We start from the raw sequence: 127342 nt of genomic DNA on the forward strand, positions 1-127342 counted from the left end.
GAAACTGGAATTCCGGAAGGAATGATGCAAAAAAAAAGAAAAATTATTGCAAAAACATTTGCCATAAAATTCCATCACATGTGAAAAATGTCGAAATGGCCCTCAAGTGCTGAGCGTTTACAAAATTCAGCAGCTCGTGGTATGTTCTCATGCGAGATTGTTCACTTAAAAACATCATAACTAATTGAGATTCCCCAATTAAAGTCTGGATTCGATTGGAACAATAGACGGATTGTAAAGAATAACTCGTGGAAAAAAGCGGGCCAGCGAAGAGAGCGTCTCGCCAACAATAAGTCCGACACGCAACTACTAATTGGTCACCACCATGACAACATGTATCACAAGCAAAATACAAGTTTAATGGGGCCATTGTTCACGCTGAAGGACGACATCCTCTGGTTTGGTGCCAGACCTGTAGCCTCAAAGGAGAAGTTAAGAGGTAAGGCTCGGCCTTACGCTGGCAGTTTTATTCAATTTTTAATCTTTGAAAGTGTTTACTGACCAAGACATGTCTTGCTCAGTTCTTTGAAACCAGCCAATATAACAAATATAATGATACAGCAAATAAAAAAAAAACACTAGCGATGATGACCAGCGACAAAAAAAAAAAAATTATCCGAATTCGGGAAAGCGTGATGTTAATTCAGGAACCGTAATGATCATGAATATAATTTTTAAAAGGCACACGGTTATGATCTTGGCTAAGATTAAGGCTTTAAACATACATTCTAATTGCTTTAGTCATTTACATTACCAGGTTTACCTGGAGAAGCATTCTAAGGGCTCTCAGATGAACTCCAGCTTGAATTAGCGTATCTTCTGGAAAACGACGGGAACACACATGTTGCAGATGCTTATGAGCTCTGCGTGGCACCGCAACGATTTCCTCCACCTCCCCGATACACCTCATACATTGTGCTTAATGACACCATTCAGTCAAACTACAGGCCAGCAGGGATGGCCGACTTCCAAGTGTCCTAGATCCACCGTCCTGCTTCGGCGATCGCCGCTCCCTCTTCCACAAAACATGTTTTCTTCCGTTTTAGAAACATTAATTAAACACATTTGCATTATCTTTTTAAAAACCGCTCCCCCCCCCCAAGGGCTGTCTCCATGTTTCTCCAGTTTGGTTGCATTTCACTAAAATTATGAGCCCCAAAAATGTGCAGTGCAAGCAGTGCACTAATTATGTAATAAAAAGGGGTTTGTTGTGGTCCAGAGGAGCTGCACTGGCTGCGTGTGGATGCGTTGGTGAACAGTGGGGCCAAACCAGTTGAGTTCCAGGCTCCACTGGCTCTGATCACAGGGTCCATCAGGAAAGCTTCTGAGCAAAGCCACCAGGCACACACAGAGACAGAGAGAGAGAGAGAGAGAGAGAGAGAGAGAGAGAGAATATTTAGAGGGACATACAGTAACCCATCCATTGACGCACAAACTCCTTGAATTCTTCCCATTCATCTGAACTGAACTCTTCAGCAAAAAATCACTGCTGACAAGTGAATATCTGCGCATTCCGATCTGCTGTGAGAAGGACCCGCATTTAAAGCCCCGTGTTTCCCAGTATTTAAAACACGTGGATTAACGGTTTTACGGAAACGATCATAATCTATAATATGATTCCAGATGAAGGCGGATTAGGAGAGAAGCTCCACTACCGTTCCAAGCTCAGGATCATAAGATCCCTAAATTTACCCTTTTGCGTATTTTAATTTTTTAAGTATTTTCTACAAAAGGTATTGACATGTCCGCATATCATATGCAATTAATTTAACAAAAAAGTATTAAAACTGCGCATTCATTGCCTCTTCGAACGGTCAGGCTGAAATGCATAAAAAGTTAATGCCCAATTAATGCCTAAATATTATGAACGCCATTAAATGCGTTGAACGCAACAATATGTCACACTGTCCTTTTATTCCCCCATCATCTGTCCTCGTGGCAGGAGGAAAGGAACGGAAAAGCCGCTCTTAACATACATTTGAAGTAAGTTTATCTCTTTATTTTCATAATAAAACCTAAGTGTATGGAGAATTCGGAGCGCTGTACACATTGAATCCCCAACCCGGTTCCGTCCACTGTAAATCTGAATTAAATACCCGACCCCAGTCACCTGGAATGCGGTGTTTTATGGGAAACAATTTTACTAAATAAATCACGAATAAGTTGCACATGGATTGAAAAGCCTTAATACAGAATAATTCACCTATCAGTAAATGACCATTGCAGTAGTTTGCAGTCAAGATAAACAGGGCACTGGCCTCATGTTTCGAGGTTTATATAAGACAGAGGTGGTTTCGGAAATTACATAATCAAAATTGAACATTTCAAACTAAATGTACAAATTTAAAGGGGAATGCAATGCAGAGCTGGACACTGTGTTAGCACCATCGCTGCAAAAACGGTTAATAGTTAATAAATGTGCACTAACTCCTTATAACACAATTCAAAGATGCCTTTTTTTATGTCTTATTAAACTCATACTGCTGTCTACCACTCCCAAAATACTACATTATTTACAGACATATTCAGTGTATTTAATGTATATTTTGTTGCGTCGTGTGTCCATGCATGCTTTCAAATCAAACAGGCAGTTAATTTATGCATTCGCGAATAACGCCGGATCCTTAAACATAAAATTTATGAGAAATACTGTGGCATTTTAACTTTTCTAAATATGCACGGTGTACGCTGGGGTGGAATAAAAAAGCAGTCAGTTTAATTACAACAATCAGCCACTGTACAATCAATGCTAAAATATTAAATCATGCAGGTGATCATATAAGGAGGCTCGTTACAAAATGTAACCATTTCATTTTATCATAGGTAACAGATCGTGGTGTCTCACGCCTCCGCGGCCGGTGCCTCCGCTGCGGTCACGTCCCACCCGGTGACTCTCCAGAGGAGGGCGAGGCAGGAGAGGCGGGAGGCAGGGGATCAGAGGCAGGAGAGGAAGGGGGGGATAGAGGCAAGATGGGCAGGATTAAAGAGACGCGGGAGACAGGCGAGGCTGGGCTACACAGGCACGCAGACGAGAGACAGGAGGAGAAGAAGGGGAGGCTGGAGGTACGGGGAACAGAGGCAGTGCACCTGTCTTCCTGAGTTCTGCGGTCCGACGGTGACTACAAATCCCGTGCGCCATTGCGCGCTCCTCTCCCCCTCCCCCCTCGGCTGGCTCCGCGCGCCCTCCTGCGCTCCGCGCTCTGCGCCAGTCTACTCGAGGAACCAGCTCGCTTCGGCCTTTTTTTTTTTTTTTTTTTTCCTGCCTTCTCACTGTTGCCTGGTGTCAACCTACGCCGAGGACACACAACGTCCCGCCCTCCTCACCCCTCGGAACCCGCTTCCCATTTGCCCTCGTCTCCGCCATCTCCGCCCCCATTGGCTCAGCGCGCCGTCACTCAGGCGCGTCTCCCCCGAGCTGGGGGGAGTTGAGTAGCAACAGCTCGGAAACATCTGGCCGCCGCAGCTCGCCTCTCTCTCCGCGCGCTCGCCTCGCGCCGTCTCTTCAGCCGCCGCAGGTTGTTATGGGGAGCCGCTGAAAGTCGGTCGAGTTGTGTCTGTATCCCGCCCGGAGCGTTTGACGGGAGCCCGGTGCCCGCAAGTGCCTTGAACGCGTCTGTCTTTCTCAGAAGGAAGGAGATGAGAGAGGGGGGCACGGCGGACGGCCGGGCTTGTCGCGGAGAAGTGACAAAGTGAGGCTCCTTTCGGCCGCCGTTACGCCGCGTGAGACCCGAGAGACCCGAGCGGTTCCATGTTAGACACGCAGCGGCCGTCCGGGGTGTGTGAGCGCGGCGCCGGGGCCTGCGCGGGAGCGCGCGCGACTGCAGGTCGGTCCGCCACTTTCCTCTTCACCCTCAGTCAGTGTGTGTCCGTGTGTGCTTCTGTGTGTGTGTGTGCGCGCGCGCGTGCGCGGGTGGGTGTCTGTCTGTCTGTCTGTCTGTGTGTGTGTCCCCTGTCATGCGTTACACACACCGTGCGCGTGTGTGTGTTTTCTGTGTCCGCGGTTCATCTCCACCTGGTCACGGTTAAAAAAAAGAACAACAAAAAACAGCCATTTTTACGACACAGCATATGGTCGGAAGGAACAAAGTTAAAAAAGTAAAGAGAAATATTCCGTTGAATTTAATTCCTGAGCTCTTCGACTCGGGTCGGTGTGGGACCGCGCGGTGTTTAAAAACCGGGGGGAAAAAAAAGAAAGTTTGACGAGAGTTCGCCTGAGAGGAGGGGAAAGAGAATCTCGAGAACCGTCCTGAGGTAAAACTGTTTGCGGCGCGCGGTAAACTGTTAATTTTTCTGCAGATTTATTTATTAAAGGCTGGGGGCTCTCTGGTGAAAATGGCACTGAACACGGCACGCAGCAATTCGCCGGCGAGCGCAGTTTACCTCACTTAATCCCTTATTTCCCCTTTTCACCTCTCTCATTTTGGCTGTCACTCACACTGACTAGTTGAAAGTTTGCAGAATTTTTTTTTTTTTCTTTCGAGTGTTTTGAGCGCGAGTGGACGTGTCGCAGGTGAGAAAGTGGCGGTTTATTTGGAGATTTTGTGAGGGGGGGCGCGAGAGGGAACGGGCGCGCGCGCGCTTGTGTCAGACTCAGAGTGACATGAGTACGGTGTGTCGGTCACTAACAACGTGTTGAACGCTGTTCACAGAGGAATGTCCCAACCCCTCTTTAAAACACTTTTATCCATCTCGACATCTATCTCTAATCTCATTTTAGCCCCAGCCTGTTTTCTTCTGCTCTTTTGCCGCTGTTTTTAATGAGGAAACAAGAGCTCATCCTCATCCTCATTGCACAGTGCTGCGCTTCCATGTTTTCTCTCTTTGAAAGGACCCTTGTAGTAAGTTTCCTCTCTCTTTTTTTTTTCTTTTCCTTCCCTGTTTGGCCCATTAAGAAATTCTTTGCCTTTGTTTAGACTTCCAGTCATGAGCTCTATATGATTGTCCCATTGTTCTTTATTTCATTTCATTTTTTCCCCTCCTCCTCCTCCTCTCAATCGGTTGTCCAGAGGGTTTCTGCAATGAATGACGGGCTCCGGCGCGGCCACTGAACCATGAAGAAGTCGAAAACAATATCAGCTGCGTGGATCTGTCAGTTGCAAATGTGCTGCGCTGGCCCTTTGTTTTTGGTTACTGGAAGGAGAGCGGCGAAAGAGTGAGAGAGAGAGAGAGAGAGAGAGGGGAGGGGGGGATAGAGCGCAAGGGGGGACGACGACCAAAAACTTGAGGGTATTTAAATTCTCTGTACAGGAAACTAGGTTAGAAAAAAAGTGTTGGTTTTCACACAGAACCTATTTTGTTTTTTTTCTTTTTTTTTTTTTTTTTTTAAAAAAAAAACTTGGGAGATTATAAGTTGAGTGGGCTGGCCAGCGTTCAGCAGGAACACCTCAGTGCTTTCAAGCCCCCCCCCCCAGCACACACACACTCACCCCCCCCCCCTTTTATTTTTCGAAGGAGGGAAAGAGAAACAAAGTTGTGTTAAGGAGAAGCTGGTGGCAAGAGTGTAGAGGAGCGGCATATGGCACGAAAAGGAGCACAGCTGGAGGTAGCATTTCCATCTGAACGTGATGTCAGAACAGCTGACAGGCTGCCATCCGCCAGTCTTTTATTGTGGCGCGCGGGCTGGGAGTTAGTGCGCACTCGGAGCCGCGTGCGGGAGTACGTATCTCGTTCCCCTGTAACATCTCCTCCACTCCGCATCTGTCTCTTGCGCAGCTTGATTTTTGTTGGTGGTTTTTTGTTTTTTTTTCCTTCTTTTTTTTTTTTTTTTCCTGTGTTGGGGGGGGTGGTCCACATTTGGTTGAGTGTGTGTGCCCTTATGTGTATGGTGGGTTCCCCCATCCTGCCTGCCATACACTCCAGCATTCAGCAAAAGGAGCAGCTGTCTGCCCCGCTCTTCTGGAAACGGAGGACTTAATCGAATTGATGTGCGCTGCAGGTACAGTGTGATCAGGGGTCTGAAGAAAGGGGCTGGTTGTGTGTTATGGAGGTGACCCGGCTCTCGGACCGCTGTCCATCCTTGCTGCCGTCCACTCGGGTCCCAGATCGGTGGCATCCGACACGGGAGGTACAGGATCTTATGGTCACGGAGCAGAGGGGGAGCAGTGACAGGTGGAAGCAGGATGAGTTTATTTCCTCCCGTTGTAGCGACAATTTTGCAAATCTTATCTTTCTTTGTCATTTGGGAACCTTTTAAATTTTTTTTTTTTAATTCTGGTGAATTTAAATGTTCTTTCATTATCCTTCAAAATGGTTTAGCAAAATATTTGTCGATACATCTGATCATTCTTGTTACAGTTGATGTTAACCTTGCTGCTGAGGTTGTAAGAAAAAATGTCTGGTCTCATGACGGTTTGGAAAACAGTCGTACTAAAGGAGCAGTTGAGAAGTGCAGATTTAAATTGAGACTATTCTGTAGTAATTAAAAAAAGTGATTTCTGGTAGATTTCTTTGATGAAATTGGCTGTAAAATCACGCAGAAGTCAGTCTTTCTTTTTCCCTTTTTGTGCTGTTGGTGACTAATTTAGAACTTGCAGATTTGAGCCGCCTGAATTGGCCAGACAGCTGTAATCGCACTCCGCCTAGTCTTAATCTCTTTATCTGGGCAGCAGCTGCCATATGGCCCCAGTCAGCTGGATCAGATGTTTTTAAGCTTCCTTCTTCGTTGCTCGCTGTCCTCGTACCCTCCTAATTTGATCGCCGCTACCTTGTGAGCCGACCTGCAATCTTTATTTTTAGCCATCTTAAGGATTAGGATTGATGTAGACTACAGGGCACTTAAAGTGATTGTATTGTAAATCTTCTGGGGTCCTTCTCTGGTTAAAGATGTGCAGTTGTCTCACGGGGGGGGTGGAGGTGGCTGGGCTGAGGTGGAGGGGGTGGGGTGTGCATGCGTGTGTGTGTGTGTGTGTGTGTGTGTGTTCGGGGGGGGGGGGTAAACAGCCTTGTCCCTCTAAGCCTCTCTCATTAAGAAAATCTGGAGTCTGATTTGGGGGCTACACAATAAATTGATCACATTCAAGTGAAGAATTTGCATTTTCTAATTGCTTTCAGGAAAATAATGTGCCGACTGGTTCTTGATGTGGAAAGTGTTTAGGGGTAACAGGTGTGATTTTTCTTTTCCTTTTTTCCTCCCCAGTCTGAAATTTAAAATAATTTGATTATAGCTTTTTGAAGATCTGACACTACCAGAGAATTTGTGAATTCACTTCTTAATATTTGTTTGTTTTAAGAGGGGCTAGTTTTAAACCATTGAATTTTGCATTGAGTTGTTTATGTTGCATCTGCATTCTGTTGTTGAAAGAATGGAATAGTCCCCTGACTTGCCTGCAGACTTAATCTGAATTGTACAGAAAGGTCCTGCAGTTGGTGTCTGTGTGTGCTGTTTACGTGCCTGAAAGCCGGTTACCTAAAAGCAGTGCCTTAGCTAGAGCTGGCTATATTAAGAGTAAACCTGGTCTGAGCTGTGCGAGTAAAATGCTGGTTTGCCGTGTCCGTGTGTGTGCTGTGGCGCGAGCGTTAGTGGTGCCTTACCATGTGTGCGATGTCAGAAGATCATAGCTCCTTTTGTCAGTTTCTCGGTCGAAAAGCTGGACACATTGTGGGTGATTTTTTTTTTTGGGTATATTTCTGGTCAACATATCAGATAATGAAAAAGCAACCAGATACAAACAAAAATGAAACAGATGCTGTAATGTTGTTTTAAATGGGTGGTGGAACTTCTGTAGTGAAGTTTTCATAGCATAAGATTTCAAACTGCAGCAGAAAATTTTGCTTGTGGCTTTTGCATAAAGAAAAAAAGTGTGTGTGTGTTTGGCATTTGTTTAATGTGTTTTTGGCATATGAGCATTTCTCTGTGAGCGTGAGTGAGTGAGGGAGAGGGGGTGAGAGAGGGAGAGAGAGAGAGAGAGAGAGAGAGAGGGAGGGAGAGAGGCGAGGAAGAAAGAGAGCTTGAGAGGCTGGGAAAGAGAAAAAATACATAAAAGCTGAAACAAAACAATTGTTGTTCTAAAGGGACTCAAACATCTGCTGGTCTTTTCCAGGTTATGAAGACAGCATGGAGTTCCCAGACCACAGCAGACATTTGCTACAGTGTCTGAGTGAGCAGAGGCACCAGGGCTTTCTCTGCGACTCCACGGTGCTGGTCGGCGATGCCCAGTTCCGGGCCCATCGCGCCGTGCTTGCCTCATGCAGCATGTACTTTCACCTCTTTTACAAGGACCAGCTGGATAAAAGGGACATTGTCCACTTGAACAGCGACATCGTGACGGCCCCGGCGTTTGCGCTCCTGCTCGAGTTTATGTACGAGGGGAAGCTGCAGTTCAAAGCCCTGCCCGTGGAGGACGTGCTCGCCGCTGCTAGTTACCTTCACATGTACGACATCGTCAAGGTCTGCAAGAAGAAGCTGAAGCAGAAGGCCACGGCGGAGGCGGACAGCACCAGGCGGGAGGAAGACGCCTCCAGCTGCTCCGACAAGGCGGAGAGTTTCTCGGAGGGCAGCGCAGAGGCCCCGGCTGCCAGCGACCTGCTACCCAGTGATGATGAGGACCCAGATGCCAAGCGGGACACCCTCCACGAACCGGGGGGCATGTGGATGCGGCTGCCGCCGGACCCGGCAGGTACTCCAGCACCTAGGGGTGCCGGCGAAGGCGAGGGGCACGCGACCGAATCCGGGAAGCCGTCTCCTGCCGGCAGCCCATGCAGCTCAGCTGGCTCCCTGTCGCGGCGCTCTGTGTGTTCCCGTCGGGTGTCTGCCGATGCTGACTGCGTTCTGGACCTCTCCGTCCGCTCCGGCTTGGCCGGAGCCCCCGGGGAAGTCGCTGCTGGCAATCCTTACTTTTGCCCCGCGCCGCCACCGGACGGCCTGCAGGGCGGCGGACTGGTGCAGGTGAAGGTGGAAAAGGATACGGGCTCTGATGATGAGGACCTCGTGGGTGGCGACTATGAGATGGACCACAGCGGTGGTGGCGGTGGCAAGGATCCACCGCCCAGCGCTAACAGCCACGGCAGCCACCGGCGGCTGGGCTACGAGGCGCACCTGTCAGCCCTGCGCGATGCCTCTCTGCCCAGCGAGCTGGAGCGCGAGGACAAGGCCAGCGAGGATGATGAGATGCTGAGCCCCGAGAGCGAGCGGGCGCAGGCCGAGGCGGCCGGCATCGACGGCTCCCTGCTGCCCTACGTGTCCAACATGCTGGCGGCGCCCCACAGCCAGATCTTCATGTGCCCCCTGTGCAGCAAGGTCTTCCCCAGCCCTCATATCCTCCAGATCCACCTCAGCACACACTTCCGTGAACAGGAGGGCGTGCGCTCCAAGCCGGCCGGCGATGTCAACGTGCCCACCTGCAGCATCTGCGGCAAGACGTTCTCCTGCATGTACACGCTGAAGCGACACGAGCGGACTCATTCGGGTGAGAAGCCCTACACCTGCACCACATGTGGAAAGAGCTTCCAGTACTCGCACAACCTGAGCCGGCATGCTGTGGTACACACGCGCGAGAAACCGCATGCCTGCAAGTGGTGCGAGAGGCGCTTCACGCAGTCCGGGGACCTCTACCGCCACATCCGCAAGTTCCACTGCGAGCTGGTCAACTCGCTCTCCGTGAAGAGCGAAGCCCTCAACCTGCCCAACGTACGGGACTGGGCACTCGAAGACAGCTCGCAGGAACTCTGGAAATGAACGGCAGAGAAATCCCGCACCACCACCATCAAAAAAAAAAAAAAAAAAAAAAAATTAAAAAAATAATAAATAAACTTTTTGAGTTGTAAAGAAATCTGAATTAGATTTCCTGGCAGAGAGGTAAGGGAAGTGGGCATTCAGCTGAGGGGGAGGGGGCACAGAGGTAAGGGTCTAAATCAGTCATGTTTCTCGTCCTTATGGCGCAAACCTTGCTAAACTGCACTTTAGTAGCACATGAAAATGTTACTGCTGATTTTTTTTTTTTTCTTTTTTTTCTTTTGTATTTTCTTGTTATTTAATTCTTTAATTGTAGATTATTCCCTTGGAATTGACTGGAAATTTTTCAGGTTTTGTACATAAAAGAAAAAAAAAAACTCAAGAAGTTGGTATTGATAACCAATTTTTTTTCTATTAACCAGTTTATGCTTTGTTTCCCTATCCCTTTTGAGATCAGAGTATATATACACATGAGACTTTATACACTCTTGAACTCTTTGTTGGTAAATTTATTTGTAAATTGCAAAGTCCTTTACACCGTATGAAGATTGCAGATAAAGCTTCGAGAGCAAGAGAAAAAAGATACGATTTAAATACACTAAACGGGTACTGTGAACATAAATACATAACAGTGCGTTCATACACATCCACATGTGTATGTATCTGTGTGTATGCTGTGCACTACTATAATTTAATTAGCATATCTCATATCTGGTTTGGTTTTGTGTTATAGTTCTGGAAAGAAGCCTAACGTTAATGCTGAACGCTTCCATGACTTAAGCTCTTGTACATTATTTTTTTTCTTCAAATAGGAAACTTGACTGATGAAAGACTATATGGCACTCATGCAATGTACAGCATCCTTTTTTGACAATAATTTTAAATCTTTTTTATTCTTTATAATTATGATGAATCTGTTTTTCTTTTAACTGGATAGTTAACTGTCATTGAACATATCCCTTGTAAGACTAAAATAATCTTATGTTGGCTGTATAGATTTCTGTAGTGATTTAAGGAGATACTTTTTGTCTGGAAATGGGATATGTTGTTGCATGAAGTCCAAGCTGTATAATAAAAATGTGAATTGCTGTATTACTGTAAATTGTAATTGATCAAATACTTGACAGGCTGTGCTAATGCTCACAGGTTTGGCCTGTTAAAATAGTAAATGTTACAGCTACGGAAAATGCATGAATTTGATTTATTTTTAAGACTTTTTGTTGTCGTTTTGCATTTGGAGAGTGTGTTTTTAAATTAACTTGATCATTTTGATTCCTGAGTAAAGTAGGGTTTTCTTTTTTCCTTCCCCTCCTCTTTATTATTATGTCATTTCTGAGCTCCTGTGAGCTGCTGCGTGTAAGAAGAATTAGTACAAGTGCACTGTTGAGTTTCGGTATGTGTAGAAGTGCGCTGGTTTGCGACCCGTGTCTGACAGATCGTCAGTATGGGCAACGTGTTAACACTGAGCTGACCTTTTCAAGATGCCCGTCTACTTCACGCTCCGCATTACGAGTCTGTCAGAAGTTTTCGTTCGCAACTGCTGTCTATATCAAAACAAGGTCTCGCTATTTTTATTTTAAATCTCATATTTAAAAAAGAAAAAAAAAAAAAAAGGTAAGCTGTCTGCTTTGTCGTAATTTATTTATTTATATTTTGATTTGGCACTTGCTACGAACTTGAAACGCTGAGGTCTTTCAGAAAAGCTCACCTCCTCGCGCCTGGAACTGTTTCACTGAAACGACAGAAAAAATGTGTAATTTTTTTTTTTTTTTTTTGTCGCACTCCTATGTGTTTGTATGTTTCCGTGAGTGTGTGCGAGTTCTGCAGTATGTTCTCTCACATGAACTTCTGTGTTTTCCCACAGAGACAGACACACACCTGCCTTTCGAGAGACTTCATTTGGCAAAAATATGTATTTGGAATAGCAGGTTTTCCATTAAGAAACTCCACAGCGCTGATGGTAACAAACATCGTTTTGCTCCAAGCCATTGGAATGGTCATCCAAGTGAATCTGTACAGTAATAAATAGTAATCTTATAATTGGATACATATTTTAAAGCATCTCATTTGAAAGAAATGTTTACCTATAAGAAAAAAATAAATTTAAATGGTGCTAGAAAAATTGTGTAAAATGGCTGGAAATTTCATTTTGGCTTTCACATTTTTTCAGTGAGATACATAGAATTTTACAGAGAATTTCAGACGTCCTGCAGCTGTACAGCCCAGATTTATTTAACTTTATTATCGGAGGGGGGGGAAAAAAAAAGTCAAACAGAATGCCTGCTCTGAGCGGAAAGGTGAGGGATATAAAGCTTGAGCTCAGATTGACATGATGTCCGTGGGAATGCAGCAGAGCTGTTGGGGGTGTGGTGACTGGCATCCGGGCACCGGGGGTTTGTTCCCTCTACGGCGTACGCGACAGTGGCATCAGCAGGTGGGGAGGGGTTGCGGGCACGCCGTAGCAACGCCGCATTAACGCCACACATGGCAATTAGCATTTTGCACAGTGACAGTTCTCCCTCTTCTTTGCACTCACCAGTAACCTGTATGGAACATCATGGAAATATATATCATCTGTGGTATAGTTTTTCATTATTTTTTAATGCTTATTCTTTCTTACTTGACCGCCTTAAACTACTGTAAACTGCTTTTTTTTTTCTTTTAAAGAAGGTTATTACTGGCATACAAATTGTGTATTACTATTATTCCTTAATAGAAGAAAGCTGTGAAAAAATGTGTTAAGCATCTCCATTTCTCTTTGGTTACTTGAAAACAGGGAAGATCCAGTGTGTTTAAATAAAAACATAAAGTTAATGTAGGGACAATGTTTAGAGGCAGGGAAAATAATTGTCAGAAAAAGACAATCACTATCTGACGAAGCAGATTTAATTGAAACATTTGCTTTTATTGGTCATCGTTCTGAGATGTTGTTTCATTGACATTGTTCATTTTTTTTTTTGATGTAGATATTTAGCTTTGACAATCATAGTATGTTTTATTTTCTCAAGGGGAGTAAATTATGAGGCTGTTTAGTTTTGTACTTTTTGGTGTGCTGTTGGTGAAATTTTTAAATTGTGTGCTAACTGCAATAAATTATAAGAATCTTAAACACTTGCATGTCATGTTGTTTTGTTTACTGTCATGGGGGAAAATTGTTGAGAAAACGTCTGAGCCAGAGCCACGTATTGTGATTCATATTCCATTACTGAAACTTTCTGAATATTTAAACAGAAGGGTAAATCGCATTCCTGTGCTTCTGTAATGTCTATAGCGTAGTAAAAACTGATACGTTTCATCCAGTTTTGCCTGCATTTGTGTAAAATCAAAACGGGAACGAAGGTGAGGACAAAGAGGTTATTCTTAAATGGTAGTGCGGAAATTCCCCCTTCTAGGTTCCGTTTGTTTTAAAATAAAATCTGGTAACCTGAGGAGTCGTCGTATTTATGTATTTACTTGTTTGTTTGCTAACTGTGCGATGATGCGCTCTGACCCTGTGCGAAGTGTCGACCGTCATCAACGCCGGTAACCGTCTGACCAGGCCGCAGAAGTGCTGGTTTGGTGTAAGCGATCGTAAACTGAGCTCAAGTGGGAATCCCGTCTCCGTTCAGTTTAGGATAAAACATGGTAAAATTTGGGTGAAACGCCACAAGCCACCCATGCGAGTTTGGCCGAAGAAGCGAGTAAAACCCCTCGCCGTTTCTCAGTGACACGTCCACAGCTTCCAAAGTGTCCCCGGGGTCACAGGTACGAGACTCTGAAGCCGCTCTTTGTTCACACGTTCACAATTTTCATATAGATGCAGATTAAAATTGGTGCGTCTTAAAGTTTTCTGTTTCCTAAGGGCCAATGAGATCATCGGTAACATTAATGCGACCGGACTTGGACGATAAGCAACTTGACAATAACTGCGTTTGATGTATTTTGAGAAAAACAAAACTGTCATAATTTACATATTTCAAATTTAGCAGCGTGACCTCATTGGCTCGAAAGGGGATGTTTAGCGACACGACACACCAGCTATACATAAAAAAACAAATTTGATTACGGCTCCTTGGTGCATGCGGGGGGGGGGGGGCATCTTGCCAGACCAAACCTAACAGGCAGGAAATTGAATTAGGGTGAAGCTCGCTGTAATTTATTTATTTGTTTATTAAACCTTATTACGTTTAATGTGGGGAGAGACCTGTTCGTCGGTGGGCCGACGGAGCGCCGGGCGCATTCGCGTGTGCGAGCGGCACCGGGGCCCAGGCATGGGCCGCGCCGGCGAACCCGGGTCCGCGCTCCTGCCAAAAGACTTCTCAATACGCGCTTTTCCAGAAAAGAAAAAGAAAGAAAAGAGCGTCGTCCGACGTCTCGCTGCTCGGCAAACCTGGCCTTACAGATGCATGGAGGGAGGCCCACTTTGATGTCACTAAGCGTTATTCATCGGGGGCATCGCCGCAGATGGCGTGGCGCTTCGCCCCCCCCCTCCCCCCACCTCCTCCTGTCCATCCTGCACATTCTTAAAAGGATTTCTCAAAAGGAGACGGCGGGGGGGGAGAAAACAAGAAATAAAAATGATCGTTCCCCCTGTTGTGACATTTGATTTTGCGATATTTTTGGTGAATCACCAAAACAAACGGAAAAAAAAAAACTTTCCTTCGCCACTCCCTCCAGCGGCTTCGTTCGCCGTAAACGGAAACGGAGGCGACCGGCACGGAGATGACACCCGTCGCCGATAAACCCTCCGACCGACTTGTCGACGCTTATTCTCGCGCCCGAGTTCTTCGCCCTCTTCCATTTCAAATCCTACATCTGCGTTCCTTCTTTTAGCGGGAACCTTTCCCGCGGCGCTTCTATATTATATGACGGCCCGATAAAAAGGCAACGGTGTCATTCGTTCGCATTCGCGCAGCTCGAACATCGGGCCGTTTTTAGACGTTAGCAGCGAATCGCTCCGAAGTCCAGCTTCGCGGCGTCGCTTGTCGGAGGTTCAGGACGGGCTTTGTCAAAGAGCGCCGGAGTAGCCGGGGTCGGTTCCCCCCCGCGCCGGGACCGGGCCGCGCCTCCCCCGCGAATCCAGGTCACTAGTGTGTATCTGTCCTTTGTTTATTTAAGGAACGGGGACAAAAGGGGCAGCTGCGGAGACATTTGGCCGTGCCGAAGGGTACCGCGCTCAACATGTCGCGGGGTCCCGCCGACCGGAGCGGGCTGCCGTCCGGGGCCGAGCCTGTGCCGCGTGAGCCAGGCACGCACGCGCACGCACGCCGAGCGCGGGGTGTCGGGGGCGCACGGCCGGGGGCCGTGCGGGGAGGCGTGCGGCGAAGGATCCGTGCCGGGGCGGGGGGGTTGCCGGGCGTCATCTAGCCCGAGATGCTCGGGATCTTTGTCATTTCCTACGTAAATCTCACAGTAACGTGGAGCGCGAACATTCTCCCGGAAAAGTTTCTCGAGTCGCCGCCACGAAGAGAGGCGCGCGAGACACGCAAGTTTTGCCCCTCGAAGCCGAACTTATCGAAGACGAGGGCGGGGTGGGGGGCGTGCGATCGCACTCTGGAAATCGGTGCGCCGTTCGATAGGCGGGGTCCCGAGGGGCCTCGAACCGCGGGGCGCGAGGGACCCTTTCTTCTCGCCGGGCCCTCAGACGGCGCACGTATTAATAAGCGGCGCTTTGTGAGGCGCTCGACTTCCCCCCCGCAGACGGGAGGCAGGCGGCGAGCGCTCCGTCTCGGCCCGCACAATGCAGGGGTGCTGCCAGCCGTCGGCTGAGCAGCCGCGGGGGCCACGGGAGTTTGTTTTAGGCCTGGGGGTTGGGGGGACCTGTCCCGGAGAGCTTGTCTGCGCCGCTCCGCTGAACAAAGGAAAGGAGACGCGGCTCGAACTTGAATGTCTTCGCCTCCGTGGGAGGGGCCCCGTCCCCGTCCTCCCCCCCCCGGCCGCCCTCCTTAAATAAGGCCCTGTGAACCGCTTTGGAACGCTTTTCTGAGACGAGATTAAGCGCCCTCAAGTCTTTTGTGAGATGCTTTCGTCCGGCGGGGGGAACGCGGACCGACCCCGCGGACGCACGGAGTTACGCGCACGCGCCACACGGCTCGGAGCTCTTCCGTCTCCGCTAACTCAGCGGGACAATCGACGTGTAATCGGCGTCATTTTCCCGTGTAAGGCTCCGCCGGAACGGCGGTTAACGTGACCGCGGCCGAGCGTTCTGGGGTCGATCGCTCGGCCCCCGATAGGTTTCGCTCAGCTGTGATGCGATGCGTGAACTCGAGTGTCCCTGGTAATTACATACTTATTAACGCCGCCGTAATTGAACGAGTAGAATGGCGCACAATGGCCTTTTCAAATGCAAATGCACAAAAAAGTCTGAAGTTTTTTTTCACCTCCTTCCATTTCTCAGCCACGCCCCCCTCCCCCCCGCCCCCACAACCCCACAGCCACAAGGCCATCGCCAGCGCTGCGATAAACGACAAGGCGAACGACTGCGGTGGGTATTCTCCGCGAGGAATCCGCAGCAACCCCCGTTCCTGTGTCCTCACCGAGTGTTTTAACGGTAAAAACGACGGACAACCGGGGGCGGGGGACAGATGAGGACTAACATATCAGTAGCCGCGCTGGTACGGTGGCGGGTTCGCGTCCGCCACCCCTCCCCTGTTGTGCGGCAACGTCGCCGGCAGCTGTTGGCCCCCCCTCCCCTGCTCGTCGCAGATAACCAGGAGCGTGGCAGCGATAGACGCTTTTGGCAAGACCCCTTGGGGCCTTGCAACTCAGCACTTTCTCCCAGACCGGGCCCATGACCTCAGGCGCTCCGAGGGAGGCGGGAAAGGTCGGAGGCGTCCCTTCCGGTCGAGTTCTTGCCGCGTGAGTCCTCTCGCTCGTGACCGGGCAACCAAGGTTCCGCCTCCACCTTCACCTTAGCCGCTTCCCCGGACCGATTTCCGTCGGCGATTCCACGGCGATTTCCGAAAAAGCCACCTGTTTGCGTCATTCCCCAAAGTCCCCTGCGACGGGGCGCGCGCGGCGGGCCGTGCTCCGCCGGAGGTGCGTGATCCGTGCCGGTCGCCGGCGTGAGCGCCGCCGCAGGGACTCTTCCTTCGCGTGGCGAACGGGTAAAACCGCGAGACGGCATTGCGCAACAGGCGAGTCCGAGTTTCGCGGATCCGTCCGCGGCCGCGCTCTTCGCGGAGGATTTAATCGAGGGCCTCGAGCGCAGGCACGGGCTCCGCGCGCCGTCCGTACCGCGCGCGGCACAAAATTCCATTACGGTGAACAAAAGACACGAACGAAGAAGTGAAAGAGGCAGATTGGCGTGACGTTTCCAGGTACCCAAAGCACCTCGTTGCCGCTCCGTGGCGCTCCGCTCCCCCTTCCGGGCCTCCTGGTGCCGCGAAGGGCACCGAGTCGCCGCCTCGCACCTTTAACCGGCCACACGCGCTCAACCTCAGGAGGACCGGGCGGCTTCCGTCTGCTCGCTTTGAGCGACGCTGCCTCGACCCCCCGGTCTTCTCCGGCGTCTCCACGGAAACCCCTGTGGGCGCCGACTCCGAGATGCAGGTTCCTTCCAGGAGCCACGGCGACCGGCCTGCGGCGGAGAAGAGCCCGACAGTCCTGTCCCCGGTACTACGGCGTCCTCAGCGTAAAACGCACTTCAGACTCGTCGTTACATTTACCTGTTTACCTGCATCTTCTCTGCAAAGACGCTAATAATTACTTACCCATTTATGCAGCTGGGTAACGTTTACCATATCAGTTCAGGGTAAGTACCGTGATCAAGGGTACTGCAGTAGGAGGTGGATTTCAATCCTGGGTTCGAACAGCTGCCCTAACCACTACGCCCCCACCCACCCACCCAGACTGTATTCGATACCCCTTCCTAATGGGGTCGCCTTTGGGCTCTTCTGAAATTCGGGACAAAGTGTAACACTTCGCAGCATCCTGGTGTTTGTACTGGACCGCGGATCCGTAAGACCGACGAGCGAAAGGACCGGAAGATGAGCGAGAAGTTCACGTGGGTAAAGATGGGGAGGAAAACGGTGGTGCGTCCACAAGGAGAGCGAGGGACCGGGGTAGGTGGGCTGGTCTGCTGGTGCGTGCGTGCGTGCGGAGGAGGAACGCTGTGTTCCCTTGCCCCGAGACCCCGACCTCTCCGCACCCTCCGCGGCTCGAACTCTCCGCTCCCATCTGTCGCTCTTCCCTGCCTGGTGGCCGCGTCCAGCTGAACCCCGGCCATCTCCCGGACGGCCCCGCTCCCGCGCTCGCGCCCGCCGCCGGGAACACGCGGCGCTCCCACGGCGCCGAACCGCTGTCGTTTTCGCCGAGGGACGATGACCTTCGCGAGCGCGCGCTCGAGGTGACGTCAGCGCCCGCGGTTTTACATAACCGCCGGGCCTCGGATCCGGCCGGATCCATCCCCGCCGAACGCGACGAGCGTCCGATAATCGCCAGTTACTGTTCGATATAAACGCATAAACACTTCCGGAACACCTCCCCTCCCCATTCGTAACAAAACGAGTGTTTAGGCTATAAAATCTTTCATTGCGTCATCGCCGAGCCGAGGCCCGAGCGCGTGGCCCCGTGTGCGTGTCACCTGATCGCAGTGTTAAAGCAGCAGGGGTGGGGGTGGGCGTTACACATCGCACCAGCTTGGACACGACCCCCCCCTCCCTGCCACATCTGCACGCCGCATTGTCATTAGCGCCGCTGCCTCTCCCAGGATCGCTGACGGAGTGAACAATACCGACAATCACTCCCATCAGCCGCAACCATATGGACACCATACTTGGACCGCGGGGCGGGGGCTGGGGGGGGGGGGCAATTGTACCGGCATCTGTTTGGCAGCAGCGCTCAGAAGCTACGTTTTCGAGACATCCCCGCCGCTGCGGAGAAAGTATTTATTCCTTCCCTTCTTGTTTTTTTTTTTTTTTGGACAGTGGGATGTATTGCCGATGCAGCGCTGTCTGTTGTGTTGTGCAATTACCTGCCCCTTCATGTGGCATCTTAATGGGCGCTCGCTTTGCATACGCAGATGGCACAACAAGGTGGTATTCAGAGCTCCCCGCGAGACTTTGAATCCAGCTGGATTAACTTTTCTTTCTTCCCTCCCAAGTTCACATTTGGGGAAAGAAAAAAAAAATTTCTCTCCCCTCCCGCAGCAATTAGCTCGGATACGAAGCGTCGCCTCCGTTTGCCTTTTATTTGTTCTCTCCTTTTCCCAAAGTCGACATCCCGTTGACCTACCGGTGTCCCCCTCCCACCCCCGGAAGGAAACAATACGCATTTCTCCTAGTTATTAATTCTTGGTAAAAAAAAAAACAAAAAAAGCAAAGCGGTTTAAAAGTCACCTTGGTGGGGGTTCGGCCTCGTCCTGCTTTAATTGGTCAAATATTTCACGGTTCAATCAAGGTATTTCGGCGTAAAACCGCGTTCCACGGATCCATGGACTCAACGCTCTGGACTCCCCCCCCTCGGACCCGCGTTTCGTATTTATTCGCCCCCCCGAAGCGACTGATGGCGTTAAGTGGTTTCTGTGCGCTTATGACAGCCGGTAGCGCGGCGGTTAGGAGGTCGTAGGTTCGAATCCCACCTCGAGCTGTAGCACTCTCGAGAAACGCGCTTACCCTAAATCGCTCCAGGGACAAGAATGACTCAGCTGTGTAAATACCTGTAAAGAGATTAACGCTGTAAGTCGCTTTGGAGAAAAGCATCAGCTAAAGGACTGAATGTAAATGTACGATTGTGTGTCTGGGCGGTCTTTACCCGAGCAATTCGGGGTAAGCACCTTAACCGCGGCAACCGGAGCAGGGATTCGAACCCGGGCCCGCGCGTCGCAAGGTCCTTCCGTGGACCGACGCGTCCCTCCGAACGACGGAAACGTCTCGGTTTCGGAGGAGGGCGAGCTGCGCGGCGGCGCTCCGCGCGCGCGGCTCCACAAATGTGCGCGGCAAGATAAGAATGGCTCCTTTTCCGTCGGTGACACGGGAATAAAGGCGGGCCTAAGTGGCGCCGAATTAGCCGGGGCAGCGGAAGAGGCTTTGATGCGCTCGTGGTTAACTTCTGAGGACAGCTCCCTATGCAAACGGATAGGCGTACCAAGAATTACGAGGCAGGGGAAGCCAAGCCTTTTTGCGAGTGGTTACAGTTAAAAATAGGACGCCTTCTTCGGAACCTCTTTGTTCCTCTCCCTATTTGAATAGGTGCTGCGAAACCGCTGAAAAGTCCCCCCCGCGTGAGCGCTGCCGCGCGGATAAACAAACGGCAAGATACACGGACGGTCGGTCGGTCGCTGCCGCGGTATGTAAAACACGGGCTGGGCCGCGGCACGAGGACGGAGGCCAGACGGAGGCGCTCTCGCGCCCCGTCGGCGGCAGGCGAGGGGGCGACGAGGTCGGATGATGCCGAGATGCCGCGTTCCTACTCGCGATAACGGGGGCCTCCGTTCGGTGGCTCCGGAACTCCGACGCGACCGCTGTCGACGTTAAACCCGATGACACGCGCACACCCCCCCCCCCGTCGGAAATGGGAAGCGGGAGGAAGGCGAGGGCCCCGATTAGTCATCTCTGAAGACGTGGAGGTCTCGGAGGCGGCGACGACGCGAGGGCTGAGCACGAAGGGAAGGGCAGGAAGCGAAGGGCGCGAACGCAGCGGGTCGAACCGCTCGGCGCACGCGGTTCGGCGGTTCAGCACCGCTTTTGGACAGCGCCGCCCCCGGGAGCTCGACCGCTAACTCCTCCAACGGCGCGGTTCGTCCGGCCGCGAGGTTCCGTCCTCCTGGAACCGATGGCTCCATCCAGCTGCGGGATGGCGCCCCGAGAGCGCCGCGGCGCCGTCTTCCTGCCAGCGCGCCCTGGACCTGCAGTGTACGGACATCTGTCGGGGGTGGGGCGGCGGGGGTGGGTCGGGGGTGCGGCCGCGCCAGCTGCCGCTGGTCTCCGGCTCCGGTGACACCGGCACCTGTCCAGCCGGGGTGGGGGGTGGGCCGGGGGTCAAAGGGAGCGACCTCCCATCGGAGACAGCGCCCACGAAGGAGAAGGGGCAGCGCTGCGGCTCGCGCGGGACTGGACCCAAGTCCTTCTGAGTGACACACGCACGTGGGCCGGTGTTGTGGGTGTGCGAGCGACGGCACACGGGCCTCGCCTTCGCAAAGGGCCCTTTAATTTACGACGGCTGTTTGGACACTGTGTACAAACACGAGGACTGCCATTTAGCACAACGTGCGGTTTTGAAATACAGCCCCGAAGACACACACACACACACACACGCGTTGTCCCCCCCCCCCACCCCACACCTCCGTCTCGCACAAACCCTCCATTTGTGGAGCCCACAGCTGCCGCTTCCCTGGCCCACGGAGAGCGGGGTCAGGGGTCAGGCGGGCCGGGGCGGAGGTCTTCTCGTCGAGAAGCAGCTGTTGGCTCCTCAAGGCCACCCAGCCGCAGCGGACGCCCCCCACGGCCTCGCCGGCGCGGTCCTCCGGGCGGCCATTTTGGCTCTCTTTCACGCCGACCTCTGACCCCACGCAAATGCGCTGACCGGATAAGAGGCTTTTTTTTTTTTTAGACGGGGTTCCGTAACTGGACTTTTGATACAAACCCTGGGAAATAAACGGCGGACCATATGTTTCGGGACTACAAAAAAAAACCAGGACCAAAAAAACCTTATAATGGAACCAAAAATGTGGTGCGAAACAATAAGGCAACACAGTACAGATGAACTCCAGAATGACAGAGTGGAAACAGGGCTTATTAATAGTCTTATCATTGGTGCTATTAATAGTCTTATTAACGGTCTTATTGAGTTTTATTAACGGCCCTTATTTTTGTCCTTTCGGACAATCGAGAGCAAAACCGTACTTAACGTTTCATTTCTGACTCCGCGGTGCCCGTGTTGTGCGCGCGTGAGCGTGTGCGTTGGGTTGAGTCCCACATCTGCCACGGGAGCCTCATTTGGCTGCTTCCCGGTGCGAGGCGACGGCCGTGGCCACCGGAGGACAATGGCGCTGTATGCGAGAGCCGCTGGATTCAAATAGGGTGGCCCGCCGCCGGGGACGTAGGCAAATTCTGCCGGCGGTGGGAGGGGGGGGAACGGACGCCGCCGGGGGCATCTCGGGGACACGAGCGCCGACCTCGGGACCGGGAGCCCGCTGAGGTTTCGGGGGCTCCGTACGATTCCCCGCACCTCTGGAGCTCCTCGCCTGAGCATCCGCGTGACGAACAGCTTTGCGGTCGGACAGCCAACGGAGCCTTGTGTCCCCGCCCACACGCCAGGCGTCCTCGGGTCCAGCTGGACCATCGCTGTGTCCCATGCGATGAGTGTGACACACGTGGCGCCGACACGGGGAGAAAGGTACGAACGGAACTCGTTGGTTAGCACGCGCACGGCTTTGCTCACGTAACACACACCCCCACACACATCTACACCTCTATGCCCCGAAGCACCCCTGTGCCCCGATACCCATCCTTCCACCCCATACGCTCCTCTGTGCCCCTATACACCCCCATGCCAGCGAGGACTTTCCAACCTTTCCAAGCAAAGGCCCACATACGGTGCCCTCAGCCTTTGGCCTCCTGCGTCCAGCATTATCCGCCACCGTCCGGCACATAATAAGCATAATCACCTCTTGAATATTATGTGTTTTTTCCTTCCGTCGGGTCTGCGAAGCTGCCGGATTCTGTAAAAACGAGCATTTAGAAAACAAAGTGATTTTTTTTCTTTTTTTTTTTTTGAAAATTAAGGGAACAGGTAACAACCAGTAAATAGAAATTCTCTCATCTGAACATTTTTTTTCAAACTAAAGTCGTGTTCAAGTATCTAAATATATATATACTGCATAAACACACACTTATATATGCATCACATGAGAAACGGAAATAAAGTTGAAAAATATATTTGCATGTCTCCCCACAGGTTAAAATAAAACTAACACCAGAGGCGTATATATGTGTATGTTTTACATAAGCCTTATATTTATTATATATATTATATATATATGTATATTTCAAATATTTAAAATAAAAGCAAACCCTTCCAAAGCGACAGCGGCTGGATGCGCACGGTGCGCGCGCGCCTGTTCATTTCAAAGGATCGCGCGCCCTCTCGTGGCCGGAGCGCGCAGTGCAGGCAGCGAAAATACACGCGGGCAGCGACACGGCGTTAATCTCAGCGGAGGAGCTGCGCTCCGCTTTGACGCGGCTGTCGCGGCGAATTTACACGCGTCGCCTTCGCTCGGTGAAACGCCGCCGATTCTTTTCGCACCTGTTGCCGTGGCTCTCAGGGCTGGGAGTAAATCCCACTTTAGCGGCTCTCGTCTCCGACCCCACGCGGAGGTAAGATGGCAGGATGGGGTTGCCAGGCAACCCTTTGTTGTGCTGCCCTGCTGAGCCCCATCCGCCGCCCCTCAGGGATGCTTGGTCGGGGGGGGGTCTCCTGGCTGGTACCTGCCTGGAACGCTGGAATCCCGCAGGGTGGAGAAGGTGGGGATGCAGCGCCCCCCAGAGGTCAACGAGGGCGCTACACATTGACACAGAGCTTGACTCCACCGGAGCTCCAGCACCACTGACATGGCACTCAAGTTCCCCGCACACAAGTCATTTTTTTTTTTTCTTTAATTGAGTAAAAACAGCAGTTTATTTGGACTCCTTTTCCAAATGAAAAAAAAAAAAGAGAAGAAAGCGCTGAGAAAATGTCAGATGGCTTGGTTCAGTGGTTCAGAACAACCTGGAAGCATCAGTGGTTTACAGATCGTGTGTAGAACAGACATTTACAGGGGCGACACACATCGATCCAAATTGAAATTAAATAAGACAGATGGTTCAGAAGACCACAAAAAAAAAAGAAAAAAAAAAAGAGAAAAAACTAAACCAGCACGACCCACTTTAAAAATACATTCTTGTGTCAAATCTAAATGTCACTCAAGTGGAGTCTACAGAAAGGCACCTTTGCCTTTTTCGGCATCTTTACGATCCTCTTCCCCAAAACGGGGTCATCGCACCGGTTACCACCGCGAACGCCTCCACTGCGGTGTGGGCGACGGGTCCTTGAAATCGAGTCGTTCTCCCGAAGCGTCAGCTGTTACGGATCACGTATAACAAACGTTGACAAGAGGCTCGCAAAGGGAACCCGCACACAAATCGATGAGAATAACGATGTTCCTGGAGTCCGGTGGCGACGTTCCTGTAGTCCAGTGGAAGCTCGCTGAAACACGGTACGTAACCTGGGGCTGAGTGACCGAGTTCCGCCTGTAGCGCTGAGATCAGCTGCACCTCCATCCGTACGCTCAAGAGTGCGTTCCTAAAGGGCCGCTGTGACGGTGCGCAGACCGAAAACGTAAAAGAAAGGACATTTTTAAAGCGACGCGGGCAAACGATGGGAGCTACGTGACACGGAGGCATGCAGACGGGTGTTTTAAGGGGTTCCGGAGGTTTCCGAAGCTACTCCGACAGGATGGGGCGAGGGGGGGGCTGCCCTTGTTTTAATTATATCACCATTCGTCGCTCGCGCCCTGTGAGGTTAACCTGTCCTTGGATAGCAGCGGGGGGGCGTGGCGACTCCACAAATGCCCCCTCCCCTCGTTTCCTGTTAGGGTGATATGGCACCTTCACCACCCAGAGGGCAGAGAGAAGTCTGCATGCAGCGGGGGGGTGTCCCCGGCGCCACGGCCCCCACACCCTCCCCCCCGGCCTGAAATCCAGGACAGGGGGTAGAGGGTGGGGTGGGGTGGGGTGGGGTGGGGTCAGCATGACTGGTTGTGGTCTTCTTCGTGGAGGGGGGGGGTCCACTCTCTCAGAAGAGCTGGATCATGGACTCCCGGGACTTTCCCACACCAATCCACTTGACTGGGGGACGACAAAGAGCGTTACACCATCACACCGCCCGCCTCATGTGTACAGGCTTCTCCAGCAGCACTGTTTGTAACTCCAGTTGCAGTTTGTAACTCATTCTGTTCGTATTCCAAACCGACGTCTACCACTCAGTCGCAATCGGAAAACTCTTAATGAGGATACAGGTGTATCGGTGTGCTCCTCAATGAATACGGCATTAAAGCTCCCAGACCAACACAGAACTCATTCTTAACCTAAACCAAGACTTATGAACTGAACAAGCGGTTCAATCCCCAAACTCCAGGAGGGCGGCGGAGGTGAACTCACCAGGCACTTCCAGGTGCTTCTCAATGAAGCGGACATATTTCCGAGCGTTCTCCGGCAGGTCCTCGAAGGTCCGGGCGCCCGACGTGTCGCTCTTCCAGCCAGGCAGCGTGTCGTACTGGACCTCCACTTTGTGCAGGATTTCTTGGTTGGCTGTGGTGCGGGAGAAGAAGTCACCCCGTCGGACACGTGTCCCGGTGAACGGTTCGGACTTTCATTGCGCTCGACGGGTACCTGGGAAGTGAGGTATTAACTCGTTGTCCACCTTGTACGCCACACCCACTTTAATTTCCTCCAACACATCCAAGATGTCCAGTTTGGTAAGAGCAATGCTGGAGGAGGGGAGAGAAAAGCCAGTTGACCACAGCTGGAACATCATTTCACATCTCGCAGTACTTTGCTACTGCAGCTAAACACAACTGTGTGGCATCACCGTGACAACGCAACTAAAGTCCGGGTAAGATGTATAAAAGTAAATATTCCATATCATAAATGGGCAAGGCAAATCATGTAAAGCGTTGTCCAGGAGCGGCCCTGAACACAGTCTAATGATACCAACCAGAATCATGACTTACAAGATATTTTACCATTACAATTACAGTAGTAATGATAATAATAATTACCAACAGACAATAGTATAGTATAGGCCAATTAGCCAATAGTAATACTAATTACCATGACTATTACAATTAACTTTACCACAGCAAATGTTTGGTATTGAAATGGTAATTTTTAACGAATGAAAAAAATCACACACGCGAGTCCTTGGGTTATAAAGTGTGTTATGAATTTTCAAACTTGTTTTTCTCCAAAATATTCCTTCCCAAAAGGGACACAATAAAGCAAGGCAAGGTGGCAATTTTGAAAAAAACACACACACACAAACACACCATCTGAAGCTGCTTGTCCCAGACAGGGTTGCGGGGAGCCGGAGCCTAACCCAGGAACACAGGGCGAAAGGCTAGAGAGGGAGGGGACACACCCAGGACGGGATGCCAGTCTGTTGCAAGGCACCCCAAGTGGGACTTGAACCCTAACCCACTGGAGAACAGAACCTGGTCCAACCCACTGCGCCACCACACCCCCTACCAATTTTGGAAACTATTTTACCAATTATTCTTAAGTCATCCATCCATGAGTCATTTTTAATATGATTTTAATGTAGACTGAACTTTAAATAAAACATTCTTGCGCGATATTTGTTCAAGTTTATTAAGCTATAGCCAAGATTTTTTACTGTGGCTAAAAATAAATGGAGAAACTGAGCCCTTAGCGACTGCGACTCGGGATGAAGGTGACGTTGGAGTTACAAACAATACGAACGAACGGCGCGTCAGTCTCAGTTGTGTTAGTACGTCAAAGAGCCGGGGTACCACGGTAAATAAATATGGGGCAGCTGACTAGTACTGACGTTTGATCCCTTTGGGACAGCCCTATTTAGGGACGCCCCGAGCCGTACGGAAACTAGGGATCTCGGTGAAGACGGATGTCGCAACTGGACCGCAGGTGGGATGACTCACGCGGTGAAGCCGTTGATCATGTGGGCGTATTTGACAAGCACCAGGTCCAGCCAACCGCACCTCCTCTTGCGACCCGTGGTCACGCCCACCTCCTTGCCCCGGGTCTGCAGCAGCTCTCCGATTTCCTTCACGGAGGGAAAGAGAGTCAAGCTCACCTTGCACACCTTCATGTCTCCTGGAGGAGCTGGACAGCAACAGAGAGAAATTTTGCGTGTTTTGTTTTTACGTCGCCTTTATTCTTCGAGTCACGTCAGTGTTCGGCCGAGCAGGCCGTGGAACCACAGTGAAAAGAAGGACAATGGTGTATAGTCAAAAAGTACCAGGACATTCAACGGAATTTCGAGATGGAGTTACTCAGCCGTAGGGTGAGAGACATATTGCGATGATCCTATGGGTGGCGCTGTTGAGCTACAGGAAGCCTTTTTCAACTTTCACCACAGAGTGACTTTATAGCCCTGGTGCACTCAAATGCAGCCTCCTCCTCCGACACCACTGGCTGTGGGGTGCGCCGTCGGTGACTCTTACATTGTTCTGCTCCGAGGGGAAGGCGCCGATGCCCACCCGCGTGGTGTAGGCCTTAACCACGCCGTACACGTCTCCCACATTCTTCGGCGGCATGCCCAGGCCCGTGCACACGCCTCCCACCGTGCAGTTGGACGACGTCACGAAGGGGTACGTGCCTGAGAAGGGAGGGCGGTGTCACATCGCAGAGCGGCAGCCCACAGAATTAAACAACGTACAAGTCATTTATCAAACATGCATCCAAATTTACTTTTAATTTTTTAGCTGACGCTTTTGTTTGGGGCAACTTGCACAGATTTACCTATTTGTACAGCTGGATAATTTCACTATTCATTCAGGGGAAGGACCTTGATCAAGGGTACTACAGCAGCAGGTGGGATGCGAACCAGCACCCTTCAAGCAGAAGATGGCAGCTCTAACCACTGCGCCGCCTGCTGCCAGGCAGCTAATCGGTGTGGTAAATTAAAAGGTGCTGTAGCAAATTACTCAGCGCAGACCACGAGCGTGGGGATTCAGTAGGTGGTGGGTTCGGTGCAGCAGTGCACGGCCGGACAGAGGGGCTCAGGGTGGGACCGCGGAACTGCGCATGCGCGTGGCGGCGCCCGCTCAGAGGTGCGCACGTGCCCCCCCCCCCCCCCGGTGTGGGCGCGTCGGTGTCCGTCCAGAAGGTTCGAAAAGACATCATCTTGTGCCCATTTTAAGAACAGGAATCCCTCCATTTACTAAATCAATCCGGAAAACGGTGCGGATATCGAAATTTCTAATACCGAAAGCCTATTTCCCCTTATTTTAAAATGGATTATACTAATAACCACCAGTATTTGAATCTTAACTTCCACCCCGTCAGAAAAACCCCTATTCCCCAGAATGTCACTAAGACTGAAAAACGCTATAACTAACAGCTCAATATAACTTCAGCACAATATAAAATGCGGGCATTTCAAGTTACATGTGTTTATTTAGGAGACATTTATCTTCAAAGCAACTTTACACCTTCGCCGTCCCGCTTCCAGAATGTGCTCGGAAACGCAGGTAATTAAACACACACACCCAATATGGCCGACAAGCGCTCTCGTGGAATTTCATACATTTCCCATAATGCTCCACTCTCTTAAAGCGACACTCCCACATTCCTAACGCACCCAGGGGAAGCGACTTCAACGCAGACGCCCCAATAACTGTACTTATGATTTACTTAGATAATGCGCGACTTTCTCGTTTTTTTTTTTTTTGGACACGCTTTGGAAACATTTTTCTATACCGATTTCTTTCTTCTGTAAAGCCTTAACTGGGTATCAAAAGGCGAGATCCGGTATAGGAAATTCCAGATAAGAGTTCACAAACAGAGGGATATCTCATCTGTACGGTCTTCAAAAGTCATGCAAAGGTGTTGAGGTCATAAGGGGGGTCATGAGAGAACTGCCTGTGGTGGGTCGGGGGGGGGAGGAGGGGTGAGGGGTGAGGCCATGTGTTGGCTTAAGTATGGACGTGTCACGTTCACTGTGGGGGGACAGCTGGCATCCCAGCAGCCCCCTGTGTCCACTGCCAAACACGTCTCCTGTGACCTCCGGGGGGGGGGGGGTGAGTGGGAGAGAAATAGAGAGAGTGGGAGATATGAAGAGAGCAAGAGGAAGATAGCAGGAGAGCCACATTTCCTGGAGTGACCAGGGATTTTGCCGTGTCTGACCCCCACACACGTACAACCTGGACGAGGTGCGAGACTCATGCTTGGGAGAACTCGGAGGGCCAAACACGTGGAGGTGGAACAGCTGGATGTGTGGAGAAACTAGTGAAGTCAAACTCACCGGGATTCTCGCCGGAGTGTCCAGCTGGCATCAAACAGGCAGCGATTATTATATTCACATCAATTCATGCTTTTCCATAAAGTGACCTGCAGTGATTTTTACACTTACACAGCTGGGTGATTGTATTTACCAGAGCTATTCAGAGTAATACCTCGTTCAAGAGCACGGCAGCACACGGTGGGATTTGAACCTGCAACCTCTGACTCTCGAGGTTGTTAGAGAGCTGCTGCGGGACTGGGATCGGAGCACAGCTGGACGTTTAGGGGGAGCTCACCAAAGTCGATGTCTAGCAGGGTGGCGTTGGCCCCCTCAACCAGGATCTTCTTGGGGGGTCCATGCAGTGCCTTGTGCATGAAGTAGACGCCATCGCACACCATCGGTTTTATCCTGTCCACGTAGGCCTAGCACACACACACACACACACACGCATAGATCCATCGCATGACATGACACACACCCCCCCAACCCACGAGCAGGCGATGGTTCACCTTCAGCTTCTCGAGCTCCCCGTCAACATCGATGTCCAGCGTCGGGTACATGGACTTGTACTGCTTGGCTAGCACCTTGTACCTAGAGGAGAAGGGCCTCCTTTTACATACCTCTGTGTGTCAAAAAAAAAAAAAAAAAAATGTGCAAATGTCTATACAAGTGTGTAATAGTCCGGTGACTCCCTCTGCCCGCCTGTCTGTTCTCTGGGGGTCACGTGAGGGCAAATCGGTGAATTAACTAAACACCACAGTGAGAACATGGACATTCTTTCGCATACTTTTCCATTTGGCTGAATTCACTCGGATGTGGCAGCGATCATTACGAAGCGATCATTACACGCTTAACACCCGACACCTCACATACCTCACACACTCCATGCGTGACTTTTCTTGCATACGAATCTGTTTCATCAGAAGCTGGCACGGCGACCGACCAAGTCCTGTCCCCACATGACCACGTGTTTTACAGAGGGGACGGATGGGTGTGACACACCCCCATACAGGCTCGGCGGGGGGCGCACGGCACACGCCTACCTTTCCGAGAAGTCCTGGAAGTCCGAGAGGAGGTCGCATATCCGCAGGCCGCTGCGGGCAGCTTTGGCTGAGTACACGGGACCGATGCCCTTTTTCGTCGTTCCCAGGCTGAGCGGGAAACAAAAACCAAAATTATAAAATGAAAAACATGAAGAGCTGCTTCTCTTGTTAAACTGCGTTGTCCCTGTAAACTTTACCCATTTGTACCGTATTTCTACTCTTGTACAATTTCTCACTCTAGTAACCGCTTGTCCTGATCAGGGTCACCCTGGTCCGGAGCCTATCCCAGAAACAGCAGGCAATAGACTAGGAGGCCTGCACCCTGGACGGGACACCAGTCCACCGCGGTATACTATTTACCTTATTTTTAAGCGCTTACATTGAAAGGCCTTAAACAGCACTAGAGCATGAGCTTGGGGGACTCGAATCAGTAACCTTCAGGCCCGTGTCCTGCGCTTGGAATGTGGCCAAAAAGCGAGACCTGAGTCCCCCCTGCATTGACCTCAGTGGATTACATCGGTGTTCAAGTGACTGCGGTTAAGAGAAACCACGCTGCGTGGTACAGCGCGAGGATGTGTGTTTGCGTGTGAGTGTGGGGTCCCGATCACATTCAGCCCGTGTGTGGGGGTCGAGACTCCACGACCGATCGCTTGACTGACAGCTCGAGCACCAAGCTGTATAGATATGTGTCCCTGCGAGGGCCACACGGCCCCTGGCAACGGGTCCATCGAGACCCAAACACCTTCTGTGTCTTTGCACTCAGACAAAACCCTTATTTAGGTCTATTAAAATGAACATTTTTATTAAAATTAATAGTTCTTTACATTTAAAAGCCACTGTGTTGTTGGTTCCAGGACTGGAGAGTGTCCTTCCCCATACTGGCATGACACACCTGATGCAGGACACCTGGCCTCAGTACACAGTCCCTCTCTCTCTTTCTCTCTCACACACACACACACACACACACACACACACACACACACACACACACACACACACACACAGACTACAGACAATTTAAAGTCATAGGTTCACCAAAGACACGTTTTTTGGACTGTGGGAGGAAACCAGAGCACCCGGAAGAATCCCTCTCTAGCAAAGGGAGAACATTCAACTTCCACAGACTGGGTTGGAATCGAACCCACATCCAAACTCAGAGGCCAGGAAATGGCTTCACACCGGCTAACGGGTGCAGGGTCGCGACCCGAGACGTGGTTTTCACCACGCGCTTCCACACGGACACCTCACCGCGCTAGATCAGACCCCGGAGCGGGTGGACGACTTACTTCTTCCCCGCCTGCTGCTGCCGCTGCTGCTCCTGCACGTCGTCGACCGCCTGGTGGAAGTCGAACACTGTCGGCACAGGGAGGGGACAGCGGTCACACTAGGGTGTCTCGCTGCTCAGCACAAGACATGTCCCCGCGGGTGGACAGCCCAAGCAGTGAGCTGGAGGACGAGGTCAGAAGACTGAGGGAAAGAGCCTCAGCTGGAACTGAATGCGGCAAAAGGGATTTTGACCGTTTATTCGACACCTTTGTCCACAGTAATTTACACTGTTAGATACATCATATTTACCTTTATCTTACGCTTCACAATGTTAAAATGCCTACAATTGTTTACCTTTTTATACTGCTGAGTTTTTTTTTTTTTTTTTTTTTACTGGAGCAATTTTTTTATGGTTAGTATCTTGCTCAAGGGTACCACTGCTGGAGGAGGGACTTGAACCCATGACCTCTAGGACCAAAAGCTTCAGCTTTAACACACATCCAACTACTTAAGGAGCTGGGTAATTTTACTGTGTCGGTTAAGGGTCCGTGCCCGACTAAGGAAACGACAGCGGGAATGGGGACTTGAACACAGGTCCCTCAGTAACTGAGGGCCTTAACCAATGCGCCACCTGCTGGCCTTTTGGACACATTTTTCTGTGAACTTTCCATTACAAGACATGTAAGATCAGCTCTTGCACACAGAAACTCTGGTCCATTCGTTCCCGGCTGTTTCCGTGCCGCTCTTTTACTGCCGTTCCCATGTTTGAGTCGGGGGGGTGGGGAGCGAGAGATGGGGGAGGGGGGGGGCCCACCGATGTGCGCTCTGTCCGAAATGATGAGCCTCTTCTCCCAGCCTTCCAGTCCTGCGAACACAACGAGGGGAGAGCAGGTTACACCCCCCCCGACCGCGTGAGCGTCCGCCCTGGCTCCGACCCCATGTCTCCCCGGTCGGCCCCGCCCACCTTTTCCCTTGCGCAGGTTCTTGTCGGCCTCCTCGAAGAGGCCCGGCAGGTGGATCACCACTCCGTTTCCTGAAACGGGAACAGCGAAGCCTGTTTGTGGAGAAGCGCGATGGACGCGGTACAAAGAGGACGCGGTGCATGCTGGGTAATCGAGCGCTTGGGGAACCACAGCAATTAGGGAGCTGGCAGACGCTGCGGGAAAAGGGGTTTCCGAACCCACTTCCAGAATGTGTAATACCCCCACCCCCACGGCTTTGGGGGCGAAAACGGCGTTAATTACGTTGCTGCTTGGACTTGGAACAGTTACCTTCTCAGCGTGTGATCGTGATCGCTCTGCCCCCTCGATGTCACGGGGGGCAAAAGAGGTTTTTGGGGTCCCTGCAACCGCAACACGCCAACGGCCTGCAGTTTTATCACCCCCCACCCCCACCACCACACTCATAGCTCCATAAAGATTCACAGGAGGGACGTTAATACACACTCGGAAGCCCAACTGCGCTAACAACCCGTTCGGTCCCCGCGAACAGGACGCCGGGATTCAAACCTATGACCTGATGGTGACGGGTGGGGAGCGTGTGGAAAATGTTTTGCGGCGCCTGTGTCGTTTGGTTTAGGGTCCACCCCCTACCCTGTAGGGTTTGCTGAGGGTCATTACCCAAATTATGCTTATGCAAATTATGCAAATTATGCATCTGTGGGTAAACTGTCCACCGACGGCATCTCATCCTTTAACAGCAGTCGCCGTGGATCATGTGGTCGCCGCGCCCCACAGCCGACACCGTGCCAACATGTCGTTGTCTTTGTTCTTTACCGAAGACCCCCAAGAAGTGAACACTTTACATGACTGCAGATGAGGGCGAGAGACACGGAGAGGAAGAAGCGCTCTCTAGTGTGTGTGTGTGTGTGTGTGTGAGGAGGAGGAGGAGGAGGAGGCACCCACCGATGAAAGCGGTGACCTTGGGGTTGATGATGCCACTGGGCAGCAGGTGGAAGTCGTACTCCACTGAGTCCACCACCACCGTGTGCCCTGCATTGTTCCCACCCTGTTGGAACAGGGAGCCAAAAGAAGGTTAAAATGACTCATGACACAGGGGTCACCGGTCACATGAGTGAGACACACACACTCATCTGAGCGCTGCTCTGGGGCTCCGCCGGTTCGAGAGGAGGGTCCCGACCCGACACGGAGCACGGCGGCACCACACGCTCTCGCTTCCATTTTTAGGTGAAAACAACCCAGAACGACGGATTTTCTAACGTAAATCCATCCGCCTGGGTTTCTGGTAAACATTTTTGCCAAACGATTGTCATTTATTTATTTATTAATTACGGCATTTATTTATCGACTATTTATAATTGCGGGGTTAAGCCATTTACGGATTTGCGCATTTATACGGCGGGGTGGTGTTTACCGAATCGGTTCGGGGCAAGCGTCTCGATCAAGGGCGCCGCAACAGGAGGCGGCGCCTCAAACCACCGCGCCACCTGCTGTCGCAAGAACAAATCCACAGTATTGTTTGTTGCAGCCCGAACCCCGGCGCTGAAAGGTAACGACAGAAACCCGGAGTCCGTGAGCACCAGGTGAACACTAACCCTAACGCCGACCCTAACGCTAAAACTAACCCGATGACCCCTGTACCCAGACACCACTTCCCGTTCGATGTCACACCGCAAACACCCCGGTTGCCATTTCCGGGGCGCAGGGGTTTAGAGAAAGAAATCGGGTTTTGGTGTCCCGCCCAAAGATCCGGTAAGCTGCGTCTCACGGAGCTCTTAAGGCTACGAAATCAGGTCGTGCCGCACGGGCGGATCACGGGTCCGAGGGGAGCGCCCGGCACCGGCGGCCTCCGGCGGACCGCCTTCGCCGGCAGAACAAGAGAACCCTGTTCCCGCCGCCGGCTCCGCGGCGCCGCATCCTGAGCCCTTCCAGCTGGCGCGCGCCGTCACGTCGTCGGGTCCCCGGCCGTCAGCGGCCGGCCCGGGGCCCGCTTCCGGACAAACGAAGCCCCTCGAACCCGGACGCTTGCGGCATCAAGTGCGGCATCGCGGGAGAAAGACATTTCCTAGTTTTGCTTTCGGGCGAAGAGCACTCGAGCTCCCGTGACGAGGGCCGAGACGGACGACGCCCCTCTGCCGGAGGGAGGCTATTTATTGACGCGCGCGTCCGGCGCCCGAGCGCGGATGCCTCTCCTTTTTCGTCCGTGCGGCCCCGCGGCCGTCTCCCGTTACGGGGGGGGGCGGGGGTCCGTGCCGCTCGTCCGCGGCGAGCCGTCAGGTTTCGTCACGAGGGCGGTTCAAAAATAATAGCGCGGGCCCCCGGGTAACCGATCGCTGCCATTCTGGGAACGTGTCAGGATGTGATTTACGCAGAGAGGGGTTCGCTCGCAAATCCCGTGTGCCGAAGTACTGCTTGTCCAGGAGAATTTCGGCGTTTTTCAGCCGCAGCTCAATTAACCCTCGCTTAGCCGACTCCTTCCTTCTAGGTGACTCCCGGCTGTACCTTCGGGCACAAAGCGGTTTACCACTATTTACCCTTGTACAGCTGGGTAATTTTTACCGTTTCGGTTCAGGGTAGGCACCTCGATCAAGGGTACTACAGCAGGAGCGGGGATTCGAACCCACATCGAATGGGAGCGGACAGCTTGAAACCGCTACGCCCCCTGCTGCCCCACGAATGACCGACCGCTTCCTTCATTACACCCAGCAAACAGCCTCTGCCCCACGATGTCTTTTCCATGTACTATTAACCTGTTTTTTTTTTTCTTTTACACTCTTTAATACTTCATTTCATGCAGGCGTGATGTCGCACCTCCCAAGGAAACGGTTCCTGCGGAACGTCTCTTTCCAAGCGTCGAACTGGCGCTCGCTGGAGCGGTCAACAAAAATAACTCCGTGCACTTCCGGAATTAACTTCGGCGGCCTTGTTGCAAATATTTCTAAAATACACAAATTAAACGTTTTTACTAAGAGCGGGAAAAAAATGAGTAAATTAAAAAAAAAGGACTCTACCGGGTCACAAATGTAACCGTTTGTAAACACCGCGATCGGCAGCATCAGAAGGGAAGGAGGGAGGTTTTTGCCGGCGGTAAATTACGAAATAAGGGCCAAATGAGAGGAAGCGGAAGCAACAAGCATATAAAATCAACCGCGCTGCCCGAAGGGAAGACTCGCACCTCGCTTTGGCGCTGGAATAAAAACACCTTTCAGCCGGGAGCCGGATCCAACGGACGCATTCGGGCGTCGTGCCAGAAGCGTGCGGGACCAAGACCGAGCGCAACGCCGGAACGCCCGCCGTCTGAACCGCGTCCAGCCGCCTCCCGGGGGACCGGGCGGCCGTCGGCAGGAACGCGCCGTCCGATCCCCCCCCGGACCCGGCGGGGGCGAACGATCCTCTCGGGCCGAGCTGGGATCCCCGGGAACGAGGGGCCCGGAGACCTGGATTAGCGGTCAGACTAACACCTCATCACCCGAAATCTGGACGCGCAGAGCAGCGAAAACGAGTTCCTCACGAAGCGCGAGAAAAAGGCCTTTCTCACACCGGCGCTTCTCTCAGATAAAGGAAAGCAAACGAAACAAAAGACACTTTGCTCATGCGTTTCTATTTATTCGCCGCGCTCGTTACTTTTCTCCGTTTTCCAAACCCCATTAATAAGGGGTCATTTCGGGGTATCGCCTCGACCGAGGGATCCGCGTCGAGGTGCTCGGAGTGCAAGGCAGCGGCACTAACCGCTACGCCACCTGCTGCACCCTAGTGGAATATTCCTATAGAAGCCATCTGGCATGTGATGAAAGCAAAGCGCAAAACCGCAAGGAAAATAACTCTTGCGAGATCCGAGCACCAACAGCTGCCCCCCCCGGGGATTCCGGTGTACTAGTGTATCGTGGTGTATTACCAGTGTAGCGCCTCTTCCCTTTCTCTTACTGAACGTGCATGATATCAGACAGAGGGAAATCCTTTGTCGGCCGCTCATTCATCGCGATCCTTGAATGAGGAAGGAGGCCCAACCCTCGCCTTTCAACGGCAGAGAAACGATGAAGAAATTCTAAACTGCTAAACGTTCTAAGGTAACAGGAGGCCCACGGGACAAAATACGGATTGCGCACGGGGTCCGGCCGAGCTTTAGGAGTCAGACGATGCGAGAAATTACAGGGCGGCTCCTCCGCCTCCGGATCGAGTTTTGTTTGCGTCTCCGCCGTTGCCGTGCCGCCGGTATCACCGCACCCTTCAACGGTTGCGATCTTACCCCCCGCCAGCTGCCGATACCGACCCAGTAGACTGCGACGACACAGGGGGGTGGAGCATCAAGCTGTTTTCCTCTACATCGGGAGGGCCAACAGCCTCCCTGGCAGTGGGGGGGGGTTCAGAATGCCATGAAGCACAGTGGAACAGAGAGTCCAGCATGGTACATTTACCCCAGAGCCAGGTGAACTCAAAGTAGAGACTGGCCTTGCGTTCAAGGTCTTTCAAAGGACTGGATCAGAGCCGGATTCCAACTCGCACCCAAAGGTCGCAGGTTTGAATCCCACCACCACCTGCGGTGCCCTTGAGCAAAGGTACTTTCCCTAAACTGCTCCGGTAAAACTACCCAGCCGCGTAAACTAGGGGTAAATAATTGCGCATTTCTTCGGAGAAAAAGCGGCACGAATGAACGCAAATTTTGGGGGGTGAAAGGGAATTTTATGCATTTCGCGCGCTCTGCCCCGACACCATTTCTCCCCCGTTGAATCTTTCGACGCCATCGGTCGACGAGACGCGGTCGTTCGTGGGAACACAAGGTACGGTGTTACAGCGAAGCTCGCGGAACGAGGTCCGGAATCCTCCGGCTCGTAGCGGCAGTTGGAACGACTAATATTAGTTGCGGTAACTTGGCACGGCGAGACGCGCGGCGCGTTCCGTACAACCCGCTGACGGCGCAGCGTTACAGGATGAGCCAGGCGAACCTCCCGAACCATCGCCGCCGAGCTCCGGCCTCTCATCGCGTCGCGGCCCGTCCGTATCGCTTTTCTGGCTGCGTTTTTAACGCGCGCGACCACCGTGCGTATTTTCTACACGCGCGGCGCCCTGTGACCTTCCCAGGATTCTCGCTGCGCTGCAGACGCAGCGGACGAGGCCATTCGTGAGTTATGTTCGCGTGCCGCATGGCGCTGGCCCTCCGCCAGCCACCGCGCGGAGGAATCCTCACTATGTCAATGTGGACTTGTGCTGTGAATAGGGAGGGGAGGGGTGCCCGCCCCCAACGGCCTTCCGTGCCACCGGCAAAAGCCAGTTCAGTTTGTTCGAGATGAGCAGAGACGTGGAATTCGGCGGCGGCAGCAGCCAGCTGCGGGTCCAGGCAGCGGTCCACCGAGTGGGGACGTGACCGGTGTCGGTCACACACCTGTCCGCGGTGAGACGCACGCGTTACTTATTTTCAGAGTTAAAATCGGTGACCACGTGGACGTCGATCTGAATTCAACCAGCTGCCGACGCTGCTAAAAACTACAGTATTATCCTCAGCGTGCATGTGTGTGTCTGCTTTCAGTCGGATACCTATTTACAACGTTTGCTCGTCACGGAGAGCCACGAAACCTTTGCTGCAAATCCAGCCGGAGACGTGACTTTTGAGCGGCGCATCCCCAAGATGAGGCTCTCGACATCTCCATCGAAATCAGCTGAGCGCTTTTGTACTTGCGTTCGGTCTGTCGATTTACTCCGGTAAACCAAACTGCGACGTTTAGGCCGAGCTGAAAACATTACTCCCATATATATATATATATTATATATAGGAAATCATATCTCGCAGCAATTCGACGGCATTTGGACGGTGGCAGTAGGGGGCGTAGCGGTTAGAGTTGGCACCTTGCAGTCAAACCCCTCATCCACGAATAATGCCCTCACTTAAAATACTCACATTTACTTGACACTTTTCTCCAAAGTAACTTATTAATATACTTATTTACCCATTTATGCAGCGGGGTAATGTTTACTGGGGCAGTTTAGGGTAAATACCTCACTCAAGGGTACTACAACAGGAAGAGGGATTCAAACCTTTGACCTTTTGGTCCAAAGGCAGAGGCTCAAATCACTACACTTCCACCTAAACCGACAGTAAAAAATTACCGTGCTGAGTCACACAGTAAAGTATCAGCTGATAAGGACTAGTGGTGTAAAAGATGGTACAGATTCTCATTTACCAACCGGGACAGTGTAGAAAGACTCATACATGCGGCGAAGGAGAAGATATTGAGGTCTTCAAGAACATGTTGGGATGGTTTGGAAATAAAGTCACGAATCATTTCAAGGTGAAGAGAAAGGAAAGAACTTTTTTCTTCGTTTCTTTTTTTTGCTTTTTTTTTTTTTTTGCGCTAAACTCCGTCAACCCGCAAGGACCTTGATCCGTGGGGATCGGCCCCACGGGAGGAGCAAGGAGGCGCGTTCCAGCGTAAACCGGGTCAACCTGGACCTGGAACAACCTGGATTGCTGGACAACTGGAGTTGAGTTGACTTTCCCACCCCGTTTGCCACTTTTTTCATTGTTAAAAAAGGGGGGGGGGGGGGGGTAAATGACTGCTAAGGTGAAGGGAGCGGTTGTGAACCGGGACCGGTCTTTATGGGCTCCCGTTTCATAACCGCTCCCTTCACCTTAGCGGTCATTTACCCCCTCAAACCCACCACCTGCTTAACCTTCATCTGCTTCCTCCTTCAATTCTAGACGGTCGATATCCAGTTTCTGCCTTGACCTGGACGATCGGAACGAGACACGAGGCGTCCCAGGTTGTTTGGTCCGGTTCGCGGCGTCGGCTCGCTGTTGGCGACTCTCGAGGGCTCGGGGATGACTGAGCATCGAGGACAGCGGAGGGGAGGCTAAAGAGACCCAGACGCAGGCCCTGGTGAGTCACGGGCAGGAGCCGCAGCCATCGCCGTCGCCACGGAGACCGAACAACACAGCTTCTCACGAGGCCAACAACCCACTGTTAAAGGGGAATGACGTCTAACCAGAGGGTTGCTGGTTCAAATCCCCAAAGGTAAAACGCTACCGCGCTCTTTACCAATGCACCTAATAAAAATATCTGGCTTTAAAATACACACACATTGGCTGAAGCTGCTTGTCCCACAGCAGTACAAAACCGGTAAATTTACTGGCTTGGATGAAAACACGAAAGGTTGCTAATAATAATTATAATGATGATGATGAATAAATGTAGAAAAAATGCTGCAGTCCTTATCCCTTACGATGAATTAAAATGCTTGTCCACTGGAGCGGAGGACACCTGGAGGAAAGTAGAAAAAAGCCTCATGTGGAAAATGTGACGTGATGCAGCTGTAGTGAAACTGCAGAGATGAGAGTTCCATCGAGTCTCTTAATGTAAAGCGAGGACAGTAAAACAGGACCAGGGTGTAAAAAAATGCTGTACTCACCTGCGTCCTGCCCGTTTGTCTGGTACATCCTGTTATACACCCTACCGGTAGCTTGTCTGATCAACCCCCTCTTTTTCAAATTCCATAAAGTTGAGAACACTCCACACATCGCCATCATATTTCGTTAAAATATCTCATCGGTTACGCTGCTTGCGTCACACATTATTCACTCGTCTGCGCTCTGCACACACGCTCCCTCGTTTTTCCAAACACAGACCGTGGTAAAACATCAGAGGTTAAAAACAACCACTAGAAACACCACATTGCGAATAAAAACTCGGGACTTAAAACCCGATAACTTTACAAGTGCTCTCAGAAAAACAGCAGAGATGGTTGGACTCAGTTATGAAGTCAGTGGGTCCGGTGGTGATGAGTTTGAGACCCTTCTTGAGAGCTGGGAGGGATTCAGCAGCTGTGAGGGCCACAGGGAGCTCTTCTACCACTTTGAGGACAAAACTGAGAACTGATAAACTTTTGATTTTGGACCCCCCCTGTGTGTGAGACCCCCAGGCGGCCAGAGGTGGAGGAGCGCAGTGCATAAAAACGAGGAGAAACGTGGGCGACGCTCCCGCCTTCTCTTATATATCTCAGGATCTCCGCTTAACGTTCTCATTAAGGGCAGGGCTGCGGCTGCAAAATGAGTCATAAAGTTGTTATTGCATCGAGTTCATAATACTGTGGGATTATTATATATATATATATATATATATTATTATTATTATATATATGAAAGACTCCAATGTTACTCTATCATTTTACATTAAAATGCAAACATTTATCGGACACCATAAACACTCAGACCCGTAAAACACAACACGATGTAACAACATTTTCCAAAGTTCTTAGACATGTCGATTTTTGCGCTGATTATGATTAGTGAAAGTTTACTGATTACAGATATACCACTTTTAGTTTGGGACTTTATAGCCACTAGAAGACTCTAGAGGCACCAGAACATTCTAGAAACTACCAAAATGCGCGCACGCGTGCACACTTTCTGAATTGCTTGTCCCATACGGGTCACGGGGAACCGGAGCCTAACCCGGCAACACAGGGCGCAAGGCTGGAGGGGGAGGGGACACACCCAGGATGGGACGCCAGTCCATCACAAGGCACCTCAAGCAGGACTTGAACCCCAGACCCGCCGGAGAGCAGGACCTGGCCAAACCTGCTGCACCACCGCACCCTCTGTTAAAAGCAACAGTGAAACCAAGATCCCCATCATGGTGGGACTCTTCCTCGGGCCCCCGTGAACTAGAGCTAGGGGCGACCCGACTCGGGACTGATCAATGGCCAATAAACCCGAATGATGAGGAACTCATCTGATCAGATGTGGGAACCATGTGCAGCGATCACATGTCCTGTAGTCGCAGAGCGTCGTGTCACTCGTTTCTGGAAATTACCAGAACCAGCGCCTCCAATTGCCATAGCGGACAAAGACACGATGCGAATGGACTGTAGTGAAAACGAGGTACAGGACCGGTGTAAAAAGCTACGCTAAACTCCTCACAGACGGTGGCATCACGACCCGTGCCGTGTTTTCCCACAATGCAAATTCCCGAGCACTCCCGTGACCGGCATCCCCCACCCCCTCGAGCCCTGTCCAGCTTCCTCTTCTCCAGCAGAGACACGAAGTCGATCTTCAGCTGGATGCAGAATCGGGAGGGAAACGTTCACACGTAGGAGCCCCGCCGAAGGGTACCGTACCAGGAGGTGGGGTTCCAACGTTTGTCCTTCCAGTGCCAGGTGGCAACTCTAACCACTGCGCCACCTGCTGCCCCAATGCTGCGGACCTACAGTGCTTTGCTTCCATACAGCTGCTTCCACATCTGGAACCTTCACGCTGACTCAGATCCTCCAGAGTCCTGCCCATCCCCGCCGGCACCGATAAGGAGGGGGACGGAGTGGCACGAAACACCACCTACTTGGACGGGGGCTGGAGATTTCCACGCTATATGAACCACTTTTGTTTTAACCAGGATTACATTTTTTCCACACGTCTGCAAAAAGTCATACATTTCAGCGCCCTCAAGTTTTACAGTATGCAAGGTATACCGCGGTACGGGAATCGGCCTCGCGTATCTATATTTAGAGGAAATCGAACTTGGCACTTTTAGCATCTTGAGAATATGTAAGACTCGGAGGACAGCTTGGAAGTTGATGGGGGTTTCATCTTTTATGACGATCACTATATATGGGGAAATATATAAACCATCATTTAGGGTTATTCAAAATACACTTTAAAACAGGAACCTTCTAGAAGTTATTAGAAAGTGCTGCATGATCACACCTGCGGTCACGGGACAGCTGGTAGCGTAGTGGTTACAGCTGCTGCCTTTGGACCCGCAGCTCAGAGGTCTGAATCCCACCTCCCTCTGTAGAACACTTGAGCAAGGTACTTACCCTAAATTACTGCAGTAAAATTACCCAGCTGTATAAATGGGTAAATAATTGTAAGTCACTTTGGAGAAAAGTGTCTGCTGAAGTTTGACCCTGAGCTCTTGCACTGTGTATGTGGACTTATCTGTATGATGTTTTGACACTGTGCATAAGATCAATGTAAAAAAAAAAAAAAATGACGGCCAGGCCTTACGGATACAGACCAGTCCGATCCTGTATATCCACAGCGGAATCCCGTGCGTTTGCTTACATGCAGAATGAGCGCCGAATTCCACTTCATCTAACAAAAACATTTCGGCGCGGAATCCGGGTTCCAGACATTCCTCGAAAATTAACGCACGCAGGTACAGGTTTATTTTCACGCTTTGTAGGTTCAGCAAAAGCCTTCCGGCGAAACCATGGGCTTTCGGTCGTGTCGACCACAATCAAAAAGTGAAAGTAAGTGGGAAAAGGAGAAGCTGTTTGTATGTGTGTGTGAGTTATCTCAGTGCCCGGTGCTGCGCTGCTACATTCTAACCCTTTGGAAAGACGCGTTTCATTTGTATACGGTAACTAAGAGTGTGTCGTCGTGTGTCGGTTGGTAGCGAAGGATGAGCAGCTCAGGAGAATCAGGGAACCGGTGCCGTCCTGCACTCTTCTCTTTTACCCCCTCTGATTGTAATTCCAACAATCGCTGGCAGTAAATACGCACTTTTACCCTATAAGACAACGTATGCAATAATTCCCATTTTCAGCCGTCACGAGTCTTTCCTTGGGTGTCTCCCTTGGATTCATCTGGACGCGAACGGCATCTGCTGCACTTTTTAAGAATTTAAAAAAAAAAGAATCCTCTCCATCTTGTGTTTTAATTTAACGCAGCTGGTAACATTTTTCTCAAGTTAAAAAGAGGAACTCAATATCTTGCCCTCGCCGTGAAACAGGAAACCATATTTACGCTCACATTCAGTCACGTCATTCGTGTTTTCCGCTTCCCTCGCGCAGTCACATATACGCTATTGCGTTATATTTCTAAAACTGTTTATACAACGATGAATGGATTTATACGAAGGAGGTCAGAGGCCGAGGCTGTAAGAAAAGAAGACGTACTTCGTGGTGTCTCCAGCCGGATTGAGCGCAAACGGGCCACAAAGTGTCCGGTCGGTACTGGAAACGTCCACGTTTCGTGCTCAGGTCGTGTCCATCGTTTGTAATGAATGACACAGTCAGTATTGGATGGGCTCACAGCTCCAGGTCATTGCCGGTGCACCAAATGTGTGACCTTTCAGCTCCGCAGATGACCATTTTAAATAAATAAATAAATAAATAAATATACTGTTTATATACACACACACACTGTATGAAACCTCCTGTCCCCAGCAGGGTGCCATGAACCAGAGCCTAACCCGGCAACACAGGGCACAAGGCCGGAGGGGGACACACCCAGGACGGGATGCCAGTCCATTGCAAGGCACCCCAAGCGGGATTCGAACCCCAGACCCACCAGAGAGCAGGACCCAGCCAAGCCTGCTGCGCCAGGGCACCCCCTAATAAGCAAATAAATAATAATAATAATAATAAAAAACAGTAAGCTGATGATGGAAACCCTATTCTGGCAGTTGACGCCCCCCAACCCCCAGTTTTTATTCAGGATCTCATATTTGTCCTTGTTATTTATGACCGTAACCCTGGGTGTGAAACGGCCCAGGCACGTGGAACACACACTGCTCTCAGTTTCAATAAACACACAGAACACACAGTCACCCGATCGCCCTGCAGCTATTGAGTATTACCACCACCAACAACAACAACAACAATAATAATAATAATAATAATAATAATAATAATAAGGTGGAATGAGCACGGAGCTCAGCGCAGCAAGGTGACCCGAACACGACCGCGACCACTCGTTACCGTGACTCCGCCCCTTCAACGGACAACTTAAACAGCTAGTTAACGAAGCACAACTAGTGAAGCGGCTGGAGGAAGCAGTGATTGATCGATGGATCGATCGACCGATATCTGTTTACACCGCGTACGGATACACTGTACACTGCTGTGTTACATGGCAACACCATCGGATCGTTACACCGTTACTGCGGTACGCAAGAAAGGAGATATTGTTACATTGTAACCGCGTGATCACTGATTACGGTACTACAAAAGACTAAATTGTTACATTCAATGTAACATTGTTTCCGTGTCGCGCGCCGGTTCTACATGATTGTTACCATACAGTGAATATTATTCTTGTTACATTGTTTCCGTGTCGCTCATCAACAGCATGTAAAGTACGACATTGTTACACCGGTACCACGTCGTTGTTACCACGTTACCACGTTACTCCGCCGCCGATGCCGATGGTTACACCGTTACCGTGAGCTGAATGCTGCAGTTACCGTGGTAAAGCGATGCACCGCAACACTGTGACTGTCACGGGTGCACGGACCACCACCGGCGGTGAGTCCTGCCCCCCCCCCACCCCGTTATTAAACATTATATTAAATATAATTATTTACTATTAGTGCTCGAGAGGAAGGCGGGCGCGTGTTGCTCCCTAACTAAGCCTACCTACCTGACATCGACACACCATGTCCGCGTCCTGGGCCAGCAGGTCCACCACCTTCCCTTTGCCCTCGTCCCCCCACTGCGCGCCGAGCACCACCGTCACCATGTTGCCCACGGGCCGGCGCGAGGCGGCACGCGCGTCGGCTCCCGCCGGTCCGCCGGAACCTCCGTCTCGCGCCGCCGCCGCGGGCTCCGCGCTGCCGCTCTCCGACATGGCTGCCTGTCCTGTGTGTGTGTGTGTGTGTGTGTGTGTGTGTGTGTGCAGTTAGTACCGCACACTGTACCGTAGCTCCCGGTGTGTGTGTACCGTGTGCGTACCGTGTGTCTACTGTACTGTACCTCCCCCCCCCCCCCCCCCCCCCGCTAATGTAGCACCGCCTGTCCCTCCCTGGATCCCTGTCCAGTCACCTCTCTCTCTCTCTCTCTCTCTCTCTCACTCACTCACTCACTCACTCACTCACACACACACACACACACTCCCTCTTTCACACTCTCTCTCACACCGCACTCTCTGTCTCTCTTTCACACACACACACTCTCTTTCACTCTCCTCACACACTCTCTCACTCACACTCTCTCTCACACCACACTCTGTCTCTCTCTCTCTCTCTCTCTCTCTCTCTCTCTGCACCTGCAGTTCAGGAGATTTACAGTGATCTGGAGCACAGTAACACCCATCACGAGAGTATGAATGTTCCCTGCAGACACATTTTCCCCCCCAGTCGTACACTGTGACAGAGGTGACGCCCAGTAGAATCAAACACTCTCTGTACCCTGTTTTTCGCCCACAAATACAGGGGGAAAATTGAACAAAGGCAGCGGTCTTCTCCCAGACCCATCTTTGGGTCATATGATGATGACCATTTACATCATGGTTCTATACATTCCTTATATATTAATGATGATATGTATTCATAATGTTTTGAAAAAATTCTGACTAAAGTTAATCATTGATCACAGCGTACACTGTATTCATAATCCACCTGTCCATCTATCCATCCACTGTCGATAACCAGCGTAGTCAGGGTCACGGTGGCCCGGACCCTATCTCAGGGACAGGACACCTGTCCACCGCAGGTCATACCGGTTCTATTGACCTTCCTAGACAGTGTGGCTGCACATCTTACACATGACTTCAGCCTGCTGACTTGTTGTTGGCTGAGTAGAAAAATAAATTATTATTATTATTAGTCACACAAAGTTAAATTTACTGATTGTCAAGACTTAGTGGAAGGGCAGTTATGGCCTAATATGCATAACCGCAGAACTAAGAGAGTACTTTATTTTTCACACTCACTTTATGACACACTGCTATAAAAAGGGTTGCGTGTGTGTGTGTGTGTGTGTGTGTGTGTGTGTGTGTGTGTGCACTGCTAGACACACCGCCCTGAAACTGTCGCTTTAGCGCATCTGTATTAATGAGCTCCGCTGTAGATGCTGTACATGAGCAACCGCAGCGTCAGTTTACGCTCATTTTGTCGCCTGCGCACCTGCTGTAAATGACGAATTCTTTCTGGATGTGTGTGTGTGTGTGTGTGTGTGTGTTACAGCACACCTCCTTTAGCCATCTGTACAGTTGTCTACTTCTATATACTGCACACAAAACTATTTTCAGTCAAACGACATCTAATTGCACAAAGCATGCCCATCTCCCTATAAACAAGTTAAAATTAATTTGTAACATAATGCAACAAATTAGGTGGCACAAGTTTTTGTTCCTCTGTAAAACAGACGCTTTTTAAACCTGCTTCTGTGCGGAATCCCGGATCAAATGGCCACTCCATTGTAGGAGAAATGAAAGACAAAGTGTGCAGTAATTCAGTCTCAGTAAATATTATTTTTTTTAATATTTACATACAATGTTGCCATTTGCTGGGGTCCAGGTGTGTAATTTTTGCATTCTGAAAAGTTTCAGAGACCATCTGTTTATTAAACTAGAGGCTTGTGTGACTTCATATTCTTTCTCATGTTGAGTTTTTCACATGTATGCACTTTATAGAATGAGAGCAGAAATATGAGATGCTGCCTTTGAACCCAAAGGTCACAGGTTCAATTCCCCCCTCCAGCTGTAGTACCCCTGAGCAAGGTACTTACCCTAAAAATTGCTCCAGTAAAATTACCCAGCTGTATAAATGGGTGAATAATTATAGGTAACTTAACTTTGTTAGTTGCTTTGGAGAAATGCGTCAGCAAAATAAAGGAATGAATATAAATATGGAGAGGGCACACAGTTGTGACCTTCAGTCTCAGCTGTCATTCACTTGTCATTCCATATTTACCCTGCGCTGTTACCATGTCTTTAGGCTGTGCGCTGCTGGAGCTGCGTTACCGGTTTATTCCCACTAGGTGGCAGCAAATACAACATTCAGAATTCAATTCAATTCAAATCAAATCAAATCGAATCAAATCGAATCAAATTATTTTTTTTACCACATCCACAGATTTTATAATTTTTTTTTTCTTTTTTTACTGAGTGCAGCTCAGAACAGAGACAATTTTACAAAATACACCAAGTTCACATTCAAAATGCCAGTTACCTCCCCATGCCACTGCACACACGCTGTACCATATCAAGTTGTCACACCTGTACAGGTGCTATTTTGGGCCCAAGCAGTTTGGCCATGTAACAGGACTACTTCACACTTGTAATTCATGCAATGCAAAGTTCTGATATTGTAAAATACACTTGAGGTCTTTTTGGCACTTACAAGTATTTATTTAGCTGATGCTTTTCTCCTAAGCAACTTACAGTTATTTACTCATTTGTACAGGTGGGTAATTTTAGGGTAAGTACCTTGCTCAAGGGTACTACAGCCAGAGGTAAGAATCAAACCTGCAACTTTTGGAGCCAGAGGCACTAGCTCTCATCACTATGATGCTGGCTGCCCCACCCTCACAAGGCTCAACAAAGCATGATTAGCAGTTAAATAAACAGGACAAAATTCACTTAGTATTTTCTATATGTTTTATATTTCCTCTTTCACAATGAAGTCTGGGGAAAGATACAGACATATTTGTATTTATGTCAGATCCCGCACATTTTTGTGGTATGTGGTAATGGGACTGGTAATGCTAATCACTGATGGTGAATCCAGACCTGTAGTTTACTTAACAGTATCCTTTGTGTCGGGGGTATGGTAGCACAGTGGTATAGTGGGTTTGACCGGGTCCTGCTCTCCAGTAGGTCTGGGGTTTGAGTCCCACTTAGGGTGCCTTGCAGTGGACTGGTGTCCTGTCCTGGGTGTGTCCCCTCCTGTCTTACTGGGTTAGGCTCTGGCTCCCTGTGACCCCTGTATAGGGCAAGCAGTTTCAGATGATGTGTGTCCTTTGTGTCTGTCATAATGACCTTGAATTTTATTTTGTCTTCTCTTTTGCTACTATTAATGAAATTAGAATGAAGAAATGAAGATTGTGCTTTATAAAGAATGTGCCTCTGCTGGAACTCAGCAGAATTGGATTAATCTGTAAAGCAGATAAATGTCTCAGCATCTTTGGTACATATGGATTTTCACTTAGATAATAAAAAAAATCTAACACTTATCAAACAATTTAAAATGCTAATGCAGCATGTGGCAGGGTTGTTAGACGTTGCGTCTCAAATATCCCAAATTACTGACAATGGAACAAAAAATCCCCCCAATACATTATCTGAACCGCTTGTCCCATACGGGGTTGCGGGGAGCCCGAGCCTAGCCCGGTAGCGTGGGGGAACACACCCAGGACGGGACGCCAATCCATCACAAGACACCCCAAGTGGGACTTGAACCCCAGACTCATCGGAGAGCAGGACCCAGTTCAACCCACTGCGCCCCCCAATAAACTGGGCATTTATAACACACTCAAATCGCAATGTATTAATGTGGAAGATCAAAGATTTAGGGAGAGAGCCAAACAACATTTTGACTCTTTCTCTTAACATATTGGAGACCTTGACCTGAATTTCCAAACCCATGTTTTGTATATATTGCAAACATGTGAGTGACCCATTGTAAGTAGTGTATCTAGCAGTGTAAGTCCCATTGGGGAATAAGATGTGTGGGCTGATAAAACTACACAGAGTTCATTGGAAGTTGCTTTGGAGAAAAGCATCAGCTAAATAAATAAAGAAATGTAAATGTAAATCTCCTGGACAGCATTGGCAGCATCACTGGTGTCAACATACTCATTCCAAATGACCTTTATCTTTGTTTCTTTTGCTTATGTCTGTGATTTAAACTCAAAAGTGATCAGCTACATAACATGCTATTCTATTAATGAAAAAAAAAGACTATATGTCCTCATTTTAGCAACCCAAATGCTTTTAACTCAGTTTATTCATACAGAACACCTGATCCAAGCAAGGTCATCCTCTCAGTTGTGCGAACAACTTTCTCCTGTCTGTTACAGCCTCAGGTCACACCTGTATCATTCTTTAATTTTCCATTTACTCAACAGTAAATTAATAACATTTGTGTCCCAGGGCAAATGAAGCAGCTCTTGGCTGTTGTCCCCCCCACCCCCCAAGGGACACAATTACCCAGGAGGTCCTTGTAGGTCTTCTGAGTGACCACATGGTGGCAGCAGAGAGCTGTCTCTCCATATGGCACCTGGATCCCAGAGGGCAATTGGATCTCAGCACAAACTTAGTGTCTATAAACTGATCAGGTATGAATGTAACTCACACAGGGCACACACACACTGTTCTCAACCGCTTGTCCCAAGCAGGGTCGTGGCGAGCTGGAGCCTAACCCGGCAACACAGGGAGCAAGGCCAGAGGGGGAGGGGACACACCCAGGACGGGACGCCAGTCCATCGCAAGGCACCCCAAGCAGGGACTCGAACCCCAGACCCAGCATGGATGTAATTTTGCTTTTTAAATCCGATTCAGTCCCATTCCTCTGTATGACCTGTAACGGACATTACCGCATATCAATTAAGGGTACTGACAACGAGACTTTAATGAGAGCCATGATTTTGTCACCAACACTGGAGTCAAGCTGGGAGGGTGAAAAAGAAACTTTAGTGGGAAACATCAGTGTTGCAAAATAGCTTGGAAGCAAACGATGATGGGTTTGCGCCATCAGCTACTGACCCACGAGAACGTCTTTACTGTAAATGCATATGATCACAAACAAGACTTTGACGCCACGTTTTCCATATAAGCACGAAGGCACGGTTTTGTTGCAATGGGCACCACTAAGCTGGTACACTTATTTATCTCATCCCCCTTTGACATGCATGTGGAAAGACAGTTAATATGAAGACACATTGCAAGATAAATTAGAAATACAGAGGTAGAGTGGCAAAAATACAGCGATTGGGGCTATTTTTGTTTTATTGATTATGAAACATTTTCCATTTCTGTTTCACGGTGTTTTACTCGCCCAAAGCCAAATCCCAATATAGCCAAGGCTTCACCTCGGTGTGGGCACACAGTCAGGCCTCTGTTTCCCAGAACAGCCCAGCTTTTGAGCCATCCTGGTGCTGCTGGTGTTGGCAGAGGGGGTTATATCACCAATAATATGCCCTTGCGTATATTAATAGATCACAAGGATGCCACATGACAACGGTCGAGGTGCACTCGACTTTCTAACGGCGTTTTTTTCCAGCACGTTTCCAGGAACTACAAAGCAGTTACACATTTTAAAATATTTCCTCTGATGAGGGAAGAGGGCTGCCATAACCTCTGCAGATTCTAAAGAGATACAGGGACGTTTATGAAGGAATTCTGTACGATTCAGCTGGGCTTTTGCGCCCCTCCCTTTGGTGTCCCGATGTTATGATTGTGCTTTAAATGAGTTTTTCATTAGCTCTGATAATCTTTTATGGAATGTAAACCCAAAGAAGTTTACAAAATGTAATATTATGAGACTGGGATTTGTGTAACTACACCCCTTAAAACGACATTATTAGCAGCAACAGTCTTAATGAAGAAACTCATTATTTCCCATCACACTTGGGTAAATAATTCCATTTGATTTCGAAAGAACTCGCGACATGAGAATAATATATAATGAATGAATGTATAAGGAATAAATTCAAGACAATAGACAGCGAAGCTCTAAAGGATGTCACACTTGCGGTTATTAATTCGGCTTCAGCTTATCGAACAGGGTTCTTACTGTTTGCCTCCTTTATTAAAGGAAGTCCCACTATCTCACACCCATATGTGGCTCCAAGCCTCACTGTTTTCTGTCCTTGTTCTGGTGCACAAGCAAGGGAAACATTATTTTATTTTCCAAACACTAATTCAAAGAAGACCTAAGTGACTGATTTTATTAAACTATACAGAAATCTTGGTAACGAATGCTTAGATTATAGTTATGATGGAAACTGATTCAGTTCTATGCAACTTGATAGATTTTTTATGAAAAACAATTGTTATAAGACTGTTCTCAGTACAGTTCCCAGTTTTCACTTACTGTGCATCATAGTGTCAGTTAGTTATTTCGCCCCATGAAGTTTTAATTATATACAAAAAACTACTTAGCTTCAGCACTTTGCCCCACGTGAAGATTTCGAAGTTCTCCTTCAATCTCATGCGGACTTGTACATGTTTTTATAATATGGCGTTTCAGCTTTGATTTATTGCCTTTGTGCTTTATATGGTTTTTATTCTATCTTTGTTAGGCCCTATGATATTGAGCTGGACTCCCATGAGAAAAAGTTTATAATTTATGAATATATGCAACACTTGCTACAAATATTGAATCTAGTCTAATGAATTATACATTGCACAAAGCTGGATATATATATATCTGTATTGGTGGTTATTAAAAAAATGTTGCATACCAGCAATTAAAAATACACTAAACTGTGTACACTGTAAATTGGGCTTCATATTACGACACTTGGTAACATGACAGTGATATTTATGAGAAGTTGTGAGTGATACATTTTGAAGCATATTTGAATTACAAGTGAATGGTTGCCTAGCAACAGCCTGCAAAATTGATATGTTGCTTCGAGTAGGACTGGAACCTTCGCAGGCAGAGATGCAAGGGCCTGCGTGGACCATGGGACGAGTAACAATGGAAACTGGCGGAATATGCAATTTCGTGTTCCGATTCTCTTTATGAAAGATGCCGAAGATCTCATTTATTTTTGCTTTTAATAAGAAAACGCAGACGTGACAAAGCCCCGCCGTACATATTTGCGGAGCTGCAGGCAGTAATGGAATGCCACTATGGTGCAGCTTCCTGTGAATAAGTGATTAATGGACCCTATGTGCTTCTCTGTGAATAATCAGCTAATGGGTGAGGGCAGCGACTAGGTATTGATTGCTTTGAAACAGTGCATTATGGCAACTACTCGACAAAACAAAAGAATAATACACAGGACTACATGAAAAATGTGGATATCATTTATTTTTCCCTTTACATCCTGTTAATGCTCTTCAGTGCAGTTTGCGCTGCATATGTGTCTGGCCTTGATTTAAAGGAAATATTTGAAGAGAATAGTAGATATTAAGTACTATGTCATATCAGCACTTTCTAAAAGTTACAAGTTGAGGGTAAATATGACTTTCAGGTGATGCAAAGCAATTGTTAACATCCTAATGTGATGTTATGATGATAAACCACAAACAAATGTTATAGAAGCAAATGCAAATCAATAAGGATCATGAAGAAGATCACTTTGCAGGGACAGTTGGATACATTTAAGATCCATTTACATGAGGTCAAGATTTTGACTACAGTCCTGAGTACACGTGGTTAAACTGTACAGCTAGTAGTAGGTTATTCTGTTTCATTGGAAACCCGCCTGTAACTCAAAGAACGCACACGGGCTTCGTTTTGCAGGCTGGATGGGTAGCAGTTTGCATTATTTATTGGCTGTCTACCAACCAACCCAAGGTATTCTCTCATTTCAATGCAATATGGAAAAAAAAAAAAAAAAAAGGGGAAAAAGTGCTTAACTGTGATTATTCTCTATTTTCCTCACTCAAGATTCAAGAGTTTATTGTCATGTGTACAGTAAACAGCTCGTTACACCATGCAATGAAATTCTTACTCTGTGAATCCTCTCAGCAGCCTATGAAATAAATTGTAAGGACATAAGGAAAGAAAAACACAAGGCGTAACTCACAAATTACAAAAATTACTATCAGTGCAAAAAACCAAGAAGCGAAGTTATATACGTATATAAAGTGTATAGTGAGCAATGTAAAGATGTAAGTCGTACATGTGCAAAGTCCTGCAGAGGTAGATTGGGTCTATTCGCAGTTGAAAGGGGGTCTGTATGTTATTGGCGTTGTGGACGTGTATGTGGGAAGGATGGGGGTAGTTGACACCTCTCAGGCTCAGAGAGTAATATGTGTCCGCCGTGATGGGTGGAGAGGCAGCGGATGGGTATCGTTCACAAGCCTGATGGCCGGTGGGCAAAAACTGTTTTTCGACCTTGAAGTTCCGGCTTTAACGCTCCCTGTAGCGTCTGCCTGATGGTAAGGGTGCGAAAAGGCTGTGCTGGGGATGACTATTGTCCTTGATGATGTTAACTCTTCTGATGGTTCTAGCCTGGTATAGGTTCTCCAGTGATGGGTTGAGCAGCTTTCACCTCTCGCTGTAGCGCCTTACGATCCTGTACCGCGCAGCTTCCAAACCGCACTGTGATCGAGCTGGTGAGGACGCTCTCGATCGCACACCTATAGAAGCTTCTGAGGATTCGGCTCGGCGTGCCAAATTTCCTCAGTTTTCTCATTTACGTAGCTGCACGCGACGAATGCGAGGAACCCGCTTGTCTTTCTCGAACCGACGCCGGAGACTCCGGACTTATCGCGTTTACGGGCGTTACAGGCCTCGACAAAAATCGAACGCGCGTTCACGGATGCGCCGCACCTTTTTTCTCAGCCATCTATGCGAAAACGGCCAAAGTTACTGCTTTTACAGCCCGTGCGAACAGTCACTGGTTTGGGAAGAAAAAAGTAAAGGTCCCATTTACGATCAGTTATTAAGATGATGAAACGTTAAAAACGAGCATCAGTTCGGAGCTCTCGGTTTGGCCTTTGACTTATTTAACAAGGCAATTCATAACTGGACTGCCAGGTGACTGACAGTTTATCACAGTCACTTCATCTATGTTTTAGAGACGTGTTTGTAACAGGTAACAGATGATAAACATGGTATGATGATAGAGGCCATATTCTGTCTCGAGTTTCCAAGCAACGGCTGTTAACAGCACACATCACGGCTCGGTGCTTTGAAAGGACTCTTAACTGAAATGCTATTAAATTTAACCTCTTAGGGCTAATTATCCGGAGTTTTGAGAACTTTTGGATCCCTGTGGCACATCAGTCTTTCTCTGTTTGTTTTAATGTAGCGGCCCATTCCACATAGCTATTAATTACTTCTGGGGGTAAAATGAACGAGGGGGGTTAAATCAATACGAAAGATTAATGTTAGAAGAGTGAACTCTTGTGTTGGTCGGGATTTATTATTTCCATAACACAAGACTGCAGTACATGGTAATTACTGATTTTAAAAAAACGAGGACGGAACGCGACAGCGCTAAGTTAGTTTGCGTGGGTGTGCTGAACACCGACATGATCGCTGGATTATGAAAGTTTTGTTGAAAATTTTTAATAAGCGGCACAACTTCCACGACACATAATTTCTCAGCATACCATACGGGTTTTTTTTTCTTTTATAAAATTCTTTTATTTAAATTTTATATGATATACGAAATGCAGCCGGAACCGAAAATGTCGCGTCCAAGAACAACTGGGGGCTTGTTAGCGGAGGGGTCCCCCCGCGCGAGCGAGCGAGCGAGCAAGCAAACGCACCAGCTGCCGCCAGGCTGCCCAATCGATCACCTACCCGACCACCTCCTCGATCACCCACTCCTGGAGCGCGGAGTAACTCCTCTGAAAGGCGCTGCGCCAGTGTCGCCACGATACGGGACGCGCTGCGCGGCAGTCGCTCGCAGGTCCTTGCTGCGGTTTATTCATTTGCGTGAGGCTCTCGGTGGCGAATTTGGACGGGAAACTTCAATGTTATGTCGAGGGCGCCCGCGAGGCGGTGAAAGGACGCGGCGGTCCGTGGCTCGTGCTCTAGCTAGCCGGGCAGCTGGTGGTGGTGACATGTCCGTGCGCGAGCGCCGCTACTACTAGCTACCTGGTGCGTTTGCAGGGGCTACTGCTGCTTCTGCTTCTTCTCGTCTCGGCGGCTTAACTTTCGGATGAAATTCGAGTTCCGAGGAGGCGAACCGGACTGCGGGGACCAGGGCTGAGGACGCCCGTTTTCGGGAGCGAGCCGAAGTGGGAGGAAGAGAAAAATTCCGCGTGTAAGACGAGAGAACTAGTAGAGCAGCTGGAGCGAGACCTTCCTCATGGCCAACGAGCCCATCATACTGAACGTGTATGACATGGTAAGTCAAACTAGTCGGTGCGGACAGCGCCGCAAACGCCTCGATAAAGGCAAGAAGGACTCGGAAAGAGAGAGGCGAGCTCGCGCTCTCGCCAACTTGGGCAAAGGTGAAGAAGTTAAGTGGCGCTCGGCTCGGTCTCGGAGGGGCTTTTCAGCACTTTTCCCTCAGCAGGAGGAACTCGCAACGAGGGCGTTTTTGACATTTTGTGCGCCTCGCTCTCTCTCACCCTCATCCTTCCGGCGCTGCCTCGTTCAACTCTGCCCGCTGAACTTTCTTTGGAAGACACGATTAACAGAGTAGCCGTAGCGGTTGAAGATGGACGCTCGACCCTTTGAGATTCGCGTGGTGCCGCCGGGGGGGGGGTCCCATGATTCCTTCTGCTTCGGGAGGGGGGGGGGGGGGATCCGAGCCCCCTTCCCTGCTCTGGAGATATTCTGTGGCTCCCACTGATCTCGGGGGTTCCATGATTCCCTCTGCTCCTGGTGGGGGCGGATCTGAACCCCCCCCTCAATTCTGGAGAGATTCTGTTGCTCCGTCCGCTCCAGGGGGTCTCGTGATTCCCTTTGCTCTTGTGGGGGGGATCCGAGCCCCCTTCCTTGCTCTGGAGATATTCTATGGCTCCCCCTGATCTTGGGGGGCCCCGTGATTCCCTCTGATCCTGGTGAGGAGGATCTGACCCCCTTAGTTCTGGAGAGATTCCATTGCTCCCTTCGTTCCAGAGGGTCCCGTGATTCCCTCTGCTCTTGTGGGGGGGTGAATGACTGGTACCCCCATCCACTTTTGTGGATTTTGATGCCACCCCCCACATTTTGCAATTTCAGTTCCCTTCACTCTTGGGAGTGATCTGACAGCACCCTTCTGCTCCTGGGCAAAGGGGTTAAAGAGTCACTGCAGACTTTGTGTTGTGGCGGAATAGTGTGGAAAAACACAATTTTGCCAGAGATTAAATAGAATCACCTTAGTGGCATAGTGGGTCACAACTGTCTAGTCAGCTGTCGGATGAAACGGTATAAGAAAAATCTGACTTCTGTGTTTGTTGTGCTTCTGTACTCAGCATTGTAGGCTGGTGCTGTAAAGGAAGAATGGATTTAATTTGCCCCATGAAGTCGATGTTATCGATTTGTGTTAATTACCGTCATCCTTTTTGCCCTTTTAAAGACGAGTGCTGAAGGACGGACAAACATCATTGCTCTCTTTTGGTTTCACAAATGAGAAAATGCACATAGACACCTGTTAGAAATATTTTAATTTAACAATGTTCATTAAATGGAATGTAATTGAAACTTGCTGAGTAAAAAAAAAAAAATCCCAGTTCAGACAGAGTTATAAAGAGCTCAGCTCTGAGAAAGACCAGTATAACCAGTGGATCTAGCATTCTGAACCACCACCCTAGAAAAACTACATCCTAGTGGGACGTTTGCCTCTTCACAGACGTAGTTGTTCTAAGAATTTCCTTACAAGGACATCTTGAATTTGGACTCATGACATCCCTTGTGAATTTTGTCCCTCGCAAATGATACCTGATGCTCTACTTGACTTTTATCGGTTTTGACTGACTTTGTGAAACGCATCACCTGTGGAGTTTTCTGTAGACAGGAATTGTTTTGGCCAAAAGGGTGTACTGAACTGTGCTGTACTGTGGTTCGTATTCTTTCTAATTAAGATTCTGACCTTATTTGCGTCCCTGGATTGTCTCTGCTCCTGTAGTTTACCAGTCTATGTAGGTCACAATTACTCTTCCTTTACTGTTTTGAAGATGATGTTACTGTTCAACTTTATTTAACAGACTTGTCACAGAATTACGACCGACAACACTTTTTTTCATTTGGAAAAAGGCCATGTTCTATGTTTTGTACTGTGATGCATAATTATTATATCTGTTGGAGTTATAACCAGGGTATATGTTATGTTTTCTTGTTTATTTCTCTAAGAAAAGTAGAGTATCATAGCAGTGTTAAGTATATAGCTTAACTCAAAGTTCATTAAGCAGTAACTGTAGTTTATCTGGTATGACGTGTTTGCAGTGCTCCTCGATGCTTGCCATTTGTTTATTCCGATGCAGCTCTGTGAGGATTGACTTTCATCCGGAGTTTTCCTTTATGGCTACCCAATTTTGTGTAGTTCTGCGAAGCCTAACAAGCACACAAGAGCTGAATCTCATGCCTATTTTGGTCCTGCAGTGTTTGCAGTGGAGGACAGAATTCCCAGCTGAGCGCAGATTTAACACAGACATCAAAGGGCTTTTGGGGCACTTCCTGTTAAACCGAAATTCAGCGGCGAAACTTTCACGTCAGAGGAAATTGTGTCTTGCATACTATGTGAGGTTGAAATCTAGAGCAGGAGTTCTTGAATGATAAGGCTGTGTCAGCGTTATGGTTTTGAGATGTTAATTTGTGGTTACTGGTACACACAAGCAGCCTGCATACAAGACAACTGTCTGGGCTTGTAAGAGTTTTTTTTTTTTTTTTTTCTTCCCCCCCCCCCTGACTTTAGCTTCTGAAAATGAGTGCTTAACTTGTTAGTTCCCAAGTTATAAATTTTGTAATATATTGAATTATGAAGGATTTTTCTCTTACCAAATAAATATAGTGCGGTTCCATAAATACCTTATAATAAACCGAAGACTTTAAAATTGGAGAAATGTTAAATTTATCTGTTTAGATGGAAGGGCATCAATAGTCACATTTGGATTTAAACTAATAATAGCAAGTGAATTCTGAGTTCTATTTAAAATATTTTCCTGACATACTGGTCTGAATTATTTTGATGGCTGACTGTCAAGTGATGTGCATTGCTACTTTTAAACAATTTTTCTCCCCCTGTACTTTACTCCTCAGACATGTAATATCATCAGCAGTTACGTTAAGCAGCCCAATAGTTGACTCATAGTTTCCGATGGGGCGCTCAACCGGAGGTGTGAAATCCCATATTTGGGCCCGATGGGGACCGGCAGTGTAGATACCAAGGTGTCCTCCAGCTGACCTGAATCAGTCTTGTGTGTCTGTGTTTCTGCGCATGCGCATTGGTTAGTGTTAGCCTTCCTTGGAGTGCCTGATCTGGAACCAGCATGTGGAGCTATCACTTGCCTAGTTAGAACTTAAAGTTGAAATGCTGTGGTTCCCAACCTAAAAACAATTTATAAACGTGCGTTATATTTTCCCCGTTATCCTTTAATGTTCCGATTGCTTCCTATGGCTGCGTCCTGTCGTTTCTAGGTTGACTTCTCCGCCGATCTCTTTGCTTTTGTTTAGCCTTTGTTGTTAACATAGAGCCATGCAGCATTTTTATCAGTGTCCTACTGAAGACAGGGTCACTTGGAGCTGTGATCAGTGGACCCCCAGGCGGTATGTAACAAATTGGACATGTTAAGAATGTGATTTATCTCACCACTGAGAGCAAAGTTCGCACCAACTGCAAACAGGTTTGCAAGCTTTGCTTAGCAGCTTGCTGATGGATTGAACTGTCCTTTTAAAGCTTCTGGTGCAAGCTGAGATCCATTTGAGATGTCCTGCCTTTTGTTATCGTTTGTGAACCTGCCCTCCTTTCTCAGACCAGGGTTCTGTGCGTCCCCGGTTTTTCCAGGTACTGCTGCCAGCGTGTGTATTATCACGATGTGTGGCTCATTGAGGGCCAGCGGCTTTCAGATGACGTGATAATGTGTCATTACATTCTAGGATGTTGATCTCATTGCTCTGACGGCTCACTCCCCTCCAGTGCAGCGACCCACTGAAGCAAACCAGCGGCATGGTATGCTCTTTATTCAGGTTGCTGACTCTATGGAGTACTGTTAGTGGTCACCCTGGTCAATCTGATCAATAAAACATTTTTAGCTTGCTCTTGAGGATTGTTTTGAGAAGCGTATTCTCCCAGTTCAACAGTACAGACTGTATATCCATCTTTTTGTGGTGTTTTAATGTCAAATTTGTGTGCCTCTGATCCCCTATTGTGGAATACCTCTCTAACCCTAAATTTACTGGACCACTGTGGTTATTTTGCTGACTTTTCCTCTCCTTACGCTTCACAGCCACACCAATCTGACTCAGCCGCTCGCTTTCTTTGACCTTTGCCTCTTGTCTTTCATGGGACCTGGATATCATGGAGGTTGTTTCACATCGCTTCTGTCCCCAGGTATAATTTATTAGTGTGGAGTTCTTTATCTTTTATTCAGTTGACAGATTCCTAGAAACTTCTCCTTTATTCAGCTGCCAAGTCCTAAAATGGACTTACACAATATGAACATGGGTAATGGTCCTAATTCTTGTCAAATTGTCAGATTTGGAAGTTAAGGAGACACGTAGACTGTTATTACGAACAAAGGAACTCGGTGTGAACATGTATTGTGTGTGTCGGGGGGAGAGCTGTACTTCACGTTGTAGGTCTGGTGTATGCCACTGTTGTCCTTGCACATGCCTGTCATCTGTCCAGGCTCTGGTGGGTGTGTGGTGTTTGGCCTGCATTGTGTCCATGGTCCCTGGGTGTGTTCTATGGTGTGCACCCTGCTGTCAGGGTGCTTCTGGATTATAGTTTTTTGAAATCCAGGTTCTGAACCCGTTTGGAACAGGTTTTAGAACCTGCTCACAGAGGAGCTTGTTTGCGCCTGCCCTTGTATTGATTTCATTGATGGCCTTGTTCACACTTTCTGCCAGTGAATGGGGACCAGGGACACTCCAGTGGGGATGAGTGACTTTTAAATCTTCATGAAAAAATGTAACATTTCATTCAGATTATTTTAAAAAAGACATATTTTTTTCCCCAGACTAAATGGTCATCTCTCAACATTTATACTGGGATGCTGCACGAATGTATTTATGTGCACAACACACAGTTTGGAAGTGCAGCTGTCATTGATGTCCTTGTCACTCTGTATGCCAGATGCGGAGGGGGGGGGAACCAAATGTCTTCTGCTTCTTCTCTGTGCCGGCAGCAGGGAGAGGTGCAAATATGTCACGATTTCCCCGTTCTGCTCTGCTGGTTGTGAAGCGAGATTTGACCTAAGCGTGTTCTCTTTTTCCCCCCCATCCTCTCCCGCGGCTCATCAAAAGGTCAGTCGAGCGTGTTGCCCAGTGCTCTGTCACAGCCGTGTTAAAAGAGGAGCAGGTGACCTGAAGTGCTGACACTTTTGACCTCCGAGCTGTAAAACTGACCCAATTTGTGTGGGTGATGCCTTCTGCTCCTGCTCCAATATTTCTGCCCCACGAACCATGTGGAGGTTACCGTTAAGGCGAGGTGTGGTGAAACACAAGTAATCAGTCTGGGAATGTTTAAACCTCTCTCATCTGGTTTTTAGCTCAGTCAGAACCTGTTACGCTGGTTTAATTCGAAATATTCTCAAACTAGTACTCTCCAGTTTCCCTTCATTCTGTTTTTCACTGTTGCCAGTAAATTTGCACTTTTTTTTTTTTTTTTTTAGGAACATCAATTGTGAGTTTCACTTCATCAGCTGATTCATTTTCTTCTGTTATTCTACACATGAAGATCTTAAATAGTGTCTCATAAATAAAGTTGCATGAATTTTGAATGTTCTTCATTCACACATCATTCAATATTCATGCACCCGATTAGTCCCGTGCTTCTTCTGTCTGGCAGGTAATGCGTTGATGGCAGGACCATGGGTTGTGTGTTTCAGCTCATTAACTGTGCTTATCCTTGTCAACAAACCCATCCTGTTGATTTTTTTTTCCTATTTTTTTGTAGACCTTGATGAATATTTCATAATTTTGTTTCATTTATGGTTTGCATGCAGTAAGAAGGTGAATCTTCTGTCATGGCAAACATACGAGTGGCAATCAGTTAAACCACTTATTTTACCAGATTTTGTGGACAAACGGAGCAGAAAACCTGCTAGACGTTATTCTGTGTTTTCATTACAGGCCTTTAATTCCCTCAGCAATGCGTGCTTTTATGCACAAGTCAGGATGAAAGGCAGTTGGTTATTTTCTGGGATGCTCACATTGCTTTTGACACAGTTCACAGTTATTGAATGAACCGCATTTTTGTTTTTGAAAAGTTCTCTTTATTGTTAGGTCAGTGTTCTTTAAACCAGAAAATGGTAAAACTACAAGCGCTTAACTTCGTAGTAAAGCAGTGACCTTGTTCAAGTTAAACAGCACAAACACATCTCTAAAGAATAAGCCCAGTTCTGGGTCCAAGCATTGTTGTAGAGGGACTGAGCGAAGGCCTGTCTCTTAATAATTATTATTAATTGAAAAAGTAAAAGAGGTATGTTAGTTTAAATGGCACAAAGAGTACTGAAGGATAAGCTAAATCCGTGTGCTCTTGTAAGGCAGGTGGGCAATGTCATGTCTTGTGTAAATAATCATGAATACCTTAGATTAAAGCGGTACAGTGTTATTTTAAATGGGACAAATGGAGATAAATACAGCAGAAAGGAATCGGCCCTGTTGCAGGTCAATGGATGTTCTCATGACCATCTTACAGTATCATTTGAGGATTAGCTTGGAAGATGTAATTTAGCTTTTGTATTAGATAGTTAATGGGTACTATATGAGCATATTTTTTGGAACAGGACTTGAATGGACCTGAATGTTGTGAGGATAAGAGGTAGAAAGCCCAGTCCAATCTGGAGTCACTAAATCTGGACTTGTGCGTGGGTCTGGGATTTTTTTTCTTATCCTAACTGCTTCGCTTGCCGCCCTCTGAGCACAAAGAGACGGGAGACAATTTTATGGAGACGGAGAGCCCCCGCACCGCTGACAGTGATTAGGTCGGACCGAGCGACCCAGAAATCAAATTACGGCCCTTGAGTGTTTTGAGAAACAAGCGAGGCTGGCGATCATGTCTGCTTGAGGAGCCATTTCCGTAACTACCTTTTCCAGGGAAGCCAATCTACTGGAATTGACTTACCACGTAGATGGCCAGAGCTCTCAGATCAATAAGGTAATAGCAAGCAAATTACAGAGAGAGACGCTTCCCTGTTTTCCCTGCCTTCGTTTACCTGGCACGTAACGCATGATTTCTTTTTCGATCTATGAGCAGCATAGATGTCTTAATCTGTTCCGGGGAAGCCCCCCACCCTCCCTCCTGGTGTGGTAGAGATGCTTGCTGGCAGAACGCAAATAGTGGCAGTTTGCGGAGCGGGTTCTCCTTTGATCGCTGTCTCGGGTGTTTCTCCATGCTCTGACGCGGTTGATGGCTCCAGGCGGGCTCTGGGGGGGGGTGGTTGTGGGACTAGTGGCATGCTGAGAAGTGTGGATTGTTTTTCCTGCGCTACCATTTTCACATAGTACCAGAGAGAAGAAACAGATGCTCATACTTGTCTCTTGGGGAAAGGGGTTTGAGCTGAAGGAAAATGTATGGAGAGTTTTAAACCATCATGTTTTTTCATGGCTCTTTAGAAACAGAGCTGGTTAAAAAAAGGCTGGCAATGCTCTGCATGAATTTGACCACAGTTTCCTCCAGTGTTGACCTTTCCCCTGTTCAGTGTAAACCACTTATGAAAAAATGTTCTTGAATGACATTCTTTTGAATCTCAGCTGTCCTCACACCATGTGAGGATATCCAGAAACAGACAGATGAACACTGCAATGTGTAGTGTACGTAGTGCTGGTGCCCTTTGCAGTCTCCGGAAGGACATCATGGGCGTAGATCATGGGTGGTGCAGCCAAATCTTAAACAATGCAAATACAGTAATTCAGCTTCCATTTTCTGTTTCTCTGCTCTCTGGGTGCGTTGTAAGCGCTACGAGTGTTTCTGGAACCTCTACTCCAGTAAGTGTGTATAGCACTAAGTGAGACATTGGTCCTTCTGAGTGAGAGACCAGAACACACCACTGTCCACTCTGAAAACACAGACCAAAGCAGGTATTACCCAGGTCTCCGGTGTAGACCCTTCTGGAACAAGTAGTGCATCCTTTCCCATTGTGGAGCTCCTCTTTAAATTAAGGATCGCGAAAAACCAGTCCTTTCTCAACTCGCTCACAGCGGCCGTGTGTTTGTCTTCTGTTGAATGTTGAGAAGTCAGTGGAGGCTTTGTAATGCAGATGTCCTTGGATGATAAAAATGACACAGAAAGGATGTATTGACATATGCCACTAAGACTGAAGGACTGTGCAGCCATTCCTCCTGTCATCACATGCACATAGTGAATACAAAGACCTTCTGAACAGGGGTTTTGTGCCTCCACTTGTCAGTTTTAAGCACTAGTTGGGTTGGTGTGTTTCATGTTTTATTCTGTTTGAGTGTGATGAAGTGTTTGCGTGGTCCCTCTACTGTTTCAATCAATAATCATTTAGCAGAACAAGCTTCGCAGCTAAATTGCCGCGGGTCATTTAATCAGTGTTTTGCTGCTTGAAACACTCCACATTTTCAGACCAAATGAAGTCAGGCAGAGGAAAATATTTCTGGCACACGTTTTTCTTCTAGTCATTCTTTTACATTTTTCTCAGTCAAAGAGAAGGGTAATAATTGGTATCAGTTTGATTATGGATTTTGCACTTGTATGTAATGACTTTGGAGGAAAACATGATCCCTGTTGGATCTGGTGGTACCATCTGTGCCAGAATGCTTTAGATAGTTCCCCAGGATCCAGTTGAAGTTGCACTCCAGCAGGTGCAGGTTTGCCAGTAAATCGCAGAGCTGTATGCCCAGTTCTTCCCTCTGCAATGAAGGCATTAAAGTTCCTTTAATACGATTGGGAGTAATTGGGGCCAAGGGATAAGAACTCTGTACCATAGCCAAATGATTGTGAGATTTGGGATGGGGGAGGGAATAAAGTCATTTCAGTTCACTAAATCCTACCCTTCTGTTTTGCTTTGTTGGTGGAGGAGGTTTTTCTTTAGACGCAGAAGATGAAATGAAACAACAGTTGGGTTGGCTAGCAGAAAGAACCTGCCAAAACCTTCAGTGTCACAGTGAGCATATGGGAGGTGTGTGAATTTATAGCCCTCTGGATGTCTGTCCTCAGCAGTGCAGTATTGGTCATGCTGAGTCAGGCGTCACATCTGGGTGTTTCCTCCAGAAGACAGACAGTGCAGTTCCTGCAGGATCCCAAGGGTGTGCACATGGGTCACAGCCATTGCCCAAATCTAGTCCCTCTGCCAAATATCTGGCCCTTCTTCCATCCCCTGCATCATTCTGCCAGTGGAATCACACTTGGAGCACTGCAGTCATTGTAAGATCCTTGGAGGTTTATATCCCAGTGGAATTCTATTTTGTACATTACGTGTCAAAAGATTGTATACACTTGGAAACTTTTTCATGAGACCTTTGGTTTAAAAGTTTGAGCAGGAAATGAGCAGACATACTTTCTCAGTTCTTCTACCACAGTTCCCAGAGATGTAGAACACTTGTGGGTTGCTTTGCTTTAACTTAGATCCAGTTCATCCCAAGAAGTATTTCACCGGTGTGTTCAAACTTTTGCCTGCACTGCACCTTTAATTAGAACAGCGTGTATTTGCCTCCCTATAACTACTTTGAGCTCCTTTCTGAATAAAGACATCTTTTGACAATGAGTAAAATAAAGAGCTCAACGATGCGAACGGTAATAATACTACTGATAGCGATGGTAAAAGGCTCACCCTTGTGCCAGTTTCACAGTGGTCAGAGATGCTGAGCCTTACAGATAAAAGGCCCTGCGATTAGTGGTAGCTCTCTCAGGGGTGCGACATGCTATTTTCATGTCATTGCAGCCCGGTAGAATTTACATGAGAAAAGCGGCTTGGGAACACAAGTGGCAGAACGTGATTAGGGAGTCCCACACGGTCCCTAACAAGCACCGACGGCCTTTGCTATGCAAATGTGCTCTCCGGTGTCGAATTAGCTGTTGTGGGGCGCGTTCGCGGGCCAGCGGGCGAGCACTCCCAGCCACTGCACTGTTGCTTTTTCAAGGCCGTTGTTGATGTCTGCTATTCAGAAAGCGATGGAGCCAAGAACAGTAAAGGGGAAGGTCAGATTTAGCAGTTTTGGATGTTATTCCTGTTTATACGTGTGCATTTATTTTCTCCAAAGTGACATACAGTATTAAACTACCTAAAACGATTTACTCTTTTATACAGCTGGGCAGTTTTTGCTGAAGCAACTTTGGGCAACTACCTTGCTCAGGGCTACAAGAGCAGGTGGGGTGATTCAACCCTGTGTCTTTTGAGTTCACAGGCAGTGTCTGTGTCTGTGAACTATGTGCTCCCCGCTACTTGCCTCTGTTTTTAGACCATACAGTTTAGCTCACAGTTCTAGGAGAGAGTCAGGTTATACTTTGCTGTGAACAAGGGGCCCGAACAGAAAGGTAATAGTACATCTATTACTACTAAACACACTCACATTATTTCCTTACTGTGTCCCATTTGAATTTAGCAGTGAAGATGTAGTACATTTCTTTGCATAATCAAATTCTTGAAAATACTTGAGTGTTTAGCATTGGAAGGATGGTGTCAAATTGGCTGTATCTTTTCCCGAGTACGCATTTTTGTGTCAGTGCTAGACCACTCATCCTGGTCATTAGGCCACCTTTGTGGAGAAAGGTCAAAGGTGCAGCAAGTGAGATGAGTGTGTGATTATTAGATGAAGGTGCTAAGGGTCGCGTTCAGCATCTGTGGAGCCTTCTCGATCCTGAGGTGTGCGTTAGTTGGCGTCATTCAAGCTGCTTCTGAGGGATGCTGCTGATCTTCCTCACACCCTGATTACCGGAGCCTTTCATGGCTCTTTAGTCCAGGGTTACTGTCACGGTAAAAGCACAAGGCGATCCTTGTGCTGATCCCTGTAAAACAGGAGGTCATTGATTCATTCAGGGAAAGGCAGTATGGCTTTTTACTGGGCACATCTTACCCCATGGGGAGATATCCAAACTGGATCTTTGGAGCTTTGTGATAGTGGGGGGAAAAGAGTGCTCCTGTTATAGCATGCTGTGGGAAATGAACCTTTGTGCAAGAGGCAATTGCAGGGGAGGAATTATGCATCTTTTAAATTGTAATAACTTGAACACTCAACAGTTTATTTTTATTTTTAAAGCTATGTGGTCTGGCTGTTCCTGTGGCAACATCTGTACATTGCAGAGGAAAGCCAAGTCTTTTCAGACATTGCTGCAGGGTGTAAATAAACCCAAATGTGAGAGAGACACAGTTGTTCTCCCCCATGAGATCCTGAGATCCCAGCACAGAAAATGTGAGAATCAGTCCCTTTCTTCTATGGAAAACAAGAGTTTTGCACATGGTCCTTTTGCTATTTACATAACCGCTCGCTTCTCCCAATGCTTTGAGCTCTCTTACCTAAATTGTTCCTCCTGCACCGAATGGTGCTGTTGTGGCATGGCAGAGTCATGTCTGCCAACTATAAGATGGCGTATTTATACATTAGCAGCGAGGCAGGTATGTATCTTTCTTTAGCCAGGATACTGTGACTCATTTTGTTGTTCAATGAAACGTGGCAGATTCTTTGAAGTCTGCACAACGTTGCTCGCGGCAGTGCTCCGGAGCTGGGAGCTGCGGAAATTCTCCTCCCCAGGACTTGCTGAGCTGCTGCCTTCATGCATCTCGGTGAATCAAATCGAGGGAGGCCTGGTTGAATCAGTGTTCCCTGCCATCCCCTGGATTGCCGAGGCATCATTGGCAGATCATCACATCTGCTTCGGTTCACCTGACAGATGCCTGACCCTAGAAGTTGTTGTGCGGAATTGATGTTAAGGTGCTGTGTTTTTTTGGTTTGATGTCAAAGCCTTTGTGCAACACTTGCGGTAATTAACACTTCTTGGATTGCATGAGATAAGTTATCTTGTCTCATCCCTCATCTTCTCAGAAACATTGCAAGCTTTTCTACAATGTCCCTGAAGGGATCTACATGGTGTCATGGGTGTGGAGAGTCTTCAGAGAGATGGGGCTACAGATGAAGTGGGGCCACAGGAACAAAGCCGGAGCCCGAATGGATCCCTGGTGGGATTATATGATGGAGGTCTCCACATCTTGTCTCTCTTATATCTCCCTTTATTGTTTTGCTTCTTCATGTTCAAATGCTTGACAGCTCCAGCTGAGATCACACAGGATTTCCTGTTGAAATACCATTTGCCCTGATTCTGAAGTGTCATCTTGTGCAGTTGTTCGGGTTCTCTGTGTGCTTTGCTCTACGCAGTTCAGTTCATTGAAGTCAGGCATTGGGGTCTGTTTGGTGATAGTCTTTATGTAGACTGCCAGAGCTGGAGAGCAGGTCGCGTGTGAGGATCACCCACTATGGCAGGCGCAAACAGATTGCAGTAGTAGCACAAATTGTGTGCCGCATCTATCCCAGATGGTTTCAATCAGCAGTCGTTTGCTGCCCAATGTGTGGTGATCTTGCATTTAAGTGCATCTAACTGTAATAAGCTACAGGATGGTGAAGATGGAGGGTGTAGGGGATCGGGTTCAACCATTCATCCAGTTCTTACTGTGGTTTCCATGGTTACCAGTGATACGAGGTTGCTCCCACTCGGATTTCCCTTGTTCTGGCTGGAAGCCAGCTGTCTTGGTGGCATAATCTTCCCAGTCCTGCTCTGATCTTACCACCCTGGCTACCCAGTAGCCAAGAAGAGTATTAAAAATGAACGTTTTTATAACTCCGGGGAAGAAAATGATCTGTGTCTATTGGCTGAAGGTTTCTCCCCATCTGCAGAGTGATGCATTTAAAGCCTCTTCCCCAAATCCTTGGAGCCAGGTGCTTACAACAGGTAGCATGGGGAAACGGCAGCTTTTAACTGTCTTAACTACGCTTATCTTGCCCTGAGGGACCTGCAGACGTAGTGGCTCCTGAAAGGAACTCCCGCTACAGCTAATGACCTCCCACTCGAAATCGGCTAGATTAGATTAGCTCCCCACAGGGAGTAATACAGCAGCCTACTCGCCTTAAGAGTTTCATTCATTTAAAATGAGAGTTCTGCTTTTTTCTCCCCTTAAGCTTGTCTGCACCTTTTCACTGTCTGTAACCGGTGATGAGCAGCTGTTGTGTGTCCCAGGGTACACCTCTGCTTGTTTGTTACTTTGACCTGTTGAGCAGAAATGGAATTGGAGAAAGTTGGAGCACCCAGAAGAAACCAGTGCAATCACAGGGAGAAGCTGCAAACTTCACTCACACCGAGACACCTTGAAACCCACCCTTCACACAGGCCAGGAGGTGTGAGTGACCAGTACTACCCGCTGAGCCAATGTGCGGCCTGGGTTCAGTTAAGTTTGATTCAAATAAGCCCACTGATATGAAGGCCTCCACTGAGCAGATATTAGCAAGTGTGAGCTGAGTCTGAAGTAGCTGGCACACCTGCCATGGACCTGTACAGTGCTCATTAGAATGGCAAAGCAGCAGTTGCCTCTGAATGCGGGGGCTGTCCCCATGTGAGATGTCTAATGTCTAGCTCACTGTTGGAGAAGGGGATTGGGCTACAGCACTTGTGAGGCAGCTTGCACAAAGCCCACTACAAGTGCTGTCAAGAAGTCAAGGCCCTCTCTTTGTCACTGTACTGGAGCGTAGGTGGGCAGAGATTGTATAGCGGCCGATCCCTGTTCCCATGGGAATGGCAAGCTCTTCCCCACCTTCCTTCTGCTGAGCCTATGTGAAACAAGTCTTAATCGTGTTTGTGTCTCACGGGTACCTGCAGCAAAATGGAAACATCCAGTCTGGACCTATTTCTCCACTGTTGGCGCATTGTTGGCCTAGATGTTTGTCGACCGTTTATGAGTGACAGCATGTCAGTCAGCATACGTGTCACAGTATGCAAATCCTGCTGTGTATTTGGTTTTTGCAGACTGCCAATGTGTTTATTCCATCATATTTCTGAACATTCTCATTTGTCATTTTTTCAAGCTGTGGGTTTGCACTATATACATTGGAAATATTTTTATTTTTTTTCCCTCCGTGGTTTTCTTTGTGTGGATGTCTGGAAATTTGTCTTTAACTGTTCTCATCTGTTTCTTTTCAGTACTGGATCAACGAATTCACCACCTCTCTGGGAATCGGGGTCTTTCACTCAGGGATAGAGGTGTACGGCAGAGGTAAGGTTGCCAAAATAAAACAGCTTTTTCCATACATCTCTGTGCGATGTCCACTGTGTCTAGATATTATTGCAAGCGATTTGGAGGTGCTGTGGAGGAGGTGGCCCAGGTTTATGGTCCCTCCCATCCTTTGTTAGGACCAGTGGGAGGAGTAACAGTTAACAAACATTTAATGGAGCCAAAACTTATCCATAGGCTTGTGTTCTATAAGTTATGTCCGGATCCTGTCAAAGACTGTTATAGAGGTGGCGTTAGTTATGACCTCTTCGTGATAATCTACATTACAGAAGCCTCCACCGAAGCATGAGGTGCTCAGTTGATAGGCATCGCAGACTTTGACTTGGGTAAAGCTCCAGTTGCACCTGACACCGTCTTCCTGTTTCAACCGCAATCTGCACGTTGCACGTTTCCGATCCCATGTTGGCAGCTGAACATCTCACAGCACCTGTGCATCTACCTGGACCCCTCCACCACCACCAACGGTCCATGAAAGAATGTGCAGTGCCTTACTTGCCAAACATTGAGCTGATGCACGGGGAGACACACTATCCCAGTAGCAGATGGCCTGGTTAAGGCGTATAATTATTACACTTTAATTTCTAAAGGGACCAGGATGCCCAAAAAGGAGCTGTGAGCCAGCCGTTGGAAACGGATGTGTTTGAATGGTATTGGTGATGGTGATGACAACCCTGTGGAAGCACATGTGCTCCTCCCTTGGAGTTGGATTGTAGGCATACTGGACATCTGCCACCGTACATGTATGCGCACATCAAATTCAAAGAGTTACTGTAGGGTGCATCCTCTCTCAAACAAGCAGCGTGAGAGTTTTAGTCCTACAGGATCCCAATGCATCGGCTTTTCCAGAATACATTTTTATCATCACCCAATTTACAGGTGAGAAAAATTAATATCCAGTTAAATACTCAAATAAAGCATCAATATTGAAAAGCAAGCATACCTAGCTGCCCGAGAAGGCTAATATCAGATTTGTAAGGTTATGTGTTCTTTGGCAACATACAGCAGAATAATAAAAATGAGCAATATTTATGAAACCTGATGACAAACCTGTTTACAAAACACCGGTGTACCATCCTTGTCACAATTGTAGACATTAAAAAAAAATGACTAAGCAGTGAGAGTAAAGGGTGTGAGTTCGCATTGGTCATATTAAAGTATTTGGTGTCTGTAATGGCTACTGAACTAGTCAGCAGTGAGAGAGTCCAATTTAGCAAACTGGCCGGCTGCCATCCGCAAACCTGTTGGAACATATAAGGTTAAATGCAAGTAGCCAAGTAGAATGGGCTTTGCCACATGGATGGGGTTCCAGTCCACATTGCAGGGTAGTCACCCACAGTCCTTCACTCGCACATACACAACTAAGGGCAATTGAGAGTAACAGGTTCACCTGAAACACGTCTTTGGATTGTAGGAGGGAACTAGGGCACCTAGATGAAACCCACGTGAACAGTGGGAGAACATAAACGCCACGTCCGAACGCACAGCCCAAGACCTGTGAGGTACCAGTGTTACCCGCTGTGGCCCTGTGATGCCACCGGTCAAACACTGCTGACAGTTAGCACCTTTCAGAATAATCCTGTTATATTGCTTTTTAAAAGCAGCATTTCAAAGTACTTAACAATAATAGGTTACAGTTGAAAAGCAATGAAATATTTAATGACTATTTTAGCATTTTTAAAAATTGCAACAAAAAGCCAATAAAATATAAAAACCTGTATTTAAAAAAATACAGTGAATAAAAAACAAAACACAAAATAGAAAATAATTGTATGGTAAATGATGATAAGGGAATAAGATAAAAGGGAGTATGTAAATGTGTATGTTTGAGCAATTTAAAAATGTAAGTCGTTAACCTATATTTGATTCTAAGTTTAGGAAAATCCCTGATATTCTTTGGAAGAGATTTCTGCATGTTTATGCAGTAACGTGATTGGGAGTCAGGCGAGTCCACGGGAGATTTGCTGCTCAGCGTGTGTACACTGCCTTTGGTCCTTGCGGTCCAGCTCGTTGACATTCTGCTCTCAGCGGTCCTTTGGGAGCAGCTGAGTTACTGAGCACGACATTCTGTCAGAGTGGATCAGAACACGGGGAAGGAGCACAGTGCCCTTAAGCCTCCTGTTTAGCTTTTGGGAGGGTTTAAACCCACACACTGTTCCAGTAGGCCGTGTGTTTCAGAAAGATACTGTCTGATCATCCTCTCCGTTGCTTGTTCCTGCAGAGTTTGCCTATGGAGGACACCCATACCCCTTCTCAGGGATTTTTGAGATCACCCCTGGAGACGCCACAGAACTTGGGGAGACCTTTAAATTCAAGTGAGTCTTTCCAGTGGTCACCTGTTCAGGAGGCATTCATGAGTGAGGTGTAGTGATGCCTATGGTAACTGTAGCTGTCTGAAAAGCTTGGAATATCCATTCAAAATGTGTTGATTCTGTTTAAAACCACAGAAAAATCCATGACCATGGTTAACTGTGATTATGATCACACTGTTGCTTTGGAGAAAAGCATGTAGTGAATGAACAAATGTAAATGTTTTGGCTTTCTCAGACTACGATGCAAACGACAACGTATCATTTCCAGTCCCATATCAACAAAGTAATCTTTCAGTATTTTAAATGGTGCGTGTGTGTAAATGCAAGCTTCTTCAGAGATTTTAAAAAACCTTGTATGTTTTAATTATTTAAAGTGTGGACTACTGCCTGAGGGAATCCTGACTCATTTACTGTTACATTAAGGTCATTATCATGACATTAGCCCATACATGAGGTTGTATAAAAAAATAAATAAAAACAGTAAATTTTTTTTGCACTGGCAAGGATGTGTTATTAAAAGCGCATTTCAGTGAAGACGACAGGCATACAGTTATTGAAAATTACTAATCTTAAGTTTGTCACCTGGGCTGTTCTTCTGTATTGATTTTGTAGCCTTTTAACACAGAGCAGAATAACTCTCAGTTGTGGTTGTAATAACCAGTGCACTTAATGAACAGCAGGGGCCATTCGCAAGCCCTGCTTCTGTTAGTGGTAACCAGTTTATATTGAATAAGTCCTTCAGGGTTTATATCCGTGCCAGGAAGGCTCTGCCAGTGGGAGATCAGTCATTCATGGTCAATCTCTTGCTGCCATTAACAGAGTTGAGCATCTCCTGGGTCGCAACTAGTGGGTGAGTGCCTTTTAGGGTGCTGAACGATTCCACTCGGATAGTGAGATCGGTGTTGAGGAGCCTCCACTTTGGGTTCGGGTGACGTATGGCTCAGTCCAAGAGGATGACGGCAAGAGATTGAGTGTGGTTCGCTGTCCAAGACTCTGTTTGGTCATCCAAAGGCACCGTCCATTGCCTTGTGCCATAACGCTCAAATGGATGCGAAACTGAGGAGCAGGCAGTGAGTAAGTGATCCAGGCAAGAGTGCAGCAGATCACTTCATGACCTCTGAGGGGAGCTAGGTTTCGTTTCACTTGCACGTCTGACTTCTCCCTGCTGTGCTGTAACCGTCCTGGCAGGTGACCTGTTGCAACAGCTTTAGAAGGGATTTTAGTGTCCTGTGCCGCATTCCAGTTTCCACAGGTGAACCCCCTTGGAAGTGTGTCTTATCTGCCTTGTCCTCCATGACGGTTTAGAGTGAGTTTACCTGCTGTACTCAAACTGCAGGAACCTTCACCGCTGTGCTACCCATGTCAAAGAATCGTGACCTTGGAGAAACGCCGTCTGCATTCATGTAAACACAGCTCTAAGCCCCCTTGTGCATGTCCTATTGTTGGGCAAACCATGCTGTCCCTCATCAGGACATCCCAACATTCCCACCACGTATGATTCCACCGGAGAGTTGCACAATGGGATGCAGGGATTCCACACAGGGTCCGGCTCTCTGAAAGTTCCAGATGCAGGCAAATTGTCGTCCTTGAGGTTGCAGTTAGATTTCCAACGATTTTCTAATGTGCTGCTGGAAGCAAATAGTATTGAATGTTTCCTCCCTTGTCTGTTTTTTCGCTGTAATGCAACTTGGCCCACAGATAATGGACTGCTGCACTGATGGAAACTAACGCCAGGGTGCTGTTGACTTTTTGACACCTGTAGCATCTCTCCATGATGACCGTGAAATCTCTCTCAATGCATTACTGTAGTGTTACTGAGGTATTCCACACCCTGCTGTAGGAGGATAGACGTGAACCATGATCTGAGCTTCAGGCATTTGCCTCTTCAGAAAGAAGGTGTTTCTGTGAAGCACAACACAATGGCGCAATTTCGTCTTTGTTACGCAGACGTCGCCAACCGGCATTTCTAGTTCAGTACCCGTCACACTCCCTCGGAAGCTGTCACATTTGAAAGGTCTCAACATGTGCCTGTCTTACACACTTGCTACGATGAGCAGCTTTTCTGCATTCTTTTCTCACAGCTTTTGGTGACTGTCAAACTGTCTAAAAATCAAACTGGTTGCTGAAGACCAACATAATTTAGATTTCAAAGATGTTATCTAAATCTGAACTCCCATACAGTTCTGCGTTGTGAGAAAAGTGAAAGTGGACTGAAAAGCTGGGAGAGGTTGAACAAGGAAAGGTCCACTGTCACCCGATGCTATTCGCTTGCGGTACTTTACCGTCCTTTCATTAAACAATGCAGACATTTGTACTGTAACTGAACTGCTGTGTTCTAGCTGAGCAGCATGGTTTTTTTTTTTTTGGCCTGGACTATGGTGATGTGTTCGTCATACAGCATCACGCTTCTATCCCCCTCTGCGAGGGCAGTGGATATAAGGAAGGATGACTCAGTGTTGGCAGGGGGGTGAAAACTGAATCAAGCTCATGGATGCTTTAGTTTAACAGTCTATGGGAGTCCTTTACAAACCTTGTGTCTGTATGGTTTCCATACTGTGCTGAGCTTGGGCACTTTGCACATGGCATGATGACGTGCTTGGTGTGAAAACTGAAAATATAACGGCTAAAAATACACCATGGTTAGCAATGAGTAAATTACATCACAGCATGGGTGCACTACAGGAAAAATATTTAAAATCACTGTTATGAAACTCAGGTTTAGCCTTTTGGTCTCTCGCTGTGGATTTATCTTCCAAGTGTGAGTTCACCCGCTCAGCCTGGTCTGCTCTGCCCCGACCCACAGAGAGGCCATCGTCCTGGGCAGCACGGACTTCACGGAGGACGATGTGGAGCGCATTGTGGAGGAGCTGGGGAAGGAGTACAAGGGGAACGCCTATCACCTCATGCACAAGAACTGCAACCACTTCTCTTCAGCCCTCTCAGAGGTAAGGTAAAAGTCAGGCCCCCTCCCCCACATTCAGAGACAGGAAAGCCTGATCAGCCTCTCTTGTTTTTCTCTCTCTTCGCATACACCTGTTTGTGTGTGCGTCTGCGCGTGTGCGTGGGTGTGTGTGTGTTTGAGAGAAAGAGAGAGCGTGGTCAGGGGAAATGAAAAGGCTCAGCTGAAAGTTCTCTGAAGTCACAATCTCAGCTCATGCATCACTTTCACTTTCCTTTTCATTGCAAACTTTGGAATGTGGTGGTATAGACTGGTGTTCAAGTTCGGTATATTTTCGTGTGCCTGTCCCACTGACTGCATTCCTCTCTGTGCTGCCTGCAAAATGGCACACAGGAGCAGCTGAAGAGCAACTTAGACACAAAGTTTTACTACAGCAGATGGGGAAAAGGGAAGTGTAAGGGAATGCATGGGAAGAAGTCCTCGGAATGCCTCCATCTGGACAACTGCTTTCCCAGCACTTGCGGTCCTGCCTGAACGCTTCGTGACCACGCTGTTACTCCAGCTGTATATATGAGCAGTTTGAGCCATTTTCTGCTTTTGTTTAGTTTTTTTAAGGTAAACAGACAGAAAGCAATAAGAACACATTCAGAGAAGTTCCAAAAACCTTTTCCAAGGTGATGATATGATCGCCGCTGATACCTTAAGTGTGCCTCAGAATAACTCGGAGAGATGGTGAAAGATCTCAACTTCTCCATATTCTGTTCTCTATTATCCTGAATAGGTTTCATGTCTCACTGAGCACAGTTCTATGTGCCTCCACCCATTTTGATGCTGTTTACTTGGAATTAATTGAAAAACTGATGCTGAAGCAATGCACAGCTGCACAACTGATGCGATGCAGACACTGTGAGAAGCTTCGACCCCTGAGCGCTCCAAGTGTGGAAGGGCTTGGTCCAGATGGCATGGAAGCAAAAAAAAAAAACAAAAAAAAAAAACGCCAGCCAGCTTACATTATGTCATCTGAGGTGTGCAGAAGCAATTGGCCGGACGGTGGAATAAATCTGTAAATGCTCTGTAAGCTGGTTTCCCAGGGTAAACAAGGAGGTGTAATTACACTGCTGGGCTGAGTGTTGGGAAGAGATTAGCGCTGTGCGCGGCCTGCCCAGACGTGCTGCTGGTGTCCCTCGACCCACACAGCAGCTACACACTTGTTGCACTTCCTGCTGCTCTTCCTATCTCGTGCCTGACGTGTTTAAGCATGAGAAGCGGCTTGTCTAAGCTCCGCTGCAGCATTTGCTGGCGAAAATGAACGATGGCGAGGTGTCTAATAGACCTGTTACCATCAGCACTTCAGCATAGCTTTAAAAGTCTCAAGTGTAAAACAAATTAGTTTGGTGGTTCCTGTCTCGTCCAATTCGGAACCTGGTTTGTACCTGGGACTGCTGGGCTTTCCATCTCAAAATTAGTCTTTGAGGTCGAACTTTCAAAACATTGATCCAGAAGTTAACACGTTGACTTGCAACTTATTATTCTGTAGAAACCCCACCAAAGACAGATTTATTTCCTTGGTGGGGCAGATTTTAAGGTTTTCTATATTTACATTTGTTCATTTTGCTGATGCTTTTTTCCAAAACAACTTACATGTTGTGCTACTTACACTGATTTACCTGTTTATACAGCTGGGCAATTTTTACTGGAGCAATGTAGGTACTACAGCTGGAGGTGGGATCCAAACCTGTGATCTTTGGGTCCAAAGGTAGCAGCTGTAACCACTATGCTAACAGCTACCCTGAGATAATGCAAAACTTAAGGCAATTATTGTGTAGCAGGAATGAATGTGGGACTTGTCTGTAGCTGACAATGTGCATGGCCAGGACTGTCACTTTGGTACACCTTAGCGGCTAAGAGCACTTTATCTTTTTCGTTGTAGTTTGCCATCATTCTGTGAAGAAAAGATGAGTGGTCTTGGTAGGTGTTTTTCACTCTGGGATGCGTAGAGAGAGGGTGTTTCACACTCTGTCCACATCGTAGAAAAATTGAAATAAAACAATCACTAAATATACACACACACACACATTTTCAGAACCGCTTGTCCCATACGGGGTCACGGGGAACCGGAGCCTACCCGGTAACACGGGGCGTAAGGCCGAAAGGGGAGGGGGACACACCCAGGACGGGACGCCAGTCCGCCACAAGGCACCCCAAGCGGGACTCGAACCCCAGACCCACTGGAGAGCAGGACTGTGGTCCAACCCACTGCGCCACCGCGCCCCCTCCCACTAAATATAACAAACTCAAAATAAATGTAGGAGTTTAAAACCGGTTACTTGTCCAGTAATGGAAACTGCAGAAACTGTAGAAATACTCCAGTAAAATTACCCAGATGTATAAATTACGTAGTGGTAAGAAGCTCAGCGTAAAAGTCTCACATTGCACTTCGCCTTGGAGAAAAGTGTCAGCTAAACGAATCAATAATAAATAACAGTGGTTGAGCTTAAGTCATTTTTGTTGTATGGGCGTGGTATTTCCAGGAACAATGTTTCTGTGTTGGAGCGCTTCACATTGTCACCGTGCACATCTCTGCCCACGTTTTCCGCGTTTAGGGCCGCCTTGTTTGTTCCAGTTTGTTCACGGGGCCTCCTGCAGCCACTCTCTCCTCCAAAGTGGGTTAATCCCATTACGAGTCATGCACACCAAGATAATCCACTCAAAGGGCCTCCTTGCAGGAAAGAAGAACATGCATTCTTTATGACTGCTCTCCTTTTAGCTCTGCTGCAGTCAGGTGCTGATAAGGTAACGGAAACCTTGGATGCGTTTGCAGGGGCTGATGGGTAGCAGCTGTGGTTTGTTGTTCGTTTGTGGCCTGTTGACAGGACGGCACGTTGAGATAACTGATCAGAGGTGTGCAAGTAGCTGTTTTCTGCAGAGAGAAAGTAGAAGCCAGGATTGACTGCTGCAGATGTGGTAGATGAGTTGCTATAACCCTCGTCTTTCTCAGCACATTTCTCAGGCCGTGCCGAGAAATCAGAAATCAACAAATCGTTCAAATCAAATTTTAATGAGTACAGTAAGATTGTGGTGACCCCCTCCAAAAGTACAGGCAGTTTTTCCCCTGAATGTTTTACAGAAAAAAATGTAAGTCTTGTTCACCAATGTGGGCGCAAAATTCAACTGTAGTTCCCTCAGCACTTGCACTTGTAACAAGACTGGTAAAAATGGAGCTGTGGCTACTGTGGTGGTTGAGAGCCGTGGAAGGACCTGGGTTGAAATCCCCACTGCTGCTGTAGTACCCTTGATCAAGGTAGTTGTATTGAAATGATACAGGAAAAAATGTTCACCTGTGAAAATGGGTAAATAATTGAGTAGATTAGTGTACAAACACTAACTCGAGGTGCAGCCCCTGGACTTAAAGGCCACAGGTTCAAATCCCATCTCCACCTGTCATCCCTTTGAGCTATATGTGCCTACCCTTGCTGCTGTAAAAATATTAAATGTTAAAATGTAGGCAGTAATGATTATTGCTCTGCAGCTCTGGGGGCTCACTCCGCTGTCCCACGTTTGCAGATTCTGTGCGGAAGGGAGATCCCGCGCTGGGTGAATCGGCTGGCCTACTTCAGCTCCTGCGTACCCTTCCTCCAGAGCTGCCTGCCCAAGGAGTGGCTCACTCCTGCCGCCCTACAGTCCAGCGTCAGCCAGGAGCTCCAAGGTGAACTCGAGGAGGCCGAGGACGCCACCGCCTCCCTGCCTTCCTGCTCCACCTCGCCGCTGCCCAGGGCCGGCCGCCACCAGCCCCGCCGATAGGCCACGCCCCCCCGCCTCCGTGCACTGACTGGTCTGGCCTCCCATGCCAGTTAACACGGCCTCTCCTTACTGACTGGTGCTCAAGCAGCTGTGTGGACAAGCCCCGTCTTCTACCCAGCCAAGCCCTAAGCCATGAGGCCGTGTCATCACGGGAAAACATTACTTACATGTTACTTTTCTGACAGAAAGCTGGAGGAGACTTTATTTTTTGTTAATTTCAACACCCTATGACTTTTTTTGTTTATTTACTCAGGATTCTTAAAAATGTAGTCCAGTTTATATCCAGTGTTCTGTTATATCCAGATGTTTTGTTTGTATGCTTTCTTCTGTTTCTTTTCTAACGCTATAGTGATCACTCAGCTTTTTCAGAATGCACGTAGTGCATTTTAAATCTTTTGTAAAAAAAAAAAAAAAAATTAAAAAATAAACTAAAAAGGCGTATTTGCGCAAAAGGAGAGTTTGACCCGGGCCAAACACTACCAAGTGTTTCTTATGACACTGCTAACATCCCACTTTGGTGGCCGTGCCTGAACATTTTTACGGTTGTCGATCGCGGAGCTCTGCACTTTTTCTCTACGGTTTACCTGGTCGCCTACCCCAGGCAGCCGACTCCTTCGTACCCCTAAGAACCAGCTCCACATGTTTGACACCCGTAGGTTTTTAGTCTTCTGTGTAGCAAAAAGCTTTGTATCCCATTTTAAAACGATTAAACAGAGTATACAGAACGCAGTGCTGTTTTCTCCTGGCGTGGTGATTGCGGTCCTGCCCACCTGTACTCACTGTCATTTCCTGCTTCTCCCAGCGAATCTCTAAAGATGATAATGAGAATTTTTCCTGATCAGTGCTGCTGTACTTTGTATTAATGAAGCACCAGATACTAATTGGGTCTTCTCCTGCAAAAGGGTGGGCAGCAGGGTATTGTGGGTACCGTGGAGGCGTGGTTTCCTGCAACGTTTCATCCGGTGAGAAGCACAGACGTCCCCATGTCTGACCTACCATGGTGCAAAGTCACAAAGTGTCTGCAGTGCGACTGACCAGTCGTTCACTCTGCTCGTGTGTCCAGTTTTTGCAGCTGGATTTTTATTATTTTTTTAAGATGAAGACTGTTCCCCACCTGTGATTCGCAAGGAGTGGAGCACGGACTCGTCATGCTTGCGCCACGCTGTGTTCCTGTGTCGTACGCGAAGGCAGACCTGTCCCCACGTGTGCGCTCGAACCGCACCGCAAATCATGGGTACCGCGGATGCCCACCTTTCCGATGCTGACTCACTTCTCTGATGCCTGAGAGATTACTCAACTTCCCTCCTGAGCTCACATGGAAAGCAGTTTTAACAGTTCATAATACAGCTTGTCCACAATGTGTGAGCAAAAATGCTCATCTGTAAGTTAAAATCTTTTTCTTTTCAACTTGTATGTTTTATGTTTTTACCCATCTTACTCTTCTATGCGGTGGCCTCAGTTAAAGGCAATGGCAGCAGAAGGGAACAGTTTTTCATTTTGACCTCAGTGCTGTTCCAGGTGTTGGGGGCAGCTGGTGGCGTCGCGGTTAGAGCTGCCCCTTTACGCTGTGAAAGGCCTCAGGTCTGAATCCGACATCCTGCTCACCCTAAGCGGAGTAAAAGTTTCCCATCTGTACGAATGGATAAGTAATTGCAAAACATACCTTAGGATTGTAAGGCACTTCTGAGAAAAGCATCAGGTGAAAACCTACGTGTAAATCTTCATGCAGCAGAAGCTGATTCAACACTGGTTGGGAAGTGGCTCTAGTCTAGGTTTGTAGGGCAAGTTTGCCACCTTGTGGTGAAGGGGAACTTCCTGTGTCTGTCCTGCGAACGAACGCATGCGAAGCACTGAATTTCAAGTGAGGGAGGGCCTTTTTTTTTTTTTCCCCTCCCCCTTTTTTGAGACTTGTAGGATCGGCTTTGTACTTGTCTCAGTACCTGTCTTGCAAAGCGTCTGCTGGGTTTTACCGTATTGCCCGCCCTGACTTCACAGGCCTTGTTGCTAATCTGCACTGGTTTTAACATTTCTGAACACACACTGGCTGAATACAGTCCAAAATGCATATTGCCTTCACTTTTTTTTGTATTCTAAAAATATGAATAAATGGAGGGACAAAAATGGTACAGTAACTTTTGGGGACTGAGTTGTACCGGTGAGACTGAGCCTCATTCATGTTGGGTTGCTGTTATCGTGGTTAACAAAGTTCAGCTGTTTACAATTAATTCGTTCATACAGTTGGATAGTTTTGCTGGAGCAATTTTAGGGCAAGTACCCTGCTCTCTACGTGGTACTACAGCCAAAGGTGGGGTTGGAACCAGGGTGCTTGGAGTCCAAAGGTCACCCTAACCAGTACGCCATCTGCTGACCTTATGTTTTGTACTCTTTCTGTTACTGAAGAGCAATATAACACACCTTGTCAGCCAGGCTACTAACCGCAGGCTTTATGCACTGGAGATGCAGCATATCCAAATTTCCAGATGAGCCTCCTCCTACACTCCTGTCACTCTTCCAGACACTGTGGGGATGGTTGCCGTGGTAACCGTTCCCGCATCTGGCGGCCGAACACAGAACCTGCTACAGCAGGGGAAGGCCTTCGCGATGTCTCTGGGGTCATTCTTCACGAAGAGGAACAGAAGGGGGTCCACGAGTGGGCTGAAGTCCAGCAGGATATTGGTGATGGCTTCCACCTCGTACTGCCCGCCTTTCATGGACAGCGATGTCAACAGTGTCTTTAAAACAAAGGGCAGAAAGAGCAGAGTGTAGTCGCCCAGAAGGAGTGCGAGCGTACCCACGATCCTTTTCCTTTCGGTGCTTGGCAGCTGGGAAGTGGAGCAGCATAAGACCCTGCATGAATCCAGAAAGAGGAAGATGAGGCAGGGCAGGGGGAAGAGCAGGCTGATGGAGAAGACCAGCAGGTAGCCCTTGATGGCGAGAGCCAGGAGGGCGAGGGGCGTCACCCAGGCGATGAGCGATACCAGCGTGGAGCGCCTCACCGTGCTGTAGCGGCTGTACCACCGCGGGTGGGCGGAGCGCACGTGGCTTTCCATAGCCACACACACCATGAAGGAGATGTTGGTGATGACGCCATAATAGAAGACGAGAGATGCGGAGTCGGGGGCCGGGGTGGCCGAGGTGCCCCCATGCTGCATCCCGGTCTTCGGGCGGCCGAAGAAGTTGAACGCGTTCGTCACCAGGAGGTTGATGATGTAGACGGGACCGGTGCGGTCGTCCTTCACCGAGTGGGACAGGACGTAGATGGCCAGGCAGTTGAGGGGCACCCCGATGCCGAGGGTTACCCAGCCCACCACATCCGTGACCCTGTCCAAGGTGCTCGTGTAGCTGCTGTTGGACGAGTTGTTTAAATTTGTGAAGTTAAAGCTCTCCATGCAGTTTGGGGGAGGAGCTGTATGTGGTGGTGGTGGTGGTGTTGAGGTGGGGGTAGATCTTCCACAAGCGCACCTTGGTATCGTTCTCAAGCACTATAGATGCTCTGCCAAAGAAGGAAAATGAGGGCTATGACTGTTTCTCCCCTCAATCCCACCTGAAAAAAATTCAAAATATAGCAAAGTGAAACAGAGGACATGCATCACACTTCGAAAATTTTTTAAAATATTACGTTTTATAATATCTATATTAATGCTGCCTCCACCCAGCAAAGCCCAAGAGTGATTTGACTGCTCGGGAATAAGAGACACCATGACTGGGTAAGGACTACGGTAAGTATTAGCTGAGAAACAAGCTGGATAAGCTTGGATCAGCCTTTCAAATTTGATTAAAAGTGAAAGATTCTGTAAATACCGATTTATTTCAAATCTGATTAAGAGTGAGCTAACTGAGAAGTTAATGTGCTAATAGAATGGAAAGTGTCCAGTGTGTTGAGAAGAAGGTCTTAAAACTTCTTGACTTTTGGAACATCCCTTGGAGTTCCAAAAATAAAAATTTATTTCTGAGTCCTAGAGGCTTTCCCAAGAGGGGGTAAAAACACTGTACTGTACTGGATGAAGAGTACGGGAGCGCTTAATTCACCTGGCTTTCACAGTGTTTACTGCACTTGTCTGGTGGCAAATGTCTCAAGTTTTTGGGATGAATCTGTCAACAAGCCCGAAAAGGAGATTGGGGGACAGCGTTTCGTTGTTTTCAGACCTTTTAAATTTTAATGTAGCTTCTTAAATTATTCTAGTTATACTCAAGACTTCCTGTAAGTAAACCGAGGGAAATATTACGCCGCGTCACTGTGAGAGAAGAGCGCTCTATAAAAAAAAATTTGAATTGAAATTGAAGATATGCGTTATATCGATTGTGTGCATAATAAATAAGCCAGAATCTGGTGAACATTGGATGTGCTTATGGGGTGAACAGGCCAGCAATGTGGAGTGTGAAAATAACATTTTCTATTCTCTTTAATTTTAAACTATCTTGAATTATATTGTTTGAAGTTAATAAAAGCGATGGTGGAAAAAAAGCCTTGCATAATATTTTGTTGCTATAGATATGTTAATTTCTACAGAGCTGCACCGGCGAATAAACGGAGGCACGTCTTTATCGTGGTCTTATTGAGCTTGTTTTATTGGTTGAAATGACTTTGGAATTATGGACAAATCGAGTTACAGACAAGACTGTTTGCGAGGTGAAGAGCTGGAGTACAGTAAGACGGCTGATCATGATATGATACAAATTGAAAACTCAGTATGTAGAAATGACAGGTGACTCCAGCTTTAAAACTCAAGAAATTTGGCCCTCAAGTGTCTCAGCTGATTCCGTTGGTTTACAGTGAAGTACATCAGGCTGAATGCTCTGAGTGTCCAGTGAAAACGTCTCGGCCAGGGTTCTGATCCAGTGCCTTGAAGTACCTGTCCCAACGTCTTCATCCGTCCCTAATGACTCCAGCAGGTTCTTAAGAAGATCCGTCAGGAACGGGCATCTGGAATCGCAGAAGAGAGGAGAGTGGATGTCCTACCTGCGAACGTTCTTCACCCGGTGTCCCGGTTCCGGTTCTGATCCTGATCCTGGTCCTGGTCCAGAAGGGAAAACATACCAAAGCGCATCAGTTTGCCTTCGCGGCTCCTGTCCGGCTGTGATCACATCCACTTTGCCGCTTTCCAGCTGCCTTTTAGCTCCTTCAGAGTACTGTAAATGATCAATAAACATGCAAAAATAAGACGATCAAACGCTCCTGTTCTCCCAAATGGATTAGATATGCAAATTTGGTCGTGAGGCCATGCGGTATCACTGACATGAATGCAAAACATCACATTTGCAGGGCTAGACTGTGGGAAAGTCGAGAAGACGGATGGGGAATTGGACTTCGATCACGAATTTCCTACAGTCTGAAAATGCGTTCCTTTCCCTCCGTTTTTCTTTTCATTCTTAGTAGGGTTAATGTATCAAATTATTTCAGGTTTTTGAAGAATTTTGAAAATGCCCTGTAGATACTTGTTTGCGGTAATCTGTCGTCCCATTATTATGTTTCTGTTTTTCCTCCTTTTTCCAAGGCAACTTAGTGCGTTAGATAATCGGCTTTCGAATGATTTACCCGACAACAGGACTCTCGTACTGTATGAATTTCAGGGACGTAAGCTGATCAAGGGCAGAGGTTTAGTTCTACCGAATGAGCGACGGAAGCAGCTGCTTAGGGCCCCGCGGCCGTCAGGGGACCCTAACAAATTAGCTGTCTCGCAAATTCCGTGAGTGCAAAGCGGTGAAGGCCAATCGCGTCAGGAAAAAGAACATTTATTTGATGCTTTTCTTCAAATCAACTTATAATTATTTAGCTTTTTATACAGCTGAGTCATTTTTACTGGAGCAGTTTAGGGGAAGGACCTTGCTCAAGGGTACTACAACTGGCAGAGAGTCTTGAACCTGCAACCTTTGGGGTCATAAGCAGCAAGTCTAATCATAACACTACCAGCTGCCCTGGAATCCTATACAGTTACAGTGTTTTTTTAATTTTATTTTTTGGCATCATTAAATTAATTGAATGCTTTAGCATTTGATAATAAAATTCTGCGATTTAATAAATTCTGTCTTTAAAGGTTCAAAGTTATCATATTGAAAAGGTTTGGGTTATAAGTATTTACATTTATTCATTAAGCTGATGCTTTTCTCCAACGCAACTTACAATATTAAGGCTGCAATTATTATAAGCTTGCTATTATTTATATAGCTGGGTAATTTTACTAGAGTAATGGAGGGTAAGTACCTTACTCAATGGTACTACAGTCAGAGGTGGGAATCAAACCCACAACCTTTAGAGCCAGAGGAAATAACTGTAACCACTACGCTACCAGCTGTTTATTGATCATATTGTTATAAGCATTGCAATATTGTTATTGCTGTCTTTACACTTGTCAAAATTCTGCTGCTAACTGCTTTTTAGAATTTTGTACCGTTCGTATCATTAAAATAATTGTCGGGACCGATTCGACGGCATGCATAAATAATGAGAAAAACGCAGGGGAATAGTGACTGTTTTACATGTTGCATAACTGGTTTTCTACACCGAAGAGAGTACAGCGTTCTGAAAGGCGAGCAGGTTTATGACAAGAGCTTCGCTTTCTGACCCCATTACTTTCTTTTCACTCAATAAATTTGGTATTTTCATTGAGATATATATATGCATATGTATATATATATATTTGTATTAGAGTCATCCACTGAAGCACAACGCAGAGAAAGTCTTCGGTTGAACCTTGTTGGCTTAGAGCAGCACAGGTGGACCGACTGAAACTCTCAATACAGCAGTAAGAACATCGTTACTGTTATTACTCTGGTGTCAACGGCTTGCTGAGGCTATTATTTGAAGACGGTTCTAATTTTACCTGTTTCTTCACGTGAAATCATACCCTTTAAGCAAATTATTGTACTTTTTACAGAAGTTAGAGAATCCTGATACAAATAGTATATCATTCAAACTGTCAGCGTTGATCCATATGGAGAAGTTACATGAGGGCAGCACAGCAAGATGAGCCGCTCTCTCACAGTGCCTGGGTGGTGTGAGAGGACGTGGGTTTAATCTCCACTCAGTCTGTGTGGAGTTTACTCCCTTTTTTGTGGCGTTCTTCCTTTTTCTGTGTGGGTTTCCACTGAATGCTCTGGTTTCCTCTCACAGTTCAAAGACAGGCTGTGGATTGGTGACTCTAATTCACCCATAGTGTACGTGGGGTCTTCCAGAATAAGCAGGTCAGAAAAAGGGGTTTTTGGCCTTGACGTTTTTTACCGCGGTCACTTATCCAGTGTTATGATAGGCAGTCAGTCAGTTATTTTTTCAATAAAGGAGCCAAAAAAACACATTTACTGCTAGTTCAAATTCCAGGAAGGATCTTACTGGTGTATCCATGCAAAGGTATTTTACCAAAACACTATTCAGGTGTACATTTTTATTCCTTCAATAAACACTACATTCATAATATTAAAACAAAGTCTGAATTTATTCTACATATAATAATAAAAATCAGTTTCAATCCTCAGACAAAACAGAAAGATGGTTGTTTAGTTTTTCTGACAAAGTGTTAACTCAGGAGTAGAACATATTACAGCAGTTCTGAGTGGGGGGGGTGGAGGGAGGTCATTCCACCGTATCCGAACCAGAACCAAAATCCTTCGTGGTTTTCATTTGATTATTGCAATTACAGTAATCATCAAGCTTGAATAATGCAGCTACAATGAAAAAATATATAGACTATTGTTTAAATGACATAACAGTGGTATTTCACTAATGTTAAGATAATCAGGGAGTCTTTACATGCAACGAACTGAAAGGAAAAAAAATGTAAATGTTGTTGGTGAGAGATTCCTATCGGTATTTTTTAGAGGACTCAAGTTCCTCTTTGGTATCCTGACGCTATATAAACACAAAAACTGTAAGAGTTTTCTGGCTACTGCTTCCACTTAAGACAGGAGGACACTGTTACATCCTTCCTCTCGCATCTTCTCCAGGTATGATGGTTAATGCGTAGCTCTGTGCCGGATCTAAGTGTACTATTACCATAGTAAAATACCTCTATATATCATTTAAAGAAATGGGTCAAAGATTACAAGTAGCTTACTGTAAAATGATAGAAATGTAACATTGTAAGTTGTTTTGTTGTTTTTGTTGTTTCTTACCGTATTTAGAATCATTTCTTCATAAACCATTTAACACATTCCTACTACAGACAGTTTAGTTTTACAATGTAAAATATTTGATGTGACATAAAAAAGAGACATGAAAAAATTAGGAAAAATAAGATTTCAAAGAAAAAAAATATGATAAAGCCGCAGGCAAGGAAACAAGCTGATAAAAGAGAAAAAAGCTTTGGGGTATCTCTACCACTAGCTAATAGATTCCAAAGTTTAGGGGTCCTGCTCTTAAATCACTCACTCATGTGTTTATGTATTATTTTTAGTATTAGAAGGAAGACTGTGATGTACAGTGCAGTTAGATTTTCATACAATAGTAAGAACTGATATCGAAGTGGGAGCGAAACCCTACAGATACTGGTACGTAAGCAGTAAAATCTTGAATCTTTGCTCTAATCTGTACGGGGGTCCGGTGTCGTGTCATACGTTGGGATTCTTCTGAATAAGAACGCTTGAAAAACTGAGAGAAGTTACCTGTGATTTCGAACCCAGGTCCTTCGAGTGGAAGGTGGCAGCTGGTTGCAAAGTGGTTAAAAGCACCGTCTTGAGTTCCTGTTCCTGCTGTAGGAGCCCTGAGAAAGGTACTTATCCTCAATTGTTCCGCTGAAAGTTGGTTTGCACAAAAGTTTGGTTGAATAAATACATGTAAACGTCACTCAAATGGAATTTCATACAAACTGCTGTCCAAGATCAGGGTTACATTGATTTCCCTGGGGAAGTTGTTGAGTGGTAGAAGGAACACTTTGAGGAGCACCAAGTCAGTAGACATGGCATCCAGGAGTGCCAGCAGATTGTGGGGTCTGCGGCCATTTTTCTGGTCAAGGTTACAGTGGTGGTGAGAGATGGTCCCAATGTTCGGAAAGAGGGAAGTGGGTGACCGCACTCCTCAGCTGTGCTGAGAAGATCTTTTCCAGGCTGTTAGACAAGGAGGTTCTGGTTCACAGTGGAGCTTCCCATGATTTTTTGTAAGATACACTGTTTCTATGATGACTTGTTGACCCATCTGTTGATACGGTTCTATCAGATGTTTAACTTTTTTCTTTTAACGTTCCGATTACTTAGCAAGGAACTACTGATCGGAGCTTAGTTACATCAGAATTACGCTAATTCTGAGTAAGAAATAAAATTCAAATCAAAATATGTGGCAAGTGACTGGACTGTTCTGTTCTGTGTCCTTTCAGGGAAATAGAAGCACCAGGAAGAAAGAAGAAAAGTGAAAGCAAACCTCTTCCAGTGCTTTTCCATTGACGTAGAACATCATGAACAAGAGCAACTCAAGCACAGATTTCATGACTTATTTTGAGGTTATGGCAGCATTAAACTTGGTAACATTTGCCATTACACTGCCTGCCATATTGTTCGCTATTTACGTTGTGTACCAGCAGATCAGGCTGAACCAGGCAGTGCATGTTTATGTCCTAAACATCCTCATCTCTGACATCCTCCAGTGTGTTGGTAGATTAGATGATTTGTTTGAACTACACAATTATTCAGTTTTAATCTGGACCATGTACTTTGCCATAATTCTCAATGTTAGTTTTATGATGTGCATCGCTGTGGAGAGATACCTAATGATCTCTCACCCCCTCTGGTACTCTATTCACTGCACCGTCAAGCGCTCCATCCTGACCTCTCTGGGAGTTTGGATGGTCTCACTTATTGTTACTGCTCTTGAATGTATTGGTGTTCACCTCCTAGATATGTTGATGTTCAATTACGTAATCCCTATCCTGCTGCTCCTTCCTTTCCCCTTGCTGCTGTTCCTGTTTGTGGGCACATGGAGAGGCCTCTCTAAGGCCCTCACTTTGTCCACTAGAGAGAAAAGACGCATTCTTGCCACACTGGGCCTCGTCATCGGCAGTTATACCTTCTTCTTCCTTCCCTTCATCATAGTGATTTTAAACTGGGACTCTGTTCCAGGCTACCTTGTTGTTTCTGCACAATTACTCCTGTGTATGAATCCACTTTCAGACCTATTGCTGTACATTTTTGTGAGAAAGGACAGGACCAGACACATATTGCAGGACATCTCCTGCTGTCATAGGTCACAAACTGACCATGAAGAAACAGATCAAACTGCAGTAACCAGTTTGTAGAAAACAGCTGGATGGGCATCACATCCACACTCGCACTGCAATCTACAGCACCTGATGCAGATCAAGCACTTGACCCCAATCAGAACACTTGGCTTTAGAAGAACCTCCTCAGCCCCTTCACACTTCAGTCCCGTGACAGCGGGACTTCTGCCCAAAATCTTATTTTGTGAGTGATTTTATGAGTTGTGCTCAATCCACGACTTGGTCAAACAGTGGCTCCTCATGTTAAAAATGTTTGTTGCAAATTTTCAAAGCTATAAACATGTTACATAAGTCCCACAGACCTCCATAGTCATGCATGTTCTGCTCACGTCTCCATCTCCCCACCACATGACTTTCCCTTCAGCAGAAACCATGGTCTAATACTGCAATCTATTAAATCATTGTTTTTCACTGAGCTGAGTGTTTATGAGCCTTGTAACACGGATGCTTTTTTAAAAATTTTCCTAAGAATAGATTTCCTTCCATTAAAACAATGTTTCCATGTTATATTTGTCATACAATTAGAGATGACACTCAATGTTGTACAGAATTGTTTTGCTGAAGATTCTTATGCACTGAGGATAATGCATATAATGAATGTCACGCTTTGTATTTAAACAGTGTTTCAGTCATTTACATTTTCATTTTTTGTCACTTAAAGCGTATAATAAAACCCTGCTTCATTATAAAGGATTATCACGGATAGTTTTGTATGTGGACTGTGTAATTCAAAATGTTCTCACTTAATTCTTGATATGTTGTACTTTTGTTCATTGTGGCTACAATGTAAAAATGCCATACTTGCAACAGTTTGTGTGACTTAAATAACAAAATGCAAATTAAATAACAGAAAACAAATGAACAAATTTTCATGGCTTATGCTCAACTTATTTGCATACACCTTTATACTGATGCACAAAATGTCTAAACAATGCGTACTGTTGCATGCTAGGTTTGGGTGTCTTCAGTTCCTCAATTTGGCGGCAGCTTTTCATGTTCCGATACCTCACTGTGGTATCAAAGTGTGGAGAAAGCAAAGACACTTCTGTGCTTCTGTATGTATGATGAGGTAAAATGATACTTATCTCTTTACTGTGGGTTTCTGAGCTGCAGCGAAAGCTGTTGCTGTGGAAAAATTGTCATGAGAACTATTTTATTAAGAGTGCGGCGTGAAGTTTGCACAATATTCAAAAATCAGGGAAGCGGTGAGCACACGGAGCAGCACTTCTGCTCTTCAGGCAGAGCCGTGACTCCAACTCCGTCTGTGTGGTCTTTGCATGTTTTCACCCTGTTTACATGGGTTTCCTCCAGGAGCTTTTGGTTTCCTCTTCAGGATCAATCACGTGACACGTGTTTCGGGTGGACTGGTGACCCTAAATGCCAACGGGTCCAAACTCTGGGCTGCAGAGTGACGATGGGGAAAATTAAAGACTCACACGGACCTCAAATTATGGAGGGATCTCCTACCAACCTGTTGTTTCTTCAGTTAAAACCATCTTCTTCAACAACACACAGCTCACTCACACACAGTCTGAAACTACTCGTCCCAAGCGGGGTCACGGCCAATCGGAGCCTAACCCGGCAATGCGCCGCGTGGCGGGGGAGGGGACACACCCAGGACATTGCCAGTCCATCGCAAGGCACCCCAAGCAGGAGTCGAACCCCAGACCCACTACAGAGCAGGACCTGGCCAAACCCGCTGCACCCCTCTCGCCACCAAACTGCAGTCTGTAATTAAACCACACAGACTCTTTACCACCTTCCCATCCCTACTCTCCCCTCCTCCTCCTCCTCTTCTTCCCTCCTCTCTCACTCCTGATGATTTTGCCTTGTTTTTCAGAGACAAAGTCAGCTCAGTCACAGACAAGTTCTTGGCATCCACCTGCCCTGATCATGTTGGACCTCCCTGCAATGTCACGTTCTCCGCATTTAATCTCCTCTCAGAAACTGAAATCTCTGAATCGTCCACTGTCACGTAGAGCCAACACCTTATCCCTCGATTGGAACCCTTCACCACTGCCACAGGACATTTCCCCACAACTTACCTTTTATCTCCAAAATCATCGACTGCTCACTCTCCTCCGGCTGCTTCCCATCTGCCTTCAGACCTCTCCTCATTTCACCACTGTTGAAGAAGCCCTTGTAAGAGACGAGGTAGGAGACAAGAGGTGCAGTTGCCTGTTGATGAAGGCTTTTATTCGGCCTTAGAGCGGGGAGAAGGAAAGGGATGGAAAAGGGGGACCAGGGAACAGATAGGGTGAGGTTTCGTGCGGATCAAGGGGGCTGGGAGAGTCAGGTCGGTCGGGACGGTCGGGACACGGGCGTCGTCTCTGAGATCGGGTTCGAGCTCGGGTTCGTCTCTGTCTCGTTCTCCTCGATCTCTTCCCTCTACCGCTGGGCACCGGGGAAAAAATAGGGAGTGTAATCAGCCCCAGCTGTGGCTGCTTTGCCCCCGTCTCCGCCCCCTCCCCGGGCCACCTCGGCGTGCTACACCCCTCTTTGGATCCTGACTCAGTTCAGAACTACAGGCCAGTCTCTGTCCTCCCTTTTCTATCAAAAACTCTGGAACGGGCAGCCTGTGATCAGCTTTCTGTAATCCTCACCCAGAATGATCTCCTTGACAGGTATTAGTCTGGATTCAGAGTTGGACTTTCCTCTGAGATAGATCTCCTGGCAGTGTCAGATGCTCTCCAGTCGGCCAGAGCTGCCCCCCCCCCCCCCTTTCTCCTCATCCTCCTTGACCTCTCAGCAGCATTGGACACTGTGAACCACCGGATTATACTCTCCTCTCTTTGCTAGGTCTAGCTTAGCATCAAAGGAACTGCACCGGAATGGTTTGAGTCCTACCTATCAGACAGGTGCTACCCAATAGTCTGGTGGGCCTCCTGATCATCCCTTCAGCCTCTCTCATGCATCCACTCGCATGGTGGTTTGTAGTTCATGTCTGTGTTTATATGTGCTGGCGACCAATAAACTTTGCACATGTTTAAAAGATACAAAGACACACACACACTCTCTGAAACTGCTTGTCCCAAGCGGGGTCCAGACAAGACAAACAGGAGAGGATGCCAGTCTGTCGCAAGGCACTCTAAGCAGGAGTCAAATCCCAGACCCACCAGAAGGCTGGACCCAGCCCAGTTAAATAACTAAATGTTAATAGGATAAATAGTTGAACAACTGGCTTTGAATAGGAGTTCATGGGAAAAAACAGGGCTCTTCTGAAGGCAGTTAGTGTATGGAGTCATGCTGGGTCCACTGTTTGACTGTGCCAAGTGAGCGTTGGGAGGCAGCAGGGTGTTGAGAAATCTGACTGCCTCAAGGAAGAAACTGGTGTGGAGCTTGCTGGTGGTGGTACAGATACTCCTGTACCTTCTGCCCGAACCCCAACGTCAACCCTAACCGTATTTCCAACCCTAACCCTAGCTCCAACCCTAACTCCTAACCCTGACCCTATCCCCGACCTTAGCTTTAACCCTTACCCTAACCATTACCTTGACCCCTGCCCTCATCCAAGCCCTCTCCCCAGACAACACATGAGCCAAAAAATTTTTTCTTAAAAAAATCTCCCATCCACATCCTATCCCTATCCAAGCATAGAAACCTGCCCAGTAGACCTAAACTCCAACCACATCACAACACATTCATCACAGAAATTTCAACCCCACCTGCAACTCCAAACCAGACCCACAAGAGAGTGAAATGACTCCGCAACAAATAAACTAAAAAATTCTCTGACAACACATGGGACTCTTGATCCACATCTCTCCCACAACCGGACACCCCACAGGCAAACACACACATACATAACGCTTTTACACACCTCCCAGCAATGCTTCCTTCACCAGCATCACTCCACCACACACAAACACACGTAAAACAAAAGGGACATGTTACAACCTGGAGGAGAACATGGTGTTGCCAGAGCAACCGAAACACAGCGGTGTGTATGAAGCCCATAACTCTCCTCAGCTTAACCCTAGCTCTAACTCTAACCCTAGCACTAACCCAAACCTTAGCTCCAACCTTAACCCTAGCTCCAACCCTAACCCTAGCTATAAACCTAACCCTAGGCAAAAGGACGAAGAGTCCATGAGAGGGGTGAAAGAGGTCATCCGGAATGCCGGTGGCTTTGCTGCTGTTGTTGTGTGAGGTGTCGATGGTGGGTAGATGGACTCCAATGATCTTTTCAGCTGTTCTCACAATTTGCTGTAAAGTCTTGTGGTCTGAGGCTGTGCAGTTCCTGTACCACACAGTGAGACAACTGATCGGGACGCTCTCTATTGTCCCTCTGTAGAAGGTAATGAGGATGGGATGTGGGAGTTTGGCTCTCCTCAGCCTCCGTAGGAAGCGAAGGCTCTGCCTGGACTTCTTGGCTAGGAAGATGGTGTTGAGAGTCCAGGAGAGGTCCTTTGTCATGCGCACATCAAGAAACTTGAAGCTTTTGACTCTCTCCGAAGTTGTTCAGTGTATTCTGCAAATTTTATTTCTGGTTTGTTCTGTTTTCAGAAGGTCAGTCTTTCACCTTCATATCCAAAGTGTACAGATTTTCAGATTTTTTTATTAGTTGTTGGAAGTTTTAAACTGAAGTTCTGGAGAAGTCATGGGCCAACCTTCTTGTACCACTTATCCATCACAAATAGGTAAGCCGTTATACAGACCAGATAAGCCTTTATACAACCGCTATTCCGGCATTGTATGTGATTTTGTGTATCTTGTTATTCTTAAAAAAATAAATGTTAAAAAATTTTTTTTTAAATTTGGTAGGAGGTTATCAGGATTCATCTACCCTGCGTTTTATGCACCTATTCGAGTGATGAACATCGGTGCATCAAGTGGAAGGTAAACAAACTAGGTTTACTTAAGAGTCACATGTCTGCAGCCATGTCTCTTTTTCTTAATGTAATGGACAAATTGTATTTTTGCTGAGATGTATGTCGCTTTAGACAAAAGCATCTGCTAAATGAATAAATGTAAATAAAGTACGGTAGTTAAAGTCCCACAGACCTCCCTAGTCCTGCATGTTCTGCTCACGTCTCCATCTCCCCACCACATAACTTTCCCTTCAGCAGAAACTATGGTCTAATACTGCAATCTATTAAATCATTGTTTTTCACTGAGCTGAGTGTTTATGAGCCTTGTAATAGAGATGCCATGCCATGCCATTGTCCAAACCGCTTGTCCCACACGGGGCGGGGGGGGGCCAGAGCCTAACCTGGCAACACAGGGCGTAAGGCCGGAGGGGGAGAGGACACACCCAGGACGGGACGGCAATCCGTCGCAACGCACCCTAGGTGGGACTCGAATCCCAAACCCACTGAAGAGCAGGACCAGGACCAACCCACTGCACCACCGCACCCCCTGTAATACAGATGCTTTATTTTTAATTTCCCTGAAAATAGATTTCCTTCTGTTAAAACAATGTTTCTATGTTACATTTGTCATACAGTTACAGATGACACTCAATGTTGTACGGAATTGTTTTGCTGAAGAGTCTTATGCACTGAGGATAATGCATATGATAAATGTCACGCTTTGTCTTAAAACACAGTATTTCAGCAACTTACATTTGTTTCATCATTTGTTTGTCAGTTTGTAAAAGTGTTGAATAAAATATGGTTTCATTATAATGGATGGTTTCATTTCATCAGTAGTTTATTATGTGGATTGTATACAGACAAAATGTTCTCACTTAATTCTTGATATGTTGTACTTCTCTCATCATATGTGCAGTATAAAATGTCATACTTGTGAATGTTGGTGTGATTTAAATAAGAAAATACAAAGGAAATAAAAACAAATCAGATCTTTCATGACTGGTTGACATATGTTAGTACAGTGAAAGACTGGGAAATGCACAGAGAAAACTCATGCACATCTTTTGCCTTGATGCAGATGCACAAAATGTCTTATAGAATAATGTTGCAATGCTGCCATTGGGTCTCTGTAGTTCCTCATCTAGGTGGCAGCTTTTCATGTTCAGATGCTTCGCTGTGGTTTCTCTAAGTGTGGAGAAAATGCAATATCATGTCTCAGAGGGAAATTGATACTCATCTATTTGTGGTGTGTTTCTGAGCTCTTGCTGCAGGAAAATGTTACAAGAATTATTTTACAAAGGGTGTGGGATACAGTGTGCACAATCTTTAAAAATCAGGTAAGCAATGAGCACACAGAGCATCTACTGGCAGAAAAGTTTGAGAAACAAAGATTAATACTTGAATTAATACTTTACTTAAACAAGAGATTCCTATCGGTATTTTTTAGACGACTCAAGTTCCTCTTTGGAATCCTGACGCTATATAAACACCAAGACTGTAAAAGTTTTCTGGCTACTGCTTCCACTTAAGACAGGAGGACACTGTTACATCCTTCCTCTCGCATTTTCTCCAGGTATGATGGTTAATGAGTCACATTGTGCCGGATCTAAGAGTACTATAGTAAAATACCTTTATATATCATTTAAAGAAATGAGTCAGAGATTACAAGTTGGTTACGATAGAAATGTAACATTGTAAGTTGTTTTGGAGAAAAGCAATAGATAAATGAACAAATGATAAAATAAATAAAAAGTAAAGGTACATCGAAAACAAAGGTTTTAACATCAGGGCAATTGTCACAGGATGAAGTGCAATTTCATGTTTATGTCATCCTTACTCTGTTTATACTCTTTGTCATTAACATGTACAATATTCTGCAGTGTCACAGTAAAACTTATGTAATGCTGTTCATCAGCCTTACTTGTTTTAAAGTGATTTTAACGTAATACTTAAAAGTTTTACAATTTTTTCTTCATTAATTTAACACGTAATGGAAAATTTTAGTTAATTGTACAAACAGAATTTAACCGATTTAATATTCAATGCTATAATAATTGGAAGTATGTAAATTTCCTTAATTTTAAAATTTAAATGAATACTCTAAAATAATTTTTGTTGCTGTCCTTAACATTCTTACATTAACACCAATGTAGAGTGTTATTATTCATAAATGTAGAGTGATGTAAAGTGGAATTAAGTTTATAAACAGTACACTAATAAGAACTGATATTGAAGTGGGAGCGAAACCCTACAGATACTGGTACATAAGCAGTAAAATCTTGAAGTTTATTCTAATCTGTACGGGGGTCCAGTGTCGTGTCATACGTTGGGATTCTTCTGAATAAGAACGCTTGAAAAACTGAGAGAAGTTACCTGTGATTTCGAACCCAGGTCCTTCGAGTGGAAGGTGGCAGCTGGTTGCAAAGTGGTTAAAAGCACCGTCTTGAGTTCCTGTTCCTGCTGTAGGAGCCCTGAGAAAGGTACTTATCCTCAATTGTTCTGCTGAAAGTTGGTTTGCACAAAAGTTTGGTTGAATAGATACATGCAAACGTGACTCAAATGAAATTTCGTACAAACTGCTGTCCAAGATCAGGGTTACATTGATTTCCCTGGGGAAGTTGTTGAGTGGTAGAAGGAACACTTTGAGGAACACCAAGTCAGTAGACATGACATCCAGGAGTGCCAGCAGATTGTGGGGTCTGGGGCCATTTTTCTGGTCAAGGTTACAGTGGTGGTGAGAGATGGTCCCAATGTTCAGAAAGAGGGAAGTGGGTGACCGCACTCCTCAGCTGTGCTGAGAAGATGTTTTCCAGGCTGTTAGACAAGGAGGTTCTGGTTCACAGTGGAGCTTCGCATGATTTTTTGTATGATACACTGTTTCTATGATGACTTGTTGACCCATCTGTTGATACGGTTCTATCAGATGTTTAACTTTTTTCTTTTAACATTCCGATTACTTAGCAAGAAACTACTGATCGGAGCTTAGTTACATCAGAATTACGCTAATTTTGAGTAAGAAATAAAATTCAAATCAAAATGTCATATGTGGCAAGTGACTGGACTGTTCTGTTCTGTGTCCTTTCAGGGAAATAGAAGCAGTAGGAAGAAACAAGAAAAGTAAAAGCAAACCTCTTCTGGTGCTTTTCCATTGACGTAGAACATCATGAACAACAGCAACTCAAGCACAGATTCCATTAATTATTTTGTGGTTATGAGAACATTAAACTTGGTAACATTAGCCATTACACTGCCTGCCATATTGTTTGCTATTTATGTTGTGTACCAGCAGATCAGGCTGAACCAGGCAGTGCATGTTTATGTCATAAACCTCCTCATCTCTGACATCCTCCAGTTTGTTGGGATTTTAGGCTTTTTCATCACACGAAACGATATTTTATTCATTATTTTTCTAAACATTGTAGGAGTTGCCATTCTTCTCAGTGTTAGTTTTATGATTTGCATCGCTGTGGAGAGATACCTAATGATCGCTCATCCCCTCTGGTACTCTATTCACTGCACCGTCAAGTGCTCCATCCTGACCTCTGTGGGAGTTTGGATGATCATTATTGCTCTAAACTCTCTTGGTATTTTATTTCTACACATGTTCCCTGTCCTGTTGATCCTTCCTTTTCCCTTACTGCTGTTCCTGTTTGTGGGCACATGGAGAGGCCTCTCTAAGGCCCTCACTTTGTCCACTAGAGAGAAAAGACGCATTCTTGCCACACTGGGCCTTGTCATCGGCAGTTATACCTTCATCTTCCTTCCTGCCATCATAGCGTTTTTAGCCGGGCAGAGTGTTCCATATTATTTTGGTCATGCTGCACAATCATTCGTATATTTGAATCCACTTTCAGACTTATTACTGTACATTTTTCTGAGAAAGGACACCAGACGCATACTGGAGGACATCCCCTGCTGTCGTAGGGCTCAAACTGACCATGAAGAAACAGATCAAACTGCAGTAACCAGTTTGTAGAAAACGGCCGGATGGGACTGATGTAAAAAATCTTATTTAAATGGTTCTGCTTCAGTCTGAAAGTTTTATTTTCGTTCAATCGATCTGAACTGTACTCGATCCATGACTTTGTTGAATAAAATGTCTCCTCACGGTACAAAAAGTTCAGTCACACATTTTCAAAGACAAAAACATGATATAATTAATTAATTTTTAATTGCACTTCTAAAATGTACAGGGTGTCTCAAAAATTGATAGAGTACACATTTAACTCTTGCAGTTCACTTCAGAAGTGCATAGATGTTAATTTTTTTCATCACTTGTCCCAAGTAAACTTTTGTCACAAACTATTTCTTGTACACCACACAATTACATCCAGTACATTATTTAAGGAGGATTTATTTCTACCTTAAAGTGTGTATACATTTCTTGAGACACACTGTATTTTGTAAAATTTTTCATGTGTTACAAAGCAAAGACATAAAACGTTGACAGTTGCTCCCAGTTGTGATTGAGAAGCCAAAGTACTGAATTTCTATCAAGACCTGTTGTCAGCTTTGCTTTTCGGTGTATTATGTGAATTTTGCTTCTGTTTTATAATATTTTCAGTGAGTCAGTCTTTAACTTTGATATCTAAAGTGTACAGATTTTCAATTTTATTAGTTGTTGGAAGTTTTAAAGGGAAGTTCTGGAGAAGTTGTGGGTCAACCTTCTTCTACCACTTATCCATCACAAATAAAGTAGAGTAAAGTCCCATAAACCTCCATAGTCCTGCATGTTCTGCTCACGTCTCCATCTCCCCACCACATGACTTTCCCTTCAGCGGAAACCATGGTCTAATACTGCAATCTATTAAATCATTGTTTTTCACTGAGCTGAGTGTTTATGAGCCTTATAATACAAATGCTTTCTTTAAAATTTTCCTAAGAATAGATTTCCTTTTGTTAAAACAATGTTTCCATGTTATATTTGTCATACAATTACAGATGACACTCAGTGTTGTACAGAATTGTTTTGCTGAAGAATCTTATGCACTGAGGATAAATGCTTATAATGAACGTCACACTTTGTCTTAAAACAGTATTTAAATAACTTACATTTGTTTCATCATTTGTTTGTCAGTTTGTAAAAGTGTTGAATAAAATATGGTTTCATTATAATGGATAGTTTCATTTCATCAGTAGTTTATTATGTGGATTGTATACAGACAAAATGTTCTCACTTAATTCTTGATATGTTGTACTTCTCTCATCATATCTGCAGTGTAAAAATGTCATACTTGTGAATGTTGGTGTGATTTAAATAAGAAAATACAAAGGAAATAAAAACAAATGAAATCTTTTATGACTGGTTGACATATGTTAGTAGAGTGAAAGACTGGGAAATGCACAGAGAAAACTCACGCACATCTTTTGCCTTGATGCAGATGCACAAAATGTCTTATAGAATAATGTTGCAACGCTGCCTTTGGGTCTCCTGTGTGGTTCCTTAATTTGGTGGCAGCTTTTCATGTTCAGATGCTTCGCTGTGGTTTCTCTAAGTGTGGAGAAAATGCAATATCATGTCTTCAGAAAGGAAACATAGCCGTGTACTTCTGTTTATATGAAGAGGAAATTGACACTTATCTTTTTATTATTTTCTGAGCTGTGACTAAAACTGTTGCTGTGGGGAAAATTCTCATGAGGATTTTTTTTTGAGTGACATACTCTCAGATACACACGAACTTTCAGGCATAGCTGTGACTCCAATTCGGTCTATGTGGACTTTGCGAATTTTCTCCCTGTTCACATGGGTTTTCTGCTCAGGAACAATCCAATGACGTGTTACAGATGGACCGGTGATCCTAAATTGTCCATAGTGAGTCAATGTTTGTATCCTGTAATGGACTGGCCTTCTGTTTGCAGCGTAACCCATCGAGCGTGCAACCTAGTGATTCCGGGATAGGCTCTGAACCACCATAACCCTGACAAGGACAATTAGGTAATGAAAATGAGTATGAGTAGAAACTATTCATTCATTATTTCAGTATGAATCAAAGTGAAGTTTCCAGCTTAATCTGCGTACGGAATCCTGCTACATAAGTCGTGTTTGACCTGTTGAAACATTCCCACGTATCACCCCTACTTGTCTCTCTGCACTGGCTTCCTATAGTTGCCCGGATCAAATTCAAGACTCTGGTTATGACCTACAAAACCATCAACGGATCTGCTCCCTGATGTCTACAAGACCTGATCACTTGCCACACCCAGACCAGACTGCTATGCTCCACCTCTGTCTGCTCAGTAGTCCCATGTACAAGAGATCCAAAATCAAGAGCACACAGGTTTTTGGTTCTGGTTCTGATGTGGTGGAATGACCTCCTCCTTTCACTCAGAACTGCTGAATCTCTCTCTACATTTAAGAAGGCTCTTAAAACTCACCTTTTTTGGACTCACTTCACCCCTGAACCTTTAGGTGCATGATAAACATGTGCATGTTTAATTTTGTGATCGCAAATTGTTGAAAAATGGAAACGTGTGATGTGTACTGGTTTATATGGTGGATTGTGACAATTTAACTGTACCCTCGAATTACAGTGTCGCAGCCGGAGGTGAGTCTGAAAGAAACGTTCATTATTGTAACGTCCAAACACAGACATGAAGTATAATGACCCCACGTGTAGAGAGTATTTATAAGTGCTGCCCTAGTATTGATAAGGGGGGATCCGGTGGCGCAGTGGGTTGGACCGGGTCCTGCTCTCCGGTGGGTCTGGGGTTCGAGTCCCGCTTGGGGTGCCTTGCGACGGACTGGTGTCCCATCCTGGGTGTGTCCCCTCCCTCTCTAGCCCTTCGCCCTGTGTTGCTGGGTTTGGCTCCGGCTCCCTGCGACCCTGCCTGGGACAAGCAGTTTCAGATGATGTGTGTGTGTGTGGTGTTGATAAGTAAAATTTCTGTCGACTGGTCTCTGATTTGTGGTTTGCAGACTGACAACCTCTCCAAAAGGACAATTGTTTATCCATTTATACCACTCGGTTATATTACTGCACAAATTTAGGGTCAGTACTTTGTTCAAGGATACTTCAGCTGGGATTCAAACCTCCAACATTCGTGTCTAAAGCAGCAGTTCTAATCGGAACAGGATCAGCCATCCGTCACTTTGGCCTCTGACTCATGTGTTGATGAGATGAGTCGCCCTGGCAAAGATTTACTGATATTTTGCACAAAATTACCGATGACACTTCAAAGCCTTTTATGGCTGAAGACGGAAACATTTTGCTCATGTTTTATTTTTGTTTACATTTATTAATTCAGTTGACGCTTTCTCCGAAGTGACTCACCATATGAAGGTAACAATTACTACGAGCTTAGAGTTATTTACCTGAGTAATTTTACTGGAGCAATTTTAGGGCAGGTACCTTGTTCAAGGGTTCTAGAGCCGGGGTGGGGGGGGAGTTCAAACCTGCGATCCCAGGGCGAAACCTATAGATGTGTATGAGTTTTCTGACTACTGCTTCCAGGTCCTGGTCCCAGTAGAGAACAGGAAGGAGTTTTAAGTACCTGATGGTTCCTGCAGGAAGAATCAGGTGAGAAAAAGCCCTTTTTTTTTTGACTACCATGTGTACTTTTATAGGACAATGTTAAAAGATCCTGTTAAAGGAAGGGGAATGTCATGGGGTAATAGATGATTTAAATACCTTCAGTATTCGATGAAGTTTGATCGATAAGGAAAAATCACTTGGGCTTGAAGTTTTCTGTGTTGCTGTGGACATTTATCTGAAGCAAACGGTCCATTTTTGGCGAAGTCATGCGCCCATTAATACTAATGCAACTGAATGTGGGATTAATAAGAGTGTTTTCAATAAAGGTGAGAAAAAAGCACATTTACTGCTATTTCATATCCCAGGAGGCATCCTGCAGGTGTATCCATGACAAGGTGTTTTACCAAAACGCTATTCAGGTGTTCATTTTTCATCCTTCAGTAAACAGCAGTTCTGAGTAAGGGGGGGAGGTCATTCCACTGTATCCGAACCAGAAGCAAAATCCTTTGTGGTTTTCATTTGATTATTGCAATTACTGTAATCATCAAGCTTAAATAATGCGGCTACAATGAAATGTTAAGATAATCAGGGTGTTCTGCCCGCAGATCTGTTTAGTTCATGTGATTAATTGCTTTGTTGAGCGGAACCTTTATTTCCGTAAGTTATACGCAATTTGTGCACATGCGCTATTTCCATGATGCGCTACTGTTGCGATAGGCATAGTGGAAGCGTCTTGAGTTCTGTGTGCTTTCCTACGCCCGTGGAAGCAATAACTTTTCACTCGCATTTTCACATTTGGAGACAATAAAGGAGCAAGACGCTCATAATCCTGGCTCGTGAGAATCGAGTTTGGCTTGCTGTTAAACTGCGTTAACGTACTGGGTGCACAACACGCAGGGAGAACAGTTCAGTGAAAAGTTATACCAGCGGTGGGTGCAAGGAAAAAATACAAGAACGCAAGCATGCAGCGTCCATCTTCACCCAACTCTTCAGTCCATGCAGCATCAAGAGCGAGCTCTAAGCGCTCATCTTCTTCCAAGTCATCTATCATGGAGGCTGCTGCCAAGGCTAGAGCCTCAGCTGAAGCAGCTCTTACCAAGGTGGCTTATGCTAAAAGACAGCTAGAAATAAAAAAGCAGAGAGCTAGGCTAGATCTAGAATTAGAAGCGTTGGAGATTGAAAAGGAAGCGGAAGCTGCGCGAGTAAACGCTGAAATCTTAGAAGCAGCCGCAGCTATGGGAAATGATGACATGCAAAGTGTGAGGAGCGCTGTCTCGCCACAAGTGATTCAGCAGCGCACGGAAGAATATGTGCGGTGCCGGTCACAGGTCAGTACTCAGACTCCTGCTTTATCGCATCACGATGAAACCCGGCACGCTGCGAACAATGATGCTCAGCAAACAACACCTGTAGCTGCAGAGGAGAAGCCTCCGCTCAATCTCTTCAGACCCTCAGCAGATCAGCACGCATGTGCAACTGAACGCATACTTACTTCACGACCATCGGATTACCCACGCAGAGAACATGGTCAGCATCCTTCTCATGCTAACACTTCAACCATGTTAGACTTTGCCAAGTTCCTAGCACGCAGAGAATTAGTGACCACTGGTCTCTCCAAATTCGATGACACGCCAGAGAACTTCAGAGCATGGCAGTCCTCATTCCTCAACGCGACACAGGGCTTGGGGCTCACATATAGTGAAGAGTTGGACCTTCTCGTGAAATGGCTGGGTAAAGAGTCATCTGAGCATGTGAGAAGGATCCGTGCCGTTTATGTTACTGACCCCAGAGCTGCCCTCCATCTGTCCTGGGAAAGACTTCGGGAATGCTATGCTACACCAGAAATAGTGGAAAATGCCCTATTTAAAAGATTGGATAGCTTCCCCCGTCTGTCGGCTAAGGACAACACAAAACTGAGAGAGCTCAGCGATCTTCTCATGGAGCTGCTCGCAGCTAAAAATGATGGCTATCTTCCTGGCCTGGCCTACCTCGATACTCCTCGTGGGATAAAGCCCATAGTGGAAAAGTTGCCTCCAGCCCTGCAAGACAAATGGCTCTTCACCGGCTCACTATACAAGGAACAGCACAGAGTAACTTTTCCTCCTTTTTCATTTTTTGTTGACTTTGTCTATGACCAGGCTAAGGCCAGAAATGACCCAAGTTTCACCTTGTCTGGCAGCGGTCAGTCTTATAACAAAGGTGAGAGAACTCAGTCAAAGCACAGCGGATTCAAGACTGCTATATCTGTGCAAAAGACAGACGTGTCTGCCACAGTTGACGCAGACTCCACAAGCACTACAGAGGCTGAGAGAGGAGACAATGATCTAGCCCGATACTGCCCTGTGCACAAGAAAACTCATCCTTTGGAAAAATGTAGGATATTCAGAATGAAAACATTGCAGGAACGGAAAAGCATCCTAAAGGAACACAAACGCTGTTTTAAGTGCTGCTCTCCAAGGCACCAGGCCAAGGATTGTCAAGCGACTTTGAAATGCGGCGAGTGTGAGAGCGAAAGACACTGCTCTGCAATGCACCCTCTCACCTCCCAACCTCCTGCTTCACTGACCACTCTAGAACCAGACGCAGAAGCACGAGGCAGTCCTCCACTTGAGGTGACATCACGATGCACCAAGGTCTGTGGAAAGGGCAGCCTCACGCGGTCCTGCTCAAAGGTGTGCCTGGTGCGTGTCTTCCCCCGGGGTCAACCGGAGCACTCCATCAAAATGTATGTCATCATTGACGATCAGAGTAACCGCTCACTGGCCCGCTCTGAATTTTTCCACCTGTTCCGGGTTGAGAGCAACCTGTCACCATACCTGATGAAGACATGCGCAGGCACCACGGAGATGACTGGAAGAAAGGCGGTAGGCTTCCAAATTGAAGCAGTGAATGGAGGTGTGTGCATGGACCTTCCACCACTCATTGAGTGCAATGAGATAATGACCAATAGATCTGAGATTCCAACTCCAGAGGTCGCTCTCGCACACGCTCACCTAAGGCACATTGCTCCCCACATTCCCAAGCTAGATCCTGACGCGCAGATGATGATCCTGCTAGGGAGAGACATGATACGTGTGCACAAGGTGCGAGAGCAACTCAATGGACCACATAATGCACCCTTTGCTCAGCGTCTAGACTTAGGCTGGGTAATTGTAGGTGACGTGTGTATTGACAATGCTCATAAACCAACTCTGAGTGTCTTCAGAACCCACATCCTACAGAACGGACGCCCGTCTCTCCTCACTCCTTGTCATAACAGCATCAGGGTAAAGGAAAAACCGTGCTACGGCGGGGAGCGCAGGTATGGTCTCTCTACATCCACGTCAAACCCTATGCAACCTGAAGACAAGCTCGGGCTTATGGTCTTTCAGCGTACAGACAATGACAACAAATGTGCCATGTCCTTCGAGGATGAGATCTTTCTGAAGATTATGGAGAAAGAAGTCCATCAGGATGAAAAGAACGATTGGGTAGCTCCCTTACCGTTCAAGTCACCTCGTCCCCCACTCCCGAACAACAGAGAGCAAGCACTGTCCCGCCTTAGGTCTTTAAGACGCACTCTGAGCAAAAACGCGGAGATGAAGCAACAGTTTTCCTCCTTCATGGGAAAGCTCTTCGAGAACAAACATGCAGAGAAGGCACCGCCCATCCATGAGAAGCAAGAATGTTGGTACCTGCCCATTTTCGGGGTGTACCATCCGCAGAAGCCAGGGCAGATACGAGTCGTGTTTGACTCAAGCGCCCAACAACACGGTGTCTCCCTCAACTCAGTGCTGCTTACAGGCCCCGATCTGAACAATACTCTCCTGGGTGTGCTGTTACGGTTTAGGAAGGATCTCATCGCAGTCACTGCTGATATCCAACAGATGTTTTATGGATTCCTGGTAAAGCACGACCACAGAGACTACCTGAGATTCCTGTGGCATAAAGACAATGACCTATCCAAAGAGATAGAAGAATATCGCATGCGAGTGCATGTCTTTGGCAATAGCCCATCCCCGGCGGTTGCTATCTACGGTCTGCGGCGAGCTGCTCAGAAAGGAGAACCAAAGTATGGAGCTGACACAAGGCACTTTGTTGAAAGACACTTCTATGTGGACGATGGGCTCATATCCCTTCCTACAGAGTCTACAGCTATAGACCTACTGAAGCGTACTTGTGCATCACTTGCAGAGTCTAACCTGAAGCTGCACAAAATCGCATCAAACAGCATCACTGTGATGAAAGCCTTCAAGCCAGAAGAACTGGCCTCAGGCATCCAAGACCTGGGTCTAGATGATGAGACTCTGCCGGCCCAAAGGAGCCTAGGCCTGTCCTGGGACATCAGCACAGATATGTTCACCTTTAAAGTAGCTGTCACCGACAAGCCTTACACCCGCCGTGGGGTGCTATCAGTCGTCAACAGCATCTTTGACCCCTTGGGTCTGGCAGCACCAGTGACGATCAGAGGCAGATTGCTGTTGCGGGAGCTGTCCAGTGGAGTTCAGGATTGGGATGCTCCTCTGCCAGATGAAAAGATGAGCAAATGGGAAGTGTGGAAATCGTCACTCGAGGAGCTAAGCAGCTTCCACGTGCCTCGCTGCTATATACCCAAGTCACTCTCAAGACCTATGTACACGGAACTGTGTCTTTTTTCCGATGCCTCAAACTGGGCCATAGGGGCAGTAGCTTATCTAAGAGCTGTCACTGAAGATGGCCGTTGTGAAGTTGGATTTGTCCTGGGAAAGGCAAAACTATCACCGCAGCCGGAGCCCACAATCCCACGCCTTGAGCTTTGTGGAGCCGTCCTAGCGGTTGAGATAGCGGAGCTGATCTTAGACGAACTGGACCACAAGCCGGACGCTGTACAATTCTACTGCGACAGCAGGGTGGTCCTCGGATACATCTGTAATGACTCAAAGCGATTCTTTGTCTACGTACACAATCGCGTGAATCGCATACGCCAGACAACGTCCCCTGAGCAGTGGCATTACGTCTCTTCAGAAGAGAACCCAGCCGACTTAGCCACCAGATCTGTGGCTGCATCACAGCTCATGAACACAATGTGGTTCAAGGGACCTGACTTCCTCTATAAGCCTCCAAAGCCAGAGAAGCACGAGCACTTTGAACTGATAGACCCTGAAATGGACGTGGACGTCAGACCGCAAGTAACGGCTCTCGCTACCCACATTGAAGCTAAGCGACTTGGCTCTGAAAGATTCCAGCATTTTTCCACATGGAACTCCTTGTTGAGAGCTGTTTCCCTCTTCATACATCAGGCACGTTCCCACAAGTCAGGCTCCACCGACACATCGCAGCACATGTGTAAAGGATGGCATCAATGTAGCAGGCCTCGCACTCCTGGAGAACTCGAAGCAGCCAGGAGGCTCATACTAGAGTCTGTTCAAAGAGACACATATCCGAACGAATATGCTGCTCTTCAAGCAAACACAGAAGTCCCTAATTCAAGTCCAATCCTGACCCTTGACCCCTACATCAGTGATGGCCTCCTGAGGGTCGGAGGGCGTCTCAGACATGCTTCCCTTGAATCAGAGGTAAAAAACCCAATCATTCTCTCAAAGAATAGCCATGTTACCAAGCTGCTTGTGAAACACCACCACATGGAAGTGAAACACCAGGGGCGTCAGTTCACAGAAGGGGCCATCAGAGCGGCTGGACTGTGGATTGTTGCTGGCAAGAGGCTGGTGAGTTCTATCCTTCATCGCTGTGTAATATGCCGAAAGCTCAGGGGGAAGGTAGAAGTGCAAAAGATGGCTGACCTCCCTCCGGAGCGGCTCAACACATCTCCACCCTTCACGTACGTGGGGCTGGACATATTTGGACCATGGTCGGTGGTCACTCGACGCACTCGTGGAGGTGCAGCGCAAAGCAAAAGGTGGGCCATTCTGTTCACATGTATGAGTACCAGGGGAGTACACATCGAAGTTATAGAGTCTATGGATGCCACCAGCTGTATCAATGCATTGCGGAGATTCTTTGCAGTTAGAGGCCCCGCAAAGCAGCTTAGGTCAGACAGGGGGACTAACTTCGTCGCTGCCAGCGCGGAACTGGGCATGGGGTGTCTTGATGAGAGGCAGACCAGCATCCTGAAGTATCTCCACAGCAACGGCTGCACATGGAAGTTCAATCCCCCGCACGCCTCCCACATGGGGGGAGTGTGGGAGCGTATGATTGGGGTGACACGCAGAATATTAGACTCTATGCTTTTACAAAACAAACGCACTCACCTGACACATGAGGTTCTGTGTACCCTGATGGCAGAGACCTCAGCAATAATCAACGCAAGGCCACTGGTCCCCATCTCATCGGATCCCTCCTCACCAGTTCTGCTATCCCCTGCCATGCTCCTAACTCAAAAGCCAGGCCTACATGCTCCACCAGGAATCTTCACTGGAAAAGATCTCCTGAAAGGCCAGTGGAGGCAAGTGCAAGCGCTTGCGAATGAATTCTGGGGCCGTTGGAGAAACGAATACCTAAGCACGCTCCATTCAAGACGCAAGTGGCACAGAACGTATCGGAACCTGCAACCTGGGGACATTGTGCTGTTACACCAAGTCAAGCGCCTAGGAATGAGTGGCCAATGGCTCTGGTCACGTCAACCTCTCCAAGCAGCGATGGAAAGGTCCGCACAGTTGAAGTACGGACGTCATCTCAGGGCACCTCGAAGACTTACCTGCGGCCCATCTCCGACGTCGTCCTCCTGCTGGAAAATGACTGGGAAGAACGGGATTGAAAAGGACAGAGAGAAAACAGCTTAAATTTAGTGGCATTAGTTATGCCAGACGGGGAGTGTTCTGCCCGCAGATCTGTTTAGTTCATGTGATTAATTGCTTTGTTGAGCGGAACCTTTATTTCCGTAAGTTATACGCAATTTGTGCACATGCGCTATTTCCATGATGCGCTACTGTTGCGATAGGCATAGTGGAAGCGTCTTGAGTTCTGTGTGCTTTCCTACGCCCGTGGAAGCAATAACTTTTCACTCGCATTTTCACATTTGGAGACAATAAAGGAGCAAGACGCTCATAATCCTGGCTCGTGAGAATCGAGTTTGGCTTGCTGTTAAACTGCGTTAACGTACTGGGTGCACAACACGCAGGGAGAACAGTTCACAGGGAGTCTTTATATGCAAAGAACTGAAAGGAAAATTTAGACGACTCAAGTTCCTCTTTGGTATCCTGACGCAATATAAACACAAAGACTGTAAGAGTTTTCTGACTACTGCTTCCACTTAAGACAGGAGGACACTGTTACATCCTTCCTCTCGCATCTTCTCCAGGTATGATGGTTAATGAGTAGCATTGTGCCGGATCTAAGTGTACTATTACCATAGTAAAAGAGCTTTATTTATATACCATTTAAAGAAATTGGTCAGAGATTACAAGTTGCTTACAACAGAAATGTAACATTGTAAGTTGTTTTGGAGAGAAGCAATAAATAAATGAACAAATAATAAAATGAATAAAAAGTAAAGGTACATTGAAAACAAAGGTTTTAACATCAGGGCAATTGTCACAGGATAAAGTAATATTTCATGTTTAGGTCATCCTTACTCTATACGTACTTTTAATTTTGTCATTGACATGTGTTCTGTGAGGGGGGTGCGGTGGCGCAGTGGGTTCGGCTGGGGCCCGCTGCCTGGTGGGTTTGGGGTTCCGATCTTGCTTGGCGTGCCTTGCAACGGACTGGTGTCCCATCCTGGGTGTCCCCCCTCCACCTCCAGCCTTATGCCCTGTGTTGCTGGGTTAGGCTCCGGCTTGCCGCGACCCTGCTTGGGACAAATGGTTTCTGACAATGTGTGTGCAGTTCAGAGGATTTTTTGTTTAATCGGAAAAAAGAATTGAAACTGATTTAACATTTCATATTCCACTAATGGGAAGTATTACGTAAATTTAAATAAAAAAACATAAAACATGAAAAAGAGATATGAAACAATTAGGAAAAATAAGATTTAAAAAAAAAAATACACACACACACACACACACACACACACACATTTTCAGAACCGCTTGTCCCATACGGGGTCACGGGGAACCGGAGCCTAACCCGGCAACACAGGGCGTAAAAAAAAAAAATATATATATATATATATATATATATATATATATATATATAATAAAGCTGCAGGCAAGGAAACAAGCTGATAAAGGAGAGAAAAGCTTTGGGGTATCTCTACCACTGGCTAATAGACTCCAAAGTTTAGGGGTCCTGCTCTTAAATCACTCCTCATGTGTTTATATATTATTTTTAGTATTAGAAGGAAGACTGTGATGTACAGTGCAGTTAGATTTATATACACTAGTAAGAACTGATATCCAAGTGGGCGCGAAACCCTACAGATTTACATTTACATTTACATGTATTCATTTAGCAGACGCTTTTGTCCAAAGCGACGTACATCTCAGCAAAAGTACAATTAATGCATTACATTAAGTAAAGGAGACATAACTCCAGACATGAAAGTGTCAAGCAAACCTAGTTTGTTCCCTACCTCTTGCTGCACCAAGATTCGTCGTTCAAGTAGGTGCATAAAACACAGGATAGACAAATCCCGATATCCGCCCACCATTTTTTTTTTTTGTTTTTTATATTATAAGATACACAAATAAACAAGCACAATGCCAGAGTAGTGGCTGAATAAAGGTTGTATCCGGGGATGCTTATAGAGTTACGATGCGTGAACAGTTACACCATAAATGAGCTGGAGAGATCTTGGGCGAAGTGGATCTGGAAAAGGTGAGTTTTCATTCCCTTCTTGAAAACAGACAAAGTTTCTGCAGTTCTGAGTGACAGGGGAAGGTCATTCCACCACAACGGACCCAGAACCCAGAACCTCCGAGCTTTGCCTTTCGTGCGCGGGACCACCAAGTGAGCCGAAGTTGATGAGCGAAAGGGGCTGGTTGGGGTGTACCGGTTGATCAAGTCCTGTAAATAGCCGGGTGCAGTTCTATTGATACATTTGTAGGCAATAACCAGGGTCTTGAATTTGATCCGGCAGCTATAGGGAGCCAGTGCAGAGAAGCGAGTAGAGGAGATACATGGGAGCGCTTTGGTATATCAAACACAACTCGTGCAGCAGCATTCTGTAGAAGCTGCAGAGGTTTGATGGCATTAGCCAGAAGGCCACACAAAAGAGAGTTGCAGTAGTCCAGACGGGAAGTCACCATGGCCTGGAAAAGTAGTTGGGCGGAGTCAGTAGTGAGGTAGGGACGGATCCTACGAATATTATGCAGGATGTATCTGCAGTACCGGGTTGTGGCTCCGATGTGCTGAGAGAATGACAGACTCCCGTCAATCGTTACTCCCAGACTCTTAGCCAAGGAAGTAGGTGAAATGAGTGAGTTGTACAGTTTTATCGACAGATCATGACAAGAGGACAGGCCAGGTGGGAGGTGAAGAATCTCTGTTTTGGAGAGGTTGAATTGGAGGTGGTAAACATTCATCCATGAAGAGATGTCCGACAGGCAGGCACCAATGTATTTGGAGATGTCTGACGCACCAGGGGGAAAGGAGAGGAAGAGCTGAGTATCATCAGTATAGCAGTGGTATTTGAATCCATGGGATGCTATGACCGGACCGAGGGAGGAGGTGTAGATGGAGAAGAGAAGAGGACCCAATACCGAGCCCTGTGGAACACCAGTTGAGAGAGGCAGAGGATAAGAACGAGAGTTCCGCCACACCACTTGATATGATGTGTCAGATAGGTAGGACTCAAACCATCTTAGTGCCGCACCTTTGATCCCAAGCCGGTTAAGAGAAGATAGTAGAATCCGGTGATTGACAGTGTCGAATGCTGCAGACAGATCGAGGAGGATGAGGACCGAGGAGAGGGAGGTGACTCTAGCAGCTTGGAGAGCATCAGATACCGCCAGAAGGGCCGTCTCAGTGGAGTGACCAACTTTGAAACCAGACTGATAACCATCAAGGAGATGGTTCCGGGTGAGGAAATCAGACAGTCGATCACATGCTGCTCGCTCTAGGGTTTCAGACAGGAAGGAGAGGAGAGAGACCGATCTGTAATTTTCAACCAGATTGGGATCCAGGGAGGGTTTTTTTTAAAACAGATGTGAAATTAGAGCGGTTTTGAAGGCAGCTGGGAAACAGTCAGGGGAGACCGAGGAGTTGATGATCTTAGAGATGACGGTGGAGAGTTGCGAGGAAATGTTCTGAAGGAGTGATGATGGGATCGGATACTGGTACATAAGCAGCAAATGTTGAAGTTTGTTCTAATTTGTATGGGGGTCCAGCGCCATTTCATATGTTCTGATTCTTCTGAATAAGAACACTTGAGAAACTGAGTGTCACGCCCACGTCCTCACAACAAGCAGACACAGCTGTGGCGGATCAGGGAGACGCAGCATTAAAGGATGGCACCAGACTGCCCAGATCACGAAACCTCATTGAGCAAACCGCACATCCATGCCTGTGTTCTCCCACAATTTCTCCTGTGTCCTTGCTCTCTGCCCCTGTGCCGTCTTCTCTACGTTTTTCTGGTGTCCCAAACTTTTGCTTTGTTTCCTGTACTATGGCTTTGGATTCTCCCTCTGCTTTGATGTTAGCTCATCTTTGGCCCTTGCCTGTTTGATGACTCTTTCTGCCTGTCCCTTGTTGGTTCATCAGCGAAATAAACGGTGCACCTGCACATGGGTCCATCGTCTCCTTCTGAACATGAACCTGAGAGAAGTTACCTGTGATTTCGAACCCAGGTCCTTCGAGTGGAAGGTGGCTGCTGGTTGCAAAGTGGTTAAAAGCACCGTCTTGAGTTCCTGTTCCTGCTGTAGGAGCCCTGAGAAAGGTACTTATCCTCAATTGTTCCGCTGAAAGTTGGTTTGCACAAAAGTTTGGTTGAATAAATACATGTAAACGTCACTCAAATGGAATTTCATACAAACTGCTGTCCAAGGTCAGAGTTACACTGATTTCCCTGGGGAAGTTGTTGAGTGGTAGAAGGAACACTTTGAGGAACACCAAGTCAGTAGACATGGCATCCAGGAGTGCCAGCAGATTGTGGGGTCTGCGGCCATTTTTCTGGTCAAGGTTACAGTGGTGGTAAGAGATGGTCCCAATGTTCAGAAAGAGGGAAGTGGGTGACCGCACTCTTCAGCTGTGCTGAGAAGATGTTTTCCAGGCTGTTAGACAAGGAGGTTCTGGTTCACAGTGGAGCTTCGCATGATTTTTTGTATGATTCACTGTTTCTATGATGACTTGTTGACCCATCTGCTGATAGCGTTTCTATCAGATGTTTAACTTCTGATTTTATTTATTACTTAGCAAGAAACTACTGATCAGAGCTTAGCTGAATTAAAATTGGCCTAATTTTGAGTAACAAAGAAAATTCAAATCAAAATACATCGCAAGTGACTGGACTGTTCTGTTCTGTGTCCTTTCAGGGAACTAGAAGCAGTAGGAAGAAACAAGAAAAGTGAAAGTAAACCTCTTCTGGTGCTTTTCCATTGACGTAGAACATCATGAACAACAGCAACTCAAGCACAGATTTCATTAATTATTTTGAGTTGATGAGAACATTAAACTTGGTAACATTTGCCATTACACTGCCTGCCATATTGTTCGCTATTTATGTTGTGTACCAGCAGATCAGGCTGAACCAGGCAGTGCATGTTTATGTCATAAACCTCCTCATCTCTGACATCCTCCAGTTTGTTGGGATTTTAGGCTTTTTCATCACACGAAACGATATTTTATTCATTATTTTTCTAAACATTGTAGGAGTTGCCATTGTTCTCAGTGTTAGTTTTATGATGTGCATCGCTGTGGAGAGATACCTAATGATCGCTCATCCCCTCTGGTACTCTATTCACTGCACCGTCAAATGCTCCATCCTGACCTCACTGGGAGTTTGGATGGTCTCACTTATATTTTTCGCTCTAATCATTATTGGCCATGTCTTTCAAATTGACAACATGTTATATTTAATGTTAATAATTCCTGTCATGCTGATCCTTCCTTTTCCCTTACTGCTGTTCCTGTTTGTGGGTACATGGCGAGGCCTCTCTAAGGCCCTCACTTTGTCCACTAGGGAGAAAAGACGCATTCTTGCCACACTGGGCCTCGTCATCGGCAATTACACCTTCATCTTCCTTCCCTTCATCATAGTGATTTTAGCCAGGAGGCCGCTTCCACTTAAGTTTATTGTTCTTGCAGAATTTTTCCTGTTCATTAATCCACTTTCAGACTTATTACTGTACATTTTTCTGAGAAAGGACACCAGACGCATACTGGAGGACATCCCCTGCTGTCGTAGGGCTCAAACTGACCATGAAGAAACAGATCAAACTGCAGTAACCAGTTTGTAGAAAACGGCCGGATGGGACTGATGTAAAAAATCTTATTTAAATGGTTCTGCTTCAGTCTGAAAGTTTTATTTTCGTTCAATCGCTCTGAACTGTACTCGATCCATGACTTTGTTGAATAAAATGTCTCCTCACGGTACAAATAGTTCAGTCACACATTTTCAAAGACAAAAACATGACATAATTAATTAATTTTTAATTGCACTTCTAAAATGTACAGGGTGTCTCAAAAATTGATAGAGTACACATTTAACTCTTGCAGTTCACTTCAGAAGTGCATAGATATTAATTTTTTTCATCACTTGGCCCAAGTAAACATTTGTCACAAACTATTTCTTGTACACCACACAATTACACCCAGTACATTATTTAAGGAGGATTTATTTCTACCTTAAAGTGTGTATACATTTCTTGAGACACACTGTATTTTGTAAAATTTTTCATGTGTTACAAAGCAAAGACATAAAACGTTGACAGTTGCTCCCAGTTGTGATTGAGAAGCCAAAGTACTGAATTTCTATCAAGACCTGTTGTCAGCTTTGCTTTTCGGTGTATTGTGTGAATTTTATTTCTCTTTTATAATATTTTCAGTGAGTTAGTCTTTAACTTTGATATCTAAAGTGTACAGATTTTCAAATTTATTAGTTGTTGGAAGTTTTAAAGGGAAGTTGTGGGCCAACCTTCTTCTCCCACTTATCCATCACAAATAAAGTAGAGTAAAGTCCCATAAACCTCCATAGTCCCGCATGTTCTGCTCACGTCTCCATCTCCATCTCCCCACCACATGACTTTCCCTTCAGCAGAAACCATGGTACTGCAACCTATTACAAACACACACACATTTTCAGAACTGCTTGTCCCATATGGGGTCACAGAGAACCGGAGCCAAACCCGGCAACACAGGGCATAAGGCCGGAGGGGGAGGGGACACACCCAGGATGGGACGCCAGTCCATCACAAGGCACCCCAAGCGGGGCTTGAACCCCAGACCCACCAGAGAGCAGGACCCTGGTCCAACCCACTGCACCACCGCACCCCCTTGCAACCTATTAAATCATTGTTTTTCACTGAGCTGAATGTTTATGAGCCTTATAATACAGATGCTTTATTTTTAATTTTCCTAAGAATAGATTTCCTTCTGTTAAAACAATGTTTCCATGTTATATTTGTCATACAATTACAGATGACACTCAGTGTTGTACAGAATTGTTTTGCTGAAGATTCTTATGCACTGAGGATAATGTATAAAATGAACATCACGCTTTGTCTTAAAAGAGTATTTCAACAACTTACATTTGTTTCATCATTTGTCTGTTTGTAAAAGTGTTGAATAAAATATTGTTTCATTATAATGGATGGTTTAATTTCAACAGTAGTTTATTATGTGGATTATACAGGCAAAATGTTCTCACTTAATTCTTGATATGTTGTATTTCTCTCATAGCTGCAGTGTAAAAATGTCATACTTGTAAATGTGATTTAAATAAGAAAATACAAAGAAAATAAAAACAAATCAGATCTTTCATGACTGGTTAACATATGTTAGTACAGTGAAATACTGGGAAATGCACAAAGAAAACTCATGCACATCTTTCACCTTCATGCAGATGCACAAAATGTCTTATAGAATAATGTTGCAACGCTGCCTTTGGGTCTCCTGTGTGGTTCCTTAATTCGGTGGCAGCTTTTCATGTCCAGATACGTTGCTGTGGTATCCGTAAGTGTGGAGAAAATGCAATATCATGTCTCAGAGGAAAATTGATACTCATCTATTTACGGTGTGTTTCTGAGCTCTTGCTGCAGGAAAATGTTACAAGAATTTACAAAAGGTGTGGGATACAGTGTGCACAATCTTTAAAAATCAGGGAAGCAATGAGCACACAGAGCATCTACTGGCAGAAAAGTTTGAGAAACAAAGATTAATACTTGAATTAATACTTTACTTAAACAAGAGATTCCTATCGATATTTTTTAGACGACTCAAGTTCCTCTTTGGTATCCTGACGCTATATAAACACCAAGACTAAGAGTTTTCTGACTACTGCTTCCACTTAAGACAGGAGGACACTGTTACATCTTTCCTCTCGCATCTTCTCCAGGTATGATGGTTAATGAGTCACATTGTGCCAGAACTAAGAGTACTATAGTAAAATACCTTTATATATCATTTAAAGAAATGGGTCAGAGATTACAAGTTGGTTACGATAGAAATGTAACATTGTAAGTTGTTTTGGAGAAAAGCAATAGATAAATGAACAAATGATAAAATAAATAAAAAGTAAAGGTACATCGAAAACAAAGGTTTTAACATCAGGGCAATTGTCACAGGATGAAGTGCAATTTTAAGTTTATGTCATCCTTACTCTGTTTATACTCTTTGTCATTAACATGTACAATATTCTGCAGTGTCACAGTAAAACTTATGTAATGCTGTTCATCAGCCTTACTTGTTTTAAAGTGATTTTAACGTAATACTTAAAAGTTTTACAATTTTTTCTTCATTAATTTAACACGTGATGGAAAATTTTAGTTAATTGTACAAACAGAATTTAACCGACTTAATATTCAATGCTATAATAATTGGAAGTATGTAAATTTCCTTAATTTTAAAATTTAAATGAATACTCTAAAATAATTTTTGTTGCTGTCCTTAACATTCTTACATTAACACCAATGTAGAGTGTTATTATTCATAAATGTAGAGTGATGTAAAGTGCAGTTTAGTTTATAAACTGTACACTAATAAGAACTGATATCGAAGTGGGAGTGAAACCCTACAGATACTGGTATATATTCAGTAAAATCTTGAAGTTTATTCTAATCTCTACGGGGGTCCAGTGTCATGTCAGATGTTCTGATTCTTCTGAATAAGAACGCTTGAAAAACTGAGCGAAGTTACCTGTGATTTCGAACCCAGGTCCTTCGAGTTGAAGGTGGCAGCTGGTAGCGAAGTGGTTAAAAGCACCGTCTTGAGTTCCTGTTCCTGCTGTAGGAGCCCTGAGAAAGGTACTTATCCTCAATTGTTCCGCTGAAAGTTGGTTTGCACAAAAGTTTGGTTGAATAAATACATGTAAACGTCACTCAAATGGAATTTCGTACAAGCTGCTGTCCAAGATCAGGGTTACATTGATTTCCCTGGGGAAGTTGTTGAGTGGTAGAAGGAACACTTTGAGGAACACCAAGTCAGTAGACATGGCATCCAGGAGTGCCAGCAGATTGTGGGGTCTGCGACCATTTTTCTGGTCAAGGTTACAGTGGTGGTGAGAGATGGTCCCAATGTTCAGAAAGAGGGAAGTGGGTGACCGCACTAATCAGCTGTGCTGAAAAGATGTTTTCCAGGCTGTTAGACAAGGAGGTTCTGGTTCACAGTGGAGCTTCCCATGATTTTTTGTATGATACACTGTTTCTATGATGACTTGTTGACCCATCTGTTGATATGGTTCTATCAGATGTTTAACTTTTTTCTTTTAACGTTCCGATTACTTAGCAAGGAACTACTGATCGGAGCTTAGTTACATCAGAATTACGCTAATTTTGAGTAAGAAATAAAATTCAAATCAAAATATCATATGTGGCAAGTGACTGGACTGTTCTGTTCTGTGTCCTTTCAGGGAAATAGAAGCACCAGGAAGAAACAAGAAAAGTGAAAGTAAACCTCTTCTGGTGCTTTTCCATTGACGTAGAACATCATGAACAACAGCAACTCAAGCACAGATTCCATTAATTATTTTGTGGTTATGAGAACATTAAACTTGGTAACATTAGCCATTACACTGCCTGCCATATTGTTTGCTATTTATGTTGTGTACCAGCAGATCAGGCTGAACCAGGCAGTGCATGTTTATGTCATAAACCTCCTCATCTCTGACATCCTCCAGTTTGTTGGGATTTTAGGCTTTTTCATCACACGAAACTATATTTTATTCATTATTTTTCTAGACATTTTAGTAGTTGCCATTGTTCTCAGTGTTAGTTTTATGATTTGCATCGCTGTGGAGAGATACCTAATGATCGCTCACCCCCTCTGGTACTCTATTCACTGCACCGTCAAGTGCTCCATCCTGACCTCTGTGGGAGTTTGGATGATCATTATTGCTCTAAACTCTCTTGGTATTTTCTTTCTACACATGTACATGTTCCCTGTCCTGCTGCTTCTTCCTTTTCCCTTACTGCTGTTCCTGTTTGTGGGCACATGGAGAGGCCTTTCTAAGGCCCTCACTTTGTCCACTAGAGAGAAGAGACGCATTCTTGCCACACTGGGCCTCGTCATCGGCAGTTATACCTTCATCTTCCTTCCCTTCATCATAGTGATGTTAGCCTGGCAGAGTGTTCCATATTATTTTCGTCTTCTTGCAGAATCATTCATGTATTTGAATCCACTTTCAGACTTATTACTGTACATTTTTCTGAGAAAGGACACCAAACGCATACTGGAGGACATCCCCTGCTGTCGTAGGGCTCAAACTGACCATGAAGCAACAGATCAAACTGCAGTAACCAGTTTGTAGAAAACGGCCGGATGGGACTGATGTAAAAAATCTTATTTAAATGGTTCTGCTTCAGTCTGAAAGTTTTATTTTCGTTCAATCGCTCTGAACTGTACTCGATCCATGACTTTGTTGAATAAAATGTCTCCTCACGGTACAAATAGTTCAGTCACACATTTTCAAAGACAAAAACATGACATAATTAATTAATTTTTAATTGCACTTCTAAAATGTACAGGGTGTCTCAAAAATTGATAATGTACACATTTAACTCTTGCAGTTCACTTCAGAAGTGCATAGATATTAATTTTTTTCATCACTTGGCCCAAGTAAACATTTGTCACAAACTATTTCTTGTACGGGGGGTGCGGTGGCGCAGTGGGTTGGACCACAGTCCTGCTGTCCGGTGGGTCTGGGGTTCGAGTCCCGCTTGGGGTACCTTGCGACGGACTGGCGTCCCGTCCTGGGTGTGTCCCCTCCCCCTCCGGCCTTACGCCCTGTGTTGCCGGGTAGGCTCCGGTTCCCCGTGACCCCGTATGGGACAAGCGGCTCTGAAGATGTGTGTGTGTGTATTTCTTGTACACCACACAATTACATCCAGTACATTACTTAAGGAGGATTTATTTCTACCTTAAAGTGTGTATACATTTCTTGAGACACACTGTATTTTGTAAAATTTTTCATGTGTTACAAAGCAAAGACATAAAACGTTGACAGTTGCTCCCAGTTGTGATTGAGAAGCCAAAGTATTGAATTTCTATCAAGACCTGTTGTCAGCTTTGCTTTTCGGTGTATTATGTGAATTTTGCTTCTGTTTTATAATATTTTCAGTGAGTCAGTCTTTAACTTTGATATCTAAAGTGTACAGATTTTCAAATTTATTAGTTGTTGGAAGTTTTAAAGGGAAGTTGTGGGCCAACCTTCTTCTCCCACTTATCCATCACAAATAAAGTAGAGTAAAGTCCCATAAACCTCCATAGTCATGCATATTCTGCTCACGTCTCCATCTCCCCACCACATGACTTTCCCTTCAGCGGAAACCATGGTCTAATACTGCAATCTATTAAATCATTGTTTTTCACTGAGCTGAGTGTTTATGAGCCTTATAATACAAATGCTTTCTTTAAAATTTTCCTAAGAATAGATTTCCTTTTGTTAAAACAATGTTTCCATGTTATATTTGTCATACAATTACAGATGACACTCAGTGTTGTACAGAATTGTTTTGCTGAAGAATCTTATGCACTGAGGATAAATGCTTATAATGAACGTCACACTTTGTCTTAAAACAGTATTTAAATAACTTACATTTGTTTCATCATTTGTTTGTCAGTTTGTAAAAGTGTTGAATAAAATATGGTTTCATTATAATGGATAGTTTCATTTCATCAGTAGTTTATTATGTGGATTGTATACAGGCAAAATGTTCTCACTTAATTCTTGATATGTTGTACTTCTCTCATCATATCTGCAGTGTAAAAATGTCATACTTGTGAATGTTGGTGTGATTTAAATAAGAAAATACAAAGGAAATAAAAACAAATCAGATCTTTCATGACTGGTTGACATATGTTAGTAGAGTGAAAGACTGGGAAATGCACAGAGAAAACTCATGCACATCTTTTGCCTTGATGCAGATGCACAAAATGTCTTATAGAATAATGTTGCAACGCTGCCTTTGGGTCTCCTGTGTGGTTCCTTAATTCGGTGGCAGCTTTTCATGTTCAGATGCTTCGCTGTGGTTTCTCTAAGTGTGGAGAAAATGCAATATCATGTCTTCAGAAAGGAAACACAGCCGTGTACTTCTGTTTATATGAAGAGGAAATTGACACTTATCTTTTTATTATTTTCTGAGCTGTGACTAAAACTGTTGCTGTGGGGAAAATTCTCATGAGGATTATTTTTTTGAGTGACATACTCTCAGATACACACGAACTTTCAGGCATAGCTGTGACTCCAATTCGGTCTATGTGGACTTTGCGAATTTTCTCCCTGTTCACATGGGTTTTCTGCTCAGGAACAATCCAATGACGTGTTACAGATGGACTGGTGATCCTAAATTGTCCATAGTGAGTCAATGTTTGTATCCTGTAATGGACTGGCCTTCTGTTTGCAGCGTAACCCATCGAGCGTGCAACCTAGTGATTCCGGGATAGGCTCTGAACCACCATAACCCTGACAAGGACAATTAGGTAATGAAAATGAGTATGAGTAGAAACTATTCATTCATTATTTCAGTATGAATCAAAGTGAAGTGTCCAGCTCAATCTGCGTACGGAATCCTGCTACATAAGTCGTGTTTGACCTGTTGAAACATTCCCACGTATCACCCCTACTTGTCTCTCTGCACTGGCTTCCTATAGTTGCCCGGATCAAATTCAAGACTCTGGTTATGACCTACAAAACCATCAACGGATCTGCTCCCTGATGTCTACAAGACCTGATCACTTGCCACACCCAGACCAGACTGCTATGCTCCACCTCTGTCTGCTCAGTAGTCCCATGTACAAGAGATCCAAAATCAAGAGCACACAGGTTTTTGGTTCTGGTTCTGATGTGGTGGAATGACCTCCTCCTTTCACTCAGAACTGCTGAATCTCTCTCTACATTTAAGAAGGCTCTTAAAACTCACCTTTTTTGGACTCACTTCACCCCTGAACCTTTAGGTGCATGATAAACATGTGCATATTTAATTTTGTGATCGCAAATTGTTGAAAAATGGAAACGTGTGATGTGTACTGGTTTATATGGTGGATTGTGACAATTTAACTGTACCCTCGAATTACAGTGTCGCAGCCGGAGGTGAGTCTGAAAGAAACGTTCATTATTGTAACGTCCAAACACAGACATGAAGTATAATGACCCCACGTGTAGAGAGTATTTATAAGTGCTGCCCTAGTATTGATAAGGGGGGATCCGGTGGCGCAGTGGGTTGGACCGGGTCCTGCTCTCCGGTGGGTCTGGGGTTCGAGTCCCGCTTGGGGTGCCTTGCGACGGACTGGCGTCCCATCCTGGGTGTGTCCCCTCCCTCTCTAGCCCTTCGCCCTGTGTTGCTGGGTTTGGCTCCGGCTCCCTGCGACCCTGCCTGGGACAAGCAGTTTCAGATGATGTGTGTGTGTGTGGTGTTGATAAGTAAAATTTCTGTCGACTGGTCTCTGATTTGTGGTTTGCAGACTGACAACCTCTCCAAAAGGACAATTGTTTATCCATTTATACCACTCGGTTATATTACTGCACAAATTTAGGGTCAGTACTTTGTTCAAGGATACTTCAGCTGGGATTCAAACCTCCAACATTCGTGTCTAAAGCAGCAGTTCTAATCGGAACAGGATCAGCCATCCGTCACTTTGGCCTCTGACTCCTGTGTTGATGAGATGAGTCGCCCTGGCAAAGATTTACTGATATTTTGCACAAAATTACCGATGACACTTCAAAGCCTTTTATGGCTGAAGACGGAAACATTTTGCTCATGTTTTATTTTTGTTTACATTTATTAATTCAGTTGACGCTTTCTCCGAAGTGACTCACCATATGAAGGTAACAATTACTACGAGCTTAGAGTTATTTACCTGAGTAATTTTACTGGAGCAATTTTAGGGCAGGTACCTTGTTCAAGGGTTCTAGAGCCGGGGTGGGGGGGGAGTTCAAACCTGCGATCCCAGGGCGAAACCTATAGATGTGTATGAGTTTTCTGACTACTGCTTCCAGGTCCTGGTCCCAGTAGAGAACAGGAAGGAGTTTTAAGTACCTGATGGTTCCTGCAGGAAGAATCAGGTGAGAAAAAGCCCTTTTTTTTTTGACTACCATGTGTACTTTTATAGGACAATGTTAAAAGATCCTGTTAAAGGAAGGGGAATGTCATGGGGTAATAGATGATTTAAATACCTTCAGTATTCGATGAAGTTTGATCGATAAGGAAAAATCACTTGGGCTTGAAGTTTTCTGTGTTGCTGTGGACATTTATCTGAAGCAAACGGTCCATTTTTGGCGAAGTCATGCGCCCATTAATACTAATGCAACTGAATGTGGGATTAATAAGAGTGTTTTCAATAAAGGTGAGAAAAAAGCACATTTACTGCTATTTCATATCCCAGGAGGCATCCTGCAGGTGTATCCATGACAAGGTGTTTTACCAAAACGCTATTCAGGTGTTCATTTTTCATCCTTCAGTAAACAGCAGTTCTGAGTAAGGGGGGGAGGTCATTCCACTGTATCCGAACCAGAAGCAAAATCCTTTGTGGTTTTCATTTGATTATTGCAATTACTGTAATCATCAAGCTTAAATAATGCGGCTACAATGAAATGTTAAGATAATCAGGGTGTTCTGCCCGCAGATCTGTTTAGTTCATGTGATTAATTGCTTTGTTGAGCGGAACCTTTATTTCCGTAAGTTATACGCAATTTGTGCACATGCGCTATTTCCATAATGCGCTACTGTTGCGATAGGCATAGTGGAAGCGTCTTGAGTTCTGTGTGCTTTCCTACGCCCGTGGAAGCAATAACTTTTCACTCGCATTTTCACATTTGGAGACAATAAAGGAGCAAGACGCTCATAATCCTGGCTCGTGAGAATCGAGTTTGGCTTGCTGTTAAACTGCGTTAACGTACTGGGTGCACAACACGCAGGGAGAACAGTTCAGTGAAAAGTTATACCAGCGGTGGGTGCAAGGAAAAAATACAAGAACGCAAGCATGCAGCGTCCATCTTCACCCAACTCTTCAGTCCATGCAGCATCAAGAGCGAGCTCTAAGCGCTCATCTTCTTCCAAGTCATCTATCATGGAGGCTGCTGCCAAGGCTAGAGCCTCAGCTGAAGCAGCTCTTACCAAGGTGGCTTATGCTAAAAGACAGCTAGAAATAAAAAGCAGAGAGCTAGGCTAGATCTAGAATTAGAAGCGTTGGAGATTGAAAAGGAAGCGGAAGCTGCGCGAGTAAACGCTGAAATCTTAGAAGCAGCCGCAGCTATGGGAAATGATGACATGCAAAGTGTGAGGAGCGCTGTCTCGCCACAAGTGATTCAGCAGCGCACGGAAGAATATGTGCGGTGCCGGTCACAGGTCAGTACTCAGACTCCTGCTTTATCGCATCACGATGAAACCCGGCACGCTGCGAACAATGATGCTCAGCAAACAACACTTGTAGCTGCAGAGGAGAAGCCTCCGCTCAATCTCTTCAGACCCTCAGCAGATCAGCACGCATGTGCAACTGAACGCATACTTACTTCACGACCATCGGATTACCCACGCAGAGAACATGGTCAGCATCCTTCTCATGCTAACACTTCAACCATGTTAGACTTTGCCAAGTTCCTAGCACGCAGAGAATTAGTGACCACTGGTCTCTCCAAATTCGATGACACGCCAGAGAACTTCAGAGCATGGCAGTCCTCATTCCTCAACGCGACACAGGGCTTGGGGCTCACATATAGTGAAGAGTTGGACCTTCTCGTGAAATGGCTGGGTAAAGAGTCATCTGAGCATGTGAGAAGGATCCGTGCCGTTTATGTTACTGACCCCAGAGCTGCCCTCCATCTGTCCTGGGAAAGACTTCGGGAATGCTATGCTACACCAGAAATAGTGGAAAATGCCCTATTTAAAAGATTGGATAGCTTCCCCCGTCTGTCGGCTAAGGACAACACAAAACTGAGAGAGCTCAGCGATCTTCTCATGGAGCTGCTCGCAGCTAAAAATGATGGCTATCTTCCTGGCCTGGCCTACCTCGATACTCCTCGTGGGATAAAGCCCATAGTGGAAAAGTTGCCTCCAGCCCTGCAAGACAAATGGCTCTTCACCGGCTCACTATACAAGGAACAGCACAGAGTAACTTTTCCTCCTTTTTCATTTTTTGTTGACTTTGTCTATGACCAGGCTAAGGCCAGAAATGACCCAAGTTTCACCTTGTCTGGCAGCGGTCAGTCTTATAACAAAGGTGAGAGAACTCAGTCAAAGCACAGCGGATTCAAGACTGCTATATCTGTGCAAAAGACAGACGTGTCTGCCACAGTTGACGCAGACTCCACAAGCACTACAGAGGCTGAGAGAGGAGACAATGATCTAGCCCGATACTGCCCTGTGCACAAGAAAACTCATCCTTTGGAAAAATGTAGGATATTCAGAATGAAAACATTGCAGGAACGGAAAAGCATCCTAAAGGAACACAAACGCTGTTTTAAGTGCTGCTCTCCAAGGCACCAGGCCAAGGATTGTCAAGCGACTTTGAAATGCGGCGAGTGTGAGAGCGAAAGACACTGCTCTGCAATGCACCCTCTCACCTCCCAACCTCCTGCTTCACTGACCACTCTAGAACCAGACGCAGAAGCACGAGGCAGTCCTCCACTTGAGGTGACATCACGATGCACCAAGGTCTGTGGAAAGGGCAGCCTCACGCGGTCCTGCTCAAAGGTGTGCCTGGTGCGTGTCTTCCCCCAGGGTCAACCGGAGCACTCCATCAAAATGTATGTCATCATTGACGATCAGAGTAACCGCTCACTGGCCCGCTCTGAATTTTTCCACCTGTTCCGGGTTGAGAGCAACCTGTCACCATACCTGATGAAGACATGCGCAGGCACCACGGAGATGACTGGAAGAAAGGCGGTAGGCTTCCAAATTGAAGCAGTGAATGGAGGTGTGTGCATGGACCTTCCACCACTCATTGAGTGCAATGAGATAATGACCAATAGATCTGAGATTCCAACTCCAGAGGTCGCTCTCGCACACGCTCACCTAAGGCACATTGCTCCCCACATTCCCAAGCTAGATCCTGACGCGCAGATGATGATCCTGCTAGGGAGAGACATGATACGTGTGCACAAGGTGCGAGAGCAACTCAATGGACCACATAATGCACCCTTTGCTCAGCGTCTAGACTTAGGCTGGGTAATTGTAGGTGACGTGTGTATTGACAATGCTCATAAACCAACTCTGAGTGTCTTCAGAACCCACATCCTACAGAACGGACGCCCGTCTCTCCTCACTCCTTGTCATAACAGCATCAGGGTAAAGGAAAAACCGTGCTACGGCGGGGAGCGCAGGTATGGTCTCTCTACATCCACGTCAAACCCTATGCAACCTGAAGACAAGCTCGGGCTTATGGTCTTTCAGCGTACAGACAATGACAACAAATGTGCCATGTCCTTCGAGGATGAGATCTTTCTGAAGATTATGGAGAAAGAAGTCCATCAGGATGAAAAGAACGATTGGGTAGCTCCCTTACCGTTCAAGTCACCTCGTCCCCCACTCCCGAACAACAGAGAGCAAGCACTGTCCCGCCTTAGGTCTTTAAGACGCACTCTGAGCAAAAACGCGGAGATGAAGCAACAGTTTTCCTCCTTCATGGGAAAGCTCTTCGAGAACAAACATGCAGAGAAGGCACCGCCCATCCATGAGAAGCAAGAATGTTGGTACCTGCCCATTTTCGGGGTGTACCATCCGCAGAAGCCAGGGCAGATACGAGTCGTGTTTGACTCAAGCGCCCAACAACACGGTGTCTCCCTCAACTCAGTGCTGCTTACAGGCCCCGATCTGAACAATACTCTCCTGGGTGTGCTGTTACGGTTTAGGAAGGATCTCATCGCAGTCACTGCTGATATCCAACAGATGTTTTATGGATTCCTGGTAAAGCACGACCACAGAGACTACCTGAGATTCCTGTGGCATAAAGACAATGACCTATCCAAAGAGATAGAAGAATATCGCATGCGAGTGCATGTCTTTGGCAATAGCCCATCCCCGGCGGTTGCTATCTACGGTCTGCGGCGAGCTGCTCAGAAAGGAGAACCAAAGTATGGAGCTGACACAAGGCACTTTGTTGAAAGACACTTCTATGTGGACGATGGGCTCATATCCCTTCCTACAGAGTCTACAGCTATAGACCTACTGAAGCGTACTTGTGCATCACTTGCAGAGTCTAACCTGAAGCTGCACAAAATCGCATCAAACAGCATCACTGTGATGAAAGCCTTCAAGCCAGAAGAACTGGCCTCAGGCATCCAAGACCTGGGTCTAGATGATGAGACTCTGCCGGCCCAAAGGAGCCTAGGCCTGTCCTGGGACATCAGCACAGATATGTTCACCTTTAAAGTAGCTGTCACCGACAAGCCTTACACCCGCCGTGGGGTGCTATCAGTCGTCAACAGCATCTTTGACCCCTTGGGTCTGGCAGCACCAGTGACGATCAGAGGCAGATTGCTGTTGCGGGAGCTGTCCAGTGGAGTTCAGGATTGGGATGCTCCTCTGCCAGATGAAAAGATGAGCAAATGGGAAGTGTGGAAATCGTCACTCGAGGAGCTAAGCAGCTTCCACGTGCCTCGCTGCTATATACCCAAGTCACTCTCAAGACCTATGTACACGGAACTGTGTCTTTTTTCCGATGCCTCAAACTGGGCCATAGGGGCAGTAGCTTATCTAAGAGCTGTCACTGAAGATGGCCGTTGTGAAGTTGGATTTGTCCTGGGAAAGGCAAAACTATCACCGCAGCCGGAGCCCACAATCCCACGCCTTGAGCTTTGTGGAGCCGTCCTAGCGGTTGAGATAGCGGAGCTGATCTTAGACGAACTGGACCACAAGCCGGACGCTGTACAATTCTACTGCGACAGCAGGGTGGTCCTCGGATACATCTGTAATGACTCAAAGCGATTCTTTGTCTACGTACACAATCGCGTGAATCGCATACGCCAGACAACGTCCCCTGAGCAGTGGCATTACGTCTCTTCAGAAGAGAACCCAGCCGACTTAGCCACCAGATCTGTGGCTGCATCACAGCTCATGAACACAATGTGGTTCAAGGGACCTGACTTCCTCTATAAGCCTCCAAAGCCAGAGAAGCACGAGCACTTTGAACTGATAGACCCTGAAATGGACGTGGACGTCAGACCGCAAGTAACGGCTCTCGCTACCCACATTGAAGCTAAGCGACTTGGCTCTGAAAGATTCCAGCATTTTTCCACATGGAACTCCTTGTTGAGAGCTGTTTCCCTCTTCATACATCAGGCACGTTCCCACAAGTCAGGCTCCACCGACACATCGCAGCACATGTGTAAAGGATGGCATCAATGTAGCAGGCCTCGCACTCCTGGAGAACTCGAAGCAGCCAGGAGGCTCATACTAGAGTCTGTTCAAAGAGACACATATCCGAACGAATATGCTGCTCTTCAAGCAAACACAGAAGTCCCTAATTCAAGTCCAATCCTGACCCTTGACCCCTACATCAGTGATGGCCTCCTGAGGGTCGGAGGGCGTCTCAGACATGCTTCCCTTGAATCAGAGGTAAAAAACCCAATCATTCTCTCAAAGAATAGCCATGTTACCAAGCTGCTTGTGAAACACCACCACATGGAAGTGAAACACCAGGGGCGTCAGTTCACAGAAGGGGCCATCAGAGCGGCTGGACTGTGGATTGTTGCTGGCAAGAGGCTGGTGAGTTCTATCCTTCATCGCTGTGTAATATGCCGAAAGCTCAGGGGGAAGGTAGAAGTGCAAAAGATGGCTGACCTCCCTCCGGAGCGGCTCAACACATCTCCACCCTTCACGTACGTGGGGCTGGACATATTTGGACCATGGTCGGTGGTCACTCGACGCACTCGTGGAGGTGCAGCGCAAAGCAAAAGGTGGGCCATTCTGTTCACATGTATGAGTACCAGGGGAGTACACATCGAAGTTATAGAGTCTATGGATGCCACCAGCTGTATCAATGCATTGCGGAGATTCTTTGCAGTTAGAGGCCCCGCAAAGCAGCTTAGGTCAGACAGGGGGACTAACTTCGTCGCTGCCAGCGCGGAACTGGGCATGGGGTGTCTTGATGAGAGGCAGACCAGCATCCTGAAGTATCTCCACAGCAACGGCTGCACATGGAAGTTCAATCCCCCGCACGCCTCCCACATGGGGGGAGTGTGGGAGCGTATGATTGGGGTGACACGCAGAATATTAGACTCTATGCTTTTACAAAACAAACGCACTCACCTGACACATGAGGTTCTGTGTACCCTGATGGCAGAGACCTCAGCAATAATCAACGCAAGGCCGCTGGTCCCCATCTCATCGGATCCCTCCTCACCAGTTCTGCTATCCCCTGCCATGCTCCTAACTCAAAAGCCAGGCCTACATGCTCCACCAGGAATCTTCACTGGAAAAGATCTCCTGAAAGGCCAGTGGAGGCAAGTGCAAGCGCTTGCGAATGAATTCTGGGGCCGTTGGAGAAACGAATACCTAAGCACGCTCCATTCAAGACGCAAGTGGCACAGAACGTATCGGAACCTGCAACCTGGGGACATTGTGCTGTTACACCAAGTCAAGCGCCTAGGAATGAGTGGCCAATGGCTCTGGTCACGTCAACCTCTCCAAGCAGCGATGGAAAGGTCCGCACAGTTGAAGTACGGACGTCATCTCAGGGCACCTCGAAGACTTACCTGCGGCCCATCTCCGACGTCGTCCTCCTGCTGGAAAATGACTGGGAAGAACGGGATTGAAAAGGACAGAGAGAAAACAGCTTAAATTTAGTGGCATTAGTTATGCCA

General features: G+C 46.7%; 4 protein-coding genes and 1 long non-coding RNA gene across 12 annotated transcripts; 2 read left to right on the forward strand and 3 right to left on the reverse strand.

The window, feature by feature from the left end:
* Positions 1 to 338: 338 nt before the first annotated feature.
* LOC114910403 (uncharacterized) lies at positions 339 to 2924 on the reverse strand. The gene is made up of 2 exons (XR_003797622.1): positions 2846 to 2924; positions 339 to 1324 (listed from the first exon to the last, which is right to left on the reverse strand). It is a non-coding gene; the product is annotated as an uncharacterized LOC114910403 (long non-coding RNA).
* zbtb18 (zinc finger and BTB domain containing 18) lies at positions 1338 to 13755 on the forward strand. Of its 5 annotated transcripts, none has more exons than XM_029250981.1 (2): positions 1338 to 3824; positions 8040 to 13755. In XM_029250981.1, exons 1-2 carry the CDS (start codon positions 3749 to 3751, stop codon positions 9671 to 9673), a joined length of 1710 nt encoding a protein of 569 aa, XP_029106814.1. In that variant the 5' UTR covers positions 1338 to 3748; the 3' UTR covers positions 9674 to 13755. The 5 variants fall into 5 exon arrangements, with proteins under 5 accessions (XP_029106814.1, XP_029106818.1, XP_029106816.1 ...); XM_029250985.1 differs by lacking the exon at positions 1338 to 3824 and adding an exon at positions 5519 to 5542; XM_029250983.1 differs by lacking the exon at positions 1338 to 3824 and adding an exon at positions 5563 to 5655.
* A 9305-nt stretch (positions 13756 to 23060) lies between these two features.
* On the reverse strand, positions 23061 to 44562 carry adss2 (adenylosuccinate synthase 2). 3 transcript variants are annotated; one of them, XM_029251163.1, is made up of 13 exons: positions 44230 to 44562; positions 32823 to 32925; positions 31883 to 31951; positions 31733 to 31783; positions 30939 to 31005; positions 29653 to 29760; positions 29119 to 29200; positions 28905 to 29031; positions 26829 to 26983; positions 26304 to 26428; positions 25018 to 25115; positions 24787 to 24936; positions 23061 to 24474 (listed from the first exon to the last, which is right to left on the reverse strand). In XM_029251163.1, the coding sequence occupies exons 1-13, from the start codon at positions 44434 to 44436 to the stop codon at positions 24422 to 24424; spliced, it is 1395 nt and encodes a 464-aa protein (XP_029106996.1). In that variant the 5' UTR covers positions 44437 to 44562; the 3' UTR covers positions 23061 to 24421. The 3 variants fall into 3 exon arrangements, with proteins under 3 accessions (XP_029106996.1, XP_029106997.1, XP_018605008.1); XM_029251164.1 differs by lacking the exon at positions 44230 to 44562 and adding an exon at positions 35773 to 37616; XM_018749492.2 differs by lacking the exon at positions 44230 to 44562 and adding an exon at positions 34689 to 34751.
* Positions 44563 to 54003: 9441 nt separating this feature from the next.
* desi2 (desumoylating isopeptidase 2) lies at positions 54004 to 78348 on the forward strand. Of its 2 annotated transcripts, none has more exons than XM_029251592.1 (5): positions 54004 to 54566; positions 68454 to 68526; positions 70763 to 70856; positions 73657 to 73798; positions 77317 to 78348. In XM_029251592.1, exons 1-5 carry the CDS (start codon positions 54528 to 54530, stop codon positions 77551 to 77553), a joined length of 585 nt encoding a protein of 194 aa, XP_029107425.1. In that variant the 5' UTR covers positions 54004 to 54527; the 3' UTR covers positions 77554 to 78348. The 2 variants fall into 2 exon arrangements, with proteins under 2 accessions (XP_029107425.1, XP_029107426.1); XM_029251593.1 differs by lacking the exon at positions 54004 to 54566 and adding an exon at positions 58423 to 58694.
* Positions 78349 to 80045: 1697 nt separating this feature from the next.
* Positions 80046 to 80942, reverse strand: LOC114910376 (ovarian cancer G-protein coupled receptor 1-like). The gene has a single exon (XM_029250841.1). It carries the CDS (start codon positions 80940 to 80942, stop codon positions 80046 to 80048), a length of 897 nt encoding a protein of 298 aa, XP_029106674.1.
* Positions 80943 to 127342: the final 46400 nt, after the last annotated feature.

This window comes from Scleropages formosus, chromosome 4 (genome assembly GCF_900964775.1).
Source record: "Scleropages formosus chromosome 4, fSclFor1.1, whole genome shotgun sequence".
Taxonomy (NCBI): domain Eukaryota; kingdom Metazoa; phylum Chordata; class Actinopteri; order Osteoglossiformes; family Osteoglossidae; genus Scleropages; species Scleropages formosus.

Bases quoted from the DNA above. Each gene is read 5' to 3' on its own strand.
- zbtb18 (XM_029250981.1), top strand. From the start codon at position 3,749: ATGTTAGACACGCAGCGGCCGTCCGGGGTGTGTGAGCGCGGCGCCGGG. The intron at 3,825-8,039 runs GTCGGTCCGCCA...GGTCTTTTCCAG, and splicing joins GGGAGCGCGCGCGACTGCAG to GTTATGAAGACAGCATGGAG.
- LOC114910376 (XM_029250841.1), bottom strand. From the start codon at position 80,942: ATGGAGAGCTTTAACTTCACAAATTTAAACAACTCGTCCAACAGCAGC.
- desi2 (XM_029251592.1), top strand. From the start codon at position 54,528: ATGGCCAACGAGCCCATCATACTGAACGTGTATGACATG. The intron at 70,857-73,656 runs GTGAGTCTTTCC...CCCGACCCACAG, and splicing joins GGGGAGACCTTTAAATTCAA to AGAGGCCATCGTCCTGGGCA. The intron at 73,799-77,316 runs GTAAGGTAAAAG...CCACGTTTGCAG, and splicing joins TCTCTTCAGCCCTCTCAGAG to ATTCTGTGCGGAAGGGAGAT.
- adss2 (XM_029251163.1), bottom strand. From the start codon at position 44,436: ATGTCGGAGAGCGGCAGCGCGGAGCCCGCGGCGGCGGCGCGAGACGGA. The intron at 29,201-29,652 runs GTAGGCGTGTGC...CTTCTCCTCTAG, and splicing joins TTCCAGGACTTCTCGGAAAG to GTACAAGGTGCTAGCCAAGC. The intron at 26,984-28,904 runs GTGAGCTCCCCC...CTCCCTTCTCAG, and splicing joins CCTGCTAGACATCGACTTTG to GCACGTACCCCTTCGTGACG.